A 144,179-nucleotide genomic window follows, 5' to 3' on the forward strand; every position below is an offset into this window, starting at 1 on the left:
GTCTCCTTCTTTCTGTGTGGTGTGTGTGTGTGTGTGTTGTGTACATTGCATTTGGATTTGTGTAGGCATGAAGGTCAGAAGTCAATGTTGGCTCTTCAATTTTTTCACCTTCCCAGAGCTGGGATTATGAATACACTCTGTGCCTAGCTTTTGATGTGGGCACTGGGATCTAAACTAGGCTTGTGCAACAAGCATTTTATTGAGTCATGCCTTCAATTTAAAAGAGGTTTATCATTGTGGCTTAAGGGCAAAGGGCTGCATATAGTAATGATCTTGACAGAGTTCTGAGAAGCAAGAAGCTGCATCTTCCCCCACGTGTGCACATATGTGTGCCTGTTCTCTCGTACACATATGTGTATATGAGAGAAATATAATATTTCTTTTAGTAGTCAATCATAGGGATTCCATCCTGATGATTTTATTTCATTGTAGTCACCTTCTAAAAGTCTTATCCCTGAACACAGTAGTTGAATTAAGTTTATTCCTTCTTAATCTCTTATCATGGAGATTAAATGCCAACATGATTTTCTTAGGGGAAAATTCATGTTCTAATCTTATTCACATATGAACTATGCCCAGGCCCTATGTCTGGGTGGCATGCAGCTTTAAACCAGTGTCTCTGCTCAGCCATCTGCTATGACTACTCCCTGCACTATAAGAAAGACAAGTAGCCCTGTAGTGAGGACCCACGGCAGAAGAAAGGGCACTTTTATTACTCCAGGCTCCCTAACCATCAGTGTTACCACAGGGCAACCTGCACCTGGGAGGCTCTTTTCCTTCCAGCTCTGACTTCAGTTCCACTAATATCTTTTTGGACTCCTCCTCCACTCCATTGCTTTATGTTTTCCCCTTCCCATTTGTCACGTCAGACTCAGGTTGTCCCTGCATATTGCTTTTGTGTCTATCCCATGGAAACAAAAACTCCATGGACTTTTGTCTATTTCTGGAACTCCAGTCTCTTGAAAGGTACTTAATGAGTACTTCCCTAGTGAGAGGAATGGGCGAAAGTTTTTGTGTTTATTTTTTTAACCAAGCCAAAGTTTATCTTAACGACTCCTGAAATATAACACATGCAAGTTCCCAAACACCTAGAACAAGAAAGAGGAAAGGATTTAAGATTTATAAAAAGATGAACAAAAGCTACTGGGAAGCTAGGATTCAAATTGTTCACAAGTGTGCCAGGGGCTCCCAAGTAGCCACTTAATAGGTCAGCTTAAATATAGGCCACGGGGGTCAAATTGCCTGGAACTTATGACCCCATCAGTGAAGAAACAAAATTTAGTGGGAGAAGAATCTCATATGTGGACCTGGTGGTGTGTGTGATAATTCTGTAGCTCGTTTTGGAACCCACCCAACTGCTTGGTTTCCATATCTCTGGAGGAGGTGGGAGCAGCCCAGGTTGTTAGATTGTAGTTTGTAGACAGGAGATATGGTTTGTCTTTAGGGTCCTAATGTTTGAAGTAATCAGACAGTGTTCCTGTTTGGAAATTCAGGACCTTTTGGATGAGAATATTTATCATAAAACATAAATTCAGAGGTCCCAACTCCCACAGAAGCTACAGACTTGGGTTCTTTCTTTATGTGCTTCAAAACTCATCTAGATGGCTAGCCGGAAATGGCTTTCTCGGGCCAGGAAGCTATTCTTATCAATTCTGCCATACCTGGATGGGGCTGATAGTGTGTGTCACTACTGGGATACATATACAAAGGGTCCTGCTGCAGACAGTGCTTCTTTAAGGAAGATGCTCTGGTCTTCTCTGTGGGATGATGCCAGGCAGACATGGTTGGTACCTGTCCATAACTCCATAGTCTTCACCATTTTATCATAAGCATGGATTCAGTGCAAACCCTGCCACCTTCTCCTTAATATGAGTATGATTTTCATATAATAGGCCAGGTAGAACCTGGAGATCTCTTGTAGTGTTTTGTCCCTTGTATGTACATGTAGAAGATTCCTAGTTCACCACAGTGATAACTGACTTAATAACACATGTGTTTACACCCTTCTGTTTTCATCTTCACTTCTCTAATGTTCCATGTACTTATCAGGAGTGTGTGTGTGTGTGTGTGTTGGGGGGTCATCTTCTAAGTAAATTGCTCTAAAATCTTATCTAAAATCAATCTTATGTTTGGCTTCTGGGGTACCAGATGCAGATAATGTCTTCAAGTTTTTCAGCTAGTGTGTCAACTACCCATGATTTAGTTGATAAGACCTTGTCATTTGGTGATCAGAAGCACAGCTAGCCAAATTCATCTTTCCCAGAGAGACAATTTCTCATGCCTCCTGAATAAGTAAATAAATAGATGTGGTAGGCTTTGAATGTGAAAACGGATACTTCACGAAGGCCATGTAATCGATTTCTCTCTTTCAGTTGCTTCCAAAAGGCCATACTCTTTGTGATTAAAGATTTATGTGTTCATCATACAGTGAAGAGAAAGTAAGCCACTATTCCCAGAGAAACTTGGGACCTCAGAGCCCGGGCTTCAAATATAATGCTGGCAACTATGGCTGACATGAACCATCTTAAATTTAATGTCTTGAAACAGTGACTTTCTATTTGTTCACCAGTCAGTAATCTGGGCAGGACTTTGCATGTTGGCCCGCTTTATGTCAAGCTGATCACCACAAGTCAGAGTCGTCTTGGAAGAGGGAACTTCAATTGAGAAAATGCCCCCACTAGATTAACCTGTGGGCAAGCTTACAGCACATTTTCCTGACTGATGATTGATGTGGAAGGGGCCACCTTGAGGTCCTGCCCTGACTTCCTTTGATGATGGACTGAGATTTGGAAATGCAAGCCAAATAAATCTGTCCCCCCACCAAGTTGCTTTTGGTCATGATGATTTATTACATAGCAATAGAAACTCCAAGACACAGGGACAACATATCTCAGTTTTCAAGGCTTCAACTGGAGCCAACACTTTAAAGCTGAGAGCTGGATTCCTTTTTCCTTCCAATGACCAGAAGCATATGTTGGGAAGACTTCAGCAGCTGTGGCTGGGACATTAGGCCCCCTCAGGTACCTCAGGTCTACCTATTCAGTCACTTCAGCATAGGTACTTGGTGGTAGTGAGAGGCAGTACATGGAAGCCCTTGGTTCCAAAGGTGAATGTCTTAATGAGAGACAGCTTTATAGAAGCTGTATGATATTTTAGGACTTGGTCTAGAAAGTGACAGTGCCCTTTTGGTCACATCCTGCTAGAGAGTTTTAAAATTATGTGTGCCTTGTAACCAAAGGATTATTGTTTCATGTAAATAGGAAGAGGTATTGGGCAAAAATGATGGAAGAAAGAGTCTTGGCTGGTTCACAGTTGAAAGTCACTTTTCCTTGCCAGAAAGTTTGGCCACTTGTTTGTGTGTTTTTTTTTGTTTGTTTGTTTGTTTGATTTTTTTATTTTTTTTTGTTTTTTGTTTTGTTTTTTTTTTTTTTTTTGAGACAGCGTTTCTCTGTATATCCCTGGATGTCCTGGAATTCACTCTGTAGACCAGGCTGGCCTTGAACTGAGAGATTCGCCTGCCTCTGCCTCCCAGAGTGCTGGAATTACAGGCGTGCACCACCACCGCCAAGCTGTTTGGCCACTTCTTAAGCTTTATGTTCTAATGAGCTTTCACATATTGATGTTGAAGTGAATGAAATGCTGTAGTTTGGATCCATATGTTAAAGGTTGATCGCCACCATATAGTACTATTGGGACACTTACGAAGTGGGGCCTATTGGAAGGAAATGAACTCATAGGAGGTGGTATGCTTTTAAAGAAGATATTGTGACCCCAGAAGTCTATTTTTGGTCCCTGAGAAACTTTTTTATCAGCACATGCTCCTGATATGCTGAATTGCCTCCACCCAGGCTCCAAAGCACCAATAAGCCAAGGAAGCCTGGGTTCAAACCTTCAGACTTTGAGACAAAATCTTTTCCTCATTTTAAGTTAAATTGCCTCAGGTATCTTGTTACAGAAATGGTAAGTTGACTTATACTAGAAGATTGAGGTAGTCAGAAGAAGGAGGGAGGGGTGAGAGAAGGATGACTTGGAGCTGGCTCCCCATCGAACCTCTGGACCCATTTGGAATACCTATCTGGAGATCCAGAGACAAAAGCAAAAGATTTTGTTTTCCTAACAGCCTTATGTAGAGAGGCTGAGCACAAACCATCACATTTAAGGTGCCCAGCCATTGAAACACACACCACCTATGGAAGCATGGGATCTTGCCTTCTCTGGGATGGTGAAAACTAGGGTTTAGGCATCTTTGGGAGGTGGCACAGATGTGAACGATTTGTAGAAGGCCATACATAACAGTGGTAGCCAAGAAGTGTTACAGAGGGATGCAGCAGAGGGGTGAGGTTGTTCCTTTTGGGCTATAAAATACTGTTTGTGACATTTCCAAAATGATGAAATGAGAATAGCAGGGGGTGTGCACCCCACAGCTCAAGGACTAAGCCCAAACCTGGGAGGGCTGGTGGCATGTAGTTTTCATTATGTTCAGTCACGGATGCTCAGGAAGGGAATACTAAAAGTGCAATTACAGTGTAGCCAAGTTTAGTAAGTCATGCTAACAGGTATCTCTCTCTGTTTCTCTGTCTCTCTGTCTCTCTCTGTCTCTCTCTGTCTCTCTCTGTCTCTCTCTCTCTCTCTCTCTTTCTCTCTCTCTCTCTCTCTCTCTGTGTGTATGTGTGTGTATATGTGTGCCTGTATACATGTGTGAATGCACAGACATGTTTAATTCAAAAACTGGAAGACAAAAACAGAGCAGATGGACATTTTTAGTAAGAACCTGAATTATTTTGAAGTAGATTGTCGAGCACACAGCATGCCATGATAAAGGTGCCCTCTTTCATGGCATGGTCGCTGTATCAGAAGCCTGGCATCTCTGAGCCTGCTGTGGGAATCTCAGCAGAAAAGGAGATGAGAATCCAGGCCTGTAAAGAGGTCCAATGGTTTTGGGAAAGAATGACTTTGTTAAGGAAGATGCATTGCTCTAGAGATATCCTGGAGTCATTGCCTCAGCCTTGGGATTCTCAGGAAGATAAGCACTTCCCATATTATAGCATGAATTTTAAACAACGCACACACACACACACACACACACACACACACACACACACTGGAATTTGTAGTTCTTCCAGGGAAGATTATCAGATTTCTGAAATGCTAGTGTCTAATATATTTTTATCATTAAAAGTACATTTTTTCCCCTGAAGGCTAGAGATGTGGCTCAGTGATTGGGCATTTATTTAACATGTATGAGGCCATGCATTCAAGCCAACCCCTCCCTTACTCAGTACCACAAACAAGAAACTAGCAAATTGCATACATACTTTTAGATATCAATGAAAAAAAAAAGGAGTAAGCAAATAAGATCAAATCTTTGGAGGTGCTAACACTCAGATGGATCTGATGTAGCAGTGTATAGGAGAGACACATCACCACATCAAATCCCAAGGGCCTGCATTCCCTTCCTCTTTCTGTGAAGCATCTTTATCCTTCAAAGCAAAGACGGTGGTGGGAAAGAGGTTTGGATAAACTGAGAAGGGGCAAAACGATGTGTATAAGAGAGAGAGAGAGAGAGAGAGAGAGAGAGAGAGAGAGAGAGAGAGAGAGAGAGAGAGAGAGAGAGAGAGAGATGAAGGAGAAGGGGGAGCTACCAAGGAGAAGTGAGACCAAAGAGAAGGAGGAGAGACTAAAAGGCTGGAGAAGCTGGCTGAGGCAAGAGACTGGAAAGAATACAAGGATTTCCAAGAACCTGTAATATGGAGACAAAGTTTGAGGAAAAAGGATTGCAACAGGTTGTTATGAAAAAGTAGTTGTGAGCCAGGCAGTGGTGGTGCACACCTTTAATCCCAGCACTTGGGAGGCAGAGGCAGGCAGATTTCTGAGTTCGAGGCCAGCCTGATCTACAGAGTGAGTTCCAGGACAGCCAGGGCTATACAGAGAAACCCTGTCTTGAAAAACCCAAATCCAAAAACCAAAAAAAAAAAAAAAAATCCAAGAAGAATAAGAAGAGGAGGAGGAGGAGAAGAGAAGAAGAAATAGAAGCAGCAGCAGAAGCAGCAGTAGCAGCAGAAGAACAAGAAGAAGAAAAAGAAGGAGAAGGAGAAGGAGAAGGAGAAGGAGAAGGAGAAGGAGAAGGAGAAGGAGAAGGAGAAGGAGAAGGAGAAGGAGAAGGAGAAGGAGAAGGAGAAGAAGAAGAAGAAGAAGAAGAAGAAGAAGAAGAAGAAGAAGAAGAAGAAGAAGAAGAAGAAGAAGAAGAAGAAGAAGAAGAAGAAGAACAAGAACAAGAACAAGAAGAAGAACAAGAAGAAGAAGAACAAGAACAAGAATAAGAACAAGAACAAGAACAAGAACAAAAAGTACTTGTTACCTCAAACTGTCAGAAATTGTAAAGACATATATTCAATTCAGACTTGATGTTGAGAGCAATTTGACAGCCTGAAGAGGACATGATTTTATTCAGGTCCTTTCTATCACCTATATTGGCCAGCATCACTGTAGAACCAAAGCATATCTAATTCTCTATGTTGTTTTATGACATATTTTTTCACTTAACAATACATGTGGAATTTGACCTTTAATGATCATATAACACTCCAGTATATGAGTGGATTATAGTTTAATAGGTCAATTTCTCACTGGCCATTTAGATCCTTTCATTGTTAGAATTAATATCATAAACAAGGCTATATTACTAAAGCTAACCAAGAATTTCATTTGATACAATGCCATCCAAATTCTTCACGGGACTAGAACAATTAATTGAAAATTTCATGTGGAACTAAAAACGACCATTTTAAAATATGAATTATACTAATAAATAAGAATGAATAGCTCACAAGTGCATTTTATGTGCATTTATAGTTGTTTAAATGCAACAATTTTGTTCATATATGCTTGACATTTATTTCTGTTTGTACACATGTGTGCCTGCTTGTCTGTATGTGTACCATGTGCAGACAGTGCACATGAAAGTCAGAAGATGTCAGAGTCCCTGAAGCTAGAGTTACAGGTGCCTGTGAGTCACTTGATGTGGGTCCTGGGAATTAAACCTAACTTGTGTTCTTAGGTGCTGACAAATCTCTCTAGCTTCTCTAGCTCCCAGATGCATTTTTTTTTTTAGGTAGAATTACTAAGCCAAATAGAGATAGTTTTAATATCTATAGCAGGACTTACAGATCTTGACTCGATGTAGTCCTCTTGTTAGTGTACGTCTAGAATACTGATTTGAAATCATCTTCTCTTGTTCCATTATGTCTATACAACTTGATTGTGCTCTAAAAGGTTATAGCCTTCGCTGGTTTCATATATCATAGACCCTAACCCATAACAGGAGCTGAATATGACTGATTAATGAATAATCAGATGCATTTCAGTGACTGAATGGTTCTCAGAGGGATGATAGCTATGTGAATCAAGGTTTCTACACATTTATACTCCTCTAAGCCTGGCATGCTGCCAAATCCAGGGTCGGTCCCTGATGCTATCATAAAGAAAGAGGCATCTTATCCATCAGTATTGCAAGAAGTTAGTAATTCCCTAAGATCCAAGAAATTATTAAGAGGGTTTTTTTCACCTGAAAATATCTGATTGTATATTCTTGTGAGTGGTTATACTTCCTGGAGGGTCAGCTCCCAGGGGTCTGCACACTACTCATCTCCAGGACCTCTATTGGTAAGTTTCTCTTGGAGGAGAGCCGGCATAAATGAATATTTATCTTCCTTGATATTGCAACAGATAACCTTTTGAACCTTCCTTTAACATTCTTTGGTATGAAGATTGAGGTAAGGAGTTGTGGGTGGGCATCTAGCCAGGTTCCTGGCATAGAGCTAACCACTCGGAAATGATGAACACTGCTGAGATTAAGCCTGTCTCGTCTCAGTATCCTATTGGTCTGTCCCACTTCAGAAAAGTGGCACATAACTAACATTCTAGTTGATTTTGAGTTTAATATTTGCTGTGTTGCTGTGAGTTAGAGATACTTGTTTCTATGTTACTCAGGAAACAAGAGGCAAGGTAATATTCCTCCTCACAGTTCTGAGTGGTTTTCTTGGCTGGAGAGAGTATGCATGGAGTATGAGTTCTCTTCAATGGTAATATTCCACCCAAGCATCACAGCCCTTTTGTCCAATCAGCAGAGTGAAAGCACGGGGATGCTCTGTCTCAGGGGCAGTATCAATTGTCTGGACATTTGTGACCTTCTTGAAAAAGGTGGGATGCATTTCATCACAGTTCCAATAGCATCTAGGCAGGCAGAGGACAAGTATGCTTAAGAAAGTTCCCTGAGGTCAGCTAGACAGAGTGTGTTACCTCTGCTGGGCACTGCTCTAAACATGAAGCTAGTTCCTAAAACTTCTCTTACCAATATAAAGAGAGGGGCTTACTGAGGAAGAGTCAGGGGGACATAGGTAGACAAGAAATGTGAGCTCCTTGGGATGTCATCTTTTTGTTCCTGGAAGATATTGCTAGGAGAAATTGTGGGAAGATGCAGGGGTAGGTGTCTAAACACAGGAAGGGAGTACCAGGGGTCCCTTTAAAACTGCCAGCCAGCTCCAGTTAGCAGATTTCCAACCTTGGAGGGCCTCTCCCTTCTCGAAAGGTTAAAAGCTGTTACTTTTGTTTTCCCCACATCTTATTTAGCCATCAATCTTTCTTGGCTGTCCAAATCTTTGTCTCAGTAAATGGGCCTGGCAATGCTTTAGATGACCATGGTACCCATGGTTATATCATGAAGCAAGCACAGTGGCCAGCAGTACACACAGGTACATCATGAAGACGATAGCTTAGACAATAGCTAAAGTGGACAATCAGGTTGACTGTAAACGTAAGGACTTGTATCATTGAAAAGCACCCGTCTATCTGCCCTTAGTCTGCACAACCCTGAAATCTGAAGAAAAGTCCAACGCTTGTTTGTTTTGTTATTCAAAGAAGATCAAAGGTTTACATGCTGGGTCTCCTCCAAGAGAAACTTATCAACAGAGGTCCTTGGGATGAGTGAAGTACTGAATATCAGAAGCTGAGTCTCTGGAAAGTATAACCCAATCTTAGGTTGATAAATCTCTTCTATATCAGATATTTTCAGTGAGCAACTACTTTCTTAGATGCTGGCTAAGTCTAAGTGTGAATGTAACACTTTATTTGGTTGGATCTTTGTACAGTTATCCCCAGTACCCATGATGAATAGACTTCAGGACTCTTTGACATCCAACTTAGAAAAATGCTCACTTTTGTATTAAATGATGAAGAATTTGCATATAATCCACTCATGCTTCTAATACTTTAAAACATCCCTAGATTACTTGGGATACTTAATAAAAAACAGATGCTATGAAAATGGCTGTATATGCTATTATCTAGGGAACAATGACAATAAAACAAACTGTACTCATCAAGCTTTTTAAAAGTACTGTGTGTGTGTGTGTGTGTGTGTGTGTGTGTATCACAGTGATTTTTTTTTGATGAATCTGTGGATATGGAAACCAGAGATCTGGGGGACCAATTCCTGATCTAAAGAAATGTAGCATGTTTCCCCAGTCAGACACAAGCATTCATTCAGTCCTTTAAACCCCTTCATTCTGATTCTTTCTATTTTCCCCCAGCTATGCTGGCAGGAAAGAACAGTGAATCAGCTCAAGTTGATTGGTTTTTCCATTGAGCATCAAGGTTTTGTTCTTATGCTCCTCCTTTTGATCCAGACCTCAAGTCTAAACAGCAGCTGCGTTCAGCCTGGTGTGAAGAGTAGCAGATAGTATTTAAGAAAAGGGTTTTCTTTTCTGAGAGACTGTACCTATTGACAGTGGCTTAGCTGGAGGACCACAAGGTACACAGAGCAGAGCCCTGAAGGAGAGATATGGTAGGGACACACACAGGTGTCTGCAGATTTCAAAGGCACACACCAAGAGAGCAAGCAGTTCATTCTCCCAATTCTTCAAGTTTTGATGTGAGTCTAATTGGAAACTTGAAAGATGACATCTGGTTGGCAGACACTATGTTTGCAGCCTCTGCAAGAGCATGACAAAATCCTGTTTCTTGACTTTGACTGAGTCACTTAACCACAAAGAACTTCATCATCTAATGTCCAAAATGGAGTCCAAAGGTATCATAGGTTGTGTCAGTATGCCTCCATGTGCAGAACTCACTGCACGCGCAGTAACTTTATATTCCACAGGCTTCCCCATCACTTTCTTTCCCTTTGCTCTGGGTGACCTACATGGATGCCTGTTGGGCAGCTGACTGGAAAGATTGTCATTGTAATTTGTGCTAGTTTGAATTGTTGCCTACCCCACCCCTAAGGCATCCAAGGTCATCTAGTTAGGAAGTCTGAGAGACAAACCTCAGACTGTCTTCATTCTTTTCCAAATGGAAAATGGGAAAAAATGTGACCAAGCATCCAAATATTTGGTCTATAAAACATTCAAAGCATTCAGATGTTTGGTGTTGGGAGAGAGGTGCCATCTAAGTTTGTGAATGTCACACAATCAACTGACCCTGGGGTCTTTGGTTTCAATCCAGTGACCAGGAAGCAATGCTGGAACTATAGTTCAATCCATTTCTTCTTTTTCATGGAAACATTTGAATTTTATTCTCACTGTAGAAGGTTAAGAAGAAAAAACACTTTGAAGTTACTTGATTTGCAGTGGCTAGATGAGAGTCTTAGACACTTTATAAAGATTCAAATTTTGAGATTGTCTTCTTAGTTTGACCAAACATGGTCCTAAGGAGATTCAGAACCCATTTTAGGGGAAAGAATTAGTTATTTGTTTTCAAGATGTCACCATTTTTTTAAAGGTCACATATTTTACTTATGTGGTAGCCACATTTTTCCATCTTCCTTAGAGCATGTATGTTTTCAGTGATGTTTACAATCAGATCCAATAATGTTAAATTTTTTTCTTTGAAGCCTACTCTGAAAGGATAGAAAATACAGCCTAACTCTCTAATGACCCCAAGAAGTCAGAAGTTTAAAATGCTATCTTGCTTCAAAGAAGCTCTGACTCCAGTCTTCTAAGGAGCCCCAAACACTTCATATTCCTTGAGCCTGCTTTTTGTTAGAAACTAGGTGAAAGGTTGCATTCCAGAGCCCGCCCTTTGTTAAGAGCTAGCAAAAAGGCCTTGAGTAGGTGATCCTGGCCCCATAAGGTAACTGCAAATGAGCTAATTATCTGCCATTACCTGCCATTACCCCCACCCAGGAGTTCACACAGCTATAGAGCTCCAAGAAAATAGGAAACTAATTGGTCCACAGAGCGCTGACTCTGATAATTTAAACTGATTGGCCTAAAAACTATGGAGTGGTATAAATTGATTGGCTCGCACTATGCGGGCTCTTAATGCTAAGGAATGATTGGCTTGTGATTTGCAGGCTTTGTTGTAAACTTATAAAAGCTGTCCCAATTCTGCACTCAGGGGCCCACACAGTCCTCTACCCCTTCGCGGTGTACGACTGTGGAACCCAGAGCCTCTGGAATAAAAATCCTCTTGTTATTGCATCAAGACCGTTTCTCGTGAGTGATATGGGTGTCATCTTCTGAGACATGGGGCGCTGGGGCGCCCTTGTTTTTCAGGTCTTAAAACTCTGTCTTCATCCGTAGAGGCAGAACGTGACTTACACATCCGAGACACACCTGTGGTATGCTGGTTAGCTGATAGCATTGCACTCATCTCACAGTGGGCACGGCTTATCATCCTTATCCATCTGACTTAATTTGGTCAATGGGATATTAACTCCGATGATGTGTGACTCATAAACTTAAACTTAAATGCATGAACCCTGTAGATCCTTCTTTATCTGCCCTTGCCTAGGCTGGCTTGCTGGGGTGTCATACACTTGAAATGGACTCAAATCATCCATGGTGCTAACCAAGACTGACAAACACAAAACCAGCCAGTCTACAATAGAACGCCCATCCAGCTTCATGAGCAGACATGACAAAGATCAGCATTAAAGTTCAGCTAACCAATAAGCCCAGGAACAACAATTAATAGCTGTTTGAAATAGCTGAATCTGAAGGTATTTTGTTATGGAGATAAGGTAGCAATTGATAGCTGATACATGCAAACCTTCTTCTGGCTGTGTGACAAGGCACATGCAACTTAATACCCTGGAGCACCATTTTTCTCATCTGAAGTGTGGAGAAAGTCATTCTTATGTGATAGGATGACTGAATAAGTTGATACAAATTACTAATGATTAATTAATAAAAAGTACCTCTGATATTGCTCTACTTTCATCTTTATGAATAGAAAGGGGAAGAATAAAGTAGCTAACGCCTAATTACACCAATGTGACTTTTGCAGTAAATGTATGGTCCTTGAATCTCAGAGATCTACCCACAGAGAGCCCTGGAATGTCTCATCTGGAAAACATGCAATTTTACTACTAGAAAATAACTTTTCAATGAACTCTGGTTTCATTCATTATATATATTATATATATATGTATGTATGTATGTTTGTATGTACGTATGTATATATGTATGTATGTAAATATGTATCTAGACAAAGTTAGGCTCTAAAAGGAACACTTCAGATAATCAGGCAAAAATCAGTGATAATCTCTTAATGGAACATTTGAGGAGAAGGACATGCTCTCTAAACCAGGATTATAAACTTCTCTTCTTCAATGGATCAGTTGAGGTAGATATAAGAAATTGATTATGGTTGGTTGATGGAACTGTAGAATTCTTCTGTTGGGTCAAGGTTGTATTTATATTTAAGAGGCAGGAGATCTAGTCAGTGAGAAGTAGTCATGTCTTTTCTGTGTCTGTGATTTCAAGCTGAGACCTCTTCATTCCAAAGATCCTTTTCAAAAGAAATCTTATCCCCTCATCTAGTGTTAGAATATGATTGAAATCATAAACATATTCAGTAGACAAATAAATTAATGGATGGACGGATTAATTTATACTTGCCACAGGATAGTAGTTTTCCTTGAAATAGACAGAGGATGACGAGGCTTATACAGAAAGGAATGACTTTGTGATTTCTGTCATTGAAAAGTCTTGATTCGATAAAGTATCATGAGTTACACAAGAAGCTTGTTGTGTTTGGATGAGAAATGCCCCTCTCCTGCCCCTCATGTGTTCAAGAACTTGGTTTCCAGCCACTGGTTATATTTTGGAAGATGATGGAAGGTTTGGAAGGTGGTACTTCATTGGGAAATAGGTCACTGAAGACAGGCTGTGAGCTTACATGGCCTGGCCCCACTTCCTATTGTCTCTCCCCTTCCTGACTTGTGATCACAGCAGCCTTGTGTTCCTGACTTTATGTCCTTACTGCCATGTGGACTGGATCTTTTTATAAATGCTGAGCCAGAAGAATCCTTCCTTCCTTTGTTCATTTTCATCAGGTATTTTGACACTGCAGCAAGAATGGTTCCACATGACATGGAAGGAATCTAGCTGGCCTGTCTGCTGTACCAACACCTTGCATTCTGCCCCACTGTTTCCTCACCTAAAATTCTCATCTTAAATATTAAGTTGTCAGGCCTGGCTAAGGCAGTGTGTGGCACTGGTCTCACATTCTCTGCTTTTCAAGGTAAATGTATGTTTCCTTTGAAACATTTTCTCTAAAGTTAAAAAAATTTCAATTATGCATGTGCATATATTTGTACATGTATATATTTATATTAAGTGATATAAAATGTATATGTAATAGATTACATATGTAATATATAGCCACCACATAAAATAACTTTCTTTAGCAGTGAATTAGGTCCTGCCCATCTCACTGAGGCTGTATTGTTTCCATGGTTACTAATGTACTACAAAGCAGAAAGGGAAAAGAGAAATTTGATAGATTTATTTTTTTAATCCCAGACATTATATACAAACTTAAACAGATGTGCCACATAGTGCAGTATGGGAAGGACCATAACAATTTTAATTGACACTTGCTTAGGAAAACCTGTATACTTTTTGACTTGAGGTTTTACAGTATCCCCAGGGAGAAGCATTCTCTCTGACGGTACAGAAAAGTCCAGAAACCAATAGTTTTTTGCTTCTAGCAGACATCCAACTGATAAGGTTACTTTCCCAATGTTTCCATTTGTCAGGATAGACTTCAAAGGCTACAGGGAAGTTTCAGGTTTCCTCCCTGGCACCTGCCTGCTATATCAGCCATACAAGTCAGGCTCCTCCCCCTTGCCCCTTGGCTTGTCCCAGAGCTGGCCAGACTAGCCCTGACCTAGAGAGCTAGAGAGGACTGGAGTGGGTGGGTTGGTGAGCAGCGGGAGAAGGGGATGGGATGGGGTGTTTTTGAAGGGGAAACAGGAAAAGGGGATAACATTTGAAATGTAAATAAGGAAAATACCTAATTAAAAAAAGAAAGGACTATATCTAGAGATTCTTTCTTACCTCTTGTTTTCTTCTATCTTGTTTTTCTTCACCTTTATTCTCCATATTTTTCTTTTACTTTTCTCATGATTTGATTTCACATCCTCTGTTGCTGCTGATGTTTCTAGCATTTACTTTCCTGAGACTTCTTTCTTCAAGTATAGATTTTCTGCAAAGCTTGTTATTCTCAAGAATTTGTTGCTATAGACACTCACTTTACCCTCCCTGCTGTGTCCTAACATTCTAGAGCACAGGGAACATCTGTGTCTTTTTCCAGCTCCAAGCACAGTAGGTAATACATACCTGATTAATCAGCATAAGTCAGGAAACTTCATATTTCAGCATAATAGGGATTTCCTGAGTTGTCAGGATTCACTTTTAAATATTCTGATTTTGTAAGCCTAGTGTTAGATGGAGACCAAGAATTGGCATTTCTAGTTAAGTACCCAAGCAATGCTGATGTGGCTGGACCAGAGGCCACACTTGTAGACCATTGGCCTAAGTTAAACATGATGGCTGATGAAATGTCATCTGTCCATTCTTCTAGCACACCTCTCACAGTCTCTCTTTTTTCCATCCCCCAGCCTCCGCTTACCTTCTAAGCCTGCCAGCATCAAGCTGCATTCTGTTGGCTTAACCTATACTTTCAGGAACATTTTCAATAGCTATTGTTTTCAAGCTTCTGAAATGCAACATTTTCTTGAGGAGAGTGTTAATGAAGAAAGAGAATTTCACTTCCTCTGAATGAAATGGAGGTGAGTCTCAGCATTCTAGGTGGGAAAGCTGTGTCTCCAGAAGGTTCTGAACCTGAGTCCAGAAATAATCAAGACAAGGTACAGTCCAGGCTCTTCTTGTGCACTTGCCCCATACTGGCTTCTATAATATACTCTTTCTTTTCCTTCTTACCATTTCACTCCATACCCTTGCTTTTTATGGGTTACCCTCTTGAAGAAATGTTCCACATTCAAGTCCCTACGTCAAATGTCTTTTTTTTTTTTTGCTTTGAGGCAGTCCCAGGCTAAGAGATGTGAGAATATTTTTTCTGTTCTCTTCTGAGGACATAATACTACTCATACCCCACAATAAAATACTTTATGGAGCCATCATTAACTTTCAGATGAGTCTCTGAACATTGTACAAGTCACAGAGTAACAGAATAACTGATTGGATTGGATTTGATGGACATCTACAAACTATGGGCTCAAGAGTTTGGGTTGGAATGGGCTTGGTAGAGAGCATGCAGAAGATACCTAGTATCAACCATAAAAGTTTATTGTATCTAGTAGAGGTATGGAACATTTAGTCAAGTAAATTTAAAACATGGTTTTATCATTAAGCCAGTTTCAAGGGTACTGGGTTAGGATCTAATGCCTTTTCGCAAAAAGATGTAAGCAACACATACTTTATCCACATGCATGCACTGTGTTTGTTTCTATCTTGGCCATAGGAAGTGGGCTACAGTATCCTTAGTGTGTAGATGGGACACTGAGGCCTGCAGTTTCAAGATATCCACCTCTCTGATGGAGTTGGAGAGAATTCAGGCCCAGTGAGGGCTGTACATGGAGCTAGCCTAGCCATCCCTATTGTGTGAGGCCAGCAAAGGGCCATCAGTGCTTTCTCCAACCTAAAAGCAATGTAGAGCAACATTGAGAGGAAACACAGAAGGGACACATCAGTCAGCAAGTGGGCCCAGCTATCTAACTTGGAGCTAGGCAAGCTCTGCCTGAATAAGTAGAGGAATGGTTGGTGATTCTCCACGATATTCTTTTGTTTGTATTTTGTTCTGCTTGTTAAACTCTCAGTCTGTCTCTGCCTCTGTCTCTCTGTCTGTCTCTGTCTGTCTGTCTGTCTGTCTGTCTGTCTCTCTCTCTCTCTCTCTCTCTCTCTCTCAGTTATATAGACAATATGGATGAAGTTTAAAAGACCTCTGTGTGAATAAGAGGTCAATGTCTTTTCATTTTTAGATGTCAAGTTCCGTCAGTGCCCTGATTCTCAGTGATCAGAGGCAAGATTTTTGGGGTGCATTCTTAGATTCTACCTCTAGAAAGTCAAGTCTAATTCAACATGTCCAGGACAAGTTCTGGCATCTGGATATTTTTTATGTGATCCTTGGGTTACTTTGTTTGGATGTTATTCCAACTTGAGGGTACACTGGCCTCCACTGTGCACTCACACCAGGTACCACTGTAGCTAATTCTGGCACAGGAAAGTCTAAAGGACAGCCAGCAAAGTTAGCCTGGATCCCTCTGGGGTTGTTGATGCAGCAGCCCACATGCTAGTAAAATGGAGAAAAGAGCAGAAATCTCTAATGTGAGCTTCTCATGATGGGGACAGAAGAGCTGGCAAAAGCCCAGTTGGACTGAAAGAGTTGTAAAGACCTTGCCTGCAGCTCTTTCATATGAACTTGAAATGCCCCAAGTTCTAAAGTTTCTCAGGGGAGTAATCAAGGCAACTGCTCTTCTTTTTTCTATAAAGCAATGTATCATCCCTCCTCCATGATGAGATGTTCAAGGACATCCCTGCCCTTAGCCCTAGTTCATCTTGGAAAAAAAAAAGTAGAAACAGAGCCCGAGGAAGGCTCTGCTAGTGGAGGGGCAGGAAGAACTCTGGGTAGGAAAATCCAGGGTAGGAAGAACTCTGAAGTTGGAAAAGAAAGGAGAAGATGCAGTTGGAGGAAAGATGGATGTGGAATGGAGAAGATAAACCTGGAATAGCAGGTAAGGAATGAAAAGGTTCTCATGACTTCCTCAAGGTGCAGAGCTATATAGTCTCATGAACCCAGGAGTGGCAGTTCTCCACAGAAGAGAGGATGTCTGCAGCTAACATCTCCCTGTCTGGATTGTCACCTGTATCACCTTTGGGGTGGGGCTTCCCTTTTTCTGGCTTTTGATTAATTTCACATTAATGGATACTTTGCTTGCCACCCACATCCATCTTTGTAGCCTGACTCTGCTTTTGACTGGTGGTCCTGTGCATGTTCCTCCTTGCCTGCAGTGTCATCTACAGTGTCTGATGGCCCGCCAAGGCCCCTGTGTTATGTCTGTTCACTCATTCACTTACATGTACACAACCATGCACAGAATCTTTATTGAGCCAGGAGTGGCCTACACAACACTGCCCTTTTGTGAACCTAGCCTTTAACTGCTGAGCCATCTCTGTATCCCTTTTGAGAGTTATGATCTTCCCTATCAGTTTGAAAACCTGTCTGCATGATAAAGTCACTTCAACATATCCTCATGCGGGTCCTCTGCCAGACTTCATCAGTCTCAAAACTGAGCAAGGACCCAGCTGATGTGGGGGTCATACAGGCTTGAGAACTGAGAAAGTCACTTTCTAAGCAACAGTGTTATTTGGATCCTCATAATTCCACCCAATTCTGCAATGGAGGCATGGAATATACCTGAATTTCAATTTCTGTCCCAGTAGCATCTCCTCCCTAGCCTCTACAGCTGCTGGACAGCTCCTTTTATGACTCCAGACCCACTCTTTACACTAGCCATAGTTTTAACCTTTGTAGCTATAGTGATTTAGATTTTCATTTTGTACTTCCTTCACTGTAGGTGGGGTGGCCTCACATGACCACATTGTCACTGTGCTGATTAGTTTTCCTGTTGACACAAATGAGACTCATCTGGGAAGAGGGAACCTCAATCAGCTCAGGAACTGCCTTCATCAGGTGGGAATTAGGATGTCTGTGGGTGCATTTTCATGATTATCCATTGTGGATAGTGTCATACCTAGGGAGATATAAAAGAACACACTGAAAAATCAAAATAACTTTGAGATTTCTTCTTACCCAGTTAGAGTTGCAAAGATCAACAAACAAACAACAACAAATGCTGGAGGGAGTGTGTGGGAAAGGGGAATCCTTTCACTGTTGGGATGCAAACTTGTGCAGCTGCCTCAGAAGTCAGTCTGCCATTGACACAGCTGTACCGCTCTACTCCATGGCACAAGCCTAAGGGATTCAACATACTACTTCTTCGATACTTGCTCAGTCATCTAAATTCCTAAGAAATGGAAACAGCCTAAACGCCTTTCATCTGATGAATAGATAATGAAAACATGATATACACATATATACATATATGTATATATGTATATATACATATATACTATAGAATACTATACAGCTGTAAAGAAAATGAAATAATAAATTCTGTAGGTAAATGAATGGACCTAGAAAAGATCATAATTAATAAGATAACCCAGACCCAGAAAAAGAACCATCACATGTTCTCTCTCATTGGAGGCTCCTAGCTCCAAATCTTCAGGTATGAGTACATATCTGATAATAACTACAGAAACCAGAAATGTAAACTGGAAACACTGACAGGATAGCAGGGTTGAAGAGCAATAGGGGTCAGGGTACAAGTGATCAGGGAAATGGGAAAGGGAGGTCTACAGTTAGGGAGGATGGAGGGAGGTAACTATAAGAGAGAGGAAGGTAAAATATCAGTAAAGGTGTCTAAGAAGTCATAAGGAGTCATACTATTAAATATCTACACACACACACACATGCAGGCAAGCATGCACACACACACACACACACACTCTCGCACTCACTCACAGTTTAAATGAAGACTTCTCATCTAGACTGGCAATGTTCCCCCCAAGACTCAAAGATCATCTGATAAAACCAGTAACACCAGGCATAAGAAGCCATAATTTTGAGTTTTTGGTCAGTGTCATCCAAGAGACTTCCAAAACACACAGGCTATTTGTTATAGCCTTTGGATGCCCCCAGAGGTGAAAGGTAAGTCTCCATTGCTGAAAATACCATGCATTTCAGGTGTGGGGCCCAGAGGCCTTTGAACTAGAACAGTCTAAATGCCTTCTCCCAACATGACTGCCTGAACATGACAAAGTGGATGGGGGAAAGCTCATGTGGCCTCAAACCCATATTCATAGACTGCAGGCAGCTCCCAAATGCTGATAGTGGGAGAAATAGTCTTCCCCAAAGGAGAGCACACCAACTCGTTATCCAAAAACCAAATGGTCAGCCCTAAACATATACATACATGTAACTTTATACAGATAAGTGGATTCTATTTGGGAATATGTATGTATATAACAAATATGCATATAACAACAACTACTGCAAAAGAGCCCATTAATATGACAGAGATGACAGCAAGGCATAAGGGGGTGGAAGGAGAAAATGAAGATGGAAATGATATAATTAGATTATAATCTCAAAAAATAAAAGAAGAAATAAAAGATCTTATTTTTATTCAATTTACCCTTCTATTCCCCCCCAACTTTTATCTTAAAAACAAAATGTAGACAAACACACAAGACCTTTATGTGTTTGTATGGAATTGTCGAACATCCCCAGCTTTGCTCCCACCTCCAGGTCTTGCCTTTCCTGCCGTGACTTCCTCAATGATGGACTGGGATCAGGACATGGAAGTCAAGAAAACACTTCCTGGCTTTGGTCATGGAGTGTCTTAGCCTTCTATTGATGTGATAAAGAACATGACCAAAAGCAACTTGGGGCAGAAGCTTACAAATTAAAGCTTATAACTCTCAGGTCACAGCCCACTACAGGGGGAAGTCAGGGTAGAGCTACAGGGAAGGATCCTCGAGGCAGGAACTGAAGCAGAGGCCATGGAGGCGTGCAGCTTACAGCTTGCTTTCTTCTCCAACTCAGAGCCATCTGTCTAGGGAATGGTCCCACTCACCGTGAGCTGGACCTTCCCACACTAGCCATTTAGTTAAATGTTCTGAGGCTTGTCAGAGCGTGAAGATTTGCCTATATGCAATCTGATAAAGGCATTTTCTTGGTTGAGGCTCACCTTCCTAGATATCTCCATTATTTTTATCAAATTGACAAAAAAACCCCTCCCCTCAAAAAACAAAATCATAAGAGCAAAACCAACCAACCAGGTCATAGACTTTATCACAGCAAATGACAGTAACCATGACAGTCATTAACCTTTATGTGGCTTCTCAGCTGTAACCATCCTCTATGTTACAGATTCCCTCTGTTAGAAATGAGATGTTTGTGGCGGTTCCAGTTTTGCAGAGAGACTTTCTTGGCACAGATTCCACTGTAGTGAATGACACCTGTAATGGCAGATCCCTAGCTTTCTGAGGTGGTATCCATGGTGTCCACGGAGGCAGCACATGGGAGTACTAGAAGATGATGTTCTCATGCTGCATTGGAAACATCTAGGCAGTCCTTACTTGTACCCACACTGCCATGTGAAGTGACTCCTGGCTGTTACTTTCTACCTGACAATTGAATTCTCTGGCTCAGAAATTTTAAAGGAATTCCTCCAAATCCCTGTTCCAATTCTGCCTGGTAAAACCATGTAGCTCTAGAGAGTTACCAAAGGCACCAGCCACACAAGTCTGAGTGGACTTCTTGTGGGTACAGTTACAGCTCCACCTCTAAGATATGATTTAGAGAAAAATGGGAATATCCTCTCACCACATGGGACAGCTCCAGGAGGAGCCACTTTCTCATTGGAAAAGTCTCAACTTACATGGACCACTTTATCATAGTAGCTTTGGAGTTAGGACATAGGTCAGTCTATGAAGCATTAAGGCTTGTCAGAGAGTGAAGGGCATGGGCCTCTGACTGTCTGATCTTAGATTTTACTTGTGAGGATCCACACTCGGGAAAGCATGTCTTAATACTTAACCTCCAAGTTGAGTAGCATGTTTTTTGTTTGTTTGTAGTAGCCATGGAAGGTGAATGAGATGAAAGCCCAGAGCATAGTAGGTACTCACAAGCAAGATGCTTATCTGGATCCCTTTCTCTCTCTCTCCCTTCTTCCCCCAACTTCAGATTAGAGTCCAGCAAAGAAAATAGAAACAGGATCTATTTAGGTTTCCAAGTAACTTAATGTTCCTTTGTCTCTTTCCTTTCCCACTAAGCCAGGGATCTAGTTGCTGGCTATGGGTGTTTCTTTTCTACAAACCCTAAAGGCATGCATCTTTTACCATTTTTCCTAATGTGTTTACTGTTCTTCAGCCAAGCTCCTTTGAGAACAGGGACTTCCTTTTTCCATAATTCCTAAGCATCTTTCTGGGCCTATCATAGATGAAGAATACATATGGATTTATTTCAGTTTTTTTCCAGTGATCACCCTAACTTTTGAATATGGACAGCTTCTCAAGATGGAGATTTTTAGGTACTTTGCCTGCAATTGATATACTGGTCATTAGATGGTGGTATGATCCTGGGAAATGTTGTTGAAATTATTTCCAGCCTCATCAGCCACAAGGACCTGAAGTCATGTCATTTACTTGACCTGGAACAGGGGAAAAATACCCTTTATCAAAACTACATTGTCAAACTTTTATATAATTCTCAATTAGTAGTATATCTGTCTATCTATCTATCTATCTATCTATCTACCTATCTATCTATCTATCCAGATATCTAGCTGGAAACAGAAAGGAGGAGGGAGAACAATTTTTTTGTGTTGTTAGGTTACCCAGACTGTCCTTAAATTCTGGACTTAAGCAATTCTCTTACTTTAGCCTCTTGAGTAGCTAAGAGTATAGGTGAATGCTACTATACCTGGCTTAAGATCAATTCTTCCTTCATCCATTTTTGCTTCCACTGATGGTATAAAACAAAGGGTTTTATGTATGTTAGACAAATTCTAATCTTGTTCATCCAGAAGTGTGTGTGTGTGTGTGTGTGTGTGTGTGTGCACGCGCGCTGATCTTGCTGTCTATTGTAATGTTAAGTGTGTGTTCCCAAGACCTGGAGTCTGGACATAGACTCAAGTGACCCTGCCTCCAAGTTATTTCTGGGTAAATAAACAGCCAATAGCTGGCAGAAAAGACATAGGTGGACTTTAGCCTTTCTGGGCTTGGAGTCAAAGAAGAATAAGAAGATGGAAAAGGAAGGAGAAGCCACTATGGTTTCGGTAAGTCATGAAAATGTGGCCCATGAGGGCTGGCCCACTGGAGATAATAGCAGACTAGTTGAAATATAATAAGTATTAATTTGGGGTTATCAATAGCAAAGTAGATTCTAATAGCATAGAGAGTAGATATCTGCCCAGCTTTAATGTTGATTAAGATGTATTGTAAGGTGTAAATATAAAGGTTGTGGGTATCTTTTATCTGGGAACTAAATGAGCATGATGGGATAGAAAGCCAAGTAGGGATTAAAATTTTCTACAACATGTGTGCACGTGTGTGTGTGTGTGTGTGTGTGTGTGTGTGTGTGTGTGTGTGTGTGTGGTGTATGTTTGGAAACAGAATTTTTCTATGTTGCCCATGCCAGCCTTGAACTTGCAGTGCTCCTGCCTCAGCTGTCTCAGAACTGGAATTACATATATGTATCACCACACCTACTGCACTTGATATTTTAAATTAATCCTTTTCACTTTTTTTCTTTATTTTATCCCATTCCTTTTTACAAATATCCTTTGTATCCTTTGACCCTTAACCTTTTCTTGGGATGCCTACTTGAGTTCACTTACTTTCCATTTGAATTCTATGGGTAATTAAGTAAGATTTTGCTTTATGTGGAAAATTTAATCAATTTCAATATTTTAGCATAACATTCTGTTACACACCTCAGAAAATCTCTACAATTTGCTGGTCTGCAATTTTTGGTTGGTCTTTATGTCCCCATGGGAGGTTTTATTTCTTTCATATGATCAGAACTGTGCAAAATGGAGAATGAAGAGAGGGATGGAGAAAAGAGGCAGAGGCAGAGGCAGAGGCAGAATGCGCACTGTAATTATTTTCCTGAGTCAAACAGAATTTTGCTTATCTGTGAAACTTCTCTACTCTTCTAAGAACACCGTGTGAACAATAGGACTGAGAAATTCCAACCTGGTGGTAAAGAACAAGTACATCAGCCAATGTTTGCTGATAGGAGCTTGAACCTTTCTTCCCTTTATTCTGTTGTTTACAAGTCTTGAAGTCTGAGCCCTTCAACATCTTCCTTGGGACATCATCCCCAAGAAGAGGGACAGAATCTGCTCCCCAAAAATGAGAGCTGTGGCTTTCAAATGCTTCCTGGTGAAAGGAGGCAAGTATTTTTCTTAAAAGTTATTAATGAAGAATAGAATGTGATGACATCCTGTGGCAAACAGCCTGGGGGTATCCTATGCACTATAGCCAGGCTCTCTTACCACCACCTACTACTGCTAAGTAGCAAATCATTCTGAAATGTAGCAGCTGAAAACAATAATCATTTTATAGCTCATGATTTTGTGGGTCAGCTGAGACCAAATTCAGTGTGGCTAGTCTTTGGAAGCACACTCACAATTCAGATTTCTTAGTCACATTCAGCTTTTGGGTAGGCTGCTCTAGAGATCATGGCTTTATACCATTTGTTGAACCTTGACAGAAATGGGTGGAGGAGAGGCTATCAGATGGTCTAGCAGAGATCTCCACGTGGTCTCCCCAATATGGTAGAATGGAGAAGACAAACTTAGCACATGGAACTTCTGTGTTTCTTGAAAGAATGTTCCTAGAGCTCCACAAAGAAGCAGAGGTCTTCTGGCCCTGCCTTAGGCCCCAAGGACATCACCCTGATGGTATATAGACAAGGGGCATAGTTCTTAGGTCTTGCCGCTCACTGAAAGACGTGGCAAAGGGGCATTATGCCCATTTTTCTTCTACCTTACCTGCTGGATAGAGGCTCTTCAGCATCATTTCCACCTTCTCCATATTACCTCATTGATGTGTTTGATTTTCTGTAGATTATTTATCTCTTCGCACCAGAACAGCGGTCCACAAGAGCAAGAAGTAGAATTCGCTTTCTTCATTAAATGATCTGCTAAGCACATAGAAATTGGGACTGAAATGTTGTAAATGCCCACCTAATCACTGCTGAATGCCTTATCTTTTTTAATCCTCTTACTACTTTTTGAAAAGCTTCTATCACCTCAATTTTAAAAATGAGAAATTGAGGCAGAGAGAGGTTAATATACCTGTCCAATCACAGTTATTGAGTGGCAGAGCTGCTATTCAGACTCAGATCTTTTTTATGTGCTTTCAAGGTCATGAACAAGTTTAACACTAGGAAAAATTTCAATACACAGGAGGGGTTGCTAAAAATGGTGTATGTGGCCTCTCCTAGGCTCTCAAGAGCAGGCCATGGGAATGTCAGTTTCCTGCAATGGATTTATCTTACATTCTAGCTTTGCTTCCTTGTTTCCCACCCCCACCAAACAACTATTTTGAGAAAATATATATGAAATGGAAAATCCAAGAGGTGACAGTGTTGCCTCTGTGCTGGTTCCTGTTGTGCAGTGTAGTCTGCAGGACTTTTGGGCATGAGAAAGACTCTTCACTGGATTGTGGTATCAGCCATTTTGAACTGTGATAGCTAGCGAAGTAGCCATTTACACTACTATTGAATAATTCTGGGTAATCTCCTTCTAGCTATGTTTAGACACAATCCATGCTCTCTGTGTTTGCTAAGTAAAAGACACAACCCAAGAGACAATGTCACTAAAGCCACCCCACATAGATAGAACATTGTGTCTACAATTCTACCTTTCCCGTCTCTCCTGTCTCTTCTCTATTCTAAATGTCATACCCTCTGGACACATTTTTCCTGCCATCCCCACAAACTCTTTAGTGGCATGACATCATAGGACTTTATCAAATCTGATGAGATCTTTCCTCTGTCTTTGGATGGATGTGGTTTTTCCTTTGGGATGGAGGAATGGGATTCTAGCAGCTGTAGAAATTCTCTGCAGACTCTCATCTGTTTCTCCTTTCTCCTTTCCCACTGTCTTCCTTACTACAGTGTAGTCTTACATGGAAGAGTGGCCTGAAAGTAGTGTTGATGATTGTTGATGCCAGAGTCCTGGGGAGGAGGCTTGGTAGAGCAGAGATGGATATAGCGGGTGGCAAATGGAAGCCGTGCCAATTGTTTTCACTTTTGTCAGAAAGGAAGGGTTATTCTGGTTCTATGTACAGGGGGTGGTGGGCAGAGTTGTGTGGCCAGCTCTTGTCTGTGGTAGGGGAGTGTGAAGCTGTGTGCTCACATATCTGCAGACCAGAAAACAAAGAGCTCAGATAGACTGGCCTGTCATCCAGAAGGCCAGTCACTCAGCGATTCTACTTCCTCTTAGGAGGTTCCATAACTTGCCCTTAAAGTGCCATCAGCTTGGGATCAAGTGTTCAAACACATGAGCCCATGGGAGATATTTCACATCTAGGCCATAGTCCAAGCCATGGCTCACCAGGAATGGCTCACCCCACTAAGGCAGAGGAGGAAAAATATAAAAACTAAGGGTGGATAATAGAATTAGATTTGGCCAACAGATTAGAATGCATTAGGACAGAGTTGGGGGTCTTGGGGGCAAATTGCTCATTCATTATAGACTCTTTCAGTGAGTGTTTGCTAAATGCCTACTGTATAGCCAACTCTGGACTAGTCACTGAGAATGAAGTGGGAGCCAAACAATGATGATTTCCTAATGTGCCCAAACTACAGCAAGATGAAATGTAAGAGTGAAATCACAGTGTTCTGTGTGATGAGAGACATGGGAGGAGGTCTTCTGATACCGGTGAAATAACAGATGAATATTTAGGAAGGCCAAGAGGGCAATAAGAGTTGATACGTTTAAAGGACTGGGTGAGGGTTTCCAGATAGTGTAAGGACGTGTGTTACCTCTCAGCAGGAGCCTGTGTTCCCAGTGGCAACTGTTGCAACTCCTATCTCAAAACTTAAATGTGTTCTGACTTTGGGGAGAGGACTCTCACTGCCATACTTACCCTCCCATGATTCTGGAAGCCTCTTCCAAAAAGACTGTCTGAGTTCCTCTCCTGGAGTCAGCCATGTATACACAGCATCAGCAACCATCCCTTTGTGTGTTATGTGAATGCTTTCATGACCATAGAACTCCATCATTAAAGACAGAGCTCGTTTTTCCTTTATCTTCATACTCCCAATGCCCAGAATAGAGCCAGGCACATCCTACAGACAGATAAGTGGTTATGACCAGTGACTGGAAAGATGACTCGGTAGTACAGAGTACTTACTTCTCTGGCAGAGGACCCAAATTTGGTATCTAGACCCACCCATACTCAGGAGCTAACAGCCTTCTGTAGCACCAACTCCAAGGTACCTATACTCATGTGCACATACCCCCACACAACATGCATGCATACACATAATTTAAACTTTAAATTCTTTAAAAATGCTATGGTTAACTCCTGGGCATATACCCAGAAGACTCCCCACCATGTAATAAGGATACATGTTCTACTATGTTCATAGCAGCCCTATTTGTAATTGCCAGATGCTGGAAAGAACCCAGGTATCCCTCAACAGAAGAGTGGATGCAAAAAAATGTGGTATATCTACACAATGGAGTACTATTCAGCCATTAGAAACAATGAATTCATGAAATTCTTAGGCAAATGGATGGAGCTAGAGAATATCATACTAAGTGAGGTAACCCAGACTCAAAAGGTGAATCATGGTATGCACTCACTAATAAGTGGATATTAACCTAGAAAACTGGAATACCCAAAACATAATCCACACATCAAATGAGGTACAAGAAGAAAGGAGGAGTGGCCCCTGGTTCTGGAAAGACTCAGTGAAACAGTATTCAGCAAAACCAGAACGGGGAAGTGGGAAGGGGTGGGTGGGAGGACAGGGGAAGAGAAGGGGGCTTGCGGGACTTTCGGGGAGTGGGGGGGGCTAGAAAAGGGGAAATCATTTGAAATGTAAATAAATTATATCGAATAAAAAAAATGCTATGGTTAAAAGGAATTGCAGAGTACATTGTTTCATTAGGTAGCTCAGCACATCATGCTCACTCATTGTTGGGCTTGAGAATTCAGACAAGCCATAGTGAGAATGGCTTGTGTCTGCCATATAGTGATTCCTAGCAGGGAAGACTTCATATCTAGGTGATCCAAAAGCCTGTGTCTGGAGTCATCTGGAACTACTGATGCCAGTTGTTGCTTGGGATCTCAGCTAAAGCCACCAAGCACAATGTTTTCATGTGTCATTGAGCTTGGGCTTCCCCACAAGACAGTGGCCTCACATGGCTTCAAGCTCCAAAATTAAGGGTGCTTTATCCTTAGGTTTGCATATAATTATGGAATCTGTGTGTCCTCTTCTCAGGGTGTCCTGAGAATTGCCCCATGTGACCACTAATAATAGATGCTTTAGGATCTAATTGCATCACAAGCCCATGAAGATATAAACCCCACTTCTCCACGAAGGAGCAGGGTTTCCATAGGTCTGCCATGCCTCGAAATTAGTTGTAATAGATTGGTTCTGCTGTGTCCATTCTGTGTTCTGTGGATGCTGCTATATGATCGTTTCCTGGAGGAGCTTAAAACATCAAGGCAGCCGGAGTAAAGGAGGCTTGATATCTGAGTGATGGACTTAAGTTCTTCCAGGGCTCCAATGGCTTTGAGGGAAAGAAGCGTCATGGGGTCCAGGTGCAGCATGGAATGATGAAGTCTCCTAAAGTGACAACATTTTACAAATAGAAAGGACAGTGTTAAGACCTCATTCTCTACAACCTCAGGGGAACTAGAGTCCTGCAGCTGGCAGGACCCTGGAGACTGAAACCCATGTGTTTCCTGAACAGTTGAGTTGGAGAGGCATGTGCAGGGAGCAGCAGGGGAGGAGGCTCTGTGCCTGGAGTTCAGGCAAGCCTTTTCCAGCCTGGCTTTGAACAACAGCAGTGACCTCATTGTGTCTGAGTCAATCAGAGAGAGGCAGCATCTGACCATGGAGTCTGGAGAGGCCAGCCACACTGCTCCACATCATCCCTGCATCACAGCTAAAGATTCTAAGGTCTGTCCAAGTGGAGGTCTGGGCTTTCTCTAGAGTAAATGTTTGCTGTGGGTGGGCTGGGGCAGCGCAGAGCCCAGAATTTGGATGCAATCTTCAGTCTCTAAGGCTCCTAGCTACTCACCCTTCTTTTATTGATGTAAAATTCATGTCACATAAAACCCATTCTCAACCACCATCTAATCTGACATAGGAGCTCTTCTAATAATATGTTTTTCTATCCCTCACCAACTACTAAACCACCGCTGATCTGAAACCTCTGCATTAGACTATTCTGGATGCTTCCTGTAGGTGGAGCCATATAATATACACATCTCCATATTTCTTTTTTTTTTATTCGATATATTTTTTATTTACATTTCAAATGATTTCCCCTTTTCTAGCCCCCCACTCCCCAAAAGTCCCATAAGCCCCCTTCCCTCCCCCTGATCTCCCACCCACTCATTCCACTTGCCTGTTCTGGATTTTCCCTATACTGCTTCACTGAGTCTTTCCAGAACAAGGGGCCACTCCTCCGTTCTTCTTGTACCTCATTTGATGTGTGGATTATGTTTTGGGTATTCCAGTTTTCTAGGTTAATATCCACTTATTAGTGAGTGTATACCATGATTGATCTTCAAGAATTGACAAATGGGACCTCATAAAATTACAAAGTTTCTGTAAGGCAAAGGACACCATCAAAAGGACAAATCGGCAACCAACAAATTGGGAAAAGATCTTCACCAACCCTACATCAGATAGAGGGCTAACATCCAATATATAGAACTCAAGAAGTTAGACTCCAGAAAACCAAATAACCCTATTAAAAAATGGGGCACATCTCCATATTTCTAAGAGAAGATGGGAAGGTGATCAGCTGTTAGCAATTCAACATGCCAGGGCCAACCCCTGAGCAGTGGGAGCCAGGGCCAGGGTTGGCTTTCCATCTTCCTTATCACACACAAGTCCTCTGACAGGCCCTGGGAAAAGAGCTAGCTACTCCCAGAGGTGGCCAGCCCATAATCCATCATCCTTCGGGGTTTTTTTTTTTTCTTCCCTCTTAGCCCTATCAATTCTATTGTATGAGAACCTTTTCCTAGCCCCAAATAAAAGCAAACAACTTAACTACACTACTTACTGCAACTAAGGCTCTGTCTTCCAGGAAGGTGATTCTAAATGGCTCTGGGTCCTTTGCAGGTTGGTGACTGGAGCAGGTTTACTGTGGGAGAGACTTAAAAGACCTTAAGATTTGAATTTTGCTTCAAACTTAGCTCTGCCTTGCAGTGACCTTCTCAAACATTATTCTCTTTAAACTTTAGTGTGCTCATTAATAGGCTGGGGATAGAGCCAAGATCCACTTACAAGGAGTGGGTTCATGGCTGTGCTGTATCAAGGACCAAGATGGTGTCAGTGTCATGTCAACATAGTGAACAAACCTTTCCCTTCTGAGGTTTCAACAGAGTAAAGGAGTTTCTGGTAACTTTCATGTCAGCCTTCTTCATTCTTAATGCTCCAGATTAATGCTATCACATTGGCATGTGGTTCCCTTTAATAAATATTTTTGTTAATGCAATATATTTTGATCATATTCAACCCAATTCTTTTATTTAACTCTTTCAAGATCCACCCCACCTCTCCACCTCCCTGCTTCTTGTCCTCTCTCTTTGTTGTTGTTAATAACTCATTGACTCCAATATGTGTTGTTCGTATATAGAAGAATGTAATTAATTGACCAGGATCCCATGCTGTAAAATAAACCTGATCATCCCTCCTTCAGAAGCCATAAGCTGTCAAGAATTCCTCAGTTGGGGAGGCAGCTGGCCAATCACGTCCCTCTCCACGTTGATTGACTTGATCTTGTACAGGTCTTATGCAGGCAACCATGGCTACTGTCCTGTCATGACCAGAAGACACTATTTTGCTCCAGTCCTTCCTAGCCTTTGGCTTTTATCATCATTCTGGCTCCTCTTCTCTAGAGGTCTCTGAGCTCGGGGGCATGATATATATGTTCATGGATGAACGCTCCACTGACACTCATTCTCTGTGCTTTGACCAGTTGTGAGGTTTTGCATTAACTATTATCCACGGGATAAAAAAACTTCTCTGGTGAGGTCTAAAAGTGGTATCATCTACCAGTAGAGATATAAATTTAGAGGACAGTTAGATACTGTTTTGTTAAGCAAAAATAATAGCAATAGGCTTATCCCTGTGTCCTATGATCTTCTCGACCATATGTTCTTTGCTAGAATTCTAGTACCAAACGTGTTTTCTCCTGTGGAGGAGACCAGAAAGACAATCAGAAAGCAATTGCTTACCCCATAATTGACCTGCCACTATTACAGTCATGGTTATATCTTGCCATTATGGTCAAGATTGTAGTTTACAGGGGTCACAGCTGGGTAAGACTCTTGTTGACATTTTTGTTCTCCTACCACCTTCAGAATACTTTCTAGGACTGTGGATGCTAGCCAGCAGGAAGGAAGCTTCTTGGTCAGTATTGATTTGATTTTTGTAAGATCAGTGTATGTAGTATCTCCAGCAATTGGGTCTTACCAGGAAATCCTGATGGACAACCAAGAGCATTGGCAGTAGTCTTATTGTTTGGGGGTTTTCAGGACACCTCTGACCGATGACTCTAGGTGAGGTTTCCTATACCCACACTAGGCTTTTTATTTGGCAGACTACAGCTTCTGTGATGAGTAAAACCCTGTGTGTATAGTAGCTCCAATTAAAACATTTGATAAGAACACATACGCTCACATACCTTCTAAAGCAGTTTGTTTCTGTATGTACTTTCAAACATCCTTAGTGTTAATTATCCCTTCTCCAATCCCCTCTTCTGCCGTACCCTCCCCCTTGTGACTCTTAAAGATCAACTACTAAAGAAAAATTCATTTTCTCAGTGGCCCTGTCACGTCTCGGGTGCTCAAAGGTCCCCAGGTAACTTGTGACTCTATCACAATGACAATCCAGACCAAGGATACTGCTAAGATCACCTAATTCTTGGAGATAGCACTGCTTCTGTTGCTGTGGGATACACATTGCTCTTTGAATATTTGCTACCTTTCCCATCCATGCCCTTGTTTATATAGACTTCATCATACCTGACCTCACCATCCACCGGCAGTATCCAGTCTTCAAATCTTGTTTTTTTATTTGCTATATTCTTTATTTACATTTCAAATGATTTCCCCCTTTCTGGCTCCCCACTCCCCTAAAGTCCCATAAGCCCACTTCCCTCCCCCTGTTCCCCCATCCACACCTTCCCACTTCCCTGTTCTGGTATTCCCCTATACTTCTGCACTGAGTCTTTCTAGAACCAGGGGCCACTCCTCCGTTCTTCTTGGACATCATTTAATATGTGGATTGTGTCTTGGGTATTCAAAGTTTCTAGGCTAATATCCACTTATTAGTGAGTGCATACCATGATTGATCTTTTGAGACTGAGTTGCCTCACTTAGTATGATGTTCTCTGGCTCCATCCATTTGTCTAAGAATTTCATGAATTTATTGTTTCTAATGGCTGAATAGTACTCCATTGTGTGTGTGTGTGGGTATATATATATATATACCACATTTTTTGTATCCATTCCTCTGTTGAGGGACACCTGGGTTCTTTCCAGCTTCTGGCTACTATAAATAGGGCTGCTATGAACATAGTGGAGCATGTGTCCTTATTGCATGCTGAGGAATCCTCTGGGTATATGCCCAGAAGTGGTATAGCAGGGTCCTCCGGAAGTGTCATGCCCAGATTTCTGAGGAACCACCAGACTGATTTCCAAAGTGGTTGCACCATCTTGCAATCTTCAAATCTTAACCATTCCTTTGGAAGAGAAAGTACTATTCAGGTTCTAAATCTCTCTCCTGCCTTCCTGTGCCTCACACTATTAGTTAGTTTGACTATAGTCTCAGTTCTACTCTGAGGGCCTGGCTTCTCTTGACTCCTTATATTTACCTAGGTTCAAATTCACTCCACCTGGGTTTTCTCTAGATGCTTACTAGAGAATAATAGCCGCCCTGGGGTGGCTCTGCTCATGGTAATGGTTGTGAACAAACACAAGTTTCTGCTTTAGCCTCTTGACTACAGGCAAGACACATGATGAAGTCCAAATTCAGAGGTGGAGGAAAATCATCCCTGCATTGCTGTGAGGGACCAGAATTTTGCAAGGCCAAGGTCATGAGTACATGGAAGCATGGTCTTGAAGCAAGTAACTGGCTCTATCCTTGGTAAGGAAGTTTATAGTTATGTTCCTAGGCACCTTTAAAAAAAATCCCTGGTAGTAAGGCTGCTACTCCTTTGGTCTTTCATAGTTAGCTGTGTTCCACAAGGGGCTCTTCACAATGTCCCCTGTACTCTCTACTTCCTGCCAACATTACCAATCCCAGTTCAATCTTGAGGAAGGTGCTATCTGAGTTCCAGGTAGCTTAGCCAGAACTCTACTTCTTCAGATGAGTGAATTTTTCATGCTGGTGTTTTGGGGAACTGTGAGAGCTATACGTGTAGCTCATTTATCCTCATTTGTGTGCACAAAAAGAAGTTGGCTAATAATGTTTCCTGTGTGAGTCACAGACTATACCTCCTTAGAAGGAGCCCTGTTAGGGCTTTAGTTAAGAAGCCAAGAGACAGGAAGGAGGCATGCCTTTCCATAGCTCCTCTTTACGTCAGCTCCCCTGTTTCAGGGCCTCTCAGTGTGCTCACATGCAGAGTAGGTAGTCAGGATTATGGTTTCTGTGACTCATTATGGTCCCAAATTATCACTGTCCTTGCTCAAAGCAGCAGTTGGTTTTGCTTTCTGGTCACTATTTCTAAAGTCCTTTCCAACCTCTATTACTTGTTATCTGCCCATAGAATTGACATTCAGGTTCTCAGGAAGAAGATCTACTTTAGAAGCATTCCTACTTTTTCTAGAAGTCTTATCTATGGAAACCTACATATGGACTAAGGCATAGAATTCTAGGACATCAATACCATGTTGTAAATGCAAGTCTAACTCAATAAGATCTCGTGGGCTTTGCCAGAACAAATTTAGGATTACCTCAAAGGTACAGGGCCTTGGCAATGTTAAAAGCTCTGATATTGTCTCCTGGGGCTCGTGCCCAACTCATCTACACCCACATGAGTATCAGAACAATGTGGACTTTAATTTTCTGCAGAGAAACCATGTGTTTTTCTCCCCCAGGAACCAAATTGACTAGCATTTACCCAGAATGATTTGCTGCCGGTTTAACGGCTCCTGTTTGAAGATAAGGATGTTTCTGAAAAAGGCCCAGAAATAGCTGGAGAAAACAATCTGTTTTGGTTGCTTGCCTGCAACAACAATAGAAGCAGGTGGAGTGATTCATAGCTGGATGGGAGACTGCTCCCTGTGGGATCAGGCCTGGGCAGCTCTACCCTGAGAGCATTTTCCAGGTCAGGGTATCTGGGAAAAAAAAAAGGTTGGGAACTAAATGGGAGAATAGTTGGAAAGGAGGTGGGGAAATATGGCTGGAGGTGGTGAGGGCTGCAGGTGCACTGGCAAGGCAGGTGAGCAACAGGGTGGGTGGTGGTGAACTCCAGACCCAGGCTGGAGTTGGGGAAGAGGGTCTACCTTGAGGAAGCACCTCCCAGAGCCAGGGTTCTTGCAAGTGAGGCAATCTATAGGATGTCACCAAGGTCTCCCTTTTTATAGATTCGGAACCTAATGTTGTACCCATTATGGATCAAGTGCAATGTGAGACTCTAGACATCTTAAATGAATATACTGCCCTGGTTGATTTGGGGTTTTGTCAACATGATATAAGCTAAAGTTATTGGGAAAGGGGAATCTCAATTGAGTATTCCTGTAGGCAAGTCTGAGGGCCATTTTTTGTTTGTTTGTTTTTGATTAGTGATGTGGGACGGTCTAGTTTACTGTGGATGGTGCTAATCCTGGACAGGTCTTGGGTTGTATGAGAAAGGAGATGGGGCCAGCTATGAGGAGCAAGCCAATATGCAGCATTCCTTCATGGTTTCTGCTTCAGTTCCTGCATTCAGGTTCCTTTCTTGACATTTTTGATAATGGAAGTGTAAGCAGAATAGGCTTTTTTCCTCCCCAATTTGCTTTATGTCCTGGTCTTTCATCACAGAAATAGAAACCTAAATGAGGCAATACCCTTGAAGCACTAATGTCATTGGCCCTTTTAATTCTTTCTGATATGGTTTATGGCCATACTGATAGAGGTCTTGCACCATGTTGGTGTCTTCTCTTGTTTCCTCATTAACCCCTAGCAAGTTGGAGTTATCATTCTTATTTTGCAGAGAAAAAAAGTAAAAAAAAAAAAAAAGTGTTTTTAGGCTATAGGTAGTCAAACAAGGCTCTGGAAAATCATCTTTAAGGCCTACACAGCCCATCAGTGTGCACATGAGAGGTTGTAAAGTATCTAGTAGCCACCGGTGGACTTTAATTTTTGGCAGAGAAACCATGTGTTTTTCTCCCCCAGGTCAACTAAAGTGACCAGCTGCATCCCCATTCTCTGATGACAAAATGAACTTTCTATAGCTGAGAATCTCACTACCTGCCAAGCTCACTGCAAGACACAGGGGTATATGGAATAGCGTAATACATTGAAATTCAGTGATTTTCTTTAAATCTTTGCTCTTTGTGACTTCTAAAAAATGACAAGAGGAAATAAAAGAGTGAGCTCTTGAATTAGTAGCCACATGTATGCCATCACTGAAGTATGGAGTGGCAAAAAGGGAAATTTGTCCTGGCCTGTGTCCCCTGGTGTGGCTGGCTTGACAGTCTCTGTTGGTGTCACAGCTCCATGCTGACAGCAGCTGTTTGAACTTACGGGTGCCTTGCTGATAAATTGGGCAGACAAGACAACCTGAGGGTTACATAGCTCCTGAAGCTCTGCTAGATCAGTAAAGACCACAAAATCGGCTCTGTGTGCAGAAGGCTGCTGTTCACTCTAGAAAGCAAACTGGTGGTGCTTTTCATCAGCCGCATCCAGTGCTCAGCAGCCTTCAGAGGAGGGGTCCAGGAAAGGAACTCCTCTGTGAGGGAAGCCAGCAGAGAAAGGACTTCAGATAGTTCTGGGTATGTCCTGGTTCTGACTAACATCACTGAAAAGGCCCACACTTGTGTCCTGACCTGAGGTGTCAATGAAATTACTCTTGGGGGTGACCTGGACACAGAGAAAGTTTTATAGCTTTTTATATGATTATAATATGTGAGCATAGTCAGGACTCTGCTGAGTTATGACCCCCCTTCAAGATGTAGCATGGTTTCAGGCTTGAGGCTTTAGCCAGGCCATTGCTGGGAAGAAGACAGATGCATCTAATCTCAGATACCATACAAAATGGGAACCTCTGCCAGCTGTTTATCCACTTGGGGACTCACATCCAGGAACTCAAACAGCAGATGGGAGATGAACTGAATAGACTAAAGAAAAAAAATCAGAAATGACCAATAAACACACAAAAATCTTCAGCATTCTTAATCATCAGGGAAATGCAAATGAAAATGATACAAATGATTGTCATAAAGGAACCAAAACTCACACTGGCAAAAATCGGGACAGAAAGACTGTATACACTGTTGTCTGCAGTGTTCATTAGCACAGACTCCATGGTGACCAGTATGGAGGCTCTTCAGACAAACTAAAAATAGAATCACTGTATGACCCAGCTGTACCAGTCCTTGGTATGAGCGCAAAGAGATCAAACTCAGCACAAAATAGAGATATTTGCGTATCCAGTTTAAGTCAACAATATTCACAACTTCCAAGTTATATAATTAGCCTACTTGCCCATCAGTGAGTAATTGGGTAAAAAAATTAAATGTGGCATGTATACACAACTGTGTATTCAATGACAAAAATAATAAAATTGTGCCATTTGACGGAATATAGATAGAACTAGAAACCATCACATTAAATGAAATAAGCCAGATTCAGAAAAACAAGCATGCACTCTTCTCTCTCATGTGTAGAATCTGGGAGGAAGAAACATGCAGAAAGGAAATATACTAGGGAGGGGAATGGAAGAGGATAAATAAGAGAGGGTGACAGAGGGGTAAGTACATTATATGCACATGTGAATAGCACAGCAAAAGTGTGTTATAGTTAGCATAGATTAATAATATTGATAAGAAAAAGAAAAACCTTAGTCTTGGGAAATTGCTTCTTTCCCTGGGAACTCACAGCACACACAGGCATGCAAACACAAAGACATACACACAGACACAGACACAGACACACACACACTCAGGAATGTATACATGCATGTACATGCACACACACATGCTACTGTCTTTTGTATAAAAAACAGAAACTCAGTAGACTTTTAGAGGATTTTGCATTTAGGGAAGGATGCCATTGCCCCTGGAAACAGCCTTGGCTTTGAATGGTCTATGTTTCTGCTCCCAAATTAGGTGTTGCAGAACTTACCTACCACCCAAACCAGAGTACACATGTCACCAGAGGATGCTGTTTGGGTGCAGCCTTAGCCTCATCTGCTCTGGAGTGGTACCTGAATTGCATTTCTCACATGGCTGCATGGGCCTGCTGGTTTCCTGGCACACCTTCATACCAAGAACACACATATAGCCTGGTTGTACAGCCTATCATTACTTGTCTTGGCCCAGAAGCACAGCGGTTTGCATCCTGGTTGGGATTCCAGGGCTTCTGGGTATGAGGACCCACAATTTTCCCATGGTCCTGCCTTGCATCTCCTTAAATCAATGGGTGACATTAGAATTCCCAAAATGCTCTGGTGCCTAGATGACAACCACTCAGAGATTTCTTTGATTGTCTAGGACTGGCCCAGGCCTGGATGCTGGGAATCTCTGGTTCAGAGCTCAGTTGTACCAATCGCCCCTAGTTCAGCAGCAGTCTTAGGGGTGTTCAGGATTCACCAGGGTCAAGGCCTCTAGTGGGGAGCCCAGAATCGGTATAACAAGTGCTCCAGATGGTTCTGATAAGACATTCACAGGCATTTCTATAAAAGGGAGGGGTGTCACCTCTTGAACACTGCTGAGCAGGTGTAGAGATGAAGAATGACTGTCATTTCTCAGGTCTCCCTGAGTAGAAGCAGCTGTACCTAAGGAAGCCACACTAAGCAGACATCCAGTGTCTCAGAGTCTATAAGCTCTCACACTTGGGACCTGGCTGTCCTGATGGCTTCCTTGGGATATCCTCCAGACCCCAATGTATCCATTTGTTATTTAAAACCTCTGATGCATAATTTTCCCATCCTGTGGTACAGACTTCTTTTCAGCCTTTTTAGGTGCTAAGGGCCATGCTACTTGGCTTATCTAGCTAGAGCTGTCTGGGACCCACGTTCCTGAGACAGACCTCATCATTTATTGTGAAGAAGTTGCAAGAGAGGATGGACTTGAAGTTTTCCTACCCTTGCAGTGAACCCCCCAGGGTATATGTAGCTTTCACAACCGTCTTTCTTCCTGATAGATATACCCAGAGACAGCAAGCCAGACACTGAGAATCACACAGCTTGTCTATAACTGCTTTACGTTTCAAAAAAAGATCTCTGGTCCCAGTAGGATGATTATCCAAACTACATTACATTTCCGGAGAGGCCTCTTAGTTTGTCCCTCACAAATCACCAGGCTACTGTCTTCAGGATTTATTCCAGATTCTAGACCAGGAAATGATCACTGCTGCAGCCGTCTAGTATTTAATACCTGGGAAGTGAAGTCTGTAAATGTGTCTTGAGTTGCTGAAGTAATGGGATCAGGCAGCATCCCTTGTTCTTAGCTGCTGCAAGCAGATTGTTTCTTCCTCAGGAACTGTAAGAAGTAGCCCCAGGCAGATGACCAGTCTCCCAGATACCCCTAAGGAAGCACTGCTCATTTGCATAATCATCATCTTTGGACTGTAATGGGGACACAGCCCTAGGGAGGAGAGAGGTGTCAGGGATGGACTTGGGTAGAGGGGAATGTTCTTCTTGAAGTCATTGAAGGCTTTGGCCAATTGCTTGGTGTATGTGTGTGTGTTGTTTCCATGGAAGCAAAGGAGTAGACTTTTATACTTTCACCTCAACCAGGTTGGCAGGCCCAGCTGGTAGAGGTAGACTGGTGCAAAGTGCAGCATACAGCAGAAACTTCCAGATATTCTGAGGCCACAGAGCAATGAATGCCTTGACCTGAAGGGAATCTGGATTGGCACCTGGTAGGCATCATAGGGACACACTAGTAGGCCAGGTATGCTCAAGGTAGGGATTGGCTGAGGGACTGTGCTGTGGCCATAGAACTAGCACAGTCATTAAGAACAAGGCAGGGACATGGCCAGGCTCCACTCTATTTTTTTTGTTGTTGTTGTTACATATAAGCTGTGGGAAGTTGGGAAAGCTACATAGCTGCTTGATGACTGTTTCTTTAACAGTAAACATTCTCCAGCAGTAACTGGAAATATTAATGCTTTGTTATGATGAGTAAATTAACTACTGAATACAAAAGATTTAACTCCGTGGTTGGCATAGAACTTAGTCACCAGCATTTTGCTTTTGGATGAGGGTGTGGCTTGCTGTGGCTCTCCCTTTGTCCTTTAAGCAGCATGGCAGGTGTGGGTTTTTGGGGTGGTCTGTTCATAACGAACTGTCCCCACTTCTCAATATATATTCGACTATCAGGAAGTGTGATGGCAGAAAGAGTCATAGGAGTTAATGTTCAGATCTGAGCTTTTAATTAAATGCTCAAATCCCACAAAGAACATGGGAGCCTCAGGACAGATGAGAATCAACCCAGGAAGAGAAATGCATTTAATGCTGTGGATTTTCTGAGTAGAGGCCACTAGTGTTCTAATCCTGTCCAATTTCTCCACACACAGAATTCTGAAGGTGTTTGCTGTCATGGCTGTGTTGAGCAAGAGCAGGTGATTAAATAGTTCCTGAGAAAGTCATGTTGGATAACTCCTCTAATCACTGTCTTTTGTTTGTCTGCTTCTTGGTTATTAGTCAGATCCAGTGTAGATCCTTGTGGGAAGTCTGTAGATACGGCATGACAATGCTGTGGTGTCTCTAGTCCTTCTCTGTTGGGGAAATGTGGCTCAGAAGATGCAGGAACCCAATGGGGATTAAGCAAGCTGGGAGTTATGGGTGATTAGAACTAGCATGTCTGTGGCTGCCAGCAGAAGACTGTTTCTATTACTGGGATGCCACTTTCCAGCCCCAGGACTCACATTTTGTGCCTCCTTCAGAGCTTAACTGAGTCTCTCTGATGACATGAGTCTTCTGAATGCAGAACTCTTCATGGCTATGTCTTTAGCTCTGAATATAACCTCAGACATACCATATTTACAGAGTTTAACATTCATTTTGTGTTCATGCGTGTGTATATACATGGAAACATAACTTCCATTCCCAGAACAGGGCACCAATGCTTCTACTTAATAGTTTTCTTCCCCTTTACTAAGGGTATTTGAGTATATCTGTTCCTTCCCTCATTGGCTGCTTGATAATAATGACATGGAAATTTATAAACCTTGCAGTGCCAAGAATACTCTAAAATACGGTTGACCAGATCCATGACATTTGTCTTTAGACCTTTGGCACCTATAAACAATGATTAGGGACCCACCATGTTTACTAAGCTCCTCCACAAATATGAGAAGAACACAGAAGTACATCCCCAGGCCATGGCCCTCAATATGGGGAGTGTGGCCAGCAGGTGGCCATTAGCTCTCAGCCTGTTAGAGTTTGCTTCAGCCTTAGGGTCACCTTCCTGGGCATGGCCTGTGTCAACCAGCTATGGGACAGTTCTGAAGCAATATTTACTTCAGAACTCCCTGCCAGCTTCTCAGGCTTGGCTGGGACTGCCTTGGGTTTGGCTTTTTGTGTTCCTTCAGTCCTGTGTCTTTGCCTTTCCTTTAATGGAATTAGTCCCCAGTAAGAATACAACATTCCAAATTCCATGGCACGGACTGTCTCCTCTGTAAAGTTAAGCCTGTGAAATTTCCAGTAGAAGGAGACTGAAGAAAACTGACTTACCAAAATATGTCTGAGAAAATTTTGTCAGGAAAAATGTGGCCTACATGTAAGCAATATCAGTCCTGAGCTAAGATTATAGCCATGAAGAGAACCCCCTTTAGCTCCTTCCTTCCCTCTCTAAAAGAAAAGGGAAGCCCAAGAGGATAGGAGTTGGCATGTCTCCTTTCTGGGAACTTTTTTATTTTTTAATGTCAGGAAGCATCTCTTCCTGATTCCCATGTATCAATAAACTATTGATGAGTAACAAGTCATCAGCCATCTAGTTATAAACCTTCAGGCCTCATGCATTTCTCTGTCTTCTGCAGATTGGGCAAGTACTGTGTATGATTCTAGTTGAGTGTTCCCACTTGGTGTGAGGTCTTGAGCATGACATGACCTCAACAGGCACATGTGCTGAATGTCTGATCTTTAGCTATTGGCGCTACTTTAAGTTCAAGAATCTTCAGAAGGAGGGACCTGGTTGAAGGGAGTAGGCCATTAGGGGTATGCTTTGAGGATTACACCTGGTTTCCAGTACCATCTTTGCGTTGTGTTTCTTGTTCACTACAAGGTAAAGATCTTCCTCTACCACACCCACTCACTGTGATGATGTCCTACCCATGACATCATGTGTGTGCAGCCAAGAAACCTTAAATCAAATAGTCTTAAACCATGAGACAAAATAGTCTTTCTTCCTTTAAGTTACCCTCTCAACAACTGGCAGGGAGTTCTGAAATGAGTGTTGCTTTCAGAGCTGACCATGGATGGTTGACACAGGTCATGCACAGTATTGGGAAGTCTCTGTATTATTGGTCATCTAATCCAATGGTAAGCCATTCCAGACTTTTTTTGATGGTTGGGGCAGGATTCAAGAAGGAATGGAAGCTGTAATGCTATCTTTGTGCTAGCAGTGAGCAGTTCAATATGGAAAATAGCATGCACGATAGCTAGCTAGCATCCCCAAAGTGAAATATTTAGGAATAAACATACTTAAGAAATACAGTATTTATTGTAACGTTATTGGTTAAGAATAAAAAAATAGGTCTCTTGAGGTCTAATATCAGAATCGACACCACAAGTATTGACCAAAGGAAGTGATAAGGCTAGCTCACATTCAAGATGTGAGGACACACTATCCTGTGATGGGAGAGATAGCAAAATCATGTTAAAAGCAAGCAAAGCATGGAAGATTTTTTAGGGACAAGTACTGTACATGATGTTGCAATGGTAGGTGACACATGCCACTATTCATACATCAGAACTCATAGAATGTGTGATACTGAGAATGAATTTTTTTTCTTTTTTTTAATTTATTTTTTAAATTTTATTCTATATTTTTTTATTTACATTTCAAATGATTTCCCCTTTTCTTGTCCCCCACTCCCCAAAAGTCACATAAGCCCCCTTCCCTCCCCCTGTTCTCTCACTCACCCCTTCCCACTTCCCTGTTCTGGTTTTGCCCTATACTGCTACACTGAGTCTTTCCAGAACCAGGGGCCACTCCTCCGTTCTTCTTGTACCTCATTTGATGTGTGGATTATGTTTTGGGTATTCCAGTTTTCCTAATATCCACTTATTAGTGAGCACATACCATGATTAATCTTTTGAGACTGGGTTACCTCACTTAGTATGATGTTCACTGAGAATGAATCTTAATGTCAACTGTGATAGTTCATGCTAATGACATTACTGCAGCCTCATGGATTCTAAGAGATGAGCCCCGGTGTGATAGTGGGTGTGATGCTTAGGCTAATGGGAGTATTGAGTTTGGTTTTTAATTATTTTTATTTATTTACATTTCAAATGTTATCCCCTTTCCCAGTTTTACCTCCACAAGCCCCCTAACCCCTCCTGTGCCTCTATGTGGGTGCTCCCTGACCCGCCCACTCACTCCTTCCTCAGAGCCCTAGCATTCCTCTATGCTGGTTGATTGAGCCTCCACAGGACCAAGGGGCTCCCCTATTGATGCTAGATAAGGCCATCCTCTGCTACACATCCACCTGGAGTCATAGGCTCCCCCATGTATACTCTTTGGTTAGTGATTTTTGTCCCTGGGTTTCATTGGTTGACATTGTTGTTCTTCCTATGGGGTTGCAAACACCTTCAGCTCTTAGATGGACTGATTTTTGTACATGAGAGTAGTACTTCCATTTTTTTAATCAACAAAAATAGCAGATAGATAGCAATCTGGCAAGTTTAAGACTCCTGGAGCCAGAAATAAATAGTTAGTCAATTACCTTCCAGGAATTGAGGTATCACATACCCCTAACATGACAGACAAGAGACCCCGGTTTATCTGACCCATAACAAGAATATTACTGTTCCAGTCCTTGTTTTCATAGACTGTTGATTATAAGATAAAGTTCCAGCCCTACTGTCCTCCAAATATGATAACATCTAACTAGCTATTTAGCAATCATAGATAATTCTTCCAAGCATTATTATAGAGAGTTCGTCTCACTTTATAACAACAAGCATGAGGAGAGGTGGTAGCATATTCATTTGGCTTCAAGAAAGAGGTCTGAAGATATGTGTTAATGTTCTGACTCATGGAGTCAATCTTCAAAGGCCAGAGCCATGCGAAGTTTCTTCATAGCATGGCTAGTTTTACCTTTTCTTGAGACCTCTTTATTATATAGCCATAGCACTTGGTATATAGCTAATCTGGCTTTGAATTTGAGAAATTCAAAGCCTTCTGAATACTGAGATTAGAAGCATGCAACACCAAGTAATTATTCCTAAACTGGACAATGGTGGCACATGTCTTTAATCCCAGCACTTGGCAGAAGCAGGCAGATCTCTGTGAGTTTAAGACCAGCCTGGTCTACAGAGTGAGTTCCAGGTCAGCCAGAGCCACACACAGAAAAACCCTGTCTCAAACCAAACCAAACCAAACCAAACCAAACCAAACCAAACCAAACCAAACCAAACCAAACCAAACAAAACAAAACAAAACAAAACAAAACAAAACAAAACAAAAGTAGTTCTTTCTAACTATCTCACGTTTGGATGCTAGCTATTGTGAATATTACTTTGCATGCTGGATTAATTGTTGGCAGAATTGATTTTATATACTGATTTGTGTGTTGCCAATCTGCTGACTTCATTGATCAGCTCTTAGTGGTTTTGGCTCTTTGTGAGATACCTTATATGCAGGATCAAATATCTGTAAGTAGAGCTCCACATTCTCTTTTGCAATTTGGGTGTGTTTTATTAATTTTTCTTGCCTCATTGCTCTGGCTAGAATTTCCAATGAGGAATAGCAGTGGTGAAAGTGGAAATTCTTCTCTTGTTTCTCTTTTGTTGTGGCTCAGACGTGGCTTGAATGTGCTCAGCAAAGACTCATGTTCTGGATGTAAGGACGGAACAATTTGGAAAGAACCTTTAAAGACAGAGTCCTGTGCAGTGTTATAGGGGTGTCACTCTTGGAAGAGATTAATGTAGATGCTGTGGGGCTTTGGTTCATTCTCAAGAAAATGAGTTTGTTATAAAAGACTAAACCCAACCCCCAAATCTTCTGGATTCCTGTCTCACCCTGTGATCATTTCCCCAGCTGTTCCCATCATTGTGATGTCTGCCACAGAGGGCCTTTAATCTTGAACTTTCAGCCTTCAAAAATTTGAGCTCAGAAAAAAAGTCTTTTCTTTATAGATTGTTCTAACCCCTGAGTATTTGATTATAACAGAGGATACAGACTCAGTCATTCTTTCATCTTCTAGCTGAGAATAAGTTGTGGGTGTTCCTTGAGTGTCTTTCTACACAGAAGAACTTCCTTTCTGTTCTGTTTTTTTTTTTTTTTGAGGAGTTTTAACATGAAGGCGTTTTTAATTTGTCAAATGCCCTTTTCCCTGTTCAACAAAATGACCATGCCCTTTCAATTGCATATTATAGTGACTGATTTTCATCTGTTGAGCCACTGTGTTTCTAGGTTAGTTCTTAGCAGTGTTGTATCATGTTTCAGTGTGCTTAGAGATCTACCTGGCTACTGTCTCATTGAATGTGATGTGTCTATAGTCATTAATGCTATTTGTCCACACATTTGCTTTCATGTGATAGCTTTCATGTGATAGCCTTTGGTATGAAAGTCATGTTACCTTTATAGACTGGGTTAGAGACTCTTCTTATGATTACATTTATAAAAAGAGTTAAAGAGGGATTAGTTTCTCAAAACAGGGTCTTACTAAATAGTCCCATGTGGCCTAGTAATTGCTTGTAGACTATACTGTCCTTAAACTCAGAGAGATCCATCTGCTTCTACTTCATGGGTTCTGGACCTAAAGATGTACAGTACCATGGCCAGAAAGGTTAGTTTTGCTTAAGAGTTTAGTAGCTGTCATCTGGGAAGCCATCTGGCCTCGGACTTCTCTTTTTTGGGGAGATTTTTCCATGACTTATTCAGTTCCTTTCTCTGTTATAAATCCCTTCAGATTTTCTGTTTCTTCTTAAGTCAAGTTCAGTAGTTGTTTTTCTGTGGAGTTTTCCATCTTCTCCTGGTTATCTAATTTGTTGGTGGTCAGCTGTTCTCAGTATTCTTATTTTGTTTTACTTCTGTATTCTAATTGTTGGTAGGTCCCTATTTTCATTAAAGACTTAAGTAATTTGGGTTTTATCTATTTTTTCTTAAGTCTAAGCAGAGTTTTGTTAGTTTTGCTGGTATTTTCTCTTTTATAGTTAACTCTTTTTAATTTTTTTAATTACATTTTTTTATAGTCCAGTTGTTACCTCCCTTCCAGTCTGCACTCCCACAGATCCTCATCCTATTCATCCTCTCCATCCCCCACCCTGTCTCCAAGAGGATGTCCTCACCCTCCCCTCCCCCAACCCTCACCAGGCCTCCTCATTCCCTGGGGCTTCAAGTCTCTCTAGGATTAGGCACATCTCTCTCACTGAGGGCAGACCAGGCAGTCCTCTGCTGTATATGTCAAGGGCCTCCAGCTTTTGTTTAATTGATTTTTCTCCTCTATGTTTCCATTTTTCATTTAATTTATCTCTGCTATGATGATGCTTTCTTTTCAAGTATATAGCATTACTATCAGTTTCCTACATGCACCACCTTCTGTAAGTTATTGTTTATTTACTTATCTATTTGTTGGACTTTTTTGTTTGAGAATATCACACATGAAGATGATGCTTTCCAGTCAGATTCACTCCTTTTTCCACCCCTACAATCTCTTCCCTATCTTCCTTCCTGCTTTCTTTCTTAACACAATCCTTGTTTTAAATCCACTGAATCTACCCAGTGCTGCCTGTATATTGCATGGGTATAGGACCATCGACTAGAGCATGAGAACACGTGGGAACACATCCCTGAAGAAAAATGACTCCCCTCTCCCAGAGGCCATCAGTCGCCAATAGCTTTTAAGCTATTTCAAGTCTTCCTGAAGAAATTCAAGGATCCATGCTGGGATTTTTGGCTGGCTTGGTCTTACACAGGTCTTATACAAACAGTCCCAGACATTTCAAGTTTATGCGTGCAACTACACTGTCATATCCAGAAAATACTGGTTTGCTGCAGATGTTCACTACCTCTGGCTCTTAGAACCTTTCTTCAGCTTCTTCTACAATGATCCCTGAGCCCTGTATGGAGAGGTAGATATTGATGTCTCATTTCAGCTCAGACACTCTACAGTCGCTTATCATCTACACGTTGAACCTTTGGCCATCTCTGTATTCATTGCCCTCTACTGTAAAAAAAAAAAAAACTTCTCTTAGGTACCAGGTGTGAGTTCTGTCTTGTGGAGAGGGCCTCATGTAGTTCAGGCTGGCCTTTAACTTGTTATGGGAATCATGCAGATCCTCCTAGGTCTATCTTCTAGACTCTCTCTGCCTCCTAAGTATTTGGAATACAGGTACATGTCACATGCCTGGATACATCTCATAAGGCATATTTGCTAGATTACACTTAATTGTTTGTGCTGCCATGGATCAATGCAGGTTCCTGGAACTGGGAGTGGTATATACTAGGTAGGAGCTCTACCATTGAGTTATAGCCTCAGCTTAAAAATCTCTAAAATATTAATTTAAGTTATTCTATATGTTTTCACATATGATAGGAGAGTATGGAAGTATACAGGATATGGTACATGTAAAGTTGCCAGGGACAACTATGTGGAGTTGAGTATCTCCTGTCTTTACCTGGGTTCTGGGGATGGAACTCAGGTCATCAGGCTCATGAAGCCAGTATCTTTGCCCACTGCACCATCTCACTGATTCTTTACACACTGTACCATCTCACTGGACCTTTAATTTTTATTTTTGAGGAAGCATTTTCCTAATCTAGGCTAGCTTTGAGTCCAGGTAGACTTGTCAGACATCAGTGGGAGGAGAGGCCCTTGGTCATGTGAAGGCTCGATGCCCCAATGTAAGGGAATGCCAGAACAGGGAAGCAGGAGTGGGTGGATTAGTGAGTAGGGGGGTGGGGTTTGAGATAGGGGGTTTTTGGAGGGGAAACAAGGAGGAAAGGGGACAACACTTGAAATGTAAATTTAAAAAAAATGAGTGTTTGGGATCCAAACTCATTCTTTATACTTGCATAGCCAACTCCCACTGAGCTTTCTTCCCCTGGGAACATTGGAATTTTTTTCCTTTGAAACATCAGCTGCTTAACAGTGTATTGTTTGATTCACACTTATTTGCAAATTTGGCAATTTTCCTTCTTGTTCTTAATGTCTCCTTGCATTATGGTAAGAGAAGAAATGTTGAATAATTCTGTTCTAAAATGCATTCATCTTTGTTTGGTGGTCTAATAGAAAGTCTACTTTTGAGTCTGTCCTAAGATAATTTTAGAAGACAGTATATTCTCTGGTCTCATATGAACGATCCTGATATGGACCACGAGTTACCTCCATATTTATCCTCTGCATGGTTCTATTTACTGATGAAAATAAAGCATGGAAGTCTCCAACTGTTTAAAATAGCCTTCTCATCTGTTCTGGCTTGATTCTTTAGGGACTCTGAGGTTAAATGTTTATATTTATAATTGTTACTATTATCTATTATAATTTTTATGTATATAAATTTTATATTAGTATTTTAGTAACATAATTTTTTGTCTTATAGTAATATTTGATTTAAATTCTATTTTCTGGTGTTAATATACCCACTTCTGCTCTCTTGCCTACAATACTACAGTGTATTCGCACAGAGAAAGCCCACCCTAATACCTTTGGCTTATCTGAGAGTCTTTAGTAATATATACTTGGTTTGTCTTTTTTTTTCCCCTGAGACAGAGTTTCTCTGTATAGCCCTGGCTGTCCTGGAACTTACTCTATAGACCAGGCTGGCCTCAAACTCAGAAATCTGCCTGTCTCTGCCTCCCAAGTGCTGGGATTAAAGGCATGCTCCTCCACTGCTCAGCTTGGATTGTCATTTTAAAAATCTGTTCTGCCAAGTGTTTGTGTTTTAACTGGATAGTGTCATCCACTTATATTTGTAGGAAAAATTGACCAGAGATGATCTTCTGATTGAATGTTGCTAAGTTTGAAATGACTGTTGTGACAATTTTACACATGCATAGAATGCATTCTGATTGTTCTCACTACCACCTGTTTTCATCTTCACCCCTCTGGACACTTCCTCCCTCTCCTATTGATCTCATTCCTACATTTATGTCCTTTGTTTTGTTTTTATCCCTCTGGGTTAGACCAGGGCCGTCTGTGTGGGATGGAACTACATACTGGAGTCTGGTGGATACAACTGAAGGAAGTTGGTCCCAGAGTCTATCAATGGCCTACAACTAGGGGTAGGGTACCATAAGCCCCTCCCCATCCATGACTGACTATTGAGAGGATCTGTCTTGTTCGGGTCCCATGTAATTGGAGCTACTAAGACTTTGTGGTTGCACTGGTGTACCATGCCTAGAGTTGGGATTTCAATGCCCTTCTCCCCACCTTCTCTCAATGTATTTTATATTGCTTTGCCTTGTTTAAATGTCTTTCTGGGAGTTTTGAATAGTGTCCACCAAGTCCCCAAAGCTCTCTTCCTTTTTTTTTTTTTTTTGTTGTTGTTGTTGTTTCTAGTTTTATTCCTCTTTGCATTTGTTTTTTAAAAAGTATTTTTTTATTGGTCTGCTTTCAAGACCATTTTCTCTTTGCAATCTCTGTTTGGCTATATAACCCAAACAGTGAGTTTTTTAGTTGCTTATTTTATTTTTTAGTTATAAAATTCATATCTAGTTCGTTTATTTGCTGAGATTTTCTGCTTTCTCATTCATTTTAATAGTGTTCCGGATTTTTTGAAGAGTTGTACAATGACTGTCAAGTTTTGTCAGATGAAGCCAGCATCTTTGTTTTCTCACTAATGTTGCCATTAAGAACTGTAATTTTCACTGAGTGTGGCAGCACATGCCTTTAATCCCAGCACTTGGGAGGTAGAGGAAGATGGATCTCTATAAATTTGAGATAGGAAAAATTTTTTCCTGCATAGGAAAAAACTCAATACAAAACAAAACGAAACAAGACCAAAAAAAAAAAAAAAAAAAGAATTGTAATTTCTGGTTTTTCATGTCAATGAATTTTGAATTAAATTTTGGAAACTTGGAATATTTGTATTGTGAAACTCTGCATTTAGTTTTATTTCCCCTATGAAATAGAGGTGGAGAGAATAGTTTCCAATTTATTGTATAAAGTTGTTATCACCTTGACACCGACACCACATGAAATGCAAAAAGGAAAAGGACAGATCAATATCCCTTGTAAATATAGATGCGAAGATCCCCCACCACAGTGTTAGCAAACAGAAGTAAGCAGTGTGTAAGACGAAGCACACAGGGTAACGAAGGCTTGTTTCTGGGATGCAAGGCTGATTTCACATTTGAAAACCAAGTAACTTAACCCACTCATATCGATGGGCTAAAGAGGGAAGCTCTGAGAACCACTGCAGCAAAGCATCTGATGAAGGTCAACACTTCTGGGAAGAAAAGAAAAATGAGAACAGGTAGAGAGCTTCCTAAACTTGATAGTTTTTTTACTATTAAGCTAGCATGCATGCCAGTACTCACTGGAGGAAGACTGAGGCCAGCATGCCAGTACTCACCGGAGGAAGACTGAGGCCAGCATGCCAGTACTCACCGGAGGAAGACTGAGGCCAGCATGCCAGTACTCAGGGAGGAAGACTGAGGCCAGAATGACAGTACTCACTGGAGGAAGGCTGGATGTTTTCACTCAATTCTAGGCACAAGGCAAGGGTGCTCCCTACTCCTACTTAGCATTACAGAAAATCCCAGCGAGCCCCAAGATAAGGCCAGGACATCCAAAGCCTAAAGCTGGAAGAAAGCAGTCCAGCTTTTCTACCCACAGCCTACAGGCTTGTCTTACTTGTAAATTTTGTTTTGTGTTTTTGTTTTGTGCACTGAGTTAGGTTTCATTAGGGCATTTTTTTTTTTCAAATGAATTTTGTTCTTGTTTCTCTCATCCGTCTGCCCTCCCCCTTGCATTTTCTTCTCGGTTCTTACATCTCCTGTGCGTGTGCCCTTTGTCCCCACTCTTTCTTAGCAGCTATTGTTTCTCTCTTTGGCCTCCTCTCCAATTTCATAACTGATTTCCACACTCATAGCCTGCTATTTAAGAACATACAGATTTTGATCATCTCAAAATAGTACTTTTTAGACCCATTTTCCTGTAAAACTCATAATTTCATTTTTCTGTACAACTGATGAAAACTCCCTTGTGCATGTGTTCCCCGTTTTTATTATTCAGAACTGTTGATGAATAATTCAGCAGCAAACATGGGTGTGCAAGTGTCTCTATGGAAGATACAGAGTCCTTTGGATATATGCCCAACAGTGCTATAGCTTGGTCATATGGTAGATCTGTCTTTTAATTTTCATAGAAAACGGAATACTTATTTCCATAGTGGCTGTAATAGTTTACAGAAAATAAGGGTTCCCCACCACCACATCCTTGTCGAAATCTTTTGACATTTCTTTTTTCTTTTTTCATTAAACAATGTTCTATTGGCTCTTCGATAATTTCAGACACTATTTCAGCCACACTCATCACTCTGCCCCCCACCCCCTGCTCTCCGCCCCCTGCCCCCCAGATCCTTGCCCACCTCTATCACTTGTTTTCTTGATTATAGTCATTTTTTACTTGAGTGAGAGAAAATCTTCAAGTTGTTTCAATTTTCATTTCCGTGATCTTACGTGTTGAGCACGTAAGAGAATATTTATTGGCCATTTGCATTTCTTCTTTTGAGAGCCCTCTGTTCATTTCCTTATCCCTTATATTGCCTGGCAGTTTGGGGTTTTGTGTGTTTGATTTTTGTAGTTCTTTGAGTGTTCTAGACTGTCCACCCTGCCTGAGGTTTCCTTTCATCCCAACAGCTACCGTTTCTTTCTGCCTACACTTTGCGCTGCTGTGTAGCAAACTGTTGAACTTTATACGGTCCCATTCGCTGATTCCTGGGGCTGTTTCTCCTGCTGCCAGAATTGTCAAACCACCCAAACCTAGAACCTGATTGTATGTTCACGGTTCTTCCAGCAGCTTCAGCATTTCCAGTTTAACATCCAGGTCCTTTGGATTTAGTTTTATTGCCCACATAATGTTTAATATTTATTAGATTTAAAAAAAAATCAATCTTCTGAGACTGACAGACAAGTCTCTAGGTCCCAATATCTATTGCGTTTTAAGCACCTTGAAGTGCTGTTTGTGTCTGCCAGGCATCTGATTAGCAGTCCATCCCATAGGTGAGTTCTCCAAGTCTGTGGTGTGTTAGTTGGTCAACCTATGCCTGGCAACTTATGTCTGAGTCCAAGAATCAAAACTGCTTAATGTGGCTGCTCTCCTGAACTCTGCCTTGCCTGTGACCTCCTCAGAGTTTTCCTAGTATTCCCCATGAGAATACTTTTTAAATTCTACTCCCTAAAATGCTGTGTTTATTTTGCTCTGCTACTTCCTTCTCCTAAAAGAACCTGTATCTAGGGTCAAGCAGATGGGAATAAGGGAGGGAGGGAAGAGAATCCAGGGGAAGAGACAAAGCAAAAAGAGCAATATGCTTCACTGCCCTGTCTCGGAATTACAGCTCTTAAAGCAGGGTCTCTGTGTCTTTGCTGGTGACACCATTGCCATTGGACTGTTCTGATGTTGATACAAGAGTCCATTTTTTCCTCCCATAAGTCACACTAGAGAGCTTCTCCTAGAGTGAGCCATGCTCTGTTGAGTTGAATTAGAAATGGCCCCCACAGGCTCATGTATTTGAACACTTGGCCCCCAGTTGCTGACACTGATTTGTGGAGGTTTTGGAACCTTTAAGGGGTGAAGACTTGCTGGAGGAAGCACACGACTGGGGATGGGTTTAGAGGGTACATAGCTCCACGGTGTTTCCTAGTCTGTCTGCTTCCCACTTCCGGTACTCACTGATTCGGCTCTGCTTCCTGCTTATAACTGAGATGTGATCTTTCAGCTTCTTGTTCCTGCCACCACACTATGTTCTTCCTACCATGACAGATTCTCTGTATGCCTCCAGAATCATAAGCCAAAATAAATTCTGTAAGTTGCTTCTGGTCTTGGTATTTTATCACAGAAACAGAAGAGAAACTAAAACGCATGACATTTTCTGCTTTCAGACTTTGGACTGATTGAGTTCAGATCAACAAGCACTGGAGGAAAACAGAATAGCACTTTCAGCTCTACGGCCCTGGAATCCCAGCCCCCTTCCCGATCTGCCCCTTACTGTTTGATTTCGAAATCCATAAGCACTTACTCCTTGAATGGAACCTATCTGGATCTTTTATGCGTTTTAAGGGCCACGTTCACACTTTTCTCCTTTAAAAAGATGCTTTGGTCCTTTCATATGGTCCAAAGCATCGTCCAGCGACTGCTAAATTACCAGACAGAATGGAACACAGTGAAGGTCAGCGAAAGCATGGTGCGCCACAGACTCTCTTCTGGTCAAGATAGAGCAGCCTTCCCAGTCCCATCCTGCCATGACTATTTTTCAGGCAAGGCTCTAAACCTAACATTTGCTGAGCAAAATTTATCTAGCTGATGTGACTCAAGAATTCTAGGCTCTCGGTGATGGAGTATTTTCCAACTCTTTAGAAAGATAATAGAAACAAAATAAGGACAACGATGAAATGCAATTGTGATAAACTGCCCAATTAGAGGGGGAATGGAAAATATTCAAGCAGCATTAGCTTAATTAAGTGCAGTACATATTGCTTTTGCATTTTTGGAAAAGAATTTGAAGGTATAAGCACCAAAGAAATACTAAAATATTCATACATATTTGAGAATTTATGCTAAGATAATTTAAAAAAATGAAGTCATGTGCTCAAAGAGACTTCTTAAAGGATCACCTCTAGCCACCAGATATTGGACATCAAGCCTAGTGTTCCCCAACTGAGAAATGTTTTATTTAATTAAGGCTCATAAATAACTATGTTACATAACAGAGTCAATTAAAATGAATATTTAAGTGTGTGAAGATATGTAAACATATTTGTAACACATCGATGGATCAATAGACTGTTATTGTGAAATTTTAACACTTCTTATTGAAATGGTTGCCACTCAAATGAAATACACAGAAGTTTTAACAGAATATTACCGAAGACCATAATTACATAAAAATAATAACACTTCATGTTTATATTTCACTCAGTCTCCTTTAGTAATGCATATTTATCTTTTACATTGTTACATTATGTAGTTCTTACAAATTTCAGTAGTTTTTGATCAGAGTTGCTTTTTCCTGGTTGTTTGTTTCTTAGGTGTCATCTTACTCTGTAGTCCTAGCGACCTTAAACTTCCTGTGGAATCCATGCTTCTCTCCAACTCATGATCCTCTCTCTTTAGGCTCTGGAATGCTAGGATTGTGTATACCACCAGGCCAAACGTTTGAGATTTTAAAGTGCATATATAGGTTGAAATTAAATTAATTTTGTACGCCCTCCTCAGATATTATAGTGATGGGAAACAAACTCAGACTTAGACACCCACACATGCTGGGAAAATAATCTCTGACATAGCTGTCTGTCCACTGCTTGATGATTCATCTTTAGTATTGAGTGACTTGTCTCATAGCATGAGAGGGGTTCCAGGAGAGTATTGATCGAACAGTAGCAGAATGTGAGGGGCTCCTGTTCCAGGATCTTTTTTTTCTTTTAAATTTTTATTCGATATAATTTATTTACATTTCAAATGATTTCCCCTTTTCTAGCCCCCCACTCCTCGAAAGTCCCGTAAGCCCCCTTCTCTTCCCCTGTCCTCCCACCCAACCCTTCCCACTTCCCCGTTCTGGTTTTGCCGAATACTGTTTCACTGAGTCTTTCCAGAACCAGGGGCCACTCCTCCTTTCTTCTTGTACCTCATTTGATGTGTGGATTATGTTTTGGGTATTCCAGTTTTCTAGTTAATAACCACTTATTAGTGAGTGAATACCATGATTCACCTTTTGAGTCTGGGTTACCTCACTTAGTATGATGTTCTCTAGCTCCATCCGTTTGCCTAAGAATTTCATGAATTCATTGTTTCTAATGGCTGAATAGTACTCCATTGTGTAGATATACCACATTTTTGCATCCACTCTTCTGTTGAGGGATACCTGGGTTCTTTCCAGCATCTGGCAATTATAAATAGGACTGCTATGAACATAGTAGAGCATGTATCCTTATTACATGGTGGGGAATCCTCTGGGTATATGCCCAGGAGTGGTATAGCAGGATCTTCTGGAAGTGAGGTGCCCAGTTTTCGGAGGAACCGCCAGACTGATTTCCAGAGTGGTTGTACCAATTTGCAACCCCACCAGCAGTGGAGGAATGTTCCTTTCTCCACACCCTCTCCAACACCTGCTGTCTCCTGAATTTTTAATCTTAGCCATTCTGACTGGTGTAAGATGAAATCTCAGGGTTGTTTTGATTTGCATTTCCCTAATGACTAATGAAGTTGAGCATTTTTTAAGATGCTTCTCCGCCATCCGAAGTTCTTCAGGTGAGAATTCTTTGTTTAACTCTGTACCCCATTTTTTAATAGGGTTGTTCGGTTTTCTGGAGTCTAACTTCTTGAGTTCTTTATATATATTGGATATTAGCCCTCTATCTGATGTAGGATTGGTGAAGATCTTTTCCCAATTTGTTGGTTGCCGATTTGTCCTCTTGATGGTGTCCTTTGCCTTTCGGAAACTTTGTAATTTTATGAGGTCCCATTTGTCAATTCTTGCTCTTAGAGCATACGCTATTGGTGTTCTGTTCAGAAACTTTCTCCCTGTACCGATGTCCTCAAGGGTCTTCCCCAGTTTCTTTTCTATTAGCTTCAGAGTGTCTGGCTTTACGCGGAGGTCCTTGATCCATTTGGATTTGAGCTTAGTACAAGGAGACAAGGATGGATCAATTCGCATTCTTCTGCATGCTGACCTCCAGTTGAACCAGCACCATTTGTTGAAAAGGCTATCTTTTTTCCATTGGATGTTTTCAGCCTCTTTGTCGAGGATCAAGTGGCCATAGGTGTGTGGGTTCATTTCTGGATCTTCAATCCTGTTCCATTGATCCTCCTGTCTGTCACTGTACCAATACCATGCAGTTTTTGACACTATTGCTCTGTAGTATTGCTTGAGGTCAGGGATACTGATTCCCCCAGATTTTCTTTTGTTGCTGAGAATAGTTTTAGCTATCCTGGGTTTTTTGTTGTTCCAGATGAATTTGATAATTGTTCTTTCTAACTCTGTGAAGAATTGAGTTGGGATTTTGATGGGTATTGCATTGAATCTGTATATTGCTTTTGGCAAAATGGCCATTTTAACTATATTGATTCTACCGATCCATGAGCATGGGAGGTTTTCCCATTTTTTGAGGTCTTCTTCCATTTCCTTCTTCAGAGTTTTGAAGTTCTTGTCATAGAGATCTTTCACATGTTTGGTAAGAGTCACCCCAAGATACTTTATACTGTTTGTGGCTATTGTGAAGGGGGTCATTTCCCTAATTTCTTTCTCAGCCTGCTTATCCTTTGAGTATAGGAAGGCCACTGATTTGCTTGTGTTGATTTTATAACCTGCCACTTTGCTGAAGTTGTTTATCAGCTGTAGGAGCTCTCTAGTGGAGTTTTTTGGGTCACTTAGGTAGAATATCATGTTGTCTGCAAATAATGATAGTTTGACTTCTTCCTTTCTGATTTGTATCCCTTTGACCTCCTTATGTTGTCAAATTGCCCGAGCTAGTACCTCAAGTACAATATTGAAAAGATAAGGAGAAAGGGGGCAGCCCTGTCTAATCCCTGATTTTAGTGGGATTGCTTCAAGTTTCTCTCCATTTAGTTTGATGCTGGCTACCGGTTTGCTGTATATTGCTTTTACTATGTTTAGGTATGGGCCTTGAATTCCTGTTCTCTCCAAGACTTTAAGCATGAAAGGATGCTGAATTTTGTCAAATGCTTTTTCAGCATCCAATGAAATGACCATGTGGTTTTGTTCTTTGAGTTTGTTTATGTAGTGGATTGCATTGATGGATTTCCGTATATTGAACCAACCCTGCATTCCTGGGATAAAGCCTACTTGATCATGGTGGATGATCGTTTTGATGTGTTCTTGGATTCGGTTGGCAAGAATTTTATTGAGTATTTTTGCATCGATGTTCATAAGGGAAATTGGTCTGAAGTTCTCTTTCTTTGTTGGATCTTTGTGTGGCTTTGGTATCAGCGTAATTGTGGCTTCGTAGAAGGAATTGGGTAGTGTTCCTTCTGTTTCTATTTTGTGGACTAGTTTGAAGAGTATTGGTGTTAACTCTTCTTTGAAGGTCTGATAGAATTCTGCACTGAAATCATCTGGTCCTGTCCTTTTTTTGGTTGGAAGACTTTCTATGACTCCTTCTATTTCTTTAGGCATTATGGGACTGTTTAGATGGTCTATTTGGTCCTGATTTAATTTTGGTATTTGGTATCTGTCAAGGAAATTGTCCATTTCCTCCAGGTTCTCCAGTTGTGTTGAGTACAGGCTCTTGTAGTAGGATCTGATGATTTTTTGATTTCCTCAGTTTCTGTTGTTATATCTCCCTTTTCATTTCTAAGTTTGTTAATTTGGATACTTTCTCTGTGTCCTTTGGTCAGTCTGGCTAAGGGTTTATCTATCTTGTTGATTTTCTCAAAGAACCAGCTCCTGGTTTTGTTGATTTTTTGTATGGTTCTCTTTGTTTCTACTTGATTCATTTCGGCCCTGAGTTTGATGATTTCCTGCCTTCTACTTCTCCTGGGTGAAATAGCTTCTTTTTGTTCCAGGGTGAAATAGCTTCTTTTTGTTCCAGGGCTTTCGGTGTGTCATTAAGCTGGTAATGTATGCTCTCTCCATTTTCTTTTTGGAGGCACTCAGGGCTATGAGTTTTCCTCTTAGCACTGCTTTCATTGTGTCCCATAGATTTGGGTATGTTGTGTTTTCATTTTCATTGTGTTCTAAAAAGTCTTTAATTTCTTTCTTTATGTCTTCCTTGACCAAAGTATCATTGAGTAGAATATTGTTCAGTTTCCAGGTGTATGTGGGTTTTCTGTTGTTTCTGTTGCTATTGAAGACCACTTTTACTCCATAGTGATCTGATAGGAGGCATGAGTTTAGTTCGATATTCTTATATTTGTTGAGGTCTGTCTTGTGACCAATTATATTGGAGAAGGTACCATGAGGTGCTGAGAAAAAGGTATATTCTTTTGTTTTAGGATAGAATGTTCTATATATATCTGTTAAATCTAATTGGTCCAAAGCTTCAATTACTTTCATTGTGTCCCTGTTTAGTTTCTGTTTTCCTGATCGGTCCTTTGAGGAAAGTGCAGTGTTGAAGTCACCCACAATTATTGTGTTAGGTGCAATGTGTGCTTTGAGTTTTAATAAAGTTTCTTTTACGAAAGAGGGTGCCCTTGCATTTGGGGCATAGATGTTCAGGATTGACAGTTCTTTTTGTATTTTTCCTTTGACCAGCAAGAAGTGTCCCTCAGGGTCTCTTTTGATGACTTTGGATTGAAAGTCAATTTTATCTGATATTAAAATGGCTACTCCAGCTTGTTTCCTGAGACCATTTGCTTATAAAATTGTCTTCCAGCCTTTTACTCTAAGGTAGTGTTTGTCTTTGACCCTGAGGTGTGTTTCCTGTAAGCAGCAAAATGTAGGGTCCTGTTTATGTATCCAGTCAGTTAGTCTGTGTCTTTTTATTGGGGCATTAAGTCCATTGATGTTAAGAGATATTAAGGAATAGTGATTGTTACTTCCTATCATTTTTGACGTTATTTTTTAAATTTGATTGGTTCACGTCTTTTGGGTTTGATGAAAGGTTACTATCTTGCTTTTTCCAGGGTGAAGTTTCCCTCCTTGTATTGGTGTTTTCCTCCTATTATCCTTTGTAGGGCTGGGCTTGTGGATAGATATTGGGTAAACTTGGTTTTGTCATGAAATATCTTAGTTTCTCCATCTACGGTGATTGAGAGTTTTGCTGGATATAGTAGTTTTGGCTGGCATTTGTGTAATCTTAGAGTCTGCATAAGATCTGCCCAGGACCTTCTAGCCTTCATAGTCTCAGGTGAAAAGTCTGCTGTGATTCTGATAGGTCTTCCTTTATATGTTACTTGGCCTTTTTCTCTTACTGCCTTTAATATTCTTTCTTTGTTTAGAACATTTGGTGTTTTGATTATTATGTGACAGGAAATATTTCTGTTCTGGTCCAGTCTGTTTGGAGTTCTGTAGGCTTCTTGTATATTCATGGGCATTTCTCTCTTTAGGTTAGGGAAGTTTTCTTCCATAATTTTATTGAAGATATTTGCTGGCCCTTTAAGTTGTAAATCTTCACTCTCATCTATGCCTATAATCCTTAGGTTTGGTCTTCTCATTGTGTCCTGGATTTCCTGGATATTTTGGGTTACAAGCTTTTTGCATTTTGCATTTTCTTTAACTGTTGAGTCCATGGTTTCTATGGAATCTTCAGCATCTGAGATTCTTTCTTCTATCTCTTGTATTCTGTTGTTGATATTTGCATCTCTGTCCCCTGATTTCTTCCCAAGGCTTTCTATCTCCAAAGTTGTCTCCCTTTGAGTTTTCTTTGTTGTTTCTACTTCTGATTTTTGATCCTTCACTTGCTTTTTTGTGCTTTCCTGTAATTCTTTAAGAGATTTTTGTGTTTCTTCTTTCATGACCTCAGCCTGTCGACCAAAGTTCTCCTGTATTTCTTTAAGTGTTTTTTGCATTTCCTCATTGTTGGCTTTTGTATTCTCCTGGATTTCTTTCAATGATTTTTGTGTTTCCCTTGCAAGGGCTTCTAACTTTTGATCCATTTTCTCCTGAATTTCTTTAAGTATGTCCTTCATGTGTTCCTGTACCAGCATCATGACCAGTGATTTTAAATCCAAATCTTGTTTTACTGGTGTGATGGGGTATCCAGGACATGTTGGTAGAGGAGAATTGGGTTCAGATGTTGCCATATTGCCTTGATTTCTGTTAGTGACGTTCCTGCGTTTGCCTTTTGCCATCTAGTTCTCACTGGTGTTAGTTGGTCTTGTCAGTGCTGGACTCACCAGTGCAAGCTGCCCCTTCCCAGTTGGCCTCTGGTGCACAGCTTACCTCCTGCACTGCCTGTAGACAGGGTGCTGCTGCCCAGGCTGTTCAGATCCCGAAGCAGGCACCCGAAGGCTCCTGCTGGGGCCTGCTGGATTCACCGGAGCACACCGACTTCTCCCAGCTGGCCGCCCAGAAGCCCTTCTAGCCTCTTGCAGGACCTGGAGATGTGGTGCGGCCGCCCAGGCTGATCTCAGTCTGTCCGATCTCTCTGGAGTCCGAAACCAAGATGGAGGTGAGCCTCTCCTGACTGGCGGGAGGCCGAGTTCTGAAGTGGCTTCCGTGCAGCGAAAGGCGCTGCAAAACCGCAGCTGCTTGTAGCCCGGCTGGCCAGCGAAGGTCAGTGGTCGTGGGCACAGGGCCTAACTGGACCCTGTGTCGCCTTGGTTCCACTGCTGATGGCCCTTCAGCTTGACCAGCCACTGCTGCACTGCCATCCCCGCCGCCGCCCTCCTGTTCCAGGATCTTTAACACAGCTTATTACATAACAGCTGTAAAGGAGAAGATGGTGTGTTTATCACAAATCACAAATGTGATTTGTTATCACATTTAACAAATACTACAAAGACAGTTCATGTAATTCTACACTAAACTTTTTCAGTCTAAGGTCAAATTTACTAAGAGTGAAAATGTGATAAAAAAAAAAACAATTTCACTGAAACATATGAAAGATAACCTTATTTTTATGTCACTATAGATATATTCAAATGGTAATTTTTAATGACTGTATATGGAAACAATATATTATATTAAATGTAATTATATATTAAATTATAATATGCAGTTTGTAATTTAATAAATTTAGTTTAGTAATTATATTGAATTGACTCCTCTTAATAAGTCTCTTTATATTTTTTTCTTAAAGTTTCTTGGTTGGTACCATGCATGGTTGAAACTTTTGCATAATCCTAGATTTTGATAATTTTTGTGTCTAGTTTTTTTTAAAGTTGTAGATTTACATTTTTAAAAGAGTTAATTTATCATTCATTTGCTTTTGTCAGGGAAGAGTGATGAAGGTTCAAGTTAGAGGACAACTGAGGGGATTCGCTTCTCTCTTCCGTGTGGGGCCTGAGGGTTGAACTCGGGTTGTCAGTGTTGGCAGCAAGCCTGCTACCCACTGAACCATCTTGATTTACATTTTAACTAGTTCTTAGAAAGTATTGTGCAATAGATTTTGGTCTCAATTCCTCCAGACCCAGATTCACCTCCTTTCCCTACTCATCTACATTTGTGTTCCTGTTTTTTTCTCTCTCTTCTCTTTTAAAGCCCTTCAGTCCAGTTTGTGTTCTCTTGGGTGTGGGACTGACTGTCCACATGGTTTGCTTACCAGTGCCACATCCTTAAACAAAACTGAGTCTTCCTATCCCAGCACGTATTTACGTTTAGGACTAGGATCAATTTTAAGTTACATTTCGTATAAGGATTATGGTTTGGGTTGAGGTTAATCTATTGTGAATGAATGTTAAACTGTCATTTAAAACCACCACCACCACTACCACCACCACCACCACCACTACAACCACAATTAACATTACCATTACCACCACCCCCACCACACCACTGTCACCATCACCATCACCACCACCACCACCACCACTACCACCACCACCACCACCACTACAACCACAATTAACATTACCATTACCACCCCCCCCACCACACTACTGTCACCATCACCATCACCACCACCACCATCACCACCACCACTACCACCACCATCATCACCACCACCACCACCACAATTACCATTACCACCACCACCACCACCACCACCACCACCACATTACCATTACTATTACCATTACCAACACTACACCACCATTACTACCATTACCACCACCACCACCACCACCACCACCACCACCACTACCACCACCACCACCACCACAACAACAACAACAGCAGCAATTGCTGCTTTTCCTTTGGATTTCTGTTATACCTTTCTTAAGTATTGGTTGCCCATAGCTGTATTGATGTATTTTTGTAAATTCATTCTGATCTACTGTTTTAATTGTTGTAGTTTTATTAAAAGTGAGTCAGCCAGGTACAGTGGCTTATGTATGTAACCCCATCACTCAGGACACTGAGGCAGGAGAATCAGGAATGCCAGGCCAGTCTGGCTAAAGAAACAAAACAAAGAGTAAATCTAAATATCAGATAATTTGTAAGGTTTCAAAACTTTATGCTTCTTTAAAAAAAAATCATGCTAACTATTTTAGTTCCGTTGGTTTCTTTATACAAAGGTTAAAATTTGCATAACTGTACTTACAAAAATTATTTGCAGAAATCCCATTAACTATATAACCATCAGCATGTATTCATCGTGGAACTGAGCCTTCTATATTCTTTTGGTAAACTCTACCTGGGCTCAGACTATGATCCTCTTAATATTTTTATGTGTTCAATTTATATTTAAAAACATACTTATTGATATATATATAAAGCTAGCTAAGAGCAGTGACTTTTGAACTCTATGGTTGTTTTTTTTTTTTTTTATGTAATCTTATACACAGGTTTTTCACTTATGCCAAAGTACCTTCACTGCATGGATTTGAAAAAGCTTCCATTATTTCCTTTGGTCTGGAATAGCTTAATAGAGGAATTATCAGCATTTTCTACAGACCAAGTCTCTGCGTGTCTAAAAATATCTTTCTCTTGCCTTGACAGGTGATGGATATTGTGACTGGGTTGGAAGTCTTGGAATACTGGCCTCATTCAATCATCTTTAAGTATTTTCTACAGTCTTACAGCAGAGCATTCACTGCTAACCCATTCCTTTCCCATTCTAGGCACTTGTCCTTTGTAATGTTTTCTTTTTCATAATTAGAATTCAGGAATTTCATCAGGAAATATCATGGAGAGGGGCCTAGCTGTTTTTGTTTTTTTTGTTTTGTTTTTTGTTTTTTGTTTTTTTACATCTGATTAATTCTACTTGGGCTCCATTGCTTTTTTTAACCTAAGAACTAAAAATTTTTTCCTAAGAAAACCTTTCTTTTATGATTTCCTTATTTATGACTTCTCCATGTGTTCCCTTCTCTCTTTTTAGTAAAATTTATTAACACTCAGATACCCTAGAGTCATCCTTTGAGTCTCTTTTCTTAATTCCTCATGAATTCTACACCATTTGGCAGGGATTCCTTCCACTTGACCTTCAAAATAGTAGTTAGGCTCTTAGTTTTCATTTAAATCTTTTGAATGTGTAATTTAAGAAATAAGTATCTTGGTTCTAGAGAAGCCTTTTGTGCTATGTTTAATTAAGTGGCCTCTGGGAGTTCTCATTTGTTTTTTGTGTAAGTTCATCTGTCCCTTCCATGAACTCTACTTTAATAAGTCTTGTGTTCTCCTTCTTAACCGGCATGTCTCCCCCCAGCTTGTTGAATTTCCCTAACTTAGAAGCTTTCAACCCTGGCCACACAAGAACAACTCACTAAGGGGGCTTTAAAAGTCTCAGTGCCTCTTACACAGTGCAACTAATTAATGAGGAATTTCTGATAGTAGATCTTGGGCACTGGTAGATTTTAAAATTTCCCCAATGGCTCTAGCAAAAGGACCTCAGGTAAGCACTACCCTCTTAAATGGGCCTCATTTTATTTGCCTGCTCATGGGTGTCAATTACCACATATAGAAAAGCAAGCAGGGAAAGTCTGAGGCTTTTCTCCACAGGCAACTGTGCCTTTCAAGTTGTATAGTTGTTCCAGATGGGGAGTAAGGAAAAGGAAGTCAGCAGGCGAACATGTGAAGCAGCCATACATAACCCCAGGGGCCCCTCTGAGACTCCACTTGGCAGCTAAAGACTTAGTCATAATTTGAGCTAGGCATGGATCGGATCACTGGAATAAATGTAAATCGTTCATAGTCATAAATCAAGTGCATTGAGAGTCTGACATACATCTATACACCAGTGTGGGTGAATCTCAAAAGTGAAATAGTATGTGAAGGAAACCAGACTCAAATTACTGCACACAGAATAATTCCACTTATATGTCATTCTGGAAAATATACACCATGGGGACAGAAAACAGATCTGTGGTCACCAAGGCTTAGAGTCAGAGGGAGGGATTGGCCACAGAGGGGCACTGGAGGAAATTGGGTGATATGAAATTCTATATCTTGATTGTCCTAGTGGTTACCCATTAGATGCATCTGTCAAAACTCATAGAAGTATGCATTAAAAATGGCAAATTTGCTACATGTAAATTATACCTTTAACTCTATTGGGAAAGAAAAACAAAACTCATGTACTTCCTCTATTTACCCTACTCTACAGCTTCCTTAAAGCCTTTTGGGCTTCTCAACTTCTGCCCATGTTTCTGCCGTACCAGAAATTCCCCTCTAACATTCGTGATTTGCTGTAGATGCTCTCTCCTGGGAAGCTGTTTTCTTGTAGGAGTCTTCCTGTGTGTCTCTGAACACAATAGTTTGAGCAATCCAACCCCTCCCAATGTGGTTCTGAGGTGCTGGTTTCTATCTATATTTGGATATCTATTTAGACCATAACATTATCCTATCCACCAGGAAATATAGCCTCAGAAAACTTCTTGGAAGTCACTTTAAAACAATCAACAGATAGGCCAGTGATACCTCTTAGTAGCACAACAGTTGCCTAACATCTGAAAGACCTTGGGTTCTGTCTTTAAAGAAACATAACACACACACACACACACACACCCCAAATCATGAAGTATTCTTGGTATTAATTGCAAAACTCTCACACTAGATCGCATCACGACATATGTGAGGCCTAGCTTACAAAGCAGATGGAGCTGGCATTTAGTTTAGAAACTAGAGGGAGATATTTAGAAAAGACAGAAGTCCGTGGTCCATAGCACCTCATCCATTTTTACAGGTGCGATCAACCAAAATACTCGATCTCTTTCCTTTCTTTGCTTGACAATATAATTTCAGAGACTGATGAAAAAATGTCTTCAGCTCTAGAATCAATATTTCTGATTATGGCTGCTTTTGTGCTCCTCTCTCCCCAGTGGGAAACACTGCCAGAGAAGATGGGAGGAGGTATCAAAGCCTCCCGTCTCCTGATACTTGAGCTCTTGAAAGATCTGTCTATTCTAATCAAAAGCTGCATTTATCTTCAAGACTTTGAAGGCCAATGTGTGGGATAAAGAAAGAGTGGTGATAATTTTTAGACATTTGCTCCAAAGCTGCTCTGAACAAATGAGGAGCCATCACCTACCTCTATTTCAGAATCATGTCTTTTCCCCTTCGTTGACAAGGCTGAGGGATCAGTAAAATCACTCAGTGTAACTAGGAAATGCTTCATTTCCTTTTAATTTATACAGCTCTCAAAGACTTCTCCTTCAAGGTTAAAGATAGGCCACGTCCTCTGGGAAGAAGGGCTTCTATCTCCTGGTGGATGAATCATTGAAATGTTGCCACCTTAGCTGCACCCTTGGGCCCACAGGAAGTGTCACTATTCCTGTTTTTACACCCATTTACTTTTTGTCTCATGGTGACAGAGCAGTGGAACTTGCGATCATCTCAGGCTTTTTCTTCAGTTTTTTTTTTTCAGGGTTACATTTAAGTAACCTTAATTACTTTTGAGGTTTTGAGTGGCTCCAGAGAGCCATGGTGTCCAGGGATGGAAAAGTAAAAGTCTATCTCATTCTGGGCTGTTCTCGCTGCATTCCTTACCTTGGGTGGCTCTGGGTCATTTGCTCATACGGGTTATTGTCTCTCCAATTCCACTGTTACATCTTCAACTCAGTTGTTCTTCTCTCCCCTCTCTCTGCCACTCGGAAACACTGATTCTTCATACCTTTATGCTAGGCTTCGCTGAGTTCATCTTAGCCTGTTAGAGGTCCATAACAGTGTCTCTTCTACCTTCGGTGCCTGAAGTATGGTTTAAGTCTGTGCAACTCTGGGGTCATCAGAAATTGCAGCCTCCGGTTCTTAATTCTCTGGAGCTCCAGGTACTACCTTGATCTAGCCAAATGGATGTAGATGAGTTGTGGGCTATGAATCCCTTTTTTGAAGCAGTCAAGGGAGTCTATGCCACAAAGTATGAGGTAGTTACTCTTGATGGTCAGTGTGATTGGGTTGATAAATGCTTAGCCAGTCAGGAAAAGCTGAAGGTATTCCTTAGAAGTAGAGTGCTTCCATGGCATGTAAAAGGTCCCAGTTCTATCCCAAGCACTGAAATATAAAAGCTGTCTTCAGAACATTTCTTAAATTTTTAAATTTTATTTATGTACACAATCATTTTGCCTGCATGTATGTTCATGAACTATACATTTGCAGTTCCTACAAAGGCTAAAAGAGGGTGTTGGATTACCAGGGACTGGAATTACAAATAACTGTGAGCCATTGTATGCATGCTAAGAATTGAACCCAGGTCCTTGGAAGAGCAACCAGTGCTCTTTCTCAGGGAGCCCTCTCTATAGTCCCAAGCATGTTCATTTCAAACAACAGTGTTGGGCATTTTGTTCGAGTTTTGTTAAAAATGTCATCTTTACCATAAATGGACAGGCAAGGCATTTCTTCTAAAACAACAAAAAAGACTGTGTTAAATGGCAAAAGTAATGACAGACATTTGTCAACACATGAATGAAGAGAAAATTGGTACATTTATCTTTCTTTTAAAAGCAATAGTTCTTATTAATTGTTAAGAATTTCATGCAATGTATTAGAAAACCATGCAAATATTTTTAAATCAGACATATATTTTTAAAGTACTTTTCTGTGAGAAAATACTCAAGCTTTACCTAACACCATAAAGCTTCAAGGGCATTCTCCTCCAATTCTGACATAGAGTAAAAAGTCTATTTGACCTCCATTTGTTGATAAATTTGTCAGCACTGCTGACATCCTATAGTCCTTGGTGCATTGTGAGATGCAAGGTATATATTTGCCACCAGCCTTTACCTGAAAGCAATGCTCTTAGTGTTTGACATCAAACATCCTTGGTAGCTTTATCACAGAATTCCTTTTTAATCTCATAAGACTATGTATTTAACTAAGACATCAATTGTTAAGATTATCTTTCCATGCACATCTTTATTGTAGTGACTCACCCAAAGTGTCTCTTTGTGGATTTCATTATGGAAAGCAATCTGGCAAATCTCATAAGCTAAAACTTGTTAGAAACATCTGTACTTGATCTGCTTCTAATCTCCTCCATGGAATGCTGCTGCTTCAGACGCCCTGTTCTTCCATCGTCTTCTGTGTGTAGTCCAGTGGTGCTTGCTGACCGAGGGATGCTTTTGTTGGTTGTCGTGTTTGTTTTCTCTACATCCTTTTAGCCACTTTTTTCTTTGCCAAGACAAAGTTATTACAAGCTGAGTGATATTTTGTTCAGTAACAAGTATGTCTTTAATTTGGGTAGCCCTGGGTAGAGATGTTAAACATCACGAGAAACAAAACCTTCATGTTCACTCACTGCTTGTGATTTTTTTTTGTTTTTTAACAATCATCTTATTAAATGAGATGGTTCTGTACAGTTATTCTCAACAGAGTGCAGTCCTACAGAGCATACTTTGATTATATTCCCTGTATTTCTCAGAGAAATGAATGCATGGAGAGAAGACAATACATTAAACCCAATGAATGATGTTTTATGTCATTAGGACTTAATATTCTGGAATTCTAATTAAGGGAGTATTTGTGGGGAAAAAATTCTCAGTCAAGCCCTACATATAGAAGGTTTGTAGTCTTCCTTCATTTACCTAGACAATATAATTAGCATATACATGCACTGTAACCTTGTTCCATTCTCCTTATTAACTGTAAGAAGACTAAGGTTCTTTTGTGAATTTTTGTTAAAAAATAAATGTAAATATAAATTTCAATATTTTATTACTTAAATATTTTCTTTTTGTACTTCAGCAAAGTACCCATCCCATCTCCTGGGTGTGGAACCTTATTGTGAAGATGATCACAAAATATCATAGTTCTTTATTTATCATTCCCATTACAGTAAATCTTTTTCATTGAGAACTGAGAAACATGCAGGGGAAAAATTATGAAGCCTAACTTCTGTCATGATTTCAAAAGGGCTCAGTGCATGCAACTAAATAGCAATGGCCAGTTGTTCTCCTTGTTACACAGCATTATTGTAGCAGAGCCTGACTAATTCTGTGGTGCATTCCCCAGGTTCCTGTAGGCCCATCATCCTAGGTTATAGCAAATGTCACAACAACCTGAACCAAGCTCAACTGATAGTCTGCAGTTGAGTTGTGTTGAATCCAGTAGAGTTATCAGAATCATGAATGATAAACTTTAGCATGTGACTTTGTGAGTTTTTTTTTTACCAGCTTCAAGTACTCCAGTGTCCTCTTAACCTTGCTCATAGTTAAGTACATAGACACTTCCATGCACTTGAACATTCTCTGAACAGTTCTGCCCCACGTAACGGATTCTGACTTGGTTCCCTAAATATATTGACATGAGACAATCCTCACAGTCTATGAAGCCATCCCTGAACATACCATCCTTTTTAATTTGCAATGCTGGGGTGGAAAATGGATTTGAAGTTAGTCAAAGAACAAAGCTATGAATATGTTATGGAAATAAAGGGATTCATAGAGGCATGGAGATTTCTCTGGATGCAGAGGGAAATGAGAAACCAGTGTTCTGAAGGCTGTGGCTTCAGAATGGAAGGAGCTGTCATAATTCGGGACAGGAAGGCTAGAACTCAGATGGACATCTGTGAAGCCTAGGGTCTAACACGTGAGAGCTAGACAAGGTTTGCTAAGCACTCGTGTTTGATAACACTGCTGCAGATGCCTTCCCAGATTTCCACCCACGTTCTTCTCCCTGGTCTTGAGAGTTTCTCATGAAAATCTGAAGGTTCTCAGGAAAGTGCTGGGAAAGGCTCTGCATCATAGGTAGAACTCTCAGCGGTGCAGGCAGACAGCAGATGGTTTCTGCAAAGGTCCTGGCAGTGTTCTGTGTTTGCTCTGCCAGCATCAATCCAAAGCTTTGTGGACCCAGTCTGTTTGGTTCCTGGATCTACTCAGATGCTCGCTGGCTGTGACAGAGGGGGACACCCCAAGCCCCATCGTGCTCACAGCCACCCATGGAGCTTCCTTTGGAGCATGTGGTGCGCAGTGATGGGTCTCCTATCTGTCTCCTCAGTTTGGCTTCAGGTCCCTAGTGGAGGAGTTCTCTTTACCTATCTTTGCTTCCTCAAAGACTGGGATTTTTGTGTAACTTAGTATACCATCTGTACATAGGAAGGATTAAATGTAGTGTTTTTGTTTGTTTTAATTAACTTGTTTTGATTTGTAAAGAAGAAGAGGAGGTTGGGAAGGTCTTTACCAATTACACTAAAACCACAAACATGGCTCCACTCCCCACCCCCAAGCCCCAGCATTTAGGTCATGCATATTTTGCATCAGGGATTCTTGCCATTCTCATCAAAGCTGTTTCCTTGAGAGGCATGGGTCTGGTTTGTCTCTCGAACTCCAGGCAGGGCTTCACTCCAACCAGATGGAAGATCATCTTTCACTACTTATTTATTTAAATTGAAAATTTTCACTCTTGCTCTTGAATTTGCTTGAGGATACGAAGAAAAGAGATAGTGGTCCAACGTTGTTGTTGCGGTTTAATCTCAAATCCACATAACTTCCCTGTGATCAGGAGGAATATTTGCATTTAAGAGAAGCCCTCTTGGGCTGGTTGCTGGAATTTGCTTTTATTCTCAACCTGCCCAATCAGTCTCTCCCAGCTTCTAAAAATACACTCTTATTTTTGCTCTCTGTTCAGCTTGAAATGGACACAGAACGCGGACATCGCACACTATTTACACTCCCAGAAAGCTGTCAGCAGAGGCGCTGGGGAGACAGTGCTTAATCTTGAGAAGAAAATAGAATGTATACACAGCCGGCTGAGTGAAATGTTTTACATTGGCCTTGGCTCTGACTGCTCCCACGTGTGGGAGCAGCTACCAAGACATGACTATGAATCTCCATTGTTGTCACAGAGTCCCATCAGCTGGGACAATTGCTAAGGTCTTCCTGTTCCTCAGTCTCTGGGCAGAGCCAACCCACCAAGTCTTAACCCAGGCTTCTGGATCTGCCCTGCTTGCAGACTCCACTATTGAGGAAGATGAACTTCAGTCTCCTGTCTTGGTCTCTGTTAGCACAATGTGGCAGTTTAGCAGGAGTTATATGGCATTCTGGACAAAGGTGTCTCAATAAAATCTCACGGATGCAGCTGAGCTTTTGCTTCCTGTCTGCACAGAACTGCAGCCAGAGCAATGGGTCTGATGTGAGTGAAGAACCTGGCAGGGGAACTGGAGTGGGCTGGTGGACATTTGTAATGGTGGGTTTAGAAAGAAAGGGTGTGGTATGGAGTTTGGGTTGAGGATTGAAACTCACTAGCTAGAGGACCAGGCCAGGCACCAACCATGGTGACCTTGAGGGCTAGGGTGCATTCTGTTATGGGCTCATGTGGGAGCAGTTACTGGAGCAGGATGGTCCTGGCAACATCAGACAATTCAACCTACCCTCCAGGTGTATGACTCAGAGCGAGAAGGGCCCGTGGCCGCGGACATATTTTTGTGTCAAATGGTGTAGACCAGAATGACTCTAGTAGCAGTATTCTCAGCCACTTTGCTGTAGCTCAGCGCTTCACTATTCCCCAGAGACCCATATTTGGAAGGGTTGGTCCTTATGTCCCATGGTATCATTGGGAATAATGAAACTTTTATGAAGCAAGGCCTAGTGAAAGGAAACCAAGTCATTGGATGTAGGCCTTGAAGGGAATATTGGGACCCCAACCCCAATCTCCTTCTCTCTGTTTCCTGGCTGCCCATGGAGTAGCCTCTTCTTCCAGGTTCTCTCACTACAGGCCTAACAGCAATGAAGCTAATTGGTACAAACTGAAGTCTCCTAAACAACACAAAGACTTCTCCTTGGGTGTTTTCTTACAGTGATGGAAAAATGTCTGATACCTGCCCCATGGAAGCAGTATAAGTACTCATCAGCAGTAGAATTGATAAATTATATGAGCTGCTGTTAATGTGCTATTACTACTGCAGAGATGACAAATAAAACTTGGCTACATGTCACAACAGGAGAGACTCTAAAATCATTACGTTGAACATGGAAACCAGGCTTTCGGGGAGTGGGGGTCCAAAAAAGGGGAAATCATTTGAAATGTAAATAAATATATCAATAAATTAAAAAAAAGAAAAGAAACCAGGCATATAAGCTTCATCTATATCACTGTGCTTGAGTCCATGGGGAGATGCTTGAGATGGAAAACCTCAGTGTGTGCTGAGAAGAAGGGTGGTGGTGTTAGAAGCATGAAGATTTTCAGAGGAGGGGTATGCTGATGTCCTTTTGTCCTGATGGCAGTTATACTTGGGTGCATGTTCTATGTAAATGCATTCTCAGTTGTGTATAGTCCAGAAAAATATTACACTCCACTAACAAAATTGTATGAACAATAAATATACAGCTAAGCTTACCTCCTCCTCCTCTTCATCCTTTGTCCTCTCTATCCTTTCCATCCTCTCTGTCCTCTCCCTCCTCCTCCTCTCCTCTTCTTTCTCCCTTTTCCTCTTCCTCCTCTCCCTCTTCCTTTCCTCTTCTTTCTTCCTTTACCTCCTCCTCCTCCTCCTCCTCCTCCTCCTCCTCCTCCTTCTTCTTCTCAGACTTGTTCTCAGCTGATGAGGGGTGGTTGACAAGCACACCCCTTGCCTGGCCTGCTCCTCTAGCTAGTGAGTTTCAATCCTCAACCCAAACTCCATACCACACCCTTTCTTTCTAGTCCCACCATTACAAACGTACACCAGCCCACTCCAGTTCCCCTGCCAGGTTCTTCACCCACATCAGACCCATTGCTCTGGCTGCAGTTCTGTGCAGACAGGAAGTGGAAGAGGGCTAGCCCTATGTCTCAGCAGGACGTGCTTCACACTGAGCCTCTAGCCCAAGATCTCCTCTCCATCTCTCTGTGATATTGGGAATCTCCAGACTGCTTAATACGTTTAAGATATGGCACTGATCATCCCCTCTGTAATGTTAAACTTAACTTGAAGAGGTAGACAAATAGTACTTTGTAATCCTTCACCAATTAGACCTTTATTTAGGCTCCCTGTGGGCTGGAGAAGCTTTGTGTGGTATGCCTTTGAGAGTAGTCTTCAGGCTTGACCTTAAACTTTTGAGAATGGGTTGCTCATTTTGTTTTCCTTTCTTTGGTTTAATAACTGGATTCCCCCATTGCTTGACGCAAAACCATTGAATAAGAGACATATTTAGTTCAGTTGTTTTTCAAACTTAAAAAAAAAATAGCTGGCAAAATTCGGCTATCTAAATCAGAAGAATAAAAAGTTCTGAGAGATTTGAGTAGTTGGTTTTCAATGGGGATGGGACACTTCTGAGGCCTGCAGTATGCCCCAAATGGTCCCTATTTGGTGAGGATAAGGTTCTGAGGAGCTCATGTTTGAAAACTAGGAGTTTCTCACAATTGTCTCATTTTTTAGTCATGATTTGGTTTCATCTTGGTTGTCCTGGCAAAGTCAGAATGATCCTCTCCTTGCCAGACAAGAGCTCTTTTCTCTCTGTCATAGGAGGGACTTCTTCCATTTCTCTTCAGAATTTGCAAACCACACCTCTTTCTCTGCTTCCCTGCCAGACTTCTCCACCTGTTGTGTACACATATGATCAGGTGTTTGCATTCAGAAGCCCTGAAGCCCAATTTTTCCTGAGACATATGTCGTTCCTGCTTTAGTTCTAAAGGGTTGTCAGGGAGCATTGCTGGATCCTGGGGCCTTCTCAAAGGAACTTGACTCTTGGCTCCAAGACTAGGTTAATCTGGCTTAGGATATAAGGATATAAGGGACATATGGGTTTAGACTTTGGGACAATAGCAGCCTACGTTCTGAAATAACTGCCTGAACATGGTGAATTTGAGGGATATGCATTTCTCTCTTTTTTCTTTTTTTAATTGAATATTTTCTTTATTTACATTTCAAATGTTATTCCCTTTCCTGGTTTCCCCTCCTCTTGGAAATCCAATATCTCATCCCCACTCTCCCTGCTTCTATGAGGGTGTTCCTCCATCCACCCACCTACCCACTCCTGCCTTCCTTCCCTCAATTCCCCTACACTGGGGCATCTATCAAGTCTTCTTAGGAACAAGGACCTCTCCGCCCATTGATGCCTGACAAGACCATCCTCTGCTTCATATGCAGCTGCAGCCATGAGTACTCCTTGATTGATTGCTTAGAGCCTGGGAGCTCTGGGGGCTCTGGTTGGTTGATAGTATTCTTCTTTGAGGTTGCAAGCTCCTTCAGTCCTTTCTCTAACTCCTCCATGGGGGACCCCAAGCTCAGTCCAATGGTTGGCTGCGAGCATCTGCCTCTGTATTTATAAGGCTCTGGCAGGGCCTCTCAGGAGACAGCCATATCAGGCTCCTTTCAGCAAGCATTTCTTGACATCCACATCAGTGTCGGGTTTTGGTGACTGTATATGGGATGAATCCCTAGGTGGAACAGTCTCTGGATGGTCTTTCCTTCAGTTTCTGCTCTACATTTTGTCTCTATATTTGGTCCCATGAGTATTTTGTTCCCCTTTTTAAGAAGGACCAAAACACCCACACTTTGGTCTTCCTTCTTCTTCAGCTTCATGTAGTCTTGGGAAATTCCAGCTTTTGGACTAATATCCACTTATCAGTGAGTGCATACCATTTGTGTTCTTTTGTGATTGGGATATCTCACGCAGGATGATATTTTCTAGTTCCATCCATTTGCCTAAGAATTTCATGAATTCATCATTTTTAATAGCTGAGTAGTACTCCATTGTGTAAATGTACCACATTTTCTGTATCTGGACACACGACCACCTTCAAATGATGTATGCGATCTGGGCCTAGCAGAACAGGTCTGTAATCCCAGTTACTTGGGAATCTGAAGTAGAAAAAAAAAGTTTAAGGCTTTTCTGAACTATACAGTGAATTCAAGGCCAGCCAGGTGTTTAATGAACACCCATCTCAAATAAAAATGAAAAAGTGAGTTGATGGTACAATTTAGAAAGGAAATACTTGCTTAATCTATGTGAAGCCCTGAGTTCAATCCATAAAACTATAAAAGTGTGTGTGTGTGTGTGTGTGTGTGTGTGTGTATTCTAAAGACCTCACCAAGCCAAAGACTATAGGAAAAACCTGGGACTAGGCTAGTTAATTTTTGTAGCATCAACAAGAACACAAAAGGGGACCCAGGTGTTTCAGAAACAGGATCCAGGCATAGCCTCTTATAGAATGTGTGCCCTTTGAACTTAGAATATGACTTTAGACTTGACTGCTTTAGTGTCTCCATGGAGACACATCTTTGAATGGATGAATGAGATAATTTTCGAAAGGTTTAACCCAGAAAAGAAGACCTACCCTGAATATGGGTGGCACCATCCTCTGGCCTGGGCTACCCAGCTGAATAAGAACAAGAAAATGAGATCCACAGGACTGCTCAGCAGGTCAAGGCATTTGCCACACAGACCCGATGATGGGAGTTTAACCCTTGGGGTCCCTGTAACAGTGGAAGGAGAGAACTGAGTGCTGTACATGCACAACATGGCATGTGCATTCACACGTGAATCTTTTGATGCACACTTACAATAACAGTAATTTTTCTTAAAAAGAAGAAAATAAGAGAAAATGAGTTGAGCAAGGACATTCTCTCTCTGCTTCCTGATGCTCCTGCTGACATGTCTTCTCTTTTCTAGTAGACACATCCTTCCTTCCCCTCAAGTTGCTTTTGTTGGTTATTTGCATAGCGATAAGGGAAGTGACTCAGATACAGGGTTTGGGGATGTTGAGGCTAGCTCTGAGCAGAGTGTTATCAGGGAGCGGAACAATTCTGATACTGAAGATAGCTAGGCAGTTGTTACTACCTAGGAAACAGGAGGATTCAACTGGGACTTTTATCACCGGTAAAGAAACAGAAGATACTTACTGGTTAATTTTGTAGTCCCTGGGTACACTTACCTCAAGTTAGTTTTACACCTAATTATAGAAGGGTCTTGTTCCTGTCTTGTTTTACCATGGTCACCAAGTATCCTACTCTGAGTATTATAGTTTGTGAAATTTATACTCAGCTAGAAACATCACAATTTGCTTGCTGTTTTCTGTCAACTAGAGTGGTCATTGAAAAAAGCCTATTTGTTCTTTGAGAATTTCATACAAGATGTTTCATTATCTTCATCATCTCAGCTCTTCCCAGTTCTACCTTCTTCCAGTCCAATTTTGTGCTCCTGCCCCCTCCACTTTTTAACCCATCAAGACCCATTTGTGCCGCCCAAATATTCTTGATGTACCGTGATGGTCAACTTGCTAGGGGCTTAGACAAAACTGACCCTCACTTTCCAAAAAGCTAACAATCATCAAGATTCTTTGCTGGGGGAGGGACTTTCCTGCCTAAGTCCTTTCTCCATGCTGGGGCTTGATCTGTCTTGAGTTTGCATAGGTCTTGTGCATGCTCTCACAAATGCAATGAATTCATATGTTCAGCTGATATGAGCAGAAGCCAGCATTTGCCTGTAGTCATCCACTGCCTCAGACTATTATAATCTTTCTTCCCCATCTTCTACAATGGTCCCTGAGCCTCTGGAAGAGTGAGTGTGGCATAAATTCCATTTAGGTCTGTAGGACTTATATTACCTTTATTCTTCAGTTCCTTATTCTCTGTGCCTTGGCCAGTTGTGGGCCACTGTATAACCAATCGCCATCTAATACAAACAGAAGCTTTTCTGCTGGGGTTGAGAAATGCATTTGTCTATCAGAATAATGATAAGTCATCAGAAACCAGTTTAACACTATGTCCATTTAGTGACACAACAGTGATGGCTTCTCCCCTGTGGGTTATGACCCCTCTAGTCACAGGTGCTTAGTCTGATAATGGTGCTAGGTATGGATTTTGGATCTTGTGGACTAGGCCTTAAATCCAATCAGAAAGTGGTTCAATTCCCTCATGATGTTTCAGCCACTATTGTACCAGGGCCTTGTCATTCCAGGGCAGTCATTATTATAGCTCACAGAGTTCACAACTGGGTAAATGATGACTGCTTGCCCCTTCCAGTAGCATGAACTGCACCTTCCAGCTCTGTGAAAGCTAAGTAGGTACTAGGGATGAAGCTTCCAAGATGAGTACAAACTTTAGTTCTTCATGTTCTGTGATTCAAGCAGGCAGCAACAGGGACTTGCCACTAAGTTCTGGAGGTAGGGCCAAGAACATTGGCAATAGCATGAATTGTTTGGGGGCTTATGGACTCTCTGACCAACAACTCCAGAAGAAATAATTCATTCCTGGCATTGGGTTTTTTATTTGCTATCCTGTGATATCTTGTAGGATATTATTGTCCCATTATAGATTAAGGAATGGATATGTTTAACTCCCACCCATACTTTGCTGTACTTATGCTCATATTCATTCACATATATAATGTGTGTATGGTGTCCTGTGTTAGAGCGTGTATGGCAATATACGGTATAGGACATTTAGCACATAGGGTCAGGAGAGGCATTCCCACATATACTAGGGACATTGGACTCTAATTCTTTAAACAAATTTCTTCATTAATATTTCAATTTTCTCATTCATACAGTAGATGATTTATTATCTTTTAATATTGGTGCATTCTGGAATTTTATGTGTATATTTATGCAAAAAGGTAAAGATAGTGCCTGAGGATGGTGAAGAGTAGAACTATCTTGCAGCTTTGCTAAGTCTAAGTCCGGGACAACTTGGCTGAATTTAAGGCATAACAGCCTGGTGTCTGAGCCCCACTCTAAGAGTTGCTGTTTGTTTCCTGGGCTCTATACCCAGAGGATTCCCCGGCATGCAATAAGGACACATGCTCCACTATGTTCATCGCAGCCCTATTTGTAATAGCCAGAAGCTGGAAAGAACCCAGGTGTCCCTCAACAGAGGAATGGATACAAAAAATGTGGTATATTTACACAATGGAGTACTATTCAGCCATTAGAAACAATGAATTCATGAAATTCTCAGACAAATGGATGGAGCTGGAGAACATCATACTAAGTGAGGCAACCCAGACTCAAAAGATGAATCATGGTATGCAATCACTGATAAGTGGATATTATCCTAGAAACTTGGAATACCCAAGACATAATCCACATATTAAGCGATGTCCAAGAGGAACGGAGGAGTAGTTCCTGGTTCTGGAAATACTCAGTGCAGCAGTATAGGGGAATACCAGAACAGGGAAGTGGGAAGGTGTGGTGGGGGAACAGGGGGGAGGGAAGAGGGCTTATGGGACTTTCGGGGAGTGGGGAGCCAGAAAAGAGGAAATCATTTGAAATGTAAATAAAAAAATATCGAATTAAAAAAAAGAATGACCCCATAGGCTCATATGTTTGAATACTTGGCCCCCATATAGAGGAAGTGTTTAGGAAGAATTAGAAGGTATCATTGGGAGTTGGAGCTTCAAAAGCTCATGGCAGGACCATTCTGTCTGTCTCATTCTGTTTCTGACTCTCTGTCTCTTTCTTTGATTCTGTTTGTCTGTCTCTGTCTCTCTGTCTCTCTCCTCTCTCTCTCTCTGTCTCTCTCTCTCTCTCTCTCTCTCTCTCTCTCTCTCTCTCACTCTCTCTGTCTCCTGCCTGTGGACAAGGATGTAACACTCTTAGCTTCTGCTACAGTGTCATGCTCCTAATTAAATATTTTCTAACAGTTGTATCTTTTCAGGGCAATAGAATTAAAAAAAAAAAAAAACTTGTTTTCTCAAAGGTCACAGCAGGTCTTCTCACAGGAGCAGTTGCTTAGGGGCCCAGTCACTGGAACAATAAGTTATGACCTGAACATTTTTCTATGGCTTCTTGGCTTTGTTTTAGATTGGTATGATAGGTATGTTTCTATGTTCAATTACAAATGCCAGTTTTCCAATTGGATCTCAGGTCCTGAGCCACCTGTGAGGATACTATGCCTTCAGGCCTATGGTAGAACCTAGGAGTTCTACTTTTAGTGCAAATTAAGCCCAGTGAGATCTCTGGTTTGTGATCTCAACAGCTCCAAGAGAGTAAATAAATCCGTGAGAAGGCTGTGGCTGTGAGTCCCCACAGGACACAGTCTCACTCAGCTTCCAGTTACTGGAAGACATTTTGCAAAGCACTTTTCTGAGTCTCCTGTGTCCCCAGGGTCTCTACAATTAGCAAACAGCTACAGAAAGAAATGCAGTTTATTAGTTTTTGGGGCAGTCAAAACGATTTCTAGATGGCTTTGGGAACACATAGACTGATTGATGGTAAGAAATTAATTTTTTACTTTTTCATGCTAAGTTCCTCACTGTCTTGCTTTTAGTTATTTATTTTAATTATTTTTATTGGTATATATGCATTGTACAAAGTGATGAGTTTCTTCATGACATTATGATTATGGTCATTTGACCATATATACATAATATGTACATAATCTCTTCTGTATCTCTTTCCCCCTTTCCTCCCTTCCTTTTTCTCTTTCATTTTTATGTCTTACATCCACATGTCTTTGTGCACAGACATGCTTATACATGGAGTAATACATGCTCCATATATGAGAAAAGACATGAGACTTGTGTCTTTCTGTGTCTGGTTTATTTTCCTTAATATGATAGTTTTCAAATCCATTCATTTTCTTGCAAATAAGATTTTTCTTATTTATGGTTGAATAAACTTTGGGTGCTTATATACCACATTTGCTTTACCCACTAAGCTGTTGATGGACACCCATGCTGATTCCGTAACTTGCTATGGTGAATGGTGCCAGAAGCAACATGGAGGAACTGGCATCTTTACAGTATATTAATGTCCCTAGGTTCCTTAAGGTGTCCCCGTCGTGACTTGGACTTGTTATCCCCGCTTTGTAGCCAGCACTCCTCTCTGGCTTCTAGAAGCTTCAGATAAACTAAATATTCATCACCACATTTCTGCCTAAAACTCCACTTTGGTAAATAGGATAAAGACATAAACACCTTTATCTTATAAAAAAAAAAAAAAAAAAAAAAAAGCAAAAACGCTAGGCAAAGCACTAAATAACCTTTTGTTTGAAGTCAAAATAACTGCCTGTGTGTCTTATTTTGTGTGTATACATGTGTATGCTTATGTGTGCATGTGCACGTACATGTGTGTGTGTGTGTGCGTGTCTGTTTGGCTGTCTGTGTATGTGTGCACACATACCTTTATTTCTGAATGCTGGTGCCTTCAGTGGCTAAAGGTATCTGAAGTCACAAGCTGTTGTGAGCTGCCAGACATGTGTTCTAGGAACAGAACTCAGGTCTTCTCCAAGATCAGTAACTGTTTTTAACTGTTGAATCTTCTCTCTAACTCCAGTTACTTTGATTTTTTTTGAAAGATATCTGTCTAGTGTTTTTTGAAAACAACACTATTGCCATTTACAATAGCACCAAACTAAGGGAAAACAAAGCCTTAAGTTTAAAGCTCACAAAAGATATCTAGGAACTATATACAGAAAATTACAAATCACCATAGACATTTTAAAAGTCCTAATATTAATAATGGAGAAGTTTACTATATTTATACATTATAAAGTTTATTATTAAGAAATGTATTTATATCACAGTTGAAATTGTGTTGAATCTTCATTGATCCACAGAGTCAATGTAATTACAATGAAAGTCTCAGAAAGCTATTTCTTGTTTTGTGGATGTTGACAAACTGATCCTAAATTTTGCATGAAAAGCTACAAACCAACAAACTGACACACAGTAGCAAAGCCAACAGAACAATGTAGAAGAAGGATGATGGAGGACTATTACCACCTGACTTTAAGGATTACTGTAAAGCTACAACAATGAACTAAGTACGATGTTGGTTAAAGAGTAGACAGAGATCAGAAGGCTGGGATAAGCAGCCCAGAAAGACTGTATACATGCACTAGAAGTGGGGCAAAGCTAGCCTTTTTGGCAAATGGTGCTGGAGATAGTGAGGCAAAAACAGACAGACAGACAGACACACACACACAGACACACACACACACACACACACGCACACACATGCACACACACACACACATGCACACACACACACACACACACACATACAAACAGGTACAAGTTATTATACACACAGACCCTAAATATTTCCCAAATTATACTCAAAACAAATCATAGTCCTAAATATAAAACCCAGAACTAAAAATTCCAAGAAAAAATGAGAACCAAAAGCTAAAGTTTGTTTTGTGATAAAACAAGAGCATAAACATATTAAAGAAAATACCCATCTATTGGACTTTATTGAACTAAAAAATGTTGCATAAAAGGCATTGTTGAAAGAATAAAAAAGACCAGTTAAAGATTGGAAAAAAAATCTTTGCAATGCAAATACCAGAGTAAAATCTTGTTTTTAAAGTGAGGGATGACTCTGAATGCTTGGCCATGTAAGTGAGAAACCTCATTTAAAATGAACAAAAGACTGACAGACACCTCACCAAAGAAAATAACAGATAGCAAACAAGCCAGCAAAAAGAAGCTCAATAGTGTCTATCATTAGAGAACTGAAAGTCCAGATATCAATGGCATACCATGGTATATCTATTAGAATGACTAAAATGGAAACCAGACTGTGCTAAATGCTAGCAAGTCATAGAGCAGTAGAAACTGTCATTGCTGGTGTGACTGCAAAATGATACAGCTGCTTTAAGATAGTTAGCCCATTTTCTAAAAGCTAAAGATTGTCTTTCATATGCTCCAACAATTATGATTCTTGGAATATACCTGGGCTCATTGAAAACTGTCCACACAAAACCTGCTCATGGGTACTTATAGAAGCTTTCTGTTTAATGATCAACATTTGGAAGTAACTGAACATTCTTAAGAAGTTGCAAAGGTAAACAAGTCATGGTACATCCCTACCAAGAAGTCTCATTCCAGTCATGAAAAGAATCTGGGAAGTCTTAGATACACAATAGTTAGTGAGAGAAGACAGTCTGGAAGGCTACATATGATTACAACAATACACCATTTTGGAAAAGGCAAAGGTAGGAGTGCACAGTGGTCTCTAAGGGATTGGGCAGAGAGGTGGGATGAATGGGTAAAACACAACATGTAGTAGTGGAAATGTGAGAGTAATACAGTGTACCTGACATTAACATCATGTATTCGTTTAAATGGATAGATTTTTACAGCACAGACCATTAACCTTAATATAACTATTCCACCCCTTTTTTGAGATAGTCTTACTATGTTGCATATGTAACTTGATATGTAGACCAGGCTGGCCTCAAACTCACAGAGATACTTGCCTCCAGAGTGTTGGAATTAAAGGGGTGTGCCACCATGCACAGCTCTCCCTCCCCCTTTTCAGTTGAGTACTAGCACCTCTCTGGAGTCTCTCGATGGACTGTTTTAGGTTGGTTATATAGAAACATATTCTCTAGGTTGTTTTTAATATGGCCTCTCTGCCATTGTACTTTCTTCTGAGAGCTTCAAGTGGTAACTATAATATACTTAGGTAGCCTGCTGTTGAGTTGCTAACCCAGTCTATTTTCTAGTCCAATGATCCATGCTGGGATAGCAGGCCCAGCAGCTCGAGCCTTTTCATACCAAGAACAGAAAGAGGAGATGGAAAGAGGAGCATCACTGGATCTCATGTAGCTGTAAATTGAAGCTGGCAAACCACCAGGGTCATCACTTTTGTTACTCAACAGCCCTGGTGAGCAGCGTTATTGGTGTCCGGCATCAAACTGCCAGGATCTCCTTGTTGGTGAGGTCCTTCCTACCATGTTGATTTGTAAATAATGATGGTGTGATGGTGTGCTCATAAATTCCACAGATACAGCCCTTGATGATAGAAGGCCTCCTTGATGCAGCACAGACTTACTCTCCCCTGCTGTTCCTGTGGATATATAGAAAGCAGTTGGTAGTTATGAGAAAGGCAAGCATCTTATTCAGGAAATATGGGGCAACAGCAGTTCGTCAAACAGAAATTGTTCTTTTTATTTGATCAAGGCAAGAGCTAAGGAGTGGAAAGAAGAAAATATTTGAGGAAGTCTTAGTTTGTATTTGTTGAGCATTTCTAAATCAAGGTTTTTGCGGGTTTGGAGGTGGTGATGGAATAAGACACTTAGCCAAGAAGTGCTGCCTATTTGCTATTGCCTGACTATGTTTCCTAGAATATATGTTCTAGACGTTTGATCTCTAGAGTGACAATGTTGGGAGATAAGACCTTATGTAAATTATGTACCAATACCATGCAGTTTTTAACACTATTGCTCTGTAGTATTGCTTGAGGTCAGGGATACTGATTCCCCCAGAATTTCTTTTGTTGCTGAGAATAGTTTTGGCTATCCTGGGTTTTTTTGTTATTCCAGATGAATTTGAGAATTGCTCTTTCTAACTCTGTGAAGAATTGAGTTGGGATTTTGATGGGTATTGCATTGAATCTGTATATTGCTTTTGGCAAAATGGCCATTTTAACTATATTGATCCTGCCGATCCATGAGCATGGTAGTTTTTCCCATTTTTTGAGGTCTTCTTCCATTTCCTTCTTCAGAGTCTTGAAGTTCTTGTCATACAGATCTTTCACATGTTTGGTAAGAGTCACCCCAAGGTACTTTATACTGTTTGTGGCTATTGTGAAGGGGGTCATTTCCCTAATTTCTTTCTCAGCCTGCTTATCCTTTGAGGATAGGAAGGCCACTGATATGTAAATTATGTCACGAGAACTTGTGTCTTATAAACTACCAACGCCTCTTTAGAAAGGCCTTGTGTGGATTGGTTGATTCTCCTATTCTCTCCTACCACATAAGGATGCAAAGTTTGTCTTTCTCTTGCCCCATGTTCTATGGTATGGGGAATCAGTAACAGGCCCTTGATCAATATCAGCAACTTAATCTTTAACATTCAAGATTCCAGAACCATCAGGAAATAAAGTTCTGGTTTCACACATTACTTAGTGTGTGGTAGTTTGTTATAGCAGCACAAAATAAACAGAGGTGCTGTTAAATTTCAGACTAGTTCTGCAATTAGATATGCTCCAGCTTGGGGCCCTTCCAGATTGTCACTGAGCAAAGGCTACCTCTAGGCTGTAGGGACACTGAGAGCACAGCTTTAGAACTCCACTCTGGGCCCAGCTTGCTCCAGCGGCACAGAGCTTAGGTTCCAGTCTTGAGGCCTCTTTGGGATCCAGAACAGCCTGGGCTGCAACACCACATCTCCAGGTCCTGCAAGAGGCAAGAGGGGCATCCGGAGGCTGGCTGGGAGGAGTCAGTGTACTCTGGTGAGTCCAGCAGATCCAGGCAGGAGCCTCCAGGTGTCTCCTTCGGGATCTGAACAGCCTGGGCCACAGCACTCTGTTTCCAGGAAGTGCAGGAGACCTGGTGTACATCTGGAAGCAGATTGGGAGGACACAGCTTGCTCTAGCAGGGAGCTTAGGTTCCAGTCCTGAGGCCTCTGGCGGGAGCCTTCAGGTGTCTGCTTCTGGATCTGAACAGCCTGGGCCACAGCACTCGGTCTCCAGGAAGTGCAGGAGACATGGTGTGCACCCGGAAGCAGACTGGGAGCACACAACTTGCTCCAGCACCACAGAGCTTAGGTTCCAGTCCTGAGGTCTCTGGCGGGAGCCCTCAGATCACCACTTCAGGATCCAGAACAGCCTGGGTTGCAACACCACATCTCCAGGTTCTGCAAGAGGCAAGAGGGGCATCCAGGAGGCCAGCTGGGAGGAGTCAGTGTGCTCTGGTGAGTCCAGCAGGCCCCGGCGGGAGCCTTCAGGTGTCTGCTTCGGGATCTGAACAGCCTGGGCGACAGCACCCTGTCTCCAGGCAGTGCAGGAGGTCAGCTGTGCACCAGAGGCCACCTGGGAAGAGGCAGCTTGCACTGGTGAGTCCAGCATTGACAAGACCAACTAACACCAGTGAGAACTAGATGGCAAAAGGCAAACGCAGGAACATCACTAACAGAAATCAAGGCAATATGGCGGCATCTGAACCCAATTCTCCTTTAAGAGCATGTCCTGAATACCCCATCACACCAGTAAAACAAGATTTGGATTTAAAATCACTGGTCATGATGCAGGTAGAGGAACACATGAAGGACATACGTAAAGAAATTCAGGAGAAAATGGATCAAAAGTTAGAAGCCCTTACAAGAAAAACACAAAATTCATTGAAAGAAATTCAGGAGAATACAAAAGCCAATAAGGAGGAAACGCAAAAGTCACTTAAAGAAATACAGGAGAACTTTGGTCAACAGGCTGAGATCATGAAAGAGGAAACACAAAAAGCTCTTAAAGAATTACAAGAAAGCACAAACAAGCAAGTGAAGGAGCTAAGCAAAACCATCCAGGATCTAAAATCAGAAGTAGAAACTACTAAGAAAACTCAAAGGGAGACAACTTTGGAGATAGAAAACCTTGGGAAGAAATCAGGGGACATAGATGCAAATATCAACAACAGAATACAAGAGATAGAAGAAAGAATCTCAGATGCTGAAGATACCATAGAAACCATGGACTCAACAGTTAAAGAAAATGCAAAATGCAAAAATCTTGTAACCCAAAATATCCAGGAAATCCAGGACACAATGAGAAGACCAAACCTAAGGATTATAGGCATAGATGAGAGTGAAGATTTACAACTTAAAGGGCCAGCAAATATCTTCAATAAAATTATGGAAGAAAACTTCCCTAACCTAAAGAGAGAGATGCCCATGAATTTACAAGAAGCCTACAGAACTCCAAACAGACTGGACCAGAACAGAAATACCTCCCGTCACATAATAATCAAAACACCAAATGTACTAAACAAAGAAAGAATATTAAAGGCAGTAAGAGAAAAAGGCCAAGTAACATATAAAAGAAGACCTATCAGAATCACAGCAGACTTTTCACCTGAGACTATGAAAGCTAGAAGATCCTGGGCAGATCTCATGCAGACTCTAAGAGAACATAAATGCCAGCCAAAACTATTATACCCAGCAAAACTCTCAATCACCATAGATGGAGAAACTAAGATAGTCCATGACAAAACCAAGTTTACCCAATATCTATCCACAAACTCAGCCCTACAAAGGATAATAGGAGGAAAACACCAATACAAGGAGGGAAACTTCACCCTGGAAAAAGCAAGATAGTAACCTTCTCTCATCAAATCCAAAAGAAGTTAACCAATCAAATTTAAAAAATAACTTCAAAAATGACAGGAAGTAACAATCACTATTCCTTAATATCTCTTAACATCAATGGACTCAATGCCCCAATAAAAAGACATAGACTAACCGACTGAATAGGTAAACAGGACCCTACATTTTGCTGCATACAGGAAACACAACTCAGGGTCAAAGACAAACACTTAGAGTAAAAGGCTGGAAGACAATTTTACAAGCAAATGATCTCAGGAAAAAAGCTGGAGTAGCCATTCTAATATCAGATAAAATTGACTTTCAACCCAAAGTCATCAAAAGAGACTCTGAGGGACACTTTTTGCAGGTCAAAGGAAAAATACAACAAGAAGAACTCTCAGTCCTGAACATCTATGCTCCAAATGCAAGGGCACCCTCATTCATAAAAGAAACTTTATTAAAGCTCAAAGCACACATTGCACCTAATACATTAATTGTGGGTGACTTCAACATTGCACTTTCCTCAATGGACCGATCAGGAAAACAGTAACTGAACAGGGACACAATGAAACTAATTAAAGCTTTGGACGAATTAGATTTAACAGATATATATATATAGAACATTCTATCCTAAAGCAAAAGAATATACTTTTTTCTCAGCACCTCATGGTACCTTCTCCAAAATCGACCATGTAATTGGTCACAAGACAGACCTCAACAAATATAAGATCGAACTAATCCCATGCCTCCTATCAGATCACTATGGAGTAAAAGTGGTCTTCAATAGCAACATAAACAACAGAAAACCCACATACACGTGGAAACTAAACAATATTTTACTCAATGATATCTTGGTCAAGGAAGAAATAAAGAAAGAAATTAAAGACTTTTTAGAACTTAATGAAAATGAAGACACAACATACCCAAATCTATGGGACACAATGAAAGCAGTGCTAAGAGGAAAACTCATATCCCTGAGTGCCCCAAAAAGAAAATGGTGAGAGCATACACTAAGAGCTTAATGACACACCTGAAAGCCATGGAACAAAAAGAAGCTATTTCACCCCGGAGGAGTAGAAGGCAGGAAATCATCAAACTCAGGGCTGAAATCAATCAAGTAGAAACAAAGAGAACCATACAAAGAATCAACAAAACCAGGAGCTGGTTCTTTGAGAAAATCAACAAGATAGATAAGCCCTTAGCCAGAGTAACCAAAGGGCACGGAGACACTATCCAGATTAACAAACTTAGAAATGAAAAGGGAGATATAACAACAGAAATTGAGGAAATTCAAAAAATCATTAGATCCTACTACAAAAGCCTATACTCAACACAACTGGAGAATTTGGAGGAAATGAACAGTTTCCTAGACAGATATCTGACACCAAAACTAAATCAGGATCAAATAGATCATCTAAACAGTCCCATAACACCTGAAGAAATAAAAAGGGTCATAGAAAGTTTCTCAACAAAAAAAAGCACGGGACCAGATGGCTTTAGTGCAGAATTCTATCAGACCTTCATAGAAATCCTAAGACCAATACTCTTCAAACTATTCCACAAAATAGAAACAGAAGGAACTCTACCCAACTCGTTCTATGAAGCCACAATTACGCTGATACCAAAACCACACAAAGATCCAACAAAGAAAGAGAACTTCAGGACAATTTCTCTTAAGAATATTGATGCAAAAATACTTAATAAAATTCTTGCCAACTGAATCCAAGAACACATCAAAACGATTATCCACCATGATCAAGTAGGATTCATCCCAGGGATGCAGGGATGGTTCAATATAAGAAAATCCATCAGTGCTATCCACTACATAAACTAACTCAAAGAAAAAAACCATATGATCATCTCATTAGATGCAGAAAAAGCATTTGACAAAATTCAGCATCCTTTCATGCTAAGAGTCTTGGAAAGAACAGGAATTCAAGGCCCATATCTAAACATAGTTAAAGCAATATACAGCAAACCGGTAGCCAACATCAAACTAAATGGAGAGAAACTTGAAGCAATCCCACTAAAATCAGGGACTAGACAAGGCTGTCCTCTCTCTCTCTCTCCATATCTTTTCAATTAGTACTTGAAGTTCTAGCTAGAACAATTAGACAACATAAGGAGATCAAGGGGATACAAATTGGAAAGGAAGAAGTGAAATTATCTCTATTTGCAGATGACATGATAGTCTATTTAAGTGACCTGAAAACCTCCACCAGAGAACTCCTACAGCTGATGAACAACTTCAGCAAAGTGGCTGGTTATAAAATCAACTCAAGCGAATCCATTGCCTTCCTATACTCAAAGGATAAGCAGGCTGAGAAAGAAGTGAGGGAAATGACAACCTTCACAATAGCCACAAACAATATAAAGTATCTTGGTGTGACTCTAACCAAAGAAGTGAAAGATCTATATGACAAGAACTTCAGTTCTCTGAAGAAGACCTCAGAAAATGGAAAAATCTGCCATGCTCGTGGATCGGCAGGATTGATATGGTTAAAATGGCCATCTTGCCAAAAGCAATCTACAAATTCAATGCAATCCCCATCAAAATCCCAACTCAGTTCTTCACAGAGTTAGAAAAAGCAATTCTCAAATTCATCTGGAATAATAAAAAACCCAGGATAGCTAAAACTATTCTCAACAACAAAAGAAATTCTGGGGGAATCAGTATCCCTGACTTCAAGCAATACTACAGAGCAATAGTGTTAAAAACTGCATGGTATTGGCACAGTGACAGACAAGTGGACCAATGGAATAGAATTGAAGATCCAGAAATGAACCCACACACCTATGGTCACTTGATCTTCGACAAAGGAGCCAAAAACATCCAGTGGAAAAAAGATAGCCTTTTCAACAAATGGTGCTGGATCAATTGGAGGTCAGCATGCAGAAGAATGCGAATTGATCCATTCTTATCTCCATGTACTAAACTTCACTCCAAGTGGATCAAAGACCTCCATGTAAAACCAGACACACTGAAACTAATAGAAAAGAAACTGGGGAAGACCCTAGAGGACATGGGCATGGGGGAAAAGTTCCTGAACAGATCACCAATAGCTTATGCTTTAAGATCAAGACTTGACAAATGGGACCTCATAAAATTACAAAGTTTCTGTAAGGCAAAGGACACTGTTAAAAGGACAAAATGGCAACCATCAAATTGGGAAAGGATATTCACCAACCCCACATCTGATAGAGGGCTAATATCCAATATATACAAAGAACTCAAGAAGTTAGACCCCAGGGAACCAGATAACCCTATTAAAAATGGGGTACATATCTTAACAAAGAATTTGAAGAAATTCGGATGGCCGAGAGGCACCTTAAGAAGTGCTCAACATCATTAGTCATTAGGGAAATGCAGATCAAAACAACTCTGAGATTTCACCTTACACCAGTCAGAATGGCTAAGGTCAAAAACTCAGGAGACAGCAGGTGTTGGCGAGGATGTGGAGAAAGAGGAACACTCCTCCACTGCTGATGGGGCTGTAAGATGGTACAACAACTGTGGAAATCAGTCTGGCGGTTCCTCAGAAATGTGGACATGAGACTTCCAGAGGACCCTGCTATACCTCTCCTGGGCATATACCCAAAGGATTCCCTGGCATGCAATAAAGACACATGCTCCATTATGTTCATAGCAGCCTTATTTATAATAGCCAGAAGCTGGAAAGAACCCAGGAGCCCTTCAAAGGAGGAATGGATACAGAAAAGAAGTGCTCAACATCATTAGTCATTAGGGAAATGCAGGGATCAAAACAACCCTGAGATTTCACCTTACACCAGTCAGAATGGCTAAGGTCAAAAACTCAGGAGACAGCAGGTGTTGGCGAGGATGTGGAGAAAGAGGAACACTCCTCCACTGTTGATGGGGCTGTAAGATGGTACAACCACTGTGGAAATCAGTCTGGAGGTTCCTCAGAAAACTGGACATGAGACTTCCAGAGGACCCTGCTATACCTCTCCTGGGCATATACCCAAAGGTTCCCTGGCATGCAATAAAGACACATGCTCCATTATGTTCATAGTAGCCTTATTTATAGTAGCCAGAAGCTGGAAAGAACCCAGATGCCCTTCAAAGGAGGAATGGATACAGAAAATGTGGTATATTTACACAATGGAATACTACTCAGCAATTAGAAACAATGAATTCACAAAATTTTTAGGCAAATGGTTTGATCTGGAAAATATCATCTTAAGTGAGGTAACCCAATTACAAAAGAATACACATGGAATGCAATCTCTGATAAGTGGATATTAATTAGCTCAGAAGCCCTGAATACCCAAGGCACAAATTGCATAACAAATGACTCCCATGAAGAAGTATGGAGAGGGTCCTGATCCTGGAAAGGATTGATATAGCATGGGAAGGGAATATAAGGACAGAGAAAAAGGAGGGAGGTGATTGGAGAAGGGATGGAGAGAAGGAGGTTTATGGGACATATGGGGAGGGGGGATCCGGGAAAGGGGAAATCATTTGGAATGTAAACAAAGAATATAGAAAATAAACATATTACAAAAAAAGAAGTGCTCAACATCATTAGTCATTAGGGAAATGCAAATCAAAACAACCCTGAGATTTCACTTTATACCAGTCAGAATGGCTAAGGTCAAAAACTCAGGAGACAGCAGGTGTTGGCAAGGATGTGGAGAAAGAGGAACACTCCTCCACTGCTGGTCCGGCTGTAAGATGGTACAACCACTTTGGAAATCAGTCTGGCAGTTCCTCAGAAAACTGGACATGACACTTCCAGAGGTCCCTGCTATACCTCTCCTGGTATATACCCAAAGGATTCCCCGGCATGCAATAAAGACACATGCTCCATTATGTTCATAGCAGCCTTATTTATAATAGCCAGAAGCTGGAAAGAACCCAGATGCCCTTCAAAGGAGGAATGGATACAGAAAATGTGGTATATTTATACAATGGAATACTACTCAGCAATTAGAAACAATGAATTCACAAAATTTTTAGGCAAATGGTTTGATCTGGAAAATATCATCCTAAGTGAGGTAACCCAATCACAAAAGAATACACATGGAATGCAATCTCTGATAAGTGGATATTAATTAGTCCAGAAGCCCTGAATACCCAAGGTACAAATCGCATAACATATGAAGTATGTTATGAAGAAGTATGGAGAAGGTCCTGATCCTGGAAAGGATTGATCTAGCATTGGAGGGGAATATAAAAACAGAGAAAAAAAGGAGGGAGGTGATTGGAGAATGGATGGAGAGAAGAAGTTTTATGGGACATATGGGGAGGGGGGATCCGGGAAAGGGGAAATCATTTGGAATGTAAACAAAGAATATATAAAATAAAAAATATTAAAAAAAAAGAACTCCACTCTGGCCGGGCGGTGGAGGTGCATGACTTTAATCCCAGCACTTGGGAGGCAGAGGCAGGTGGATTTCTGAGTTCGAGGTCAAACTGATCTACAGAGTGAGTTCCAGGACAGCCAGGGCCACACAGAGAAACCCTGTCTGGAAAAACAACAAACAAACAAACAAAAGACAATCATTTCTAGAACTTCACTCTGAATGTAGTGAGAACCAGAGGAGCGACCAATAGAGATGAACCTTACCCATGATGGTCATGAGAGCAAAATCTCCACACTTTCCACGAGCCATTTTTTTAAGTTTATGAGCTCATCCACATTTTCTCTGAAGTTTTGCTCTTTCATTTCATTAAATTAATTAAAACTAATTTCCTTTACACTTTATAGTGAACCAATGTGCTGTGTTTTCTTTTAGATCAACCCTAACCCATGTAGGGTTAAAAAGACAGTTGATTAGGAGGACATTTTTTCCCTCTTTCCCCTTTTCTGTGGCTTTGTACCTCAGTCATCTACAGCTCCTTTGGCTATGCACGCTGGACCTTACCTGATAGGAGATCAGATCGTAGTACAAAAGTCTCCCAGGATGTGCCATGTGGTATCTTGACACTGTCTTCTAGCCACTACGCACTGTTCTTCACTCCCATGGCTGTCCTTTGAACATGACATGGCCCAGATTCTTCCCCAAATTCTCCTGTGTTTTCTCAAGGACCTAGGATAGATTAAGATGCTTCCTTTGAAGTTCCCTTCATGGAGCTTTCAGTAGCTGAGCCATTTTTGTTCAGAAATGGGCATGGACTGGGTTGGTGCGAATTATCAGTTCTACTGATCTGTATTAAGAAGCACTGGAGATACAAATGTGAAGACAGACAAGTTCATTTCTATAACATTCCTTTTTTTTTTTTTTTTTTGCCAATCTACAGGGTCAATATCTAAGGTGCTAATTCTCAAAAACTGGTTAACAGGTGTGTGTGTGTGTGTGTGTGTGTGTGTGCATACTCGCGCACGCTGACATTAGGTATGTGCCTATCCACGGTCACTGTGAGAAGCCGTCCTGAGCTATTTAGATTTAATGCTTACTCATGGCCCTAAGGTGGTGGCCACTAAAATATGAGAACAATTAACTAGAGCTTTCCCCATGAGCTATTGGTGTGAGAAGATTCCCGAGAATACCACAAGATGTTCCTGCCCTAACCACGGAATGTACCTGCCAGCATTAACTCCGGGTGTCCCTACCTGGATGACCTCCTCGCTTCCTGCTTCCATCTCTAGGGGTGTCTCTGCCCTTCCCTCCTTTGTCTGGTGTGAAGGTTAATTCCTTCTCTGTAAGCCTTAAAACCCACTTACCTCCCTGACATTAAATGAAGCCATGACACAACCCAGACTGACTCTGATTTTGTTAGCGTGCTTGGCTTCCCTTTTCTCTCACCCCCATTTTTGACCCTCAGGTAGTGCCTCTTCGAGACCCTGGAATAACTGGACCTGCTGGACGGGTCATATACAGTAACATCAGGTGGATGCTTGTCTAAAGTGACATTATTAACAGATGTATGCATATAAACAGTGGATTAAGGTGTGTGTGTGTGTGGGCGTGTCCATGGTGACATCAAGTATGTGAGTGTCCATAGTGACATCTAGTGTGTGTGTGTCCATGTTGATATCCAGCGTGTGTGTGTGTGTGTGTGTGTGTGTGTGTGTGTGAATGATAATGTTACTAATGTTGTCATGCTTCAAGCTGCTATAACAAAAGCAGCAATGCTTGATGAATTGTATAGTTGGAATTGCTTTGCACAGCATGGGGACAGGAAGTCTGAGGTTGGAACATCACTGTGGTAAAGTTCAGATGAGGACTTATTTGTGCTTTTCTTATGTCATCATCTGGCAAAGAGGAGTCAGGAGTTGCTGGGTAGACTTGGGACTCTAACCTCATGATTCAATGATTTCAGTCTAAATACTTGCACATTTGGAGTTAAAATCTCAATATTAGAATTTTGATGAGACACAAATATTCAATACAAATCACTGGCTCATAACAAGGAGACTAAAAATGTGGATGGTGTGAGTCTTATACATAAAGCATATTCAATTATTTATATGAATTGATAGTTCTTAACGAAACTATTTTTAAGAGATTAGAAGGTTTTCAGTCTTAAGACAATTCTACAATTCATTTTTCATTTCCTGGAAGCATCCATCACTCTAAGATAGATGTTGGGGGAGTGCTCAAGGAAGACACCAGGGTAAATAAAGCCAGAAGAGTAGTATAGGGCCCTGGGATTAGAAAGCCAGGGTATTATACCAAGTCTTTGGCTTTAGTAGCTAAGGAAGAACAGTTTACAGAAGCTGGCAGAAAAGTCTGTGCAGAGCATTGCCCAAAGAGAAGATATGCCCTTCCATAGGAAGATATTGCCAGCCTGAGGGGACTTCGATTCTCCTTCCCTGTAAGCTCTTGCTGAGTTTCTATGTTTGTCAAATGCAAGAACACAGAATAGATGGATGTGGTGGCATGTACCTGCAATCACAGCACTCAGGAGCCCCAGGCAGGGAAATAGCAAGTTTGAAGCTATCCTTGGCAACATCCTAAGTTTGAAGTTGGTTTGAACTATATAGTGACATTATCTCACTGTTCATCACATGCCTGTAAACAAGCTAGAGGACAAAAGAGTCAGTACATTTGATCAAAATAGGTTAATTTGCTTTGAACATAGATCTGGAGGACATGTGGCCACTAACCATATCCCCCAAGAATGTTCAAATACTAATGTCATACTACTGGGAATTGGGGCTTCTAGGAAGCAATTAGCTCAAAATTATGGGGTCCTTGGAAGTATATAACTATGAATGCTAAAGCACCCACGTGACCATGTATGATCTGGACAAGGGTTCTCACATGGCACAAAATATACCAGAATTTTGACCTTAAATTTTATTTTATTTTTCATGAAAAATAAATATCTGTTGTTTAAACCATCAAGCCAAATACTTTTTGTGTGCCATCCTCAAGGACTAAGACAAGGAGAGTACAGAGAAAATCTAGAGAAACAAGCAGAAGGCATTTGACAAAAGCACTCGTTTGTCTCTTAGCACACATTCTCATCTGTCATCTGGGTGAAGTGTTCAAAGAATATACAGATTCTTACTGCCAATTACATTATATGAGGTGACATTCATTTGGCTGCATGCCCAGTTGAAATCTTAAATGTTAGTCATTACTGGTATCTGTTTCCAATTCAGCAGGACCATGATGCATTTTTGAAGAAATCATTCCTCCTTTGGTGCTTCTAAACCCAGAAAGACTATGAACATGGTGCTAATAAGCAAAAGTTTTTCAAGTAGATTATGAAGAGTAACAGTGAGATGGGATTTTTTTTCCATTCTGGCTGTGACAGAGGGAACATTATATTTAATGTTATTTTAAATTATATCATTGAGAACATTACCATGATTTTATATAATGTAGGATCCTACCTCATGGTACACCTCTGAGCATCCTTTCAACATGTAGCAAGTTAGGATCTTGCTGATGGTGTATGTTGAAAAGCCAGGGAAGAGGCCACACACCCTCTGTGAGTGACCATTGACATTTCTGCAATAAAATATACATTCTATGCATAAATAAAATTGTAGAGGAAGCTATGGCATGGACAACAAATTTCCTAAATCAAGCTTTGTTGCCAAAAAAAGAAAATAAATTCTTGCCTGCCACAACTATGTGTTCCTATGAGAACAGAGCACTGATCCTACCATTATGTGACAGTCTAATGTGATCAAGTTGCCACCAAGTAGTTGCCATATTTATGACTGGCTGAAGCCAAGAGAAACAAGAGGGTAAAGGAGTTGTATTGCTGCTCCCCACACACAACACCCTTCTCATTGAGAGCTATTTGGAGAAGGAAAGAAAACAGCTTTAGTTTATGAATTCACAAATAAAGGGCTCCTGCTCTCAGACCACTGGACTCTTAAAACCTATGGTATTTCTACAGTTCCAGACTCTTCTGGTTATTTCTTCTTTCAAAATTGAGAGTTCATGTTGGTGAGAATATGGAGTATCCTTTGTCTTTTCTGAGTATGTTTGCATTTAACAACTGTTTCTGTTGCATGTAAAACTTGCCTTTTGATCATTTGAAAGATGGAGAGAACATACTTACATTCCAGCTGCTGGAATAAAGTAGAAAGAGTTGGGGATCATCCATCCCCTGAAGTGGATGAAGGAAAAAAGGCACTGAAGTTTTAGTAGATAAGGAAAAAGAAAATGTAGGAAAGCAGGATAGTGCCAGAGATAGTCTATTCAAGAGGACCTGGAATTAAGTGGGTAATGCTCACTTCCAAGTGGGACACATACAACAACTTCAAAGGATAGAACCAAGGCTCAGAAAAGTAGACAGAAGGGGGTTAAGAGAAGGAAACATATACAACTCTCCTCTCTCTCTCTCTCTCTCTCTCTCTCTCTCTCTCTCTCACACACACACACACACACACCAAAGTGATATCAAGTAAATGACTTAATGGTGCAACTCACAGTTTAGAAAGATATAAACAAACCAAAACTCAAATCAGTACATAGAAAGAAATAATAAAGATTAGTATAGAAGTTGGTGAAACTAATAAATAATAATCATCATACCAACTGAAGAATCAGGGAAACAAAAGATCCCTTCTTTGAAAAGACAAACAAGATTCCCAAACTTCATCCTTAGACAGGCCCAGAAGGAAATAAGACTGAAATTATGTGGAAGATGATAGAGTGATACCAGTGGAATTCAGAATGTTCTTAAGGAAGGTTTGAAAAACAATCTTCTAATAAATTAAACAATATAAATGAAATAGAATATAAAAATTTAAAGAAATCTATAATGAGTAATGTCATTGAAACAGTAATAAAATGTCTCCCAATAAAATGTGTCTGGATGCAGATGGACTTACAGTTGGATTTTACCAGACCTTCTGAGAAGAACAAACATTAATGTTCTTCAAAGTATTTCACAAATCAGAAAGAGAAGGGACACTACAAAGCTCATTTTACAGAGTCAGGATTACCCTGGAACCAATACTGGGTTAGACCACATCAAAGAAAGAAAATTTCAGACCAATCTACTGGGTGAATGTACATGCAAAAACTCTCAATAAAAGACTTGCAAATTGAATTCAGCAACACATTAAAAAAGATCATTCACAATGACCAAATTGGCTTCAGTCTAGGGATTTAAGGATGTTTCTGTGCATGCAAATCTGTAAATACAATACAGCATGTAAATAGGATCAAGAACAGAAATTACATGATCATCTCAACATGTGCAGAAAATTGCCTCTTTCAAAAATCCCCTCATGATAAAAAGCCCCAAAGGAACTTAAAATAGAAAGAACATACTTCAACATAATAGAGTATATATATATATATATATATGTGTGTGTGTGTGTGTGTGTGTGTGTGTATTACAAATGTACAGCCAATATTATATTAAATGGGAGAAAGAGAGCATCTCTTCAGACTTTGAATAAGACTGTGTTGCCCTCTCTCTCCCCTTATTTACTGTAGTTTATAAGTCTTAGTGAGATAACAAGACAAGAGAATGAAATAAAAATGTCACAGAGAAGAAAGGAAGAAGTGGAGGTATCTGTATTTTCAGACTTAGAGAACTTTCAGCAAGGCAGTAGGCTACAAAGAAATATCAACATATAAAACCAGTACGTTTCTTATATAGAAATAATGAACATGCTGAGAATGAAATAAAGCAATTCCATTTTCAACAGCTTCAAGACACCCATAATAAACAATGTAAACCACTGCAGCCAAGTTTTGACTTTGTAAAAGTAACTTTATTTGTCAGATGTAATTGTCTCAGAGACTTATTTCTGAATAAGCCCACCTTTCTAGTTCTTTTTGAACTCTGGCTGGCTGGTTCAAATTCCTCTCCAAGCTGACTGACTCAAACTGGCTTCTCTCAGCTTCTGACTGAATTGCTCTGTCCTTAAATGATCTGGCAATTTGTTCTGTTCATCTGGATCCTTCTCATTCTCTGGTTCATTCTGTCTTTACCTGTGACCCGTCTCTGTAAAACTGTCCTGGTAAAACTGCTCCACCATGCTCTCTTAAGTTGCCTTTATTTTCCTTTTGGTTCTAATGAGAGTTGAACTTATTTTATCTCTAACTCTGTCAAATCTTTTTATAGTTAATCACTTTGTCCCTCAATTAGGTGTCACTTTCAAATTTAGCTGCTTCCTTCTATAAACTAACATTACTTTGATTGTTTGAGATTAAAGGTGTGCACTAAGGGTATGTGTGTATTCCAGGCAAATCATACTGTAATCCAGGGCTTGTCTGCCTTCTGGCTGGATCATATCTTTGAATGGATGCCTTGCCAGGTCAGCCATGTAGTTGAATTAAAATTCCTTTACATGTCTTCAAGATATATACATTGGCAAAGATATATATTCTCAAAGGAATTCATATTATGAAACAATTTCAAGACTTGCTAGATGAGAATGTATACAGCTGCCTTTGCATAGCAAAGGAAGCAGATCCTTGCTAGCCATATATCTGACACAATAATTTCTAGGTTATGCAAAGAATTAAATACCAAACAAACCAATAAATGGGCAAATGATATAAGCAGACAGTTCTCAAAAGAGGAAATACAAATAGCCAATAAACATATGAAAAATGTTTGATATCTTTAGTTATTCAGAAAATGCAAATTAAAACTACATTAGGATTCCTTCCTACCCAAGTCATAATGGCATTGTACACTGCTAAAAGCAATGTAAACAAAGTCAGCCACTGTGGCAATCAGTACGGGGTTCTTCAAATAACTGAAAATAGAGCTGTCATATGGTCTACCTAAGGCACTCCTTGGAGCTAAGGAAGCCTTTGGGAGGATCATGTGTGGCCACCTCTATGTAAGTGCTGGAGTGTTGGGGGTGTCCAGCTGTAAAGACATCTCCTGCATTGAAGATTTCCCGAGAGACTAAGGAGTGTTGATGCAGACAATGCCAGTCAATTGGGAACTGCTGTTTAGAAGAGATGCTTTTTGGGGGATCAATGGGGTACAGGTGGAGGGTATTAAAGGAGCTTGCAGCAGTGTTCAGATGAGCTTGATGTGGCTTGTAACCTGCTCCCTGACTTTATGCAATTGATTCTATACTACCTCTCCTCCAACCCCAGGGGCAGGTAGAGTCCAGCAGTGAGTAGGCCAGGGTAGAGGCAGCAAAGGTTTAGATTCTGCAGACATTTCTGTATATCCATGCTTATTATACTACTACTTACTATAGAAAGTTACTTATCAGGCTAAAGAAAAAACATGGCATTGAAGCAAAATCTGGAGCACCTGGTAATAGGACAGAGGAGAGGGAGACAGAAGGTTTGAGAAGTGAATATGGTTTAAACACATGACATAGTTTAATGAAAATGCCTTTATGTAACTTACCACTATGTATAATGAATATACACACCAATTAAAAATAAAAGCAAATGACAGTTGCACTAATTCTGACTCATTTCTTTGTCCACAAGATAGCCAGGAGAACACTGGGTCTTATTTAATTTGAATTCTTTTCCTCTTAAAATTTCTATCTTAAGTAGCTGGCCATAGAGAAACTTGAGGAAGACTGAACTGTAGATATTGTCATCTAATTTCTATAGAATTAGTAGTGGAGAAAGTTCAGGCCTCTGGGACCAGAAAGTCTAGCGTTAAAAGTTAGACTCTTTGAGGTCCCAGAGGGTATGACTTTGGACAATTTGTAGACTGGCAGGATCCAACTTTATTCTTCTGTAATCTAGGGGCACGGGTGCCTGAACCCCAGGCTTTGGAAGCTAAGTGTATTTACCAGTGAATGGTAACATTCCTGTGGCCCCTGCCTGCCCCTCTTGTGATGTCTTGTGCCATCCCTTGTCCTGTCACTGACCTGGAGTTAATATTTATGTGTTTTGTTAAAGAGTTCCAAGGTCCAGGCCTCAAACAGGTGCTGAATATAAAAGAAGCATAGATGTTAGATAAAGCTGTGGTTTTTTATCAGTGATTTAGCCACCACATCATTCTGTGAAAATGTGGTTCATTATTCTCAGGATACTGTAATTAGTCTTAATGATCTGACAGGAACTTCTGAGCAATGATTCCTAATAAAGCTGCTAGGACTAAGGTCAAAACCACTCACAGCTTGGGCTATTCATCTTGCTCTCAAGCTTACCCATGTGTATCTAGTCTATGTATGCGGTTCTTAAATCCATCCTAAGGGGACTTATGTAGTGATTATTTTTGACTATGAACATCCTTGCTTGTAGCTGAGAGCTAGGTTAGCCTCGTTCCACAAGACTAATAGGCCAAGGAAGAGAGAAGATGAAAGGTAAGGAGTTAATGTCCCTCAAGATACATGGATGGAACAATGGCTTAAAATAGCTCAGACGGAATGAAAGATCTCTATGAATCACTCACATAGTCTAATCAGTTACCTAGAGGATTCATTTTGTGTTCTATCTGGGTAATTGTGTGACCATATGGATACCTGACTTTTGCCTGAACAGCGCAGCCCCATGAATAGCTCTCTGTTCTGAATTATCTTAATATACACTGTAGCTCAGCAATTGCTCGTGTACCTGCTATAGCTACACCTTGACCTTCTTGATGGCTTAGGGATAGCAGAGATGGCCTTGAAAGTGCCAGTTACTATTTTCTCAGGTATCCCTTCCAAGACTTGACCAGGAAACTGATTTTGAGTTTTAGAATCAGGGCTAGGACTGTGGAGTCATAGGAAAACGTTAGAAATTCCCTGCAGTTTCAGATGAATAGCATGTGCTTGTGTTTGCATATATATGAGGATGCAATGCCAGCAACCTAATGACCAATGGAATAAGGAACAGATAGCCACAGAGAAGCCAGAAAAGTCCCTATATGTCTCAGTCTATGATTGACTTTTGAATAATTATGGTACCAAAAGATTACAGCAGAAGTGTTCACATCACCTACTGATGTCACAGGTATCACACCACTCATGTTTGTGGTGATAACAGTGAGAACAAATTTCTGCAATGCAATTATTTATGCTATGTTTTAGTTTATAATAGTAATGACTGTTTTCCTAGTTTCTGTATCTAGAATACTATGTGTGTTATTATAACTTTGGAATATATGTCTTCCTGCAAAGGGGAAAATGGAAGAATGACTTCAGCTGGTGATGGGAGAGGCAGGGTAACACATGTGAAGAGGTAGAATGGAGGGAATATATGACACTAAAATAAAATAATGTGTTTTCCCTACGGATTTTTCAAAATTAATGCTCAAAGTTGCTATGCATGATGCCCGGGGAGACAAGAAAACAATAGCCCTATCTACCTTTAACGCCTATAGACCACAATAATGACTAGCCCTCCAAGGTACCTTTAATGATGCAGTACTGGCACTTATGTCTGAGAGGGTCACCAACAACTGGCTAATTGGACATAAGACCTGCTCTGTGGAGACAATTCATTCCTGATATTGTAAACCTGGCCACTGCCCAGGACTGATGAGGTCATGGAAGCCACAGGAGAACCTACTATTGCCACATTGCTAAACCAGTGTGATTTCTAATTCCACTCTAAAACCCCTATACTCACAGATAAATGTATCTCCCATCCTTCATCAAAGAAGCTTCTTTCTGTAGGAAACGGGACTATTACAGTAATCTGTAATTGTTCAAAATGTAGAGAAGAGACTCTGTGTGTGTGTGGAGGGCGGGGCTTGCTCAACCCTAGATGATAGCATCTACAACACAATCCCTACACTCAAGGCTCTTGAAACCCTGTGAAAGAGGGGATGAAAAAATTACAAGAGGATCAGGATATCTGCTGAGAGATAGTATCTTCTAGATAATATAGGAAATCTGCACCTAAGAGATCCAAAGAAAAAAGTCTTTCCAATTTCAAGCAGTCAATCCTAAATATACTCACTTATGGTCAACATCAAATGGACTCAACAGGTTCTCTCTCTCTTCTCTCCCTCCCTCCCTCCTTCTCTCCCTCCCTCCCTCCCTCCCTCCCTCCCTCCCTCCCTCCCTCCCTCTCTCTTTCTCTCTCTCTCTCCCTCTCCCTCTGTCTGTCTGTCTGTCTGTTTATCTGTCTCTCCCCTCCCTTCTTCCCCTGCCCCTGCTCTTTATATTTCAAGAGTGTAAAAATACACTCCTACTCTGTGTATTTAAGGAAGAAATAGTCATGAATTTGAAAGATAACGAAGGGACATGGGAGGAGTTTAAGGGTGGGAAGGAAGGGAAGGCAACTGTGTAAATATAGTACAAATGCAGGAAATGCTCACCAAATAAGAGTTTAAAAATGTTGAAGTATGCTATTTAAGTGTATTAGTTATTTCGTTGCTGTGACAAAATTCTTGACACAAGCATCTTAAGTAACGAAAAGTGTATTTGGCTCAATAGTTTGAAGGTATCCTAGTTTGCTTCTGGTTATTATGGTAAATACCATGACAACAAACAACTTGAAAGTAAAGGATTGATTTCATCTTCTACTTCCAATTAACAGTTTGTCACTGAGGGGAGTTTGGGCAGGAGCTGGAGACAGGAACCTGGAGGCAGGAACAGGAACAGAAACCATGGAGAAATGCTGCTTACTGGCTTGTGCTCCAGGGCTTGGTCGGAGAGCTTTTGTTAAATACAATCCAGGACCACTTGACCAGAGGTAAAATGGCCCATAGAGAGTTAGGCCCTCCCACATTAGTCATTAGGAAAATCACCCACAGTCATGTCTACCAGCTGGCCTGATAAAAGCCGTTCTTTAATGGAGATTCATTCTCCCTAGATGACCCTAGTTTGTATCAAGTTGAAAAAAACTACTCACACAGAGGGTACCATTCACTGTGACGGGGACAGCAAGGCACCAGGAATGTAAGGCACTGGTCACATTGCAGCTGCCCGAGGGAGGCCGAGAGAAATGAATCCTGGGGCTCAGCCCAGTTTTTTTTCTCTTCCTCAGGATTTCTGACTACACGATAGCACCGCCCATGGTTAGAGGGGTTCTTCCAATCTTAAGTAATCTAATCTATAAACTCCTTGGCAGCATCGCCATTGGTTTGCCTCCTCGATGACTTTCAAACCTGTCAAGTTGACAGTCAATGCTAGCCATGGCAGTAAGTATACTCCTTCTACTTAATAAAACCAGTATGTTACATTACATTGGCAGTGACCTCACACATCTGTATTTACTGTATTTCTTGATCTCATCAATTGTCCATATTGTTACAAACCTATACAATCTAGGTGTCTGTAACTACAGTATACAATGTTCATACAACACCATAATGACCCAATGAAACACTTCTTAGAATGTGTCTCTATTAATAAGATAGCTATGGTTGTAGTTTAGTTGGTCCACTAACCAATACTGCCACTATCTCCTTCCAAATTTTTGTTATATAGAGTACCTTTGGTTACAGGCACTTTTTATATATTTTTGCCAGTATTTGTTAATAATAATTTCAAAATATTTCCCTTCATTCCTCATTAGACAAACACAATTTTATTCATTTAAAAGGAGACCCTGTGTCCTTGGAGGAGTTGAGTGCAGCCTCCATGGTAAGCAGGGATAGGTAAGCTATTCTGGACAAGTAAAGACTTCTGGAGGAGGGGGCTGTGGGGTGTATCCCTCTCCCCTAATATGTAAAACACACATGAACACAGAGGCTTTGTCCTATTCTTTCCCCTGAAGACAGATGCAATAGGATGAGTTATAGAGGAACTTCTGAGCTGACCCTTGAACCAGCTGCATTTAAAATTTTAACGAGAGCCATTTATAACTATTTGATTTGTAGCCATAGGTTGGGAATGTCCCTGCTAAAGAGAGTTTTAAAGTGCTCAGGCCTTGTCTCGGGCCCTAGCAGGTGGTAGGGTTCAGGGAGATTTCCACAGTGATGCTGTAACTGTAAACAAAGAACATGCATATATATCATGTGTTTAGAGCAACTGGAAATTCAATACCATACCAAGCAAGAGAACTATGGTCTTGCTTGGGACAATTTGAAACTATGGTCTGGCCATGATGTAGTACAAAACAGAAGCATCCTAGATGACCATTGGGGTTGGTGAGGAGGGCAATAGCACAGTGGCTTCAGCATAACCAAGGAGGACTTGAACATCTCATGATATGGCAGGAGGGGAAGATATCTGACATTCCCAAGAGGCAAGCAGGACCCTCTTTGGGAAGTAGAAGAGGAAAACAATAGAGACTGATTCTGGTGATTTGATGGTGAAGTATATCAATGTCTATATTTTATTATTGAATGCATGAGGTTGGTATAGCTTGGGGAAAAGCAGCATAGGATTGTGTGTTTACTCTCACCTCCCTAGCCAACTTTTCTGCACCTAGCAGTTAGGAACTCTTACATTTATCTGATCTCCATGCATAGGCAGTAGATATGTGTGCTTAATATTCAGTTGGGCAGACAGATATTCATTGGGTCCATATTCTGCTCCAGGCATGGTGTTAGGTACTAGGGGATCAGCAATGAACATGGATGAAAGCACCTTGAGGAGGAGTCAGTGCAAGCATCTGGTAACCCTTGGCAAGCCACCAAGGCTCCGCCCAAAGGGGCTTCTTGCTGATCTGCATTAACCACTAGAGGGCAGAACAGAAGATGCTTGCATGCTCCTGTAGTATGTATAGAGGCAGCTTCCTGGAGTTTGAGACCAGGTTCTGGAGACCTGAAACCTAAAAAGGAAGCAAGTGTGTGACTAGGAGCCCTCGTGACTATTTCTGAGTGCTGTTCTTGCTTTTACTTTCCTTCCTAAGGCATTCCACAAACTGAAAAAAAAAAGTCACCCAGTCATATTAATGATGACAGCTCAGAGATCTCTCTCAAATGACCCCAGTACCCATGTTCTAGGAAAATGCAAACTTTTAAACTGCAGAATATTTTCTATTTTTATAGCGGTGAACCACTTACCAAAAAAAAAAAAAAAAAAAAAAAAAAAAAGCAATGTATCACATAGGTTCTTGGGAAAATGGAGTAAGTAGCTTCTTATAAGTAGCTTCTTCTCGCCCTTGGTTTGGTTCAGGGTATTTATAGTGGATTTGCCCCCATTGATGGAGATAGCAGTGTGGATCTGCTCAACATACAGCTCAGTATTGCAGCTCCATCGGCTCCTCAGTCCTCAGGAAACCCCAGCTGAATACCTAATTAAGGGGTTCTCTGTATTGGGCAATGGTCACATGCCTTTATCTCGTACTGAACATAGTTGAACCACCATAACTAGGAAAATCTCGAACTAGGAAATCCTTTTCCTTTATGGGCTCTGATGTGATTCCCATCTTCAGCAGAGAGCCTAAGTATGTTATCAGGTTCTAGTGGAGAGAGACCTCCAGTGTACCTACATGCTGTAGAAGGCTCTGCATATGGGACAGAACACAGAAAGCAGACAGAAAAGACAAGACTGGCATGCAAGACAAGAAAAGACAGAAAGGAAGATAGCATGAGATAGGGACAGAGCTCCACGAAATGAAAACTCCACAGTCTTATTTATGGGAGGAGGGGCTTGCAAGCAATGTACTGGTCAAATAGCTTATGGGGCTCCTCGCATGAATGACTACCTTCATCATCCTGGAGTTCTATCCTACGCATTTTAGAAAGATGCTGTAGGGTTGATTATAAATGGAAATTGCTTACCTGCAACTCTTAGTTGCCCAGTGACCAAGTACTAGACATGGTTTAGCTCCAGGAAGAAGCAGGTTTCACCTGGTTAAGAGTGAGGGGAAAGGAAGTTTGGTTACCTGGATATGCAGGGTACAGGGTCACAGGAATGAGTGATTAAAGCCTTGAGTTTATTTCTACAGTCAGAAATGTGCTTTGTAGCTGGAAATCTCTTCGTATTCTTAGGGGAAATGAGAGATGTGTGGAAAGTGTAGATAGAAAGTTCTATGATGATTGCTGAAGAGTTTCTCTTGAAAAGCCATTTCAAGAAGAAAGTGATGTTGTGTGTTCAGGTTGGGACAAGAAAATGAAATGTACTGCTGGCCAAGATAAAACTCAACCCATGGAGAAACAAAGAATTATATGTATTTGTAGACTTATCAGGATTGCAATTCCAAGGCAACAAAATTCAGGACACCTTGAAAATGTGCTTTGGGCTTTACAAGCAATATCTATGCTTGTACCTCAAACTGCAAGGGAGTGGCTGTGAATTACATCTATTGTTTGCCAAGAGTGTGGATTCCTGCTGCAAATGTTGAGCTACCCTGGGCATGATCTTATAAACAGGTAGTGCAGGAAACAGGGTTAGGGTGGTTAGGGGAGTTTAGGGAGTTTAGGGAGGTAGTGGGTGGTTGATGCCTTGTACAATGGCTGGGACTTGTGTACTGAACCTAACAAGATAGCAATGAAGCTAAGAGGAAGTTATCTCCTAGCCTACTCAGATGGTGCCTAAGGGTCAAGAGCTTTGAGTCTGTGACTTGGAAAGGTTGACTTTTCCAACAGCAGCAATGTCCAAATAACAAGAATGATTATACTATAATTAGAAACCCTGAAGCTTTTCCAAAGGCTGAATTATTCATATAGATGGCAGATCCAGTGTGAGGGTTAAAGGCAAAAATATGCAACAGTGGTATTGCATCGTCATTTTAATGGCAAGACGTGGCAAAATGAAAATAACCAAGAACAGTAAGGTGAGTTTCGATGAGTACAGACTTGGAAAGATTTCTTTCAGTCTTTAATGACAATGCAGTTCCTCATGATATACTATTGACACAAACGTACACTAACAACATAATTCTACCCCTATTTTTAAATCCCTTTCTTTGCAGATAAAAGAGATTGGTATGAAACATGCCAAATATAATAATATTTGGGGTGGTATGATTATGAATTTTTCTAATTTCCTTTTTATCTTCACTGTATTTTTCCAAAGAATGTTTTTCGTCCATAATCAGAAGGAAAACACAGTTTTGTTAAAGATTGGCAAAGAGAAACTCAATGCCTTTGTCTAGCTGGGATCTGAAATGTTCCTTCCAAAGTCTGAAGCATGTTTAGCCATGTGTTACTTGAGTGGAGACCCAAGCAATAGTACCGATTCATCACAGACCAGTGCCTCTAATCTGTGAGGCAAAATGAACTTTTCCCTGCTGCAAGATGATTGGCTCCCATCTTTTGCCTCAGGAACAGAAAGTTGAGCTGTCCCTTATCAGAGGCCCCCCCAGGGTATTCTCTGGTAAATCACCCTCCTCCTCTGTCCAGACTCAACTTGATGGCCAAAATTGGGTTTCTCTTTGGTAGAGCCCAAGTCTTGGCCCTCTCTGATCCTTCTAATGTCTCATCTTGGACATATGTGGCACCTTATACCTACTTGCAGAATAGGATTGTGAATGTCAGACATTAGGGACCAAAGGGAAAGAAGTGAAGAGATTTTAAAAAAAAGTTAGCAAGTCATGATTTCCTGGCAGTACATAAGGGAAGTGTGTGTTTGTTTGTTTGTTTGTTTGTTTGTTTTCCTGTACTTGGTTATCTATGAAGTGAGAATCAAGCTGTTGCCTTCCTTACCGCATGGAGCTGTTGGTGGGACAGCAAGAGCAGAGCACTTTGGATGGCTGGATGTGGGCAAGGTGCTAGATAACCTCCGTAGTACTGATGCTCTTTCTCAAACCCTGCCTCTTTGGAATCCTTGCGAACCCCACTATGGGAACCATGTTCGTAAGTGTGAAATGTGGCTATGCAGGGCCCCTGTCCCCTCCACACGTTCTACCATCTTGTTGCAGATTTCTTTACTGTCTGGGATCATAAACTCCTGAACTGGGAGATTTATTCAAGTTTTTATTCCCTTCAATGCGTTCATTGCTCTTGGCAGGTACTAAATAAAACATCTTTAATTAACTTTAATTTCCCTTCCTAGATAAACTAATGCTTTTTCCCTCCTTTTAATCATAGTTCCTAAATTCCAATGTAAATGTCTCCTGCTTATTCTAAAGCCAGATCCTAGGGTTCAGCAACTAGAAGGCAAAACCAGGGCAGGACTTTGGAAACAGGAGCAGGGGCTATCTGTGGAGGTTCAGAGCTGGGTAAGTGGGAGTGGGAGGGTGAAGGAATGCTGGCCCTCTCTGGAACAATTTACTGTTGGGCAGGTGTCAGCTGGTCTTCACCAAGGAGAAGATGTAAATTCATTCCTCACTTTGAGACAGTCACAGAAACATGCCCTTGTATATGCAAGGCTGCTGGCACCCAAGAAATGCTGAAATCTTTACTTACCATAAGAGTTGCCCATATCTCCAGGCCACTTGGTCACTCTCACCTAGGTTGTTGGCAGATATGAAAGGAGAGAACAGAAGCCATTTTTTAAGTTATTTATTGTTCTAGGGTTCGAGGACACTTTCAGAATACTAGTGTGGGACTCTTCTGTGTTACAGCCAGAGACAGAGAGAAACAGGACTTACTCTTGATCCTGGATCTCAACAGTAGCTAATACTACACAACAAAACAAACAGAACTCATTTGGGAGGTGCCTAGGAAGAACTAGGTCAGCCCAGAATGCCAAGTTTGTCTAAGCTTCTGGTCAGCTAATGGTGTTGATTAAGCAACCCCACTAACTTGTCACTGATCATTGTACTTCCTGGGGATAAGTCAGAGGTTTGTGACCTTGGTCTTCTGCTGGAGCAGAGGTGAGAATTCTTGTGTTTATGTAAATCAATCCTGTGGTTTTCTAACATGAATGCTAATTGGTAATAGCCAGTTGATAAGTCTGCTGATTTAGAAGCCTCTGGAGAGAGCTCCCTATTTACTCTACTAATAGAGCATTCCACACTTGATGGAGGAGGGGGATTGCTTGTCATCTCATAATGACATTGGACCATGTGTCTTGCTGGAGCATGACTCACGGATGAGTTTGCCTGCCACCGGATGTCACAAATAATGTTGCTATTCAGACCGGGAGAAATGCTAGAAGCAGGGCTCAGAAGTGATTTTTTTTTTAAATTGAAAACCTTATTTATGTATCCCCTAGAATATTCCAAGGCCCTCCAGGAGAAGATACAATGTGATCTGTTTAGCTGCTGAGGCAGAGGCAACAAAAGCCCCATTATGTGTAATACCTCTGAAGCCAAATTACAATATTTACCTCTGCATGTGAACCTGACATGCATAATTATCTCTGCTTAGAATGGAAAATGGAAAAAAGGTTCAATGAACAGCCGTGTGTGTGTGTGTGTGTGTGTGTGTGTGTGTGTGCTGAATAATGCTGTTCTAACAGAAACAAAGTTGTTGGGGAGCATTAGGGAGGAGGGGCCTGGAGAGGAGGTAGGCGAGCACAGCACAGGGGTATCCTGAGGAGGAAAAGAAGGAACAAGAAGAAGTCTCTGTGTGTGGGACCAAGACAAGAGAAGCACGGCCTAGAGCAAAAGGGTCTCCCTTGTCCCATGGGTGCAATGGCTAACCTTCAGCAGCCACACAGCCTTCCCTTTTGAAACCATCCACAGTGCCCCACCATTTTTCTGTCAAAATAAATGGGAAGGGACAGCCAGGGAAGCCCAGTGAAGTCCAGGGTTCTACTGTAGGTTTGGAGTCTCTCTCTCTCAGGTTCCCTGGGATGAGCACAGGATTCTTAGACTGGGAAGATCATGGTGACACAGGAATGAGGGCTTCCCATACCCCTATTCAAGTGGACAACCCACAGCCAGGCCTGGCCCCTTCTCTTCCTAGACTACCCCTGAGAGGGTCAAATGCATGTGGAAGGTCATGCTTTCTCCATTTTTGCCCTGTCTGGCCATACAGAGAAAGGGATTGGGAGGAAAGAAGGAAGCTCGTGATGGTTCAGTTCTCTGTCCTGGCCTCTTACACAGCTACAAGCAGATACTAAAAGAGTGATGACCTGACCCAAAGCATCAGCAACCAGATCTCCACACTAAAGCAAATGGTAACATTTATCCCTGGGAGAGGAAAACTAATTACTCAAAGTTTTTACTGGTGTGTAATTGACTGATGTGTAACGCTGGTGTAAGTATTGATTTTTAATTAGATATCACCTCAAGACACCTACAATGCCACCAAGATAGCATCCTCCGAGAATTATGTTTGTTCTTCCTTCATCTATCACCACATCCTTGAGAGGAGAGCTCTTGGGGGCAGAAGACAGAACATTCTAACACAACTTAGAAATAAGCTCAGCTTTCTCAGCTTGGAGGCCTCTTGCTTCAAGTGGTGACAAGGACACCCTCTGGGGACGTGATCTTCTGAAAGCAAGCCAGGGCTCCAGTTCCCAGCTAATACTTGCCATGCCTCAGCCCCTAATAACTTTCAGGTGCACCCTCAGTTGTGAGGATAGGGTTTACTTGCCCGCCTTGCTTTTCTGTTTTGAGTTCAGAGCCTGGCCAGGCCTCTTAGAAGCTCCAGAAACCAACTCCCCATGACACAGTTGTTAAACATGAGTCTCACTGCTGGAATGGATGTGGAGAAGCCAGTGGGGACCAGCTGGTGGGCTTGAAGGCAGTTGTTCCACAATGCCATCACCATAAATGAAGTTCTGTTCAATTAGAAGTAAATATATTACATGAGAAACAAAGAAAAATACCCTTCACACGCGCCATCCTTATAATAATGCATTTTCCTGTCCCAACTAATTGTGAGCTTACTGTTGGCTAGATGTAAATGTGGGTTCTACAATGTACCTCTTCCTAATTGTGACATTACTTTGTATAGCTTGAACTTGTCCAACACAGGAGTCTTCACATCATGGAATGGTAATTATGACATGTGCTACTGCACAGGCTGCTCAGAGAGACAGGCATTCAACATTCAAAAGCACACACAGCAAAGAATGCCTGGACCCCTCCCTTTTTGTGGTCAGTTTCTGGGAGTGCTTACAGCCACTCATTGATGAAGGCTGGGGTGGGGGTGGGGACTAGTAAATAGTTCACAGTGAACTCGGTTGTCCTCACAATAAGGAGTTACCCATCCTCAGATGTCATTAAGGCCATTGTAGAAAACCTTGATTCAAACAGACAGCACAAAGTCATCCTTCTGGTGCGATTATGACTATGAACATAACAGAAAGTCCAGCCATGAGCCTAAAGGGGAACTGGACAAAGTTAGACTATGTTGTCTAACTTATGGTACTGGGAAAACCAGAGGGGGCTTCTTCACCAAGGGACCTCAATATGGCTGCACCACCCCTAAAAAGGTATCAGGCATCAACTGACTTATCCACTCCCAGGATGCCCCCTTAAGCCAAATTATCAAGAAAAGCCATCAGGCAAGCCAGAGGCTAGAACATCCAAAAGAGGTTAGTGTCTCCCACTATGCTGTGACCTAGGGAAGCTGACATTACTGGCAGAAGGACCCTGCTTCCTGCATGCATTGGGTCATGTGTTCCTGAAAATGCATATAGACAATCTAAGCTAGCAATGTTGATGTCACTGCCCGTGGCCGCTAGTGTATGAACGCTCTTTCTGTGGTGAGCGGTGTAAGGAGGGGGAAGAACGTTCTTTCTGTGGAAGAATGTGGGTTCTTTGTCCAGTGGTTTACTACCAGCCCTTCCATGTATCGTGGTTTCCTCATCCTTCTCACGGGCCCTCTGAGCCGGATGGTGGGATATGCAAGCTGTCCTGTGTCTTCTCTGTTCATTCAGCCTCCTGTGGACATTAGAGCTTGTCACTAAGTGCATCGTCCCTGTCAGTAAGTTTCAGTAAACTGTATACCTCACCTGTCGGTGTTTGCTTTGGTCTCTTGATAACTCACCCCTTTGCCCCTTGGATACTTAGATGCTTCTAGCTCAATTGTTATCAATCAGCTGGCTGAGATCATTTTTTATGCCTGAACAGAGATCATGCATAGGTGAGAAGCTGGCAGTCCCTGCGTCTTGAGTATTCAAAGCCTAGGAACTATACTAAAAGATCCAGAGGCTTGGGACTAGAAACTCCAAGAAGTAGCAAGGCTTTAGATACCAAAGATTTAATATCTACAGACCTGGGTCGAGGCTTTATCCCTCTGTTCTTTAACCTCCAGCCATACCAGTCCTTGTCAGCCAGCGAGTATAATCCTCAGCTTCTAATCGCAGTAGGCATTGGTAACAAACTGACACGAGGTACCACTGAGTGGTGCCTTCTAATGCTGCATCTCTCAGATGGTCCGCAAGTACTAGGATCTCCTGCTTTGGTGGTGACGGGTTTTATAATGCTCAGACTACAGTGTCTGAGACCCGTGGCCCCTAAACTTTGGTATACCCTTTGAATTCATCCAGTGACTAGGGCCTGTTTCTCCATGTCTCTGGTTCCCCATAGCTTTCTATATTCCTTCCATTTCTATTCTGCCTTTTCTGTTTTCCACTCCTGCTATCCTTCATCTTAGCCACCTCTGTCCTTTCTCATTTCTGATCGTTACTACTACACTGGGGTGGCAGCCACTGCCTCTGCCACTGTTCTTGTCTGTTTCACTCTGCTTCTGTTCTCCTCTCTTCATGAGCCCACATCAGCCAATCCTACTAACAGTGACCAAAAACAGACAAGCAAAACGCAGTTCAAGAGAAGCTTTATAGTTGGCCTGATGTTGGGCACTAGGGCAAGCACTGGAGGGTTTGAACAGCATTCTTATATAGCCAAAAGGGTGGCAAGGTTTTCTTTCCCACCAGTCAATGCAGAACCCCATGCAGTTGAAGGATTGTGTTAGTACCAAGTCTGCCATCATCCCTCATGCAGATGGAAGACTTTGCATGCACCAATCTTGTGCTTGGCTCTCAGGACAAGAAACTGCTGTTCCGAGAGCTTGGGTAAATGATGGCAGAGCCTGTAGAATTCACTGCAATTTAAATGGTAAAAAGTGCAGTGCCAGCCATTGGCATCAGTCAAAATCAGTACAGTGCCTTCCGGCACTGGGTATTAGCAGCAAGCAGCTGTACACACCATGTGGCTACCTCAAGGTGTCTGTAGAGTATTCAAAGCAGCTGATGCACTAGTATGAAGGCAGTCTGATTGACTGTTTGCTTTTAGCCATTTGGTTAAAGTGGCTGGGACACGACCACCAGACTTTTGCCACCACACATGGAACACAGGGTCCTTGTGACGCCTGTCAGATACTAATAATATGAATGAATGGATGATCATATTCATGAACTCTAGCTGTATACAATACCTTGCTCAGCATCACATGGTGGAATAGGAGAGTTCTGCCTCTCCTCTTCCTTTTGGCGCCGGCCAGTGTTCAACCCCAGCTGGTATCTTTGTGGTGCTGGCCTCTCCCCAGCCCAACAGGACCAGTGCAGGTGTTTTGTTTTGCATGAGAGCACATGCTGGACACTGTGTGTGGGAGCTTAGTCAGGGGATTGTCACACAGCAGGAAGTCAACAATATTGAGTCATGTTTAGGATGCATATTGCTATATGCCCTAGGATTTTGAGTTGGCACGCAGGGTTTTATGTGGTTTTCCCTACTGTGTTGCTGTAAGTTGTCAATCTTTTCTCTTATTGATACTTTTCATTTGTGGCTTTTCATCTTCCATAGGCAAGGTGTCAAAGATATTCATGTGTAATGAAAGAGTTGGATGACTCTCATTCATATCACTTATGTTCAATAGAGTTTCTAGAAACAATAAATTAGTACCAAATCATTGTTCCTGGATGAACTATAACTGGGTTCCCTTAAGTCTATGGTCACAAGTCAGAGGCATCCAGTCCCTTGGGGCATATGAAGAACTACAGGGCTCTGAGCTCTGGCAATGTGGTCCAACCCTAATCTACTTCTGGATATTTAATTTTTTTAAACCAGCAAGCAACTCAAGTCAGTTTGAATCACCTTTATTATTGCCATTTTCATGCAAATGAGTGCTGATTAACTTATCCATTTAGTGAAAATGCCTTTTTACTGTATTACAGAAATAAAAAGCAACTGATGCTACTTTATTTCCAATATCAGGAAACTCTCCATCTAATGCCACAATTTTACAAAAGAAGTGCTTTTTATAAAAGTAGCCTTCCTGAAAGACAGGCAGAAACATTGAGCACCAAGTGTATCCCAGGAGCTGGAGCCAGCTTTGAAGCTTATAAAATGAACACCTTCCAAAGCTTAGTAGCTTAACTTTACTTCCATTTTAAAAACTTGTTCCTTGTGACATGAAAAATAATTTTATATTTAATGTTTGGTGTGCTTAGCCATATTACAGTAATGCTGCATTTTCTCAAAGCAGGTTAAAAAAAAAAAACCTCTGGTGATAGGATATAAAAATTTGTATGCAGACTGGGGCTGGCTCTGAAGGTCTCACACTCTAGTGTCGATGGTGGACTGGGGTCTGGTTGGTGTGGAGTAGTTGTGCTTTGATGGGTGGGCTTCCTGTGTTCTTGCAGGTTGGCTGAACTTCAGGCTACAGCAGCTGGGTCTCTAGTCTACATCATTTTTCCCATCTTGGGCTAGTGGGCTAGCTAAGGATATCCTTCTCGTTGTAACAGCTGAACCACAGCATGGGAAGGGAACGTAGGTCACCAAAGGTATAGTATAGGTTACTTCCACGTTCCATTAGTTGACATAAATGGCATGGGTAAGGCTAAAGACATGACAGGGGCAGGGAAGCAAGAGCTTCTTAGTGGAAGACATTACAAAGCACATGGATACAGAAAGGTCAAAGAGCTGAATACTACAATAGGCCATTATTTCTCGTAAAACTCCTAGAAACATGGCTGGAAATCACTTGAGTGTCTAATCTTCTGGTTTGGTTGCTTAGCTGAACTTGGCATTCCTGCCATGACTCTCTTCTCTCTGGGCCTTGCTTTTTATCTCAAATGGGGTGCATGGCAGGCACACCCTGTCCGTGATGGGGACTGGAAAGCTGGAGCTGGTACCTTTATAATGGGCTCTTATCGGAAGCTCTCTGGGGGGCACAGTTTGCATTATTCCAAGCTGTACTTTGCAAATTGCTAAGTTCCAGAGAAGTGAATATTAATGGAAACACATTAGGCACGAGGCTGTCTTGAAGTTGAGCACTTGTTCCCAAAACCACCCAGAGAAACTGTTTGCATGAAGCTGATTTTGTTCATTCTTTCAGTAGGAGGACATTCTGGTAATAGAATTGGACAGGCTACATTATTTCCTTTAATGCCTTGCTGGAGAGAGATTGATTTTTCTTGATGTAAAGTACTGATGCATCTCTTCCATTAAACAAATTAAACTGCTTAGGTCAGGATGGCTACAAGAAGGAGCAGTGGTGTGTTGATAAATGTTTAACAACCAGCTCTCTGCAAAAAAAAAAAAAGAAAAGAAAAGAAAAAAAATGCCCCAGTTTGTAGGATTTGCCAATTCCCATGGCATAGATCTGCTCACTGTGGTTGATGTAAGTCTGCCAGCCTGCTGATAGTTCTGATGGGAGTCTGGTGAGCAGATACTTCTGCATGAGCCTGCTCTACCCTCACTGCCTCTGATGCTGTGGTGACGGGGTAGAAAGGAGTGGGATCACTTGCTGGACAGTCAAGGGGTGAAGCAGATATAAAATGTAGGCTCGGTGTAGACTTTCTGGAGGTAGAATCAGCATTGGATGAGTCCGGATGAATCTAAAGTGCTGAAGGAAAGGGGTCTTCTGGCATGCAGCTGTTTAAAAGTAGCAATAGCACTGCCTATGTGTTCTGTGTAGTTATTCCGAAGCTGCCACCTCACCTCCATTAACACAATTGCTCTTTATGCAAGCATACAAACAGGACTCTATTGAAAATATGGGCCAAGACCCAAACTTGTAGAAAGACTTTGATTGAAATCTGAGCACTTTGATCTCAAGTCTGTCTTTAAAATGATTCTCTTGCAATACCTAAATAATTAAAATTAGAACAGTTCAGTCTTCTCCTCCTTCTCAAAGATACTCCCACCACTGTGCCAGGTCATCTGCCCAGATATTCTGCTTTGACAGACGGACACATCTGTGAGAAGGCGTGAGCATCCCTGGATTTCTAGGGCTGAGTGTGGCCCTGCCTCCCTGTGTTGTGACTTCTACCTTAGGCCCAGGCCAGAGGCTCCACAGAGGGATTAGAAGACTAGCTTGCACTTCCTCATAAGAACCATGGAAAGTCTTCAGGGGTTTCTCAAGCCTTTATGAAAAAATAAGTCATATAAACATATAATTAAATACTTTATTAAAGATAAAGGAATACTCATCACTCATCTCACCCAAGGTAAGGGTTTTGCATTTAGTGCTCTTGTGTCTGTGGCACCTGTCTAGAAGAACTTATAAGAAGGTGGCCACTGAGGAGCCCTTTTTAACTACATATGTAGGGCATCACAGGGGTAACATAAAGTCACCCATGACAAGGAGACTTGCACTATGAAGACCATCAAAGCAGAATTTACTTTATGGTTTTGTTTTTGGCTGGAGTTGAGAAGGTGCCGAGGATCTCCACATGTGGTTTATATTTTGACAATTTTGAAGTTGGTTGCTATATGTGTGACAAATCCCTTTATTAAAGCTTACTTGATAGTCCTTAAAAACAACTTACCAATAATGAAATTTCATTTAGATATCAATTGCAACAAGTTGGCTACAAATGAAAGAATTAGGAATTTGTCGAAAAAAATTAATGAAAGAAAATTTTACTTTTAATCAAGATGAAATAATTGGACCATTTCTTACCCATAGCAGGAATATAATATGTAAAGATGGCTTCTTCAGTGCCCCTAAAATGAGGAAACAGGTAGATTCCATGGCTGCCCAGGATTGCTATAAAGCAAACCAGTTGAGGTGGTAATGGTGGAACAAGACAGAAGTTGGCAGCCTCCTTGAGTTGAGGAGATGGAACTGGCTGTGTTGAGGGGTCAACTTGACTTTGGTATTGTGGAGTTCCAAGGAAGAGACAGACCTTCAAAGGCAGCATCCTTTCAAACGTGTGCCAGAGTGTTCACTGGAATGCTCACAACCACAGAAGCTGTGCAGTAGCTATTCTTTCTCTACCTGGAAGGCTTAAGCATGCAGGGCTATGCGTACGTGCTTGTTATGGGTCCTCTGTACACTGGTATTATAGGCTTATTTTTGAAAGGCCTCTTTTCACATTTGAAAATACAATAGAAGCTAAGATTTATTTATCAATTGACATTCTTTAAACTATCTTACCTGGACAGTGTGTTTTATTTTGTTCTCTATCACTGTGAAAAAACACCATGGCCATAAGCGACTTGGGGGAAGAAAGAGATCATTTGGCTTAGACTTTCACATCTGTCTTTAGCGTTTTAATTGCTGTGAAGAGACACCAATACCAAGGCAACTCTTCTAAAGACGAATATTTAGTTGAGCTTGGCTTACAGTTTCAGAGGTACAGTCTGTTATCATCAGGGCAGGAAGCATGGCAGCAGGCAAGCAGACTTGGTGCTTGAGAAGCACTGGGCAGAGCTTGAGTACTAGGAAACCTTAAAAACCTATCCACATAATGTCAAACTTCCTCCAACAATAGGCTACACCTATTCTAACAGGGCCACACCTCCTAATAGTGGCACTTCCAATGGGCCAAGCACATTCAAACCACCACAACATCACTGCACATCACTGAAGGAAGTTATGACAGGAACTTAAAGTTCCCTTAAGTTCCCTTAAGGCAGGAACTAAAACAGAAGTAATGGAGGGATATTGCTTACTGGAATGCTCTTTCTAACTTGCCTAGCCTGCTTTCTTATACAGTCCACAATCACCTGCCCAAGAGTGGCAGCATTCACAGTGAGCTGGGTCTTCCCACCTCAATCATCAATCAAGAAAATGCTCCACAGAGCTTGCCTTCAGGCCAGTCTGATAGGGGCATTTTCTTAATTTAGGTTCCCTCTCCTCAGATGGCGTCAGCTTGTGTCAAGGTAACAGCAGAAACAACAACAACAACAACAACAACCTAATCATGGAAAGAGCTGGTCTTCTTTTAATCATAGCATACCTTGGATGTAGCAGCATCAGAGAGATGGAGACAGACAGAATGATACGCACTGTTTTGCAGTGTACCAATAGCTCATAAGAGATACACTTGTAAGCAGGTTTCAGCCAAGACCCGGTAACTCAGTGATTCTCAACTTTCTTAATACTGAGACTCTTTAATACAGCTCTTCATGTTGTGACCTCCAACCATAAAATTATTCTCTCTGTTACTTTATAACTAAAATTTTACTACTATTATAAATTGTCATGTAAACATTTCATTTGATTGATATCTGATATTTGATCACCAAAGAGGTCACGACCCACAGCTCAAGAAATACTGATGCCTAAAGCCAAAGTTGCAATGTCTTTAGATTTAGATATGTGGACAAACTGAACCAAATTGCATTTCTCAAATATGTGATCATTTAGAACATTTACTGGGCACTTCACATTATGACCCAAAATGAACAAATCCTTGCCTGAAACTCAGTTGTTCCCATCTTTAAGATAGGATGACAGATGCCTATGTGACAGGGTAGTTTTGAGCAAGAAAAGGACAACTTCATGAATCAAAGTAAATGTGAAGCTATCAAAAAGTATGTGGATGCAGATGTCTTATGGCTCTGTTCTCTAAGCACCACTCTATAGCATGAAAATTAACCAGGCAAATTTTGGAATCAGACAGAAATTGCTGGAAAATCTCAGATGTGAGACAATGTATATTTCTGAGCCTTAATTCTCATGTAAAACAGCCACAGCCCCTTTAAGTACATTGGTGTATGTAAAAACCTATAGCAGTAGGCTATAGTTGAAACTACAGTAGGACTCATTCCATGTGGGGCATACCAGGATATGGCTTGGACAGAATCAAAACCATAGTGATTCTGGTCTTGTCTTGTCTTGTGTCTTGTCTTGTCTTGTCTTGTCTTGTCTTGTCTGTCTCTCTCTTCACTTCTCTTCTCTTCTTTTCCTTTCATTTCCTTTCCTTTTCTTTCTTTTCTTCTCAAATACCACAAATCCTAATCTCTTGTCCCTCAACCACTAGAAGTGTATATTTGTATTGAAAGTGTACTAAAAAATTTTGAAATGTACTCAGAAGTATGTTGCATGCAACATTGTTCTCAGCAGCAGTAGGAAAAGCAGAGGTATGAGTGTGTGTTTGTGTGTGTGTCTTGCTGTGCATGTATGTGTATGTTGTTGTTGTGTTTTGACATATACTAGAAAAGGTTATTTCAAACTCCGCAAGTTGAGCAGGGCCACAGCATAGCTGGCAGCTCACTGTGTTGCTTGCAAAGGCTCACACATTCAGATCTTGGAGATTTTCTTTATCCTCACATGAAGGAGCTATGCTGACTCAACACTTTTAATGTTAATTGGCCTTCCACAGCCGTGCAAATATGCCTCAACCATTTGAGTGTGTAGTGGAGTTCTATGCATAACCCTCAAGGATGTGATAGGTCCCCAGCCCAGAGTGTCAGCTTCCATACCTTAATTTGCACCTCAGTCTCAGTTTCATTATTTTAAGGAGATGATTCTTTTAGAAGTTGTAAAGAGAAATCCACAACTCTGGGGTGTTGGGAAACCTGAGCAGGGAATCCCAAGTATTTTAACTCAGAAATAATAAAGCTTTGGGAGCTAAAAATTCTCACCAGTGTAAGCCCTTGGGATTTAATTGGCCTTCCAGAATGTCCCAAATGTATTACAGCATTTTGAATCTCCTGCAGGATGCTATGGATAATTCCCAAGCATCCTGTGAATTGGGGGAACTTGAGTTTTGGTTACAGCAGTGATCCATTCGTTGCCCAGAAGCCCACAAGGAAGATAAATTAGAAATCTGTATGTGGTTAAAAGAAAATGCCTTTAGGAGGATCCATTGGCAATTTCTTAAGTTTAGGTTTTAAAATTAAATAATTACAAGAAAATTTTCTCAATAAGAATGATAGGTGGATGAGACCATATTGTTTCCATCTAGCTTAAGAGTTGGAGTTTGGTGGATCCTATGGAAGCCCCATGGATGCTGTTCTGATACAACCTCCTTTTATTCCTGCAGAGGGACTGCCCCTACCTTGACCTTCATACCTGCTTGCACTCAAACTATACTCAAAGGTATGTGTGTACCTTCTCTTGTGTTCAGTTCTGCAGACTTCTTCACTTGGCAATAAGACTCAGCTCAATGTCTATGCTTTCCTCTAGAACTTGTTCTCTTCAACATTGCTTTCAAGGTCCTCCTGCTTTGTTTTGAGTTACTGTGTAGTAAGTAGTTGCTATTGTATAGCTATACCATTTACAGTCTAATGTTATGTTTCCATTTTCCTGGTCTTTCTTCTTTCTTCTTTGTTTGCATTTTTCTAGACCTTCCTTCCTTCCTTCCTTCCTTCCTTCCTTCCTTCCTTCCTTCCTTCCTTCCTTCCTTCCTTCCTTCCTTCCTTCCTCCCTCCCTCCGTTCCTTCCTCCCTCCCTCCTTACCCCCCCTCTCTCTCCCTTTCCCTGTCCCTTTCCCTCTCCCTCTCTCTCCCTCTTTCTGTCTTCCTTTTACGGCTCCTCAAATGGTTTGGAAGTTTTGTACTTTATCTCATTTTGCTTCACACTGCATATCTTAGTCTTTTCCCCATTGCTATAACAAAATACCTGAGGCTTTGTATTAGTTAACGAAAAAAAGCATATGTAACTCAGTTTTTGAGGCTAAAGCATAAAGCAGGATGACACCAGCTCTGCAAAGGTCCTCCTCATTCACCCACTGAGTGGCATGATGATGCTCACCTGATGAGTCCCTTTACATCAGAAACTATGGAACGTGTTCCAAAACACGTTCAATACAATGAAAAAGTAGGTCTACAAGTGTACATAGAGTGGAACTTACTTAAAACATAGCCAAATAGAAAGGGACTGGTAGGGGCCATTTTTGCTCTTCTATAGTAACCTCTCAGACAGCAACTGACCAGGTTTCCAGAAAGGTATTATACTCTCCCACCTAAAGAACTCCCATGGACAACTGAGGACCCAAGCCTCCAGCACAAGGGGCACTGGAGAACAAAACCAAACTATCCAACACATAGCACTGTGGGGATGCTAATATTCTAATGTTCAAAAGGCCTGAAAACTATCAATATTGCCGATGCTTTTCAGAGCAGGACAGATCTACACCCACTAGCTCAGCTTATACTCTCCTTTCTACTTTTACTGTTTTAATTCAAATTTGATTTTTAGTACTCCCTATCTAGGTATTTAAAAGCACATGATCTTCTATAATGTTTGATTGATTCACCAATCTTTTTCGTCATGCTTGACCACCCCTCTTTTCTATATTCCCCACCTTCTTTCTGGAATTTTTGCATAATGTATATTCTTTGGGAGTTTTCTTTGTGAATACCTACCTATTTTATACATACAGGTTTTTGCTTGCATGTATGTCTGTGAACCAACTAGCAGTGTCTGCAGAGGCCAGATGAGGGGATTGGGTCCCCTGGAACTGGAGTTATAGGCAGCTGTGAGAATCTTTGTGGGTGCTAGGAAACAAAGCCAGATTCTCTGCCTAGGTAGCCAGTGCCTTCAAACATGGAGACATTTCCAGCCTCAGATCCTTTGGTATTTTATTTAGTAAATCCTTATCCTTGTGTCTGTAACTGTGTTTGTTCTAACTGTCTTCTTGAAGTTAGTTTTACTACACTTGAACTCCTATGCTATCTGTTTCTTGGCATATTGAAAATGTTTCGGTCCTCTTTCTATTACTTAATTGCTGATGGGATTTGAAACATCAGTGTAAAGATGTTCATGAGTAAGTTATCTTTTCTTTTCGGGGTTTACTTTTAGACTGTGTCTTTGATGTTCCTATAACTTTTATCATGTGTACAACTCTCTTTTCACTGATCCTGGATGATACATTTTCTTGCTTGGTTATTTATATGAGTTCTTGAAATACTTGTCCATGGTATCTTTGCTGGTTACCTCATCTCTATTTTGCATGGCTGAGGTTGTGTCAAAGTGACCAGAAGGTGCTAACCAGGCCCAACCTGGCTTAACATCTGGGCATATTCAGAGTGATAGAGCCATGGACCTACATGACATTTCTATGAGAAAATTAAAAATATTGAGATGGTCTACCCACTGCCTCACCTTCTTTTCTTCAAGTCCTACCATTTTGTTTGGCTGCTATATGTCTGCTCTAGCTGGGGTTCCCTGGAGGCCTCCTGTGAGAGAGCTGCCAGCTTGCATCTCCTTCAGCTTCACTCCTTGATGAGATGCAAAGACGGCCCCGAGGGCTGCTTGATTGGAAATATGATCCCAAGGCTCGTGTTCCCACAAAATCTCCTGTGTGGCCTGAGAACAGTGTTGATCATATCCCAGTTGTCAAGTTTATCATTGTACACATATGTATGGACACACACATGACACCTTTGAACATGCATGGTGTGTGTGGCATGGAATCATGTGCGGTGTGTGGCAGGGAGGAAGATGTCCCTGAGACCTTCCATTTGAAATCTTCAGGGATGGTGAGACAAAAATCAAACTATTTGGCGTGTTGGTGTTTGTTTCTATGAGAATTTCTTTAATATTTGTCATGTGGGTGGACCACAGCTTGTATGCAGTTCAGTCTCAACTAGTTTTTTTTTCTTTTTGTCTTTTGATTTATGTACAGCAGATGACTAGAATTTTCTTGAGCTATGGACTTGTCTACAAATTTACCATAAAAGTGGGGGAAAAAATCTCTGCTAACCACAAGAATAAGGGGGATACTTTTTTCTTTGCTTTAATCTTTATTTTTGCAGATGGAGAGACTGATGTATTGCAAGATATTTTGGTTGTGTTAAAAATGTATATGATGGAAAAAAAATGTATATGATGGCCCACAAGATGGCTCAGCAGATAAAGGCACTTGCCCCAAGACTAGTAACCTGGATTCAGTTTCCAGAACTCACACAGTGGAAGGAGAGAACCAACTCCCACAAGTTGTCTTCTGATCTCCACATACATACTACAACACATGTGGTTCTGTATACACACACACACACACACGCACACACACACACACACACACACACACACACACACGCACAAACCACACCACATGCACAAACATATGCACTAAATAGGTGTAGCAAAACATTAATAAGGCAACTGAAGTTATTACTACACAGAAAAGAAGTCAGATAATGGTCAAACATTTGTCACTGGAGACAAAGACAAATGTTAGATAAACCATTGTGAGTCCTGGTCAAGTTCACCCATCCTATTGCTACTGTGGCTTAAATAAATATATCTTCCAGACAAGCCCCATAGTCTAAGCTTCATATAATTGGTTTAAAACAAATAAATGGCACTCATTGCCTTTCTTTAGAGAACAGTATCTTTAGAGAACTGCTATCTTTTGGAAAGTCAGTGTCCCACTCTAATAATGGGATTGCCAGCCTAAACCATAACTGTGAGGTCCAAGAGATTGTTATGGTCCATCTTCAGGTCTCTTCTTTTTCATTTTGGCAAGTTGACAATTATACAAGGGTTCCTTCTGAGAATAAGAACAGGTCCATTCTGCTTCCTTAGTCCATGGCCCTCTTGCTTACTATATCAAGAATAGCAATTCCTCAGTAAAATAATATTCGGGAAAAGCCTGCATGTATGCTATCAAATGCTATGGACACTAGGCTCATTTGACTATTTAGAGTCACAGAAGATCAAAAGAGTGTCTAACAGCTAGTGGCTTCCATACCACACAGCAGAGATATATGATATACCTTTATTATATGCAGTCCTAATGGACAACACCAGTCTCCACTAAACATACTATTTTCGCCAATGTCAGGGAGTGGAAAAAACGTTCTTGAAGTCTGGTTTCAGACTCTGATTGATCCTCTTCTAATAAATCTATATTTTTATGGACTGTAAGTTTTCTTACTTGGTTATTATCCCTCTGGCTCTATAACACAATGGTCCCCTGAAGCTTCGTTGTGGCTTTGGCACTTTTGTTGCTTTGGCAAGAGTCATAATTTTAGCATCTCTGTTTCCATTTTGTCATAGACTATACCTCCAGCCAGTTTTCATTGTTGGATGAGTCTGCATGGCCTGGTGTTTGGGTTTTATATAACTGACCATCCCAAGTCTTGCCAGTTGGCAGTGGATGCCCATGGCTGGCAATAGATGCCAAACAGGTGCACTTTTCAGTTGGGTTGAACTTGTAATGAGTTGGGAAGGAGAGCCAGGTCCCAGATTTACTGATAGGAATAGCTGAGTCCCGACCTGGGTTTTCTGAGTCATTTGAATGCTTTATCATATGAGTGGATCAAAAGATAGGGCAGAGACTTCTGAAGATGATTTGCCATGATTTGGGGAGAAAAAAAAGTTACATAATTCATTACCAATGTTTCTATGAGAGTAAATGGCTGTGTCTTTTCTCCTTGTTTCTGGTGGGTTCTTACGTTGATTTTCATTAGCATGTGATAAGTTACCATTAACTTAGCCTTGTAAAGCCACACTTGATACTCATTCTGTAGGTCAGAAGCCCAGCACTGCCCTCCACATTCTCTGATGAGTAGGTCCTGAGATTAAACCATGATGCTAGCCAGTGAAGAGAGTCTGCTCTCAAGATCCTTCAGGTTGTTGCTGGAATTCAGTTCTTTGTGATTGCAGGACCAAGTGCCTCACTGACTGAACTAGGGGGCTTCCCAAACTACTAAAGGCCACCTACCAAGCCTTTTCATGAGGTTCCTCCCACTTCTAAGGGGAAAGGTTCACCAAATCCCCTCATTTTTTAAACTTCCAAATTTTCTCTCTTCTTCCATTAGCTGGATCATTAGAGTTCATGGGATTATATCATGCCCATTTGTACAATATCCCTATCTTAAGATCAAATGTGCCAGATAACAGACCTTAAACATACTCCTGGCTTTGATTAAGGTAGGGTAACTTTAGGATGTCATCTGAGAAACTTTACTAGCTTGTGACAGTTTGGCTGACAGAAATGAAGTAATGTGGTTTCTAAACATACATTATAACAGATGCTCCATCTTTTCCTGGGCTTACTATTATGTGTATTTGTGGCCTGCCTTAAGTGAAGGGAGCTACTAATGAGGTAAGGGAGAAACTGACACAAATATGATTTCCTGACAGTCCTCATTTCTGACTGAACTCAGATTAGGTTTTAGGTTTAGAACTGAGTGGCCTTCAATAACTCTTGTCCCACACTCAGAGAAACTCCCAGTTGAGGTCCTAGTCAGGAGAGGCGGAAGAGGCCATTCTTGCTGTGCCTTCCCTATTCAATTCCTGATAGAGAATACAATAACCATGATAACATGATTCATTCCATCTCTGTGTTAGGATGTAGTTATGCAGCAATAATCACCAGGACAAGTGGAAGTAGACCGAACCCACCATTTCCTCATTGCTCTTTATGGAACGAGAAGCCGCTGTTGGGTGGTATTAACTCCTGTCACCACGGCACCAGAAATAACTGAAGGAGCAATGTTCTCTTCTGTCTCATGACTTCAGAGGGTTCAGTCTGTCTTCTCTTGGTTCTGTATTTCTGAGGTAGTGTTGAGGAAGAACATCTTTGTTCCAGGGGTATATAAATGGCAGAGGCCATTCATTCACTCCACAGAAGATAGGAGATAAAGTCAAACAGTAGCAGGGAGAGGCCATGTCAGCATTCATTACTCAGTGATTGACTTCCTCTGAGTAGATCTCACTTCCCCACAGTCCAGCTGCCTCCCAGTAGCCAAGTTTGAATCCATCATCAGTTTAAACTATTCATTAAACCAGAGCTCTCATAATCAAATTATCTCTGGGACTGTCCTCACAGACACAGAGATGTGATTTGCTAATATTCTGAGAAATTCTCAAGTCAATGAAATTGACAACCAAGATTAACCTCGGGGGGTGGGGGGTGGGGTGGGGTGGGGACGACTGCTAACCATATTCCTTATTTAAAAATATTTATCACTTATCACTGCCAGATGCTAGTCAGGTGGTAGGGACATGATACTCGATGGAGGTATTATCTGCTTTATCGAAGTCAGTGGCTATTGAAGGGAAGATCCAAACATGTAAATATTCAAGATAACTGTAGATAACAGGAATTGTAGGAGAGAACCTAGAAGGGCTTGAGATGTGGCTAAGGTGCTTTCCTAATAGGCACAAGACCCTGAGTTTGATTCTAGTGCTAAAAAGTAAGACAAGACAAAACAATTTAAATAGAACGGAAGTGTGTGTTGCAGCCTGTGTCTGAGGAGAAATGGTCGTGTTTGACAGGGAGGCAAGCCAAGGCCTGTTGAAAGAGGCAGAAGCCGAAGCTGGAGTCACTGTAAGAGCCACTGCTGTACTTGTTTTGAAAACATGGATTTACCTGTGGGGCTGATATATTTGGAAACAGGTCCTGTATTTGCTTGTGTGGCTCTCATTTGCAAAAGCACATGGTAAACACAGAAAATGACATACAGAGACCTGGGCTGCTTAGACATCTACAAAAGGCACACAGGCCGCAAAAGCCTACCAGCCACCTCCCTCAGTCACAGGAACTGTGAGAGTGCCTCTCACAGCTCATCCAGATCTGAAATCAGGTGACCTCGAATCCAGGCCTGGAAATTGCCAGGTACAGGTCCCATGTGTCTCTACAAGCAAACTTCAGGCCATTCCAAGATCCTGGCACAGGCTTTATCAACTTTATTTCTTCCCTGACTAAAATCCTGCTGCCAAAATCAATTTATTTTTATCATTATTTCTTTTATTTTTGACATTATATTATAATTATGATTTTCTTCTTCCCTTTCCTCCATGCAAACTCTCCTATATACCCTCAATCTTTCCAAACCTCTTATTTTATTATCATATCCATATATGTACATATGTACACACACACACACACACACACACACATACACACATGCACACACACACATACACACACACACACACATGCTCCCTTTTTTGTTTAAAGACAAGATCTCATTTAGGCAAGTCTGGCCTCTAACTCACTGTATAATATTTAGGCTGTCCTTAAACTTGATCCTCATGCCTCAACCTCCTCAGTTCCGTAATGACAGGTTTGTGCCGGCATACCGGGCTTATCTGCTACTATTTTTATCAGTTTTTACCTTCTTATGTTTGTGGCATTGACATGTTGATGCTTTTGAATGTTGTACCCTTACCCTAACTTTTGCTGCAGATGCCATGAGTTTCATTTTGCATGATTTTGTATAGCAGGGTGATTTTTAGGAATGCTATAGGAGATCTGATCCTGGGGGATCTAAGACCCACAGGTACCCTGTCCTAGAGACAGAAACAAGTCTTTGTCTGAGAAACTGTGGCTCCTAGACATAGCAAAAAGGACATGAAAGAGGCAAGGGGAGAGACAACTCTGAGGAATGGTTCATAGGAACCTTAGAGGTTAGAGAGAACTCAGAGGCAGAAGTGACGCATGCCTGCTCATTATCCAGTGACGAGGGGCAAGAGAAGAAAATGAGACCAAGACCCATGGCTTCTTCACCACGCTGCCTCCCATGGGTGAACAACCATAGGTCCTCTCAGGAACAAGAAAATATGAAGCTGGGTTTCTTTTAACAGCTTTAATTCTTGTGTGTGTGTGTGTGTGTGTGTGTGTGTGTGTGTGTGTGTGTGGAGGGGAGTGAAGAGGGGCGGTTGTCCTCAGATCCCAGACCAGTGCTCAGGTTGATTATGGATATCTCAGTGTTAGCTCTGGGGGCTTTTCACCATCTCTCCTCCTCTTCCACCCTGAGAAAAAAGAATCGTGTGTGTTCTGCTGTACTAAAATGTTGTATGACATTATGTTGATCATGGCAAAGCTGGGTGGGAAACCGTGTCTAATTTTTGATTGATTGCTTGGCAGTGGATGAAGGCATACATTTTCAATTTCTGAGGGGGTGATGCTTGCATTTCTAGATATTTAATGATACCCACATTGAAGGGATTTAAAGAAATCATCTCTTTCCCCCTAACAATGCCTGCTCATGAGCTCTACAAACTCTCTTGCCTGCATGCTGGGAATTTTCCATTGTGGCATTATTGCCCCTCAGAAAGTTTTGAGTCCTTGGCTTTCCAATGCTTCTGAAGACAACCCGAATCTCTTTTTGATCTCGTTTGATCCCTTAGCAATTCTGGGGTGTCTTTTCTTGGCACTTGGATGAGGTTTTAGGAGTGATGGCATGGGAGCAGTGGGGGAACTTCATTTAGCTTGTGAATTCTCTCCTCAGTGGGTGGGGAAACTGAGGCAAGTGGAAAGGAGTTCGTGATAGCAGCAGCGTTTCATGCATCCTCATATGTATGTATATTGTGCCCCACTTTTTAGGTGCTTTCAGATAAAAGGAGAGTAGCACCTCACAGTTCTTTGCCAACAGCCCCAGGAGGTGGTTGGTATACTTTTGGCATAATGATGGTGAATCAACTGTATACTGATGGTATATTGTTGGTACACTCAGAGTATACTGTTGGTATACTGGTGGTGAACTGATGGGATATTGATATAGAAGTGGGATTCTGATGGGCTTCTCCTTAGGACTTTCATGTCTTTAATTTCTGTAATTACTATTTAGGGGTTATATGGAATTCCTTTTAGTCTTCTTAAATGTCTTCCCCCAATCATCACTTTTTCTCCCTCTTGGGATAGACATATAATACAGAAACTCACTGAGATCTTCTCTCAGATATGCCAAGCTTGATATACTGTCTTTTCACCACCACCACCAAATACCAGATATCCTCTAGGAGTTGGGTATTTTGGGGCTCATTCTCCTGAACCCTTAGCAATACTGAATAGCCCACAAGTTTGGTTTAGATGTGAAATATCCCCCACAGGATTGTGTGTTTAAACAGGTATTCCTTAGTTAATGGTGCTGTATGGGGAGTGTATGGAGCCATATGGAGCTAGAGGCTAGCAGGAAGATGTGCATCTCTGGTAGAGCTCCTTCTGGATCCATCAAGATGTGAGTGAAGACCTTCATGTTCCTGCTGTCACAGATGATCTGACTCCACTACCTACCTTCCCTACTCTGATGATTAAAGTTCTTCAAACTCCAAGTCTAATTAAATCCTGCCTCCTTCAGGTTGATTCTATCAGATACTTTGTCACAGCAAGGAAAAGAGCATCTAATCACCCTATCTCTATATTTTTATAGCCTTTACATCTATTTATAAAAAATTAGATTCTCACATATATGTGAGAAAAAATGAATTGAGGGTAAAATAAGAGAAATGATCAGAAAGGTCTCAAAATGGCTGAAGAACTGGGCTTCAGGATGGGGATATGCTAATTAGTTCTAAGAAGGAGGCTGGTACCAATTGTATATCCAACTATCTCTCTGGTTCTCTCTGTCCCTCATCATTACCACCACCACCACCACCATCATCATCTTCCTCCTCTTCTTCCCTCTTTCTCCCTTTCTCTTTTCCTTTTTCTTCCATTGCTTCTTCCCTGTTATTTCTATTTAGTAATTGTTTTCAAACTAGCATTCTCCAGAGTTTACTTAGTCATAACTTCTGTATACAAAATGGTCCCTGGTGTGGGCCCCCTCTTCAACTCCCCATGCATATTGGCCCTGGTAACATCAAATACTTCTTCTCTTCTTCTTAGTTCTCAGTCCTGGGGCAAGAAGACTAAAGTTTGAAACAGGCACAAAACCCTTAAGTTGGTATTCACCAAGGATCAATGAACTGTGACACAAAAGATTGATAAAGTGTGATGCTCTTCCCTCTCAGGTGAATGAAAAATATGTCCAGCATGGAGGAGAAATTGGCTCTTTTAATACAATTTATGTTCAGGTCTACAGAGCTTAAAATTTAATCATCCTGTGGTACTTCCTATTTCTGGATCTCATCTCTTTCCTGAGATGGGTCCCTGTTGTCCTATTTGTCAAACAGTCCCTATTTGACCTGTCTTCTCCAATGATGTCTTGTTGAGGAGATCAAAGGAATCAATGCCTATGGTGTTGCTTTAAGTATGAAATGTCAATGTGAATGTTTCACAATGAGCATTTGATTCAGTAAGTCATTCCAGAGCTGTGCAGAGGAACACCATCCCACCAATAAAGTGTGGTTTCAGTAAAATATTTATGTGGCACGATGTTTTGAAACATTGTTAAATGGAAAAAGTGAATTCCAAACAGTTCACACATTGTTATTCTGCCAGTGAATACACATGTACACATGCACACATGCAAACACACACACTCTCTCTCCTTGTTCACTAAAATATCACCAATAGCACAACATGGATGCTAAGATTATCATTATTATTTTGTCTGTGTGGTGTGCATGTTTATGTATTCACATGCATGGTAGAGTATGAGTGTACATATGGAAACCAGAGGTTCCTGGATCACTTACCATGTTATTTATCAAGGCACAGTCTTTCAGTGAACCCAGAGCCACAGCTATCCAGCTTCCTGGGGTCACCAGTGTTCACTTCCCAAGAGCTGGGATTTCAGGATGGCTGACACACCTGACTAGCTTTTACATAGTTGGAGGTCCAGACTTATAGGGCAAGTATTTTATCCATATTAATCTTTCCAACTCCAGGTCCTATGATTATTGGTGATATAAACTTTATTCTATTTGATGAGCTTTAATTCCTATATTTTCAGCAATAAGTATCAGATAAAAAGGCTTCAATTTCTTTAAGGATAAAATATGCTTTTTTAAGGGTCTGCTAAACTAAGTATGTATAAGAGGCTCAGTAAATAATTGTGGGTTCATTTAAGTCCTATGTGGAAAGTGTTTAGGTAAGTTCAAAAATGCCTGTGCCTATATCTGTGGACATGAGTGATTACATTGATTACATTATGCTAAATGTCTTTCTTAAGTCCATCCTGAGGGAGGTAACAGTTTTTTGGAGAAGTGGTCTCAGGAATGAGAAAGGGGAAACAAGATAGAGAATAGAAGAAAGTTGTCTTAGTTAGGGTTTTACTGCTGTGAGCAGACACCATGACCAAGGCAACTCTTATAAAGAGCAACATTTAATTGAGGTTGGCTTACTGGTTCAGAGGTTTAGTCCATTACCATCAAGGTAGGAACATGGAAGCATCCAGGCAGGCATGGTGCAACAGAGTTGAGAGTTCAACAGAGTTGAGTATCTTCATCTGAAGACTACTAGCAGAATGTTGGCTTCCAGGTAGCTCGAATAAGAGTGTTGCAACCTACACCCACAGTGACACACCTGCTCCAACAAGGCTACACCTTCTAATAGTGTTATTCCCTGGGCCTAGCATATGCAAACCATCACAAAAGCCAACATTGTGTATGTTGTTTACTGCACTTTGAGGTAAGTGGGACTTCCCTCATAGGAGCATCCAGAGGGAGGAAGATGGAGTATTTGTCTATCTCTATCTGCTATTGGTTTAAGGCTGTTCCAAAGGGATATCAACTCCCTAGCCCTTCTAGTCTCCTTGTTCCCAGGCCCAGCAGTTCTGGGCATCAGATAAGGCCTTTGTCTTGACAATGAGCAAAACCATGTGTAGTTGGAAACACTGAGTGGATCAATATACGCTGGCATAGTGAATTTTGAGAGGATATGGCCAGCCAGGCATGGCCAACATCAGCAGCCACTGCACTCTGCCTTTCCTTTAACTTAACTTTTTATGTCTTGCTATGTATCCAAATCTGGATTAGAACTCACAGTCCTCCTAAATAAGCTTTCTAGAATTACAGGTGGATGCCACCATGCCTAACCATTCTGTTACCCTTCAGCATCTTTATCATTGTGACAGGATCTCCCTTTGTGGCGTGGATGTCCTAGAACTCAAACTTGTGACAATCATTCTGCTTCTATCTCCTAAGTGTTGGGATTACAGGCCTGTCTGCCACTCCCAGCAGTATTCTGCCTTCTGTCTCAGAAGGTCCCAGCCGGGATGATTCTGATCCAAGGGGGAACTCTGGATTTCAGGAGAGGAATAGGTTCTGCGGGAAGACAGACAGAAACAACCACACACAGAGGCAGTTTGAATCTGAATGTATTTTTCTGTTTTGAGGCATGAGCCTTTTAAGCATGAGGGATCGACATTTACATATCAAAAGATGTATCCAGTAAAGCAGGCACAAGGAACAATTAGCATAACCATTTGGCACAAGGAAGTATAAAATCTCTGGGCTGGGCGGTGGTGGTACATGCCTTTAATCTCAGCACTTGGGAGGCAGAGACAGGCAGATTTCAGAGTTCAAGACCAGCCTGGTCTACAGAGTGAGTTCTCGGACAGCCAGAGCTACACAGAGCATTCCTGTCTTGAAAAAAAAAATCAACCAGGTAAAACTTTTTCTCGTGTAACAGATTTAGAAGCTAGAACACAGACAACATCGATCTTCTTGATATAACCTTTTAAAGAGCTTTAAAGAACATTTTGTCCAACTCCCTGAGTCTAAATGAGTCTTTGTGAGTAATAAGTATGAACTGCATCCTGATTCACACCTGGATAAGTTAAGAATGTTGTTTTGGCCAAATTCCCCCTAGGTGGGGTCTGCAAGACAAAAGCAGTTCTTCACAAGCTTCCATTGAAGCAGCTCTGACTTTGCACCAACTCAAACATAAATTCTTTCTAATTTGCCCAACACCACCTGTCTGGCAAGTACATTGTATGAGGGTCGAATAACAAAAGGAACCTGTAATTTTAGGGTTCCTGGAAAAATTCTACAACGTGCTATGGTTTCCATACTATAGTGTCAGAGCCATACTTCATTTATACACTGTTGGGAGGTAAATGTAATTATGTAAATGACTGGAGCAAAGCATTGCAGAATTTTCTGGCTAGTGACTTACTTTGAGATGGATTCTTTTACATCTTAATTTGCTTGGTTTTTCTTAATCCGGGCTACTAAGAAGGAAGAGAGTTTAGAAAATTGCCAAGTGAGATTTTCGGCTTCTGAATAGGGGTGTTCCAGAGAGCCCCAGGAAGCATTTCTCACCTCAGTCTGTAAAACTTTGTCTTACAGAGTTTACTGGGGCCACTGTGCAACCTTCTTGATAAGTATTGCCCCACCAAGGTTAACCCACAGGTTTTTTTGGTAAGCATACAACTGAGATTATTGGGTTTACTTGTAATGCTTTATGTGATATTATTATTGACAACCACTCTGACTAAACCAATTGAAAGTTTTAACAGTGGGCTTGTATCTCTGAAAGTCTACTGGTGTCCAAGCTCAAGGATACAGCATTATTAAAGACAAACCCCACAAAGACCATAATCTATATCAAAGTTAGTTGAGGGTTAGAGTAGCCTTGAAATGGTCATCCCTGACTGAGTAGTTAGTTTAGACATAAAAATTGTCAATTATTTTGGTTAATACAACCAGACTATGGTCAAGGCTATGGAAATCTCAGATGTGTTGCTAAGGCAGATGTGACCATTGGGTGGGAGGTGGGTAGAGAGGCTGAGAAGTGTCTAAGTTAAATGAAGTCAGAACAGGTTGGTGTTACCTTGGTCATTTCGTAGATACAGAAAATGCGCAAGGGGTTGCTTACAGAAGTCTGGATGACCCTCAAACATCCATGTTTTAAAATCTTCACTCTCCACAGATCATGGCTCCTCCACAGCCACATAGTAGGATGCCATAACTCAACTTAACCTTTACCAGCTTATACACTTTAGTATCTCCAGAGCCTCTGTGAACACCCAGTATTAAGTCAGAATGACATACAAGTGTCTAGAATCTCAGGTTAGGGTCCAATGACCCTTTCTATCCCTTCCTTCTTGAAGAAATCATCAATCATCAACTGCTCATCACTGTCTCTTGCAAGCAGCCAATCTGAGGAAAGTGGAAACTCCTTCTCACAGAGAAACCTGCTCTATAGCACCTAGCCATGGTATTATTCTTGTTAAAATTCAGTGACTAAATATGATTCTGGGATTAGACAAAGCAAAGGTGTGAAATCTGGGCCAGTGAAATTGGAAATGTACTATGAACCCATGATAGCAGAACTGAGCAATATTTATTTATGCATTTGGCAAAGGTCTTCTTATTTTTTTATGGAGCATTTGAGCTCTTCTACATATAAGGCAGAATTTTATCAGCCCAACAAGTCTATAAAATCCTTCACAACTCATTTTATGATGTGTTTGAAATACTTCAAGCTAAGTTATTTGTTGATAATTTGTCTTTTCTTTTTGATGTCTCAGCCAGGAATTATCTTCACCAAAATAGGATTGCTAACTTCTTGAAGACCCGTAGCCATTGTTTGTTCAAGACACATAAATATCTATTTATTGGTGTGAAGCTAGTAGCACCCGTGATCTGTATCTTACCTAGCTTAGTAGAAACAAAGACTTTCAAAATGAGAATCCCGAGTTTCTGAATCTTAGGGATGCAGAAAACGGTCCTAGTCATCCCACTAGTTCAAGACAAAACTCTCCCATTTCTTCCCATTATGTAGCCTAGACAAATGTTCTCTGGTGTCTTGTCCTGGTTGGTTGGGAAATGGTTCAGTGATTCATGGTAATTGTCAGCTCAAGTCAGGGAATCTCTTTATTGACCACTGAATGATTGGAAGGGCTGCAACCTCTATAGCTTTCCTGGGCCTTTTAGTTTATTGAATTCTTTCTGGAAAACAAGAACAATTAATTGCTTAAAGATAATGCCAATTAGCTACAACAAATGACTATGGCTTTCTAAAATAAAGTTTTCCTGTGTTGATGAGCTAGCACACTCTAGCTCTTTAGCCAAGTTCTCTGCCTACTCTTTGGGGGAAAGTTTTGAGGGCAAGGTAAATGATACTTGTAAAGGAAGCGCTCTGTGCTTCATTAAGAAAAATGAAGGGCAAATTGCCACTTAGAGGAGTCATGAAAAATGTCAGCTAAGTCTTCATCACAAGATGCTAGGGCTACCTGCTAGCTAAGAGAAGGCAAGTTTTACTAACAGAGTCTGAAGAATCCTGTGCTCAGAAGAACTAAAGAAAACCACTATATATCCATGTTGTTTATTTAAGACGGAAAAGCTTGTTGAGGGCATGGGGACCTGTGGTTCTCTACAGCTGTGTGCATATGCTCCTTTGTTTAAGAACTCAGGCAGAAGGTAGAAATGGAAGAAGATGTTCTTGTGCTTGCTGATGTTATTCCTGGAACTCAGGTGGAAAGAGGTCAGTGGTTTCCTATTGTTTCCTCAGTGTGTCCTCTTCTTCCCAACCCTGACTCCCTTGTTGCACATCAGTTACTTTCTCCAACTCAAGCACTTATGCCTCTTGGTCCTCTCATTGGAGCCAGGGGGCAGAGGAGGAGGGTGGCGGATGCCTTCAGAGGGAAGCAGAAACTGAATCCATCCTCTAGCCAGAAAGGCCATTTGCTCCTTGCGCTGTCTGTAGCCTACCACTACAGTGTTAGGGGTTCCCATGCCATGAACTGTGATCTACTCTGGGCCTGGGTATAATATCCCCACAGAAGGGGGTGTGGGAAAAGCAGGCAAAATTAGGAGTTTTTAATATGTATAAGCCTACAGCAAAACGTAAAAACAGCTTCATAGAAAGCCTACCATAGCCTTCTCTGTAGGGCTGTGCTGCACTACAGTCCACAGGGCATTCATTAAGGTAAAGAAGGGATCTGGGAGGTTGTCCAATTCAATTTCTTCTTCCCAATTGCATGAATTAAAAATCCTGGTATTCTGAAGTTTTGATAAAGAACTAAATCCTCAATCCACTTTATGAGATTTAATATTTGACTAATAGTTCACTTACCACACAGTGGCTAAAAACTTTCATTGGGCCGAACACCACGGAGCTCAGCCTTCATAGGATATTCAGGAAAAACCCAAAGTTTGAAATATATACCAGGGTTTGATAGAGCTTGTATTTTTATGAAGTAGTAGTAATAATGTGCTGGGAACCATCCCACCTGGATTCTCCAGTGTTGAATGTGCATCATTGAGTATGAATCAAGGACTGGGCAAAGCTAGACTTGGAGATGGGCTTGCAAGGTGACCACTACTATGGTGTTGCCAGAATAAACTAGTTTTAAACTATGCTTACAGATATGTGTGTGCACATGTGCCGCTTGTCTCTAAAAGAAGTTTCTCTTTTGGTTGAGGTTTGTGCCCAGTATAGATAGTGTCTGCTTCATTGGCTTCCAGAAGCCATACTGTAGACTTCTGGTTGTGAAATTTTGTCTTTTACATTTGGGGGCATCTCGTTTAATTTGTCCCTTCCCCATTTTCCTCCTCACTTCTTTTCCTTTTCCTTCCCTCACCTCTCCTTTGCTTCACTTTTTCTCTTTTTATTCTTGCCCCTCGTTCTTCTTTTTTGTTGCCCATTATTAAGGATATCTGTTCGGGATCACATACCTTTTAGAACATTTACCATCTGTTAAGTGTTTTATAACAATGGGAAGAATCTTATAGCATGCCTGTAGAGTATGCTGATGGCAGTTGATGTTTGGGGTAGAAACTAAAGCAGATGCAATCATTAGCATCTATGTAGTGACCCTGTATATCTATACCCAACTCGTTTTTACAACAGCTAGTACCTTAGTTCCCCTGGGGAAGACTTCCCTTAGGCCTCTGGACAGTTCTGTCTGTATGTCAAGATCTTGAGACACCCAAGAGTGTGTTGCCAGAATAAACTAGTTTTAAACTATGCTTACAGATATGTGTGTGCACATGTATTTTCATTTTCATGAAACTAACAACCAACAGGAAGATTTTACAGGAAGCCAGTGTGGTGAACAACCTAGGTTTGAATAGGAGTCTGCTCCCTTCCAACTTAGATGTTAAGATACTGAGGCTTCTTTGGTATCCACGTCAACACATAGGGCTGAAGTTTGGACAAATGTGTACTGCATACCTGACAATGGTAAGCATTGCCATCACTAAGAAAGTGTCCTTGTTGTTTCCACTTAATCCCAACCTCTCCAGAAACATAGACAGCCACTCTCTCAGTTACATTAACACTGCTGACATTTCCCTGCTTTAGAACTTTATAGAACTGACACCATTTATTTCTTCAGTTTTTATATACTTTCTTTCAACGTTGTGTTTATAAAGCACTGCCACACCTTTCTTTGTAGCAATAACCAACATTCTTGCCAAAGAATAGTATTTAATTGTATCAGAAGATTACAGCTTCTACATCCTCCCTTCTGTTAATGGGGAGCTGGATCATATTCACTTTGGGGCTTTTAGGAATAAAGCTGCTATAAATATTCGTGTATGAATCTTTCTGCAGACCATAATGTTCTACATAGCATTTCTTCTTCTCTGCCCTACTGCATTAAAATGCCTACATCATGTTATATGGGAAGAGACAGGATTTTATTTCTCTTTCAGTGTGTCCTGTACATGGCCTTACAGACTTGACTTTCAGATAAGGGCTATTTATAAAGGCACCTTCTCTTTCACACACCCCTCTTCCTGTAGTCAACCATACAGGCATTATGTTTTATTTCCCACTCCCAGGACAGATTTTAACTCTTCTTCTCTTACCACTTTACTGGCATCACTGTGAAAAGTGTTAATTGGCATTTTATTTCTTCACTACTAGTAATGGAACCCAGGGGCTCACAAATGCCCTCTCTACTGCTCAATCATATCTGCAGTGCACTGACTTTTTGAAAATTAATTAATTAATTAATTCACTTTATATACTAATTGCTGCCCCTCCTACTGATCCCCCCATAGTCCCTCCCCCATCTCCTCATCCTTCTCCTCTTGAAGGGTGGCAGCCCCCCTTGGTATCTTCCCTGGCACATCAAGTCTATGCTAAGCTAAGTGTATACTCTCCCACTGAGGCCAAACATGGTAGCCCAGTTAGGGGAGTGTATTCTACGGGCATGTAACAGCTTTAAGGACAGGCCCACTCCAGTTGTTGGGGGATCCACATGAAGACTGAGCTGTACATCTTCTACATATGTGCAGGAGGCCTAGAACCATCCCATCTATGTTCTTCTTTGGTTTAGTTTCTGAGAGGCCCCAAGCGTCCAGGTTAGTTAACTCTGTTGGTCTTCCTGTGGAGTTCCTATCCCCTTCAGAGCCCTCAATTCTTTCCCCAACTCTTCCACAAAAGTCCTTGAGCTCCATCCAATTTTTGGCTATGCGCCTCTGCATCTGTTTTAGTCAGGTGCTGGGTGGAGCTTCTCAGAGGACATCATGCTAGACTCCTATCTGCAAGCATAAGAGAATATCATTAATAATATCAGTGATTCATGATTTCCCAAGAGATGGGTCTCAACTTGGCTGGGTCATTGGTTCTCCATTCCCTCAGTCCCTGCTCTAGAGAATAGCCTTGAACTTGTTGGTACAGGAGACAATTTCCTGAATAGAGCACCAATGGTTCAGGCTATAAGATCAACAATTGATAAATATGATCTCACAAAACTGAAAGGCTTCTGTAAGGCAAATGGCACTGTCAATAGAACAAAACAACAACCTACATATGGTGAAAGGATCTTCACTATCCCTACATCTGGCAGATGGCTAATATCCAAAATATAAAAAGAACTCAAGAAATTAGACTTCAACAACCCAAATAGCCCAATTTAAATATGGGGTACAGAGCTGTGATAGTTTGTGTATGTTCATCACAGGGAATGGCACTGTTGGAATAGGTTTAGCCTTGTTGTAGTAGATGTAGCACTGTGGATGTGAGCTTTAAGAACCTCACCTAGCTTCCTAGAAGTCGGTATTCTGCTAGCAGCCTTCAGATGAAGATATAGAACTCTCAGCTTCTCCAGCACCATGCCTGCATGGATTCTGCCATGTTCTTGCCTTGATGATAATGGACTAAACCTCTGAACCTGTAAACTAGCCCCAACTAAATGTTGTCCTTTATAAGACTTACCTTGGTCATGGTGTCTGTTCACAGCAGTAAAACCCTAAGACAAGAGCTAAACAGATTTATCAGCAGAGGAATCTCAAATGTCAGAGAAGCACTTAAAGAAATGTTGAACATCCTTAGTCATCAGGGAAATTGAAATCAAAATGACTCTGAGATTCCATTTTACACTAATGAGAATGACCAAGACAAAAAAAAAAAAAACAAAAACAAAAACAAACAAACCCTCAAATGATAGCCCTTGCTGGTGAGGATGTGGAGCAGGGGGAAACTGGGAACAGTTATACTTCAAGACCCAGTTTATACCACTCCTGGGCATATAGCCAAAAGATACCCACCACAGGAACACTTACTCATCTATGTTCATAGCATCTTTAATAATAATATCCAGAAACTAGAAACAACCTAAATGTCCCTCAACTGAAGAATGGATAAAAGAAATGTGGTACATCTATACACAAGGAAATACTATTCAGCTATTAAAACCAAGGACATCATGAATTTTGAAGAGAATGGACTGAATTTAAGAATATCATCTTGAGTGAGGAGACCCAGACCCAAAAGGACATGCATGGTATGTACTCACAAAGAGTGGATATTAGCCAAAAAGTACAGGGTATCCATGCTATAATTCAAAGACCCAAAGATGCTAAACCAGAAGCAAGGCCCAAGCAAGGATGCTTGAATCTCACTTTTACAAGGGGAAATAAAGGAGGCAGAAGGATAAAGATAACTGAGTAGGAAAGGGGATAGGAGGGTAATGGGGGAGGTGTGGGGAGAGACAGGAGAGAGGGCCAGAAGAATGAATAGAAATCTGCTGTTGGTGGGAGTGGTAGTGGGGGCAACTCGAGGATGTGCTAGAGACCTGAAATGAGGGAGGTTCTAAGGAATTAATGAGGTTGATCTGAGTTGAGACCCACAGAAGAAGGAATATGGAATTTGAAGATGCCACCACCAGACAGGAACCCCCTTGAAGCTATAGGGACACCAAACCAGCCACAAAACTTTCTACCAAAAATTTACCCTGTCCATAGGAAATGCAGGGACTCTTATTTGAGTCTCACACTTGTCAGTCTGTTGTCACACCAGCTGTAGTGTTTCCTTTTATCCATGTTGGAACCCTAGCCCCAAGCAGATGTCTTCTTCTGCATCTAGTTTGTTTCCCCAACTGTCGTTCACAGCCTGCAAACCTGAGAGTGATAGACAGTAAATGACATGTCCAAGGTTACACGTTACAAGATAACAGGTCACATGTCCACTTGTTAAAGAGTGAAGTCAGAGTCTAACTAACCTCAGATCTGCCAGATTCCATAGGTCACATGTTTTCTATCCTCATGCTTTAGGTAATAAGCTATAAATAAAACCTTGAGATTAAGAAGGAAATTGCAGATTCAAAGTCTCTGACTTAGTACATTATAATTGCAACCAAAAGCAGACATTCTCAGGGCCCGAGTAGCCTTTGTGGGAGAAGCTATAAATGACTGAACCTAGATTCTCATGGAGACTGCTTTTACAGTGGCACTATGAGAAGTACAGCCATGCAAAGGTATAGCTGCCACGAGTGCCCTATAGGTGCGACTGCCAGACAGATGAAGGGAGAGTATTTTATTCTGTCTTAGTCTTATATCAAAATATTTTTAAACAAAGTGTAGCCTGGGATAAGTGGAAGAAAGGTCAAACAGAAAGAACTGGAAGTCCAGAGTTACTGAGGGACAGCATTCTTCTCCGTGCCACCCATGACACAATGGAAAAGGTTGCCGTGAAACATCTGGCTGATACAGTTAGAGTCACAGAATGCTGATGAGTAGAGGCTGGAGAAGCCCCAGGCATTGGGAACACCTGGAAGATGCACTGAAAACTTCAGTATGCTCCTCTGCATGTTCCCCTAGTTACCTGAATTAACTGTTGTGCTGTGGACATGTCTGGCCTGACTCCCTCTGGGCTTTGTGCCAGTCTCCCTGAGGAGTGGGAACAGGTGAAGACAGCCCAGCTGCTGAGGAAGGCAGGACCACCTGCATCATCTGCACACACCTCTCCTATAACATGGTTGAGAAGGGTAACAAGTGCATTAAGGATGCATTGGTGTGCATGCTCATGGAAACTTTCCACGACATGGTAAACTGGCAAAATGAAATACTGAGGGGCACCTGTTCTGAAAAGATGATGATTTTTTTTTCTATCCAAGAATCAGTGTAGCCTTCTGAAAGAATAGTGTATTGAAAATGGAAATTTGAAATGTAAATAAATTATATCGAATAAAAAAATATTTAGTGTTCAAAAAAAAGAAATGTAAATAAATAAGATAAAAAAAGAAAATGGAAACTTGTATTTTTAATTAAGAAAAAACTTTTTAAAAAAATTTTAAACATTTTTAAACTTTTCTTTTCCACCAATGTTTTCTGATACCTAACTTTCAAAACTAGCCAAGTGAGGAAAGAAATAGACAGGCAGTTTTAAAAAGTTGGTTTGAGTCAAATCCTGGCTGAAAGACATAAAGACTCTCACAGAATCAATGAAGAAGAAGAAATACACTGACTCTCTTTCGAATAATGGGTGATATATTATGCATCCTGATCTTCCTAGCTCTGGTCAGGTGGAGAGGGGGTGAAGGTTGATGACATGAAAGCAGAGGGAGGCTGACCATGAGTTCCACTTTGAGTTTTGGTTGTTCTGACTGGGCAATGGAAGAAGGGCATCTGAATGACTACAGCCAGAACCACGTGGGGTTCCAGGTTGATAAGATACTTTCCATGCTTGCCTGCTTCGCTTGGACATGGGTGCCTGGATTTGAGATGCTCTTTCTATCAGTTAGGAATTCCTACCTTATGTATCATGAAGCACTGAGACAGACTACTGAAACAGAAGAATCAGCATTTGTTTGGAGCATATCGTGTAGGCTTAGATCTTTCAAACCCTACTTTAATAAGAGTTATTAAATGCTTTGACCTCCCTTATAGCCCACTGACTGAAGGTAGGGGAGGAAAATGGCTAATAGGACAGAGTGGGCACAGACCTGTTTTAAAGTAGTTCCTTGGTAATTACTTTAAAGTAATTCCAATCTTCATTGTCTGCACTTCAGTCCTCTAGCAAATCACCAAACGTGACTTGGCTATAGCGGCTTGATTCAGAAGAAGTTGCAAGGCTCCACTGATTGCCATATATCTGCCAAAGCAGCAAGAAGCATCTAGAACACCACCAGAAGTTCTTTGGTGCACTTCTTTCTACAAAGAAATGACAAGATCAGCAGAGAAAGCAAGGTGAAACAATGCAATAGCATCATCAGCAAAGACCAGCATCAGTGAAACCCAATGAAGCAGAAGTAATGAAGTGAGGGCCATTGCTTTATATAGCTAATGTATATTAATAAGTATAATTAAAAATAATCTAAAGCAGAAAATTGAAGTTTAAATGAATAAATACTCATTGTCAAAGATGTTTCTAATTATTTCTTGGACTGGGTATATGATATGGTAAATCCTTAGGGATGTTAAGGAAGATGTGTTATCATTACTTGGCCAATCATGAAATGAATTAGATATTTTGTTTAGGTGAGCTGAAAATGCATAAGAATGAGGTCTGTGGATTCCTCATGATAGGCCTCCCAAGCACATCAATTGGCTGTTTTTGTCTAGGCTTCTGATTATGGTGACTTCAGGAGTCAGGACACCTTTGTATCTGTGCTTTGTTGAGAGTCATATATTGTATACCATTGGAAAGTAGAAAAGCCAAATGTCTTCTTATTTCATGTATCTGTGATTGGTAACAGCTTGCCTTTTAAAGAAAAAGATGGTGATCAATATTAATTTAGCAGAAAACCTTGCATGAAAATAATACACAGCTGTTGTGTTGTGGCTAAATGGGACACTAGGGCCTTGTGGTGACTGTGGAAACTGAAGGCCAATAGGGACATTTAGACATATCTGTTTTTAAATATAGTGATTAGGGAGGTAACTTGTTTGGTAACGGGCTTGCCTTGAGCATATGAAGCTCTGGGTTAGATTTCACATTCACCTAAAAAGTGATACCTGGCTTGTGATTTCAGCACACAGCAGAGAGAGACAGCTAGATTTACATTGCCCACTAACCAGTCAGCCTAGATTGATTGGAAATCTCCAGAATCCTGTGGCCAGTCTCCAAAAAAACAAGGTGGACAACTTCTGAAGAATGAAACCAGAGTGCCTGTATACAAATGTGCACACACTTGCAAAAGCAAACATATACACATACACACACATATGTACACACACATATACACATACACACACATACACACACACACACACACCCCTCCCCACCCTACCCCATCCACACACACACACACACACACACACACACACAGGCTGACAGGCAGGCAGGAACTGTGTTTGGCCAGGAAACAGATTTCCAGTTTGCAGACTCACTTTAACAGCTAATTCTTTTACATTTTAAATGTCCATTATGTGGAAATAATTTAAAAACCATTTGCTGTTGGAGAATGACTTCTCCTCTTTCCTTTCATGAGCTAAGCTGAAGTTCCAAGGGGGCTCAGCAGCTGTAGGACCTCAAGCTATCTTCAAAAGGAATCAGTTAACTAGTCAAAGTTTTGCCAAAAAAGAGGTGAGTTCACAGTCAGGCATTCCAGCCCAGGGTTTTTCTTCACCAGGAGAAATGGGCAATGAGACATTTTTTTCACCGGTATTAAATTAGAGTGTTCCCTGCTGATCCCTGAATGCGGTAAAAAGCAGAAAGAGAATTGCCAAGAAAAACATCGGAATTGAGAATAAAAAGTTCTCAAGATCAAAGTGGCCTCTTGGCAAATGTCACTCCTCTGCTTCCCCAACCAGGTGGTTTTGAGCAGGGGAGCTTATCAGGCTTCTGGTTTCAAAGCCCTCTGAGAGGGACACAATAACATGTTGGGCTCAGTCGTCCTTATCTTTGGAGAAAGTAATGGATCTGGGAGTATGGCAGGAGCTTTTCAGGTAAATTCACACAGTCCTAAGTCCAAGCACAAGATGGGTAGGAGGATTGGTGCAGACATTGGGTAGGGAAAGTGGTGGGCTGCACTGGTTATAGCTGCTGTCTTTCACTCTCCCGTACTCAGCTGTACGGATGGGACCTGCAATCATGGCTGTCCCACCAGCTGCTCTCTGGTGTTCTCCATCATCGAAGGTATGAGCAAGGAGACAATGAGAATAGAAGAGCCTGTTTTTCCCTGCTCACTTCTTGCTCTTGTGTCTCCATGCTGGCAGAACTGTTAGTTCCTATAGCAACAGTAGGTGTACTTTGCAATTTTCCCAACAATCATAAAATGAATCGTATGATATCTGCCCCCAAGTAGCAGCCCTAGCCAGTCAGTTCCCCTCCTTAGCACTCATCATACAACATCATCATCTCAGCATTCCCTCTGAGCTCAGAGGCACCAACACCAACTCACAATCCCCTGCCTCGGTGCTACAGTAGGGATACAGTAAGCATGTGTTTCTGTCAGCCCAACCTCTTTCCCATGTTCCTCTGATCCCAATGGCACTGTGTCAGCTTCCTGCTGCTTCACTTTGGTGACACCTTGGTGTCCTGTTTATACCCTTTGCTTCTTCAGTATGTGGTTAATTATTCTTTATACTTAGTTATCTTTGTGAAGAGAACGAGTTTACATTTTGTGTCCTGACTGAACAATGAGTGGTAAGTTGAGTGTTCAGAGGAACAGAGGAGGGTACATGAACAGAGTGCCCAACATGTGTGCCTAGAGACATCCATCTCTGGTGTGTGTCCATTTCTTGGGTATTCTGTTGTGTGTTTCCCTGCCTTCTGTCCCATCTGCTGCTACTTAAGGGACTAGTTCATTTTTCCATATCATTGGACTTTATAGTCTTTCTGGTATTTGGTTACAGTCACAAGAAAATCATTCTTCTCTCAGTCTCAGTGTATGATGCTATCTAATCTACACAGGTATATTACCACCTAATATAAATCTCTTTTTAGTAGTTTAGTCTGTGAGAACTTTCCAGATAAAACAGAACCTCTGCCTAAGGGATATGATACCTACATCCCACAGATAGTTACAGAAGAAATGAACAGATTCATCTCTGGACACTGGGTCACCCTTTATAATAGTAAGAGATGGACAGGCTATTCAGAATGTTTGTTTTCCTGGAACACTCATTTTTCATTTCGTTTAGCAGTATGATGCAGCAAAATACCGGATCAAAGCAACTTAAGGAAGAAAAGGGTTATTTTGTCTCACAGTTCTTGGAAGATGGTCTATCATAATGGGAAGGTACTAGTATCAGCAGAAGGTGGTTGGTTATATTGTGTCCACAGGTAGGAAGCAGAGAATAATGACTGTATGTGCTCGGCATCTCCCATATATTCAATCTGGGATGGCAGCCCATAGCATAGTACCAACCACATTTAGGGTGAGCCTTCTCACCTTGGCAATCTAATCTAGGTAACTCCTCACAGACATGGGCAGAGATTTGTCTCCAAAGTGATGCTAGATACTATAACTGTCAATTTAAGTCATCACAGGCCATCATCCCTTTGCCTGCTCATAAGAAGCCATATAAATTAAAATAGGAGGCAGATTAAATCTGTACTGGGACCACACATTTCTTTTACTTAAGTAATGGAACTTATAGACAAAGCTTGCTAGAATGTATCAAACTAGCCAGCATGGTGCCCTATCTGTAATCCTGGCACAAGAAAGGCAGACAGAAGGGGGGTTGTAAATTCAAAGACATTCTAAGCTACTTAGCAAGACATTGTATCAAAAGAAAGAATAAAAACAAGAGAAAGTATCAGCAGAAAACATAAGTCAACTTTGTACTCATGAAAGGATATTTGACAGCTCACTTCCAATGTCCATATTCAAGTTAATAGTAATACCCCCAAGAACACTTGACTTATTCATAGCTAATTTATTTAGATTTATTCCTATGAATAAAATCAAGAGTGTTTCATGTAAATCATAGTGTGTCTGAGAACTAACTTCACATCATCTTTTTAGGGTTCCTTGGAAAAGAAAAGTGGTGTTCTCAAGCCTAGCTACAATTTAAGCAAGTTGGCTTGGGATAAAGGCAGAATTTTTTTTTTTTTGAGAGAGAGAGAATTGCTCTATAAGTTACTTCAATGATCCTAATGGTGTTTGTCTGTAGTATAGAATATCTCTTTAAAATTCAGGTTCACTTAGAACCTCAAAACGTGACCAGATTTGGAAGTTGGTGCTTGGAGAGGTTCTGAATCACAGTGCGTCATATTGGCTAGTCTGAGTCCTTGTCTGTGTGTGCAGTGGTTGCAGATGTCCCTTTGTTTTTCTGTTAATTTTGGGGTCACTGAGTCAAAAGTCTTGGGTTTGCCAGATGAACACTCTAGCACCAAGCTAAATCTTCAAGCTCTGATGGCATCATAAGAAGCAGAAACAGACAAAGGAGGAAAGAACAACTTATGGAGACAACTTGGGGAGGGGGGAATCACATACCAAAAAACCCACCCTTTATAGTTATAATAATTAATTTTATGAGGCAGATTATAATTATATAATTAATTATTTGTTATATAACCGAAAGAGTGTGAAAGTTCTCTACGCTAACAAGTGATACTTCATCCAAGCAGATGGAAATGCTGATCACATGGAATGATCTGCATTCTGTGCACATGTGTGATTCTCGTGCTACCCCTTACACGTGTACAAATAAATGTATGAAAGACTTCAGTGAGAAAGAACAGATATAACACTCTTACACTAAAGACTGCAGATACTGGGGTTAGAGGCCAAGCACATCCAAATAAGAGGAGAGATGTGTTGTGGAGCATATAAGTTCAATAATATAAAAATACAAATTGTGTTTGCGTCTTCAGTAATGAAAGGTAAGAATGCCAAGAGCTTAATCTCCTTTTCATTGTTTTGATCTTGACAAGGTCACCCTTGGTCACCTCTATAAAAGCTATGGTACCCACCTGCCTGTTTTCTTCTCTCTCCTCTCCCTGTCTACCGCTGTCCACTTTTCTCTCTGGTTGGTTTTTACCAAAGATCTGAAAAATGTGTTAATCTGTCGTTAAAATTTCTGACCCTACTTCTGACCCAAAGTGTCTTGACCCTGTCTCTGCTTAGAAGTTCACACATTTGCATTCTTTTTTTAAACAAAAAATAAGAATAAAAATAAAGCTATTTCTATCTCATTTATTATTATGTTCTCTTAACAGGCTTTTAAAACTGAACATATTATTCATTCCTTTTCAACATGGTTATTTGTAACATTATTGCTTAAAGTATTTTATTACCACTTATTTAGGTGTATCCCCATTTCTATTTCTTATCTATGCTATCTTGGAATATGACAGTCAAACCTGTCTCCTTCAAGTCTTCTCATCAGTAATTAGTAAGTTAGTACAATAATTATAAAAAAAGGTATAGTAAAATTGGACAGTTTGAGAATGGATAATAGTTAAATAGTTAAATTTGAAGCTGTGGTATGTTTTAAATTATTACATTTCAGTCTGAAACAATATAATACGTCTAATTGTGACTGTGAAGCTACAGGAAATAATACATTTCATTAGAATATTAATTAAACAAACGAGAGGCAGAATCAACAAATGGTAGGAATTAAGGCACACCTTTTACTAAGAACTTCTTCATTGCCTTTATCTACTTCAGAAACCAGACAAAGGCAAAAAAGAAAATTATTGGCCAGCCTCCCTTACTAACATAGACACAATTTCTCAACTGACTATTTGCAAATCAAATCCAACAATCCATCTAATGCACTATTC

Source organism: Apodemus sylvaticus, chromosome 5 (assembly GCF_947179515.1).
Source record: "Apodemus sylvaticus chromosome 5, mApoSyl1.1, whole genome shotgun sequence".
Classification (NCBI taxonomy): domain Eukaryota; kingdom Metazoa; phylum Chordata; class Mammalia; order Rodentia; family Muridae; genus Apodemus; species Apodemus sylvaticus.